At 53.9% G+C, this 110,427-nt stretch overlaps 1 protein-coding gene and 1 pseudogene across 2 annotated transcripts; both read left to right on the forward strand.

Annotated features, from left to right (window-relative positions):
* Positions 1-15,532: 15,532 nt before the first annotated feature.
* Positions 15,533-15,786, forward strand: LOC118523785 (small ribosomal subunit protein bS21m pseudogene; annotated as a pseudogene).
* Positions 15,787-24,732: 8,946 nt separating this feature from the next.
* Positions 24,733-108,918, forward strand: SLC6A6 (solute carrier family 6 member 6). 2 transcript variants are annotated; one of them, XM_036073651.2, is made up of 15 exons: positions 24,733-25,034; positions 37,139-37,176; positions 65,628-65,870; positions 67,569-67,703; positions 68,781-69,015; positions 78,868-79,000; positions 86,477-86,611; positions 87,796-87,899; positions 88,029-88,153; positions 91,951-92,063; positions 96,501-96,638; positions 97,944-98,046; positions 98,612-98,712; positions 101,293-101,463; positions 104,438-108,918. In XM_036073651.2, the coding sequence occupies exons 3-15, from the start codon at positions 65,642-65,644 to the stop codon at positions 104,576-104,578; spliced, it is 1,863 nt and encodes a 620-aa protein (XP_035929544.1). In that variant the 5' UTR covers positions 24,733-25,034; positions 37,139-37,176; positions 65,628-65,641; the 3' UTR covers positions 104,579-108,918. The 2 variants fall into 2 exon arrangements, with proteins under 2 accessions (XP_035929544.1, XP_035929546.1); XM_036073653.2 differs by lacking the exon at positions 37,139-37,176.
* The last annotated feature ends 1,509 nt before the right edge of the window (positions 108,919-110,427 follow it).

Here is a 110,427-nt window from a genome sequence, read left to right on the forward strand (position 1 = left end):
GGAGCACCTGGGAGGGTGCCCGGCACAGGGCAGGCCCCAAGAGCCCCTCCCCCTGAGGCTTGCTAGTGTTGTTATTACCGTCACAACAAGCGGCTTCAACCTCTGGTTTCTCTGAGAAGATGCCCATTGTGTTGTTCACTCCAGAGAAAGAGCTTAAGAAGTTCTGACCCACCGATGCTGTGATCTTGCTAACAATGCCATCCAGAGGGCAAGAGGTCTAGACGTTCACCCACCATTGCTGGGAGATCCTGGGCAAGTCCATGACTTTCCCTGTGCCTCAGTTTCCCTACATGGGAAACGATTTTACCCCAGAGCCCTTCCAGTTCTGACATGATTCAAATCTGGGAAATTTTGGCAAAAATCTCAGCCCAGCTATTTAAGTGCGAAATGCCCCCCTGGCAGTGGGGACAGGGAGGAAAGGAGAAGAAGCCTGAGCTCTTGGTGGAGAGACAGTGGGCCCCCATGCCAGAACCCTTCTGAAGTGGCCGGCCTGCTGGCACTGAGAGACACCAACTGATGGGACTCCTCACCTTTATATTCTTGGTTGGATCAACCTCTCATTGGCCCTCTCCAGGCGCCCAAATCTAACTCTTTTGCAGGTATCCTCCAGGCTCAGCTCAAATGCCTCTTCTTCCAGGAAGTCTTCCAGGCTCCTCACCCAATGGCTATCATCCTTTCTCCTTGTCCCTCCCTCCTTCCTCTCTCTCTGGTTCGCCTGCTGGTTGTTGTTTTTTTTCTCGTTCCTCAGTCTCTCTCTCTCTCTCTCTCTGTTCCCATACCTCTCTGGCTCCCCGTCTTCACTGCTCCCTCAGGCACTTACCAGCCAGACCAAACTCAGCCAGACCAATCCCCCTGGCCCTCTCTTCTCTGGCTTTCAGCATTTGCCTGGAAGTCTTGGGTGTCAGCCCCCCAGCAAAGGGCTAGGACGCACTCACCTCCTCCTCCCAGACCTCAGTGCCAGCCCCTCTGCAAGCCCTGTCCCTGTGTCACCCCATCGAATCCCACATCAGGGCTTCGACAGGGCACATGGCCTGTCCAGGGGTCACGCAGCCTGAGAGTGGCAGCGCCGAGATCAGACCCAGGTCGTCTGACCCAGTTTCCAAGCTCCTGAATCAACCTGCCGTATCTTCATCTAAGGTGGGGCCCTTGTTCGGCCAGAATCAACCCACAACACAGGTCTTTCCAGAGGCAGTGGGGGACAGGGGAGGCAGAAAAAGATGAAGGCTGGAACAGATAAACCACTGGGGGTAGGGATGGGAGGGACCAGCAGGGCCCTGGGTACTTGGCAACACCCAGATAAGATTTCCCAGTGGGGCCCGCCTGAGCCCCGAGCTGTCTCTGAGGGTGACCTGAATTGGCTCTTTCTGCCGGGTTCACGTCTGTGTCAAGCCAGGGCCTCGAGCCTGAGTGAAGACGTGAGGGTGGGCAGGCTCCCCTGGCAGCAGCCGCCCCTGGCGGGATGGGCGGGAACCTGGGCTGGTGCCGAGGGCTGACGGTCTCTGGTGGATAGGCAGGCAGGGGCAGCTGTGGAAACTCTGAGGGAAGCAGCTGCCTCTCCCCCGGGAGGGGGAAGGGGGGGGTAAGAAGGGAAGGGTGGAGGAGACAGGAGGAGGTGGGGGGGGTTCCTCGGGCCCTTGTCCTGGGGGTGACGTGCCTGCCTGTCTGGGGCATGTGCTGACTGACTGATTGTATCCACAGCCACATCCCAAAGCCTGCCCAGCACGGGAAGGTGTGAGCAGCCAGGAGCTTGGGGCTCCAGGACGCTCACTGGTGGCCCTGGTCGGCTGGCCTCTGTCTGGGGGGGGCGCTCTGCTCAGACCAGGGAGGGAAGACACGGCTTACCTCCCTGCAGCCAAGTGAGGTTCCAGGCACCTCACAAAGCCCATTCCACAGAGGTGCAGAGAGGGCAGGGGGCCCAGGGTGGTGTAGCCCACTGCCCGTCTGTGATCAGACCCCAGCTGCTACAGCGGCGGCCGCGTCCTCGGCTCCATCCGGATTCCTCACTCTTCATCACCGTCGGATCCTCGGTGCCCCCTCAGCACTTGGCTACGGCAGGTGTGCAGCTCGTGCTTCCCGAATGAATGAATGAATGAATGAATCTGAACAAAACCAGAACTAAATCTCAGCTACTCCTGAACCATAGTCAAACCTGCCTCTGAGCAGGTACAACACATTACCCCCGAATCACAGATGAGCAAACTGAGGCCTAGAGTCGAGTCTGGCCCTCTTATTCAGCATCCCTGGCAGGAGGTGCCTAATGCAGCCACAGTCCACCCTGCGACTTGTGTGTGGTGTTTCCACACTACCCGTGCAGTGGACAGAGGCTACTGGGGCACTGGGGGCTGGGGTGGTTTGTCCCCACCGGGGCACCTTCCCAATCAATGCCATTTCAAGGTCCCTCTCCAGGCCACCCCCGAGAGCTGAGACAGCCCGAGGGCTAGCCCAGCCGCACGGTCTCTTCCCCTGTCTGCTCACAACACCGAAGATAAGGGAGCACGGGAGCCACACCGTTCAGTGCTCAATAGGGTTTTTTCTGCCACTTAGAAGCTGGCCAATCCCACATGAGCTCCTTAACCTCCGGGAGCCCACTTTCCCATCTGTAGTATGGGAACCAAAATCACACCCACCTGGACCAGGGGAAGTAAAATCAGGAACAAAAGTTTGAGTTGGAGGCTTTCCAGAGAGTACTGTACAGCATTGAAACATGAATGAGCAGGAGTTACACGTACCAACTCAGTGAACCTCAGAAACACACTTCGGGGGGAGGAAAGGCAAGTTCCAAGAGGAAGTGTTCAGCGTTGAACTTATCCAAGGTGCAGTTGTGTTAAGATGTAATGTCTCTGCACATCGAGTGTCCCATCTGTGCGTTGTCCAGGCGGGTGATCAAGGTAGACAGGACCCGTATGGTGGCCCAGGAGGGGCAGATCTGACTTGAAGGTGTATTTTCAGACCTTGCTCTGGGGTTGCATCTGCCTTTGGGCAACTGACTTGACCTCACTGAACTCAGTTTCCTCATCTGCGAAATGGGGAACACCTCTATATGAGGTGCTGCGAGGACTCAGGGTGGTAATGTCCACAAAGTGCTCAGCACATGCCTGGTTCACTCCGGGTCTCGTTCAGAGATAAAGGGCCTTGACCATTAGCATGGGGGGCGGAAGAGGGGAGAAGCTGCGTGGTCGCTCTGAGGCTCAGGGCCCCTAAGCTGGGGCAGCCCCCCCACTAGCACATTAGCAGTTTGGGGCCTCTGCAGCTCTCCCCATGGCAGGAGGTCAGGCCCGGAGACACTTTGCTTCCCAGCAATCCCTGAAAATCCCTCCCCACGCAACTCACGGGCCCCACTAATCAGTCATATGGTTGAACTTGAGCACAGAGTCTGAGCCACACAACTCAGTACCGACCTCCTCCCCGTGTTGTGAAGCCCTAGGCCAGAGGGGGGTCTCCTCCCAATGGGAAAGACAAGCCAGCTCCTGCAGCCCAGAGCATTCTAGAGAGCCAGGCTGAGGGCCGGTGCACTCGTGTCTGTCTGGGCTCTCGGCACCCACTTACAAGGCCTGGGATTAGGTTTGGCTCTGTGACCATGGCCAGTCCTTCCAGCTGTGAGCCTTGATTTTCTCATCTGTCAAATGGGGATATGATGGTGCCCACTGTAATCACATGACACATGGACATTGCTTGGCTGGGATGGAGGTAACTTTACCGTTAGTATCAATCTCAAGGTCATCTCCAGACCCCATCCCTGACATAGGACCATAGTTTAAAGCGCCACAAAGTCTGTTTCATGCACTGCTGAATCCCAGTGGCCAGCACAGGCCATGGCACACAATATAGTGGGTGATCAATTGCTTTGTGTCAAGTAAATGTGGAGGGTTATCTCATGGGCCTGAGCCCCACATCTGACCTGACCCCGGGGTGACACTATCCCCCCCCCCCACTTGTTCTCCTGGCCTTCAAAACCAGCTCAAATGCCACCTCCTTCTGGGCCTTCCCTGATTGCTTCAGGCCAAGGAGCTTTCTCTTTGCTTCTAGATCCTGTTGCCCTCCATCCCAGTGCTCCTGGCACATCTGGCCATGTATTGGAGGCTCTAGGTGGTATGTGATGTCCTTGCTAAGGAGGCTCCCCCAGGGTTCGGTGACTTTGTTCATCCCTCTGTGGCCCACAGGGCTTTGGAGCTCCCTTTAAAAATCTACTGAATGGATGGAGTTCTTTCTCTGCTTACCTGAAGCCAGGCCTGCTTACTTCACCCCAGCACAGCCGACGAGGTCAGGCGTCCCGTGCGCCAGGATGACTAGCATGTGGCCAGTAACCCACGGGTTGATGGTTATTCTTCCCTGTTCACTGCCCATGTGCCTCCGAATGGGGTCCAGTGATTCTCTCCCCTGGTAAGCACACCCTTGTGCAGTCCCCCCCACTCATGCCAAATAGGGCTGATCTGTGTAACCAATAGGATATTGCAGAAACGATGGTGTGTGACTTCCGAGGTTAAGTCATATGGTATTACAGCTTCCGCCCTCCTCGGGGACCACTTCCTCTGAGAGAAGCAGCCTGTGCAGAGAGGATCCAAGGCCTCCCGCCAACAGCCAGCGCCGACTGGCCAGCCTTGTGAGTGGGCCACCTCGAAAGCCGAGCCTCCGCCCCAGGCAAGCCTTCTGATGACAGCAGTCCCCACGATCCCCTGACGGTGATCTCATGAGAGGCCAGGCTGCCTCTGCAAGCCAGAAGCACCTAGCTGAGCCACTCCGGGATTCCTGAGTCACAGAAAACAGGAGATGTAACCAACGTTTATTATTCTTTGGGGCGATTTGTTACACAGTGATGGATAACTGATACAGACAACTGAAGCCCCCACCACATTCCTTGGGGCAAGCAGAATTTCAGGCAGGAGCTGCCCCTAGGTTGCTGGGGGACAGCCTGCCAGGTGCAGGGGCCTGACCCTCACCCCCAGGGCCCAAGCCTTGGGGAGGAAGAGAGACCTCTCTGACCTAGGCTCCAGGCTGGGATCTGTTCTTAGGAGGCAGGCGTGACTGTTCTCGACATGGTTACTCTGAGGCAATGTGAACGGTGCTCCCCGAAAGCAGAAGGGCCTTCCTGGTGATTCATGGTGCTCAGGGAGGAGGGTTGAGTGTGTGATCAATCCCAAGCTGCCGCAAGGGCTGCTGAGAAACCAGATCAGACTCTTGTTCTGTTTTTGTTTGTTTTTGTTTTTGTTGCAGCATCAAACCCCAAAAGTCACAGCCTCTCTGAATTCAGGCACACCCAGGTATGACTGGGACATTCTCTCTGCCAGGTCCCAGGCCAGGCACACAGAGGTGAACAAGCCATGGTCTCTGCCTTCTCGAAGCTCAGCACAGGCAACTAACCCTGACTGAGCACCTCTACCCATAGGCACTGAGGCTGGCATGATTCTCCTCAGAACCTACTTCTCGCCACCTCCACCACTCGCCTGGACTGCTTCAGGAGCTCCCTCCCTGGCCGCCCCGATTCTGCCCTTGACCCCCTGCAGCCTGTTCTCCAGATGGAACTCAGCATGGTCTTGACAAATGGTAAATCACATCTTGTCACTCCCCCTGCTCAAAACCCCGCACTGACCCTGCCGTAAAAACTGAAACTTACCTTAACAGTGGAAAGATCTGGGGTCACTACCTGACCACTCTGAAATCACGAACAGTGAGACCACCTGACTCCAGGTCAGATGCGTGATTTCACAGCCCCACCTGTGAAGTCTTGACTTGGCTTCTCCAAGGTGTTTGAGTTCCTATAAAATCCGGGGAGAGAGGAACAGGTCGGCCACACCACCAGGAAACCAGCAGCCACCAGAGCTGTCCCAGACTCTTCCTGCGAGTCCGTGTCTTATTCATTATAGCTAACACACTCCAAACGGCCCTCAACGGGACAGCGGAAAGTGTGGTTCATCCGCAGGAACACGTGGACTCTCTGAGACGTCATGTAAGTGACAGAAGCCTTACCCGAGAGAACAGGCTGTAGGGTTCCATCTACAGGAAGTTCTAAGACAGCCTGAACCAATCTGTAGTGATAGCAGTTAGAACTGTTCTTGCCTCAGGCGGGGGCAGGGATCCCCTGGAAAGAGCTCGAGGGAGCTCAAGGGAACCTTTGGGGAGGACGGAAATATTCTGTATCTTGATCTGGGTGACGATTATATATGTGCAAATTCACCAAGCTGTGGACTCAAGACTTGTTGACTGTGTGGGTGATATACCTCCATTTAATAAAGAAATCAAATGAAGAAATTTTTTAAAAAGTCAGCATCAGGGGAGGGGGGCCTGGGTGGCTCAGTAGGTTAAGTGTCTGCCTTTGGCTCAGGTCATGATCCCAGGGTCCTGGGATTGAGCCCCGTGTAGGGCTCCCCGCTCAGCGGGAAGCCTGCTTCTCCCTCTCTTCTGCTCCTCCTCCCCTTGCTCATGCTCTCTCTCTCTCAAATGAATAAATACAATTTGGGGTGCATGGGTGGCTCAGTCGGTTGGGCGTCTGCCTTCGGCTCAGGTCATGACCACAAGGTTCTGGGATGGAGCCCCACATCGGGCTCCCTGCTGAGCAGGGAGCCTGCTTCTCCCTCTCCCTCTGCTCCCCCGCCGCCCATTCTCCCTCTCTGTCTCACTTTCAAATGAATAAATAAAATTTTTTTTAAAATAAATAAATAAAATCTTTAAAAAAAAAGAAAAGAAGGCAAATATGCCAAAATATTCACAGTGGTTGAACGAGATGGAATATATATGAGTGTTTATTCTATATTCTTTCAATTGTTCTATGTTTTAGGACATTTTTATAATAAAAAGTTGGGGGTACAATGAATAAAATCTAAAGTTCTGTGAGATAAAATCTTGCCATTTGCAATGATGTGGATGGAACTAGAGGGTATTACGCTAAACGAAAGAAGTCAGTCAGAGAAACACAAATATCATATGATTTCACTCATATGTGGAATTTAAGAAACAAAACAGATGAACATAGGGGAAAGGAAGGAAATATAAAGTAAGATAGAAACAGAAGGGGAAGCAAACCATAAGAGACTCTCAACTAGAGGGAACAAACTGAGGGTTGCTGGAGGGGAGGTGGGTGTGAGGATGGGGAAACTGGTGGTGATGGGCCTTAAGGAGGGCATGTGATGTAATGAGCACAGGATGTTATATGCAACCGATGAATCACTAAATTCTACCCCTGGAACTAATCATACACTATATAACTAACTAGAACTTAAATAACAAATAAAAAAAATAAAAATGCAAGACAAAAATAAAAAATAAAATAAAGTTCTGTGAGGTTCTATGTCATCCAGACCCTGCCACCCCGATCTCATCTTCTGCACATTCCCCCTCTCCCTACAAGCACACACACACACATACACACACACACACACACACACACACACACACCCCAAGCTCCCTCCTGCCTGGGGTCATTGCCCTGGCTAGTCCCTCTGCCTGGAACACCCTTTCCCTAGACTGCCACACGGCTGTCTCTTGTCACTCAGCTCTCAGCTATGATCCCAGGGGACTCAGGAGAGCAGTGCTGTCCCGGGAAACCACAGCACTTTGTGACTTTCCACAATGCCATCCTCAGCATGTCAGTGACACCTTCCCTCAGGGACACGGATGGTGGACAGGATATCCAACACCTGGAGCTGGGAGAACGGGGGCAACAGCTGTCTCCTTGAACAATGAGGTGTCCCTTTCTTTTCTCCAGAAGGAAACCTTCTCTTAAAGCCCCTAGCAGACTTACTCCTCTGTCTCATTGGCCAGAACCTGGTCCCATGGCCACTGCAGACGTGTCACTGGCCATGGGGAATGGGATGGCTGGGACTGCCTATTCCACTCAAGATTGTCCCCTGGGGTGGAGCATGTTACTCCCTCCCCTGAAATCAGAGTTCTCTTGGCCAAGAGGAAGGTCGATGCCTCTTGGGGAGACAATGCCAGGGGAGGTCCTTGCCTGTTTTGGAACTTGGAAATGAGAAGGCTCATTATCTGTGCCTTCTTTTAAGCCTTCCCAATGCCTTGGGGAGCAGCTGATGGCCTCAAATCCCATTCCATAGATGGACAAATGCTGGATCAGAGAGTCAGGACTTACCTAGCCCTGGTTGGTCCAACCCCAAATTCTCTGTGAATGGAGAATCTACAAGGGCAGCATGGGCAAAATGTCATAGAGCTCCAGAAGGGGAGAGTTTCCATCACACCGGGAAGTACAGCAAGGCTTCGAGGAGAGTGTAGCACTCGGTGGTGTCTGGAGTGTGTAGGGGATTTCCACCGAGGCTGGACAAAGTGTCAGGAGGAGAGAAATGAGTGAGCAAGGGCCAGGAGGAGTGGAGTACACAATACACTTGGGCAGTGAGAATGGAGGAGAGCAACGGAAAGGGAGGATATGATCAGATTTCAAGGCCACCTGGAGGGTCAAAGGAGGGCCTGTTCTTTGTTCTGCAGGCAAGTGGGAGCCACTGAAGGTTCTGGGGGGCAGAAGCACTGCAGAGTGAGCAGAGAGAGACCTGGAGCGGGGAGATAGAGGCTGGGAGACCGTGGAGGAGGCCGGTGCAAAGCTGTGGACCTGGAGAGACTTGGAGGCAGTTCAGGGGCCTGGGGACTTGCAGAGCCATTTCTTTGGGGGAGAAAATCTCTCCTTCCTGGGTGACTGGGCCTTACCTGTGAAATTGCATCCCGCCTGTTCATAGGGGGGCCCCCCTTCCCTCTCACCTTTGGGGGTACTGCCATTTACTGCCTGAGTCAGAACACTTCCTGGGTGGTGGCCTTGTGCTGAGAACTGCACTTACTTCACATCGCACCGAATTTCCGTGGCCCCCTAAGGATGGCATTTTTGAAGGGCCTTGTCCAAGGCAAACAGCTAGGGAAGGCTGTGGCCACAGTGTCCTGGAAATCGGGGGCCTGTGCACCAACGGCCTTGTGGCCTCCTGACCTAAAGCCTCACACGTCAGGCCGGCCTGGCTCGAGGGCTCCCAGGACCCCAGTGGCCTGCCTCAAATGACTCCATCTCATGTCCAGCCTGTTCCCGAGCCACCACCCTGTCCCCCATCCCTGCCTCTGCCCCAGCACTGGTGCATCCCCCAGACCCCCACCTCCCTCTGATGGTGCCACCACTGCGGGCTGGGCAGAGGGAACAGAACCTCCTAGAGGCCAATAGAACAGGCCCGACACTGGGCACCTCCAGCCAAGCCTGGGCACAGACGAGATGTGGGCCTAGTTTGGGTCTCAAGGAACCCTCACACTCGGAAGAAGCACTGAGAGTCCTCCTGAGGGGCCCCGGGGTCTGTGGTGAGCAGAAGCTCTCCTTGAACTGCAGACTGAAGCGATTCTGGGCATCGTTGGGATGGACACAGGGTGGCAGCTCTCCACAGCAGAGTGGACAACAACCCCGGGTATGCCAGGTTCCAAAAGCCTCCCAGCTGATGTCTTCCAGGCTGTTCTGGGTGTGGGAGAGGGAGGACTCGCTGCCCTCTCAAATTTGTTCAGATGTGGAGGCCGAAGGGGCCTGGATCCTGAGTCTCTGCGGCCTGACTTCCCACCAGTAGGACACGGGGCTTCCGCCAACTTTTATCTCCTGTCACTTCTTGGACTGAGGGCTCCTGCTGCCTCGTGATCCTCCCCTTGAGGCTGGGGAGGTGGTGGGGGTGCACGGGCCCAGAGAGGGCTAGCCCCTGGCCTCAAGGAGCTCAGGAGTAATCACACAAAACCCACTCCGGCCAGACGGTTTAAGTTCTGTTTCCTACTTCGGGAGGAGCCGTGAGCCTGGCCTGGGGAACAGGAAGCTGGACCCACAGAAGGACTGTTTGTGCAGACACACGGTGGGAAAACCCAAAGGGAAAGGAAGCCTTGCCTGTGGCCAGCTGGAAGAATTTAGGGGAGGCAGCTGGGAGCCCAGCTAGAAAGAAAGCATCATGAGCCTCTGAAGGCTGGGCTGAGGGGTTTGATCACTTGGAAGACAATAGGGAGCCACTGAAGATTCTTCAGCAAGAGTGACATGTGAGTTGACTTTTCCCCAGGGACTTGAGTGGTGGCAAAGCCGGTGAGGAGGCTTCTGTCAGGGGTGGGGCAGAGGGTCAGAGCCTAAGTCAGGGACAGGACCTTGGGCTCCCCCTATTAGGAGAGAGTGTCCTTGAGGGCCGTGGGCCTGGGGGCAGGGACCGACTCAGGGCTGACCATGTGGGGCATTTAAGCCCCAGTGAAGAGCAGGAAGGGGCCAGGAGAGAGGAGCTTGGAGAGCAGGACTCAGCCCTTTACTGTACAGATGGGGTGACTGGGGTCCGAAGAGGACCAGGCCCCCACACAAGTCTGTGGCAGTTCTGGGCCCCAACCCAAGGCTGGGGCTCCTAACCCTAGGCTCTGTCTACCTGGACAGGCACCCCCTTCCCTGCCTGCTCTGGAGTCAGGCTGCCAGGATTAGGATTCCAATCCTGCTTCTGCTCCCCAGGTTCTGTCACAAGCGGGGAGATCACTCCATTTCTCGGTCGGCAAAGTGAGGATGAGCACAGCACCTGCCTCATTGGGCTACCGCGAGGATTCAATGAATTGATGAGGTGCAAGAGCAAAGAGTAGGGGCTGGAGCACAGCAAGTGCTCAGGGGCATTCCTGCCACCCTTATCCCTCCTTTTCCCCTCCCCTTCTCTTCCTTCCTGCCCTCACTCCCACACGCAACCCTTTCCCTCATTTTGTTTTTCCCTTCTGTAAGAAACAGGCATCCACCTGGTCAGGTGTGTTTTATGAAAACAGAAAAGATCAAACTCACAGCTCCCTGGGAGATCTGCCAGCTGAGGGGAGCCTCTCACACCCCCACTGCTGTCCACAGAGCTCCCCCTCCATGGGATCTTGCTGCTCTTTCTCACTCAAGAGCCAGGCACGTTGGCAGCTATCACAGCTCCATGGTCCAGGTGAAGATGCCAAAGCCCAGAGAGGTGAGGTCGCTTGCAAAGGTCACAGAGCTTGCAAGTATGAGCGCCGGGGGTGTCCTACTCCACAGCCTTTGTGCTGGACCCCAGGGCTGAGCTGGGGGGAGGGGCTAGCCCCTGGGGGCATTCTACCCAAGGAGATTTCACTCACTCGGTTGTTGTTTTATTCATTCAGCCACCATCTCTGTGTCTCCTCATGGATCTCACATTTCTTAAGATGCAGACTGTTGTGTTTATTCCTGTATGCCCCAGTCGCTAGGAGCAGAGAGGTGCCATTACGCAGAAGTAGAAACGATATTTCCATGAGAGAATATCTGTGAACATAATACACCTACATTCCATGCCTTCTGTTTGTCTGGCTTTCCCCTTGAGCATTGCGTTCAGATGTCCTTCCCTCGTACTCCATGGAATCCCACGTTGCCACTGACAGCTCATCTGTATGTGGACACATCCAGTTGTCACTTGTCAATCCTCTTTCACTGAGCTTCCCTGGACCCCATTAAAGCCCTCCTCCTTGGGCGCCTGGGTGGCTCAGTTGGTTAAGCGACTGCCTTCGGCTCAGGTCATGATCCTGGAGTCCCTGGATCGAGTCCCACATCGGGCTCCCTGCTCGGCAGGGAGTCTGCTTCTCCCTCTGACCCTCCCCCCTCTCATGTGCTCTCTCTCATTCTCTCTCTCTCAAATAAATAAATAAAATCTTTAAAAAAAAAAAAAGCCCTCCTCCTTCATGATTCCCTTGCCCTTCACTCGGCTTCCATGACATGCCCTCTTCCGGTTGCCTTCAACTTCCTGCCCTTCCTCTTCAGGCCCCTTTATGAGCTCCTCTTCTGAGGCCAATTCCTTCAAGGTTGGGGTTCTCTTCTCTCTTAACATACTCTTTCTCTGGGTGTTCTCATGAGTTCCCTGGGGCCTAAAACACTCATAAGGATGGCTTTCATGATGGGCACCTAACCCCAATCCACCCACAGGAGCCCCTCTAGGACATGGAGAAGGGAACCAATCTCAGGTGAAATGAAATTCATGGTAAAAATCACCAAACCTACGAGAACTTCACCTTCTTTCTTTTATTTTTGACCACTAAAACATATTTTGTCAGAGGAGTAAGAGCACATCAGCATTTATTGGGTATTCTCTCTGTGGCAGCCACTGGCCAGAGTGCAACCTAATTTACTCCTCACCAGCTCAGAGAGGATTGGAGTGGAGGGTGTTAGTTAGCTTCAGCCCAAACTAAGGGGCTTAAAACAATCACGACATATTTGGCTCACAGTTCTGTGGGTTGGAGATTTGGACTTCACTCAGCAAGGGGTTCTTCTGCTGGCTTGGTGGGGCTCCCTCATGAGTCCTCATGGTGTCTCATCCCCCAGCGGGCCACCCTGACTTTGGCACATGGCACGGCTGCCGTGTGACAACAAAAGCAAAAGCTGCAAGGTCTCTTGAGGCCCAGGCTTACAACTGGCACAGTGTCTCTTCCACCATATTTGATTAGCCCAAGCAAGTCCCGGGGCCGGCCGCAATTCAAGGGCAGCTGTAAAGTGTCATGGCCGTTTCCCCCATCTGCCCCATGGACAATCTTCGTTTGATGAAGGAGGCTGGTGGGAGCAGAGGGGCTGGCTAGACTGCAGGGCCAGCGCCCCTCCCACCAATCCAGACCTGTGTGCCTCGGAGCTCAGAGAGGCAGGCCTCACCAAAGAGGCTGATCTGAGGGGTCCCAGGCAGGCCGGTGACAAGCAGGGGCTTGACTCAAGAGGAGGATTAAGGACACTAAATCCATCCCTCGGGCTTGAAGCCTGGCCAAACAGCAGGGCAGTGTTCCAAGGACAAGCCTCCGAGGGAGACAAGCTCGGGTACCTCCCCACCAGGCCGCCTGGCTCGAGCTTCACCAGCCTGTCCCGCTGGGACTCTGGGCACCCGGCACTCACAGGCCCCGTGCTGGGCCTGGGGATCTGATGGCTGACCACGGTCCTTGCCCACACTGTCAGGACACACAAGTACCACACACTCACACACTCACGCCCTCAATAATGTTTCCCCTGTGGTTGTCCTTAGGGCTGGGGTGCCTGAGCCCGCCTGGGTAGAACGCCCTCCTTCCCATGTGATAGGGAGGTGGGAGACCTTGGGCAGGTTACTGTGCTCTCCCGCTGAGCCTCAGTTTCCTCTTCTGTAAAATGGGATTGAAGAGTATGCTTTCCTTACAGAGAGGTGATGGGGATTGGAGAAGGCAAGTGTGTAAAGGACTTCTCTCTGGGCAGGATGAATGTGACATTGTCTAGAGAAGGCAGCCATCCTCATTATGGTCTCGGGTCCGCAGTCCCGTCTGCAAACACTGGAGACCAAATGTGGTAGGGATTACAAGAACAACGCAGAGCTTATACCATGTATTACATATCACCCCAGAGTGTCCGAAGCAACCGCTCTAGCCAATCCAGTTGAGATTTCTACAGGGAAGCCTATGACTATTAGTGGTACATGGGCTAAATGAAGTTTCTAGATGGCTTTGCAGAGTCTCTAGTTTTGCCACCAAATTTGTTTTTAGATTTTGTTTTTCAAAAAATTGCTAGCTATGGGAAGTACGGATTATTTGGATCGTTATAATTATTAGTCGTGATTCTCAACCGTGGCTGCATATTAAAGCTGGTTAAAATGCAGGTTCTTGGCCCCACGCCAGACCAAAGGAATCAGAAGCACAAGAGGTAGGCCCCAGGGAATGGGCATTTTTTTTTTTTTAAAAGATTTTATTTATTTTTTTGACAGACAGAGACAGCGAGAGCAGGAATGCAAGCAGGGGGGAGTGGGAGAGGGAGAAGCAGGCTTCCCGCCGAGCAGGGAACCCGACGTGGGGCTCGATCCCAGGACCCTGGGATCATGACCTGAGCCGAAGGCAGACGCTTAACGACTGAGCCACCCAGGCGCCCCTGGGCATTTTTTTTTTAAGTAATCTCTACACCCAATGTGGGGCTCAAACTCACAATCCTAAAATCAAGAGTACATGCCCCACCAACTGAGCCAGTCAGGTGCCCCAGAATGGGTGTTTTTTTTTTTTTTTTTAAGATTTATTTATTTATCTTAGAGGGGTGGAGGGGTAGAGGGAGAAAGAATTTTTATTTATTTATTTTTTATTTATTTATTTATTTATTTATTTATTTATTTATTTATTTATGTAACAGAGAGAGCCACAGCGGGAGAGGGAACACAAGCAGGGGGAGGGGGAGAGGGAGAAGCAGGCTTCCCGAGGAGCAGGGAGCCCGATGCGGGGCTCGATCCCAGGACTCTGCTGAGCCTCAGTTTCCTCTTCTGTAAAATGAAGGCAGAAGCTTAACGACTGAGCCACCCAGGCGCCCCCAAGGGAGAAAGAATTTTAATCAGACTCTGTGCTGAGCTCGGAGCCCAACGCAGTGCTCGATCTCACAACCCTGAGATCACAACCTGAGCCAAAACCGAGTTGGACGCTCAGCCAACAGCACCAGCCAGGCGCCTCCAGAATGGGTATTTTTTAAAAGCTGCCAAGGTGAGTCTGATGCAGAGCCAGGGATGAACCATATTCTAGAGATTATAAAATGGCATGGTGGAGGGAGGGGGGGCTTCACTAGTTTAGGAAGATCAGGGAAGACTTCCCTGAGGAGGGGACCAAGCTTGAGCAGAGCAGACAGATGAAGGGGTAGAAGAATGTCCCCAGCAGAAGGAATAGCGTGTACAGACTCCCCATGGCAGGCAGACCTTCAGCAGCAAATTACAAATTATGGGAACTGAAAGGTCCCTAAGGCAGCTGGAGCCTGTGAGGGAAGGGCCCCAAGGCTGAGCGGCCTCCTCCACTTCCTCTCTGGTGGGGTTCCGAGGGGAGCTTTGAGACCAGGATCTTTCCTGAGGGTGAAATCTGCACAGACGGACGCTCTCTTCCCAGAGAAAAGCGAGTAGCAACTGCTCCTGCCTTCCCAGCCCAGGGAGGGGACAAAGTTAAAATCAGAGTGGGTGCAAGGAGCTGCTCAGACCCACCAATGCAGTGGTTTTCAAATGTTCTTATTTTGTAAGTTATTTTGGTGCCTTTTTGTCAAACAAAATATTTTCCCACTGTCCCAATAATGGATGGAGCAAAGTGCTGGTAATACTGGGGGGTCTGGAGTCCTGCTCTCTCTGACCTCCCCCAAGTCTCTCCATGTTCCTTTGGGACTCTGTGGGGCCCAGTTCAAAACTCCAGGGAATCAAGGCTCAGAGAGGGGGGACAGCAGGATTGCCCAAGGAGTTCCCATCATGAGGGGATCCCTGGGGCAGGATCCCAGCCCCCTGACTCTCTTTCCTGTGCTCTTCTGGCCTGGGTGGAGTTCCCCAAACCTTTGTCCCTTAGATCTCTCTGTACAAGTGTTTCTTTGGCCACAACTCACCTGTTAGCTATGGGTTGAACTGTGTCCCCCCCAAAGGGATATGTTGAAGTCCCAACTCCCAGCACCTGTGAATGTGACTTTATTTGGAAATAGGGTCTGTGCAGATGTAATCAAGTCAAGATGAGGTCATTAGGGTGGCCCTAATCCAATATGACTGGTGTTTTTAAAAAAAGAGGGAATTTAGGTTCTCGGGGGCGGCTGGTTCCCGAAGACGTGGGGTCCTGCAGAGTGAAGATTTAAATCCCCAAGGTCATGGCAAAACATTTGACGTTCACAGCCAGGATTGTGATGGTACAGGAGGGGAATGTGGAAGGTGCATCCAGGACCCTAACCAGAATCCTCGCCATGGATGGGCTCACGGAGGACATTATAGTACTGTGTGAAAAGCCATGCCTTCGGCGACAGAGAGAAAGCTATGAAACCTGCCAGTGGATCTACAACACAGAAATGGCTCTCAAGACCAACTTGAGGGGAAAGAATCAGCAGACCCGTGGCAGGGCTGCTGAGGCCTGTGGACAGTAGGCCCAGGCCTATCCAGCTGTCTCCTTCCTTTCTCCAGCCCCATTTTCTCTTAACTTCTTATAATAAACCAATCACGGACATGCAAGAAGGCCGGAATATAGAGAAGCAACCCCACAATTAGCCATGGACCCTCTCTTTTATTAAGCGAAAGAGAAACTGAGTCAGAAAGTAGCCTAAGAGCAGAATGGTGATTGCCAGAGACTGGTTGGGAGTGGGGAATGGGGAATTATTTTTTAATGGGTACAGGGTTCCAGTGGAGGAAGCTGAAAAAGTTCCAGAGACAGATGGTGGTAATACTTGTACAACAATGTGAATGTAGTTAACACCATTGAACTGTACACTTAAATGGTTCAAATGCAAATTTTATGTATATTTTGCATCATAGATTTTTAAATTTTTTTTATTTTTTTAATTTTTCTTTTATTTTTTTTTTTTGAGAGAGAGGGAGCGTTTGTGCATGAGCGGGATGGAGGGGGCAGAGGGCGAGGGAGACTCCCAAGCAGACTCCACGCTCAATGCATAGCACAGAGCCTGATGCGGGGCTCGATCTCATGACCCTGAGATCATGATCTGAGCCAAAATCAAGAATTGGATGCTTAACCGACTGACCCACCCAGGCTCTCCAGCTATAATACATTTTTTTAAGGAAAAGGAGAAGAAGAAGAAGAAGAAGAAGAAGAAGAAGAAGAAGAAGAAGAAGAGGGACTTTAGGACACAGGGTGATGGCCATGGGAAATCAGGGACACATGGGGAGAAGGCTTCGTGACAGCAGAGACCGAGATTAGAGTGATGCAGATACAAACCAGCAATTGGTGGAAACCACCAGAAGCTAGGAAGGGACAAGGAAGGATACAATCTATCCAGAGCCTCCGAGGGAGCAGGACCCTGCTGACACCTTTATCTCGGACCTCTGGACTCCAGAACTGTGACAGAACAGGTTTCTGCTGTTTTAAGCCAGCAGTCTGTGGTACTTTGTGAAGGCAGCCCTAGGAAACTGAGACGCCTCCTAAATCATTGCTCGTTTAATTTCTTTCCCTTCTAAAGGACTCATTTTTTAAACAACGTGCATACATTTTGCTAAAAAGTAAATCTCCCAGCACTGCTATAAATGGAAGACCACGATCCTTTCCATAAATAGAAGGCGCCTTAAAAATAAAGACAATGAAAACCAGGCAATGGTGGCTCTGATCTGGGGATGCCTTTGTGGGAAAAGGACATGAACAACTGACGAGGGGTGTTGAAGACACACAAGCACCTACCTAGCTGAGACTTCTTGATTTATCAGGGAGAAAAAAGGAGAACTGAAAAGAGAAAACTTGCTTATTACCTGAAAATGTCACATTCTGAGATGTCTCTAAGGATTAGGACTTCAGGGATGGCCATGCCCCCTCCCTGCCATCTTCCCTTTATGTTTGAGGAAACGGAGCCAGAAAAGCTCAGTGATTTGCCTAAGGACACACAGCATCGGTGAACAAGTCTGGATCTGAGCTGCACTCCTATGTGCTTTTCCAGGAAAAGACTTCTCGTTCCCATCCAGCAACACCGGGTCATGCCCGGGTGGCCAGGAGCTGAGCACATGGATGCAGAGCAGGGGCAGGAAACTCTGAAGGCCGAGCACACAGACACAGCCTATGTGTTCTAATCCCATAGAAGTTATAGCCAAGTGAAGGCTCTGCAGGATTATTCTTACTATGCTTCGAGCAACTGGACCTGGGTAAAAATTGGCTTGCACCAAGGGTTATAACCCAAGTGATGATTATAAAATCTGTCTCTTCTTGCTCCACTGGATCATCTATACGGAAAATCAGGGTCCATGCAGGCAGCTGTCCCACATCCTGCCACATATCATTACATGCTAAGCAACTGAGGTCATGGGGCACATCTCCCAAACCAGATATCTCCTTCACCCTTGTTCTGACCCTGAGTTCATCTTCTTCCTCCTCCCTCTACTTCTCCCTCTTCTCTTAACTTCCATTGCCTGCTCTGGCCTATGAAAAGGAGCAGGGCTCATAGCTTAGAGTCTGATATGTTTGGATTCAAATCCCAGCTCCACTGTGTGGCTGCGAGTCTGTGGCTCATCATCTCTGAGCATCAGTTTCCTCATCTATGAAATGGGTCCCCTCCTCCCAGGTTACTGGGAAGGGTCAACAAGATCATGCTTATGAACCTGGGAGCTCAGAAAATGTTCATTCCCTCCCCCTGCCAGACTGCAAGAGATGAGAGAGGCCTTCTCAGCACTGCTGTGTGTCCTGGGACCAATCACTCACCCTTTCTGAGCCTCCACTTCCCTGGGGAAGTGGCTTCAGAGCGCGCCTAGGGCCACTCAGAGCTGGGGGATTCTGGGATTCCAGGAGTAGAGCTGGGGTGGCCTGTGAGCTGGGGCCCACCCTGCCTAGCTCAGATGACCAGTCCCAAAGGCCCAATCAGGCCAGCCTTGGATCAGGCCATAAGTGGGAACAAAACAGTCAGGGAGCTCGCCTCTCTGGCTTTGTTTATTGTCTGGGAGCTGGGAATATTTTGAATTGTTGTGTTTGGGGAGGGAGGGAAAAATAACCAAATATAAGAAGGCAGCCAGTGAGAAGCCCGGGCAGGAATGCAGAGGAATTAGGCCTGCCTGGGTATGTCTGGGAGATGGTGATGCTCCCAGAGGCCCCCGCACTCCCTAGGTCAAGGATTCTCGTCTCTGATGAACCATTCAAATTGCCTGAAGAACTGAACTTTTTTAAAAGCCTCATGCCCAGTTACATTAGGATTTCTAGGGGTGGGGCTCAGACAGAGGGGTTTTATAAGCTGGGTGACTGTAATGGGCAGCCCAGGTTTGAGAGCAGGTGCTGCCCATAGCAGCCCATTAGAAGCCCCCAAAGGGCTTGTGAAACATGATTGCCGGGCCTCCAGCCTGGAGTTCCTGAATCAGGACATCTGCGCCCGGCCTAGGACCGTGCATTTCTCACAGGTTCCCAGGTGCTGCTGCTGCTGGCCTAGGGACCACACTTTGAGAAGCTCTCCTCCGCACTCTTAGGACTCAAGATGTTGTCTGTGGACCAGGGGCATCTGCCTGGAGCTAGTCAGAAATTCAGAATCTTGGGCCCCACCCCAGACAGTGCAGTGGAATCAGTCTGCCTGTGAACAGAATTCCCAGGTGACTCTATGCACTTTGCAGCTGGAGGAGGGCCAGGCGAGGTCATGCTGGCTAACCTTTCCCCCTACAGATGGGGAGACTGAGGCACCCAGAAGTGAAGGCCCCTCGGGGGTTATAGAACCATTCAGGATGCCTCAGGGCTTGGATCCAGGTCTCTCCAGGGTGGAAGGGGAGGGGAGGGAGCTTCTGTGGGTAGAGTTGAATTCACAGTTTTGCAGACTGGCCCCTTTACCCCCCAGCTAAACAAATAGTTTTGCCGTGTGTGTGTATGTGTGTATGTGTGTGTGTATGTGTGTGTGTGTGTGTGTGTGTGTGTGTGTAGGATGGGGTGATCCCTTCTGTGGATGTGTCCAGCAATTGTAGATAGCTACAGAGCCATTCATTCATTCAGCAGACATTTCCTGGGCACCTACTACGGGCCAGGCATTGCTCTGGGCCCTGGGAATATGGCACTGGACCTGGCCGATGCAGCCCTGCCCATGTAAAGTGGGCAGCCTCGATGTGGAGCCAGATCTAAACAGGCCAACATAGAAATGATCAAGGTATATTCACACTGTTATCCAACTTAGGATGAAAATAAAACCAGGCCACGGCACCGCGCTGAGGCCTAAAGAATGGGAAGGAGCCAGCCCTGGGAAGGGCTGAGGGGAAAGTATTCTGGGGGGTGGGGGTGGGGGCAGCCAAAGCCAAGGCCCAGCAGCAGAAGGAGCTTAGGTTTGAGGGAAAGCCAGGGAATCCAGTGTGGTGGGAGCGGGAGGAAGGAGAGGAGTGTGGGGAGATGGGGGGGGCAGGCCTCAGAGGCTGTGAGGGGTTTGGGCTTAGTGAGTGTCAGTGTGGTGGGGGTTGTGGAGTGGTTCAAAGCAGGAAGAAGGGAGTGAGTCTGAGGATCTTCTGATTTTTCACTGAGGAATACACTGCATTGGGCGGAATGCACCTAGCTAAAGGACACGATGCTCAGGATAAAGCCCCTTCTCAGCCCTCAGGAGGGTCTCTGGGGTCCTTCTGGCCAGCCCCTCCCCCACCCCCAGAGCCAACCCGGGCTCCCGAGCCCAAGACCAGAGACGCACTTGGCCTGATTGAGCCGTCCGCGTGGTCTGTGGTGTTCCCTCACCAGGCCTGGTGTTTTGGAGATCCCTCTATGGTTTTACACATCTCAGGAGTCCTTCCTCTGTGCGTCTGTTTTTCCGTTCTCCTGTGGGTGTTACGCAACCAGGACTGTTTCCGTTTTTCGGCTATTACGAATAGTGCTGCCATTCACATTCTTAGCCGAGTCTTTGTGTGGCCGCTTGTTTTCATTTCTCTTCGGTCGATGCTTAGGCCTAGAATTGCCGGCTATAGGCTAAGCGGACGTTTAACCTTATAAGAAATTGCTGAGCTGTGTTCCACGGTGGTGGCGGGGCCGTTCCATTCCCCCACCAGCCGTGGAGGAGGGACCCAGGCTCCCTCCAGCTGCTGCGTGGAGACGGGCTGGTGGGTAGGAGAGGAAGCCAGGAAGCCAGGAAGGAGGCCCTTGCAGTCACCAGAAGGGAGACCACGGGAGCTTGGCCTGAGGCAGGGCTGCAGCGTTGCATCGGTGACTGAATAAACACGCACATGGGACCCCTACCCTGAATGTCTGTGCCCGGCCCTGACACGTCCCTCGGCCCTGGGGACAGATTTGCCCTTCCTGTCAAGGGAGAGGAGGAAGTGAGTCCTTGGAGGCTTGCCACCTACAGGCCACATCGGGCAAGCATTTCCTGGGATCTTCTGTGCTCTAGGCCCCTTGCTAGGTGCTGCTGGGGATACCTGGCTTATGGGTGCTCCCAGTCTGGGGCTCCAAGTGTGGCTGAGGCCCGGGTTGCAGGAGGGCAATGTGCTTTGGGGAAGGGAACAGCATGGAGGAAGGCTGGAAGGTGGGAATGCTCAGAGCACACACATGGAGGAAGGTCAGTGAGCGTTCTGGTTACCCCAGCGTTAGACTGTGTGCCTAGCACCAGGCTCAGGGCTTTGTATGAATCTCCCCCACTTCATTCCCACAACCCCCTAGGACATAGAGACGATGGTTAGCCTAGCTTAACAAATTGGGAAACTGAGGCACAGAGAGACTTCCCATGATTCTATGTCACACAGCCCATGACAGATGAAACTGGGAAGTGCAAACAGGCAAGAGGAGGATGGGAAGGTGGGAGGCAGATTCCTGAAGGTTCAGATGCTCTGATAAAGCCTCCATGGTCCAGGGGTCCATCCGTACACATTCAGCAGCGTGGACACATGGGGTGTGCCTAGGAGAAGGTGCCCAGGATGGGGACCACTCGACAGTCCCATCACGGTACCTTTGTCTCTCTAGGGAATGATGTTCTGAGAGGCTGAGCAGATGACCCTCGGCAGGGCTGCGGGGGAGGGGCTGCCCTGGGCTGGCCAGATGGCCCAGCATAGCCAGACCGCCAGCCAGCAAGCATCTCGACAATTCTTGTTGGTTGCCTGATAGATGAGACAAATGATTCTTTGGCAAGGGACTAAAGGTTTTGTCCAAAGTCCTGGATCGATTTTATTTTATTATTGCCAGTGGCTGAAAACAGCATTATCAGGAACTTTCTCAAAATCACATTCACTGCCTTTAAGTTAAGGATGGCGGACTGCAGCCTGAAACTTGGCTGCCTTTCCTCACATGCCCTCCACCCGGCCATTGATTTTCATTCTCGAAATGGCAGGAGTTAGTCCCAACGGGATTTCAGTCTAGTATGTGGCTTCTGAAGGAAACCTCTGCCCGGGTTTCCTTGAAGTTCCCTCCTCGCTGCCAGCGCTTTTGGTTCCTTGGTGCTCATAGTCTCTTCCTGGGGGTGCCAGGAGCAAGGGGCAGGGCCAGCACACAAAGTACATGCCGGCTCTCAGAGTCTGCTCCCTGCAGGGCCGGGTGGGTGACGTGAATGAGGGAACGAGCCAGGTGGGGACTCTGGCACCCTGCGGGGGGGGGGGTGTCTCACATCCCCATGTGAGGGGCTGGTTGATGTCACTCAGCTCCGAGGGATGGCGGACAGGTAGATAATGGGCCCAAGGTGGCTCCGTCTTACCATTATCTAAATGTGAATCTCTCAACCAGACCTTCAGATCTGTATAATCTGAAATCTTCCAAGTTTTTCTTCATGGCCACTGAAATGTTTAAAAAATATTTTAAAGCCAAAAAAAGCACATCTGGGTTCAGTGCAGGGCCCTCCAGTTTGAGACCTTTCCTCACAATGGCTCAGTGAGGCAGGACTCACAGTCGCGTATCAGGGATGAGGAAGCTGACCCCCAGAGAGTGGGCACGCAGGCAGCAGCAGAGGGGGAAATGCAGACTGGGGGTCTATGGCCTCCACGGGCAGCTCTCTCCAGTCCACCCTATCCTGGCCCAGGTCCCCTGTCCCCCAGCCCTTCTCCACCTCTCGGGCCAGCTTTCCTTGGGGTTGAGGCTGGAGGTCTTTCTGGCTTCTCTTCTCCTTCCCCTCCTCCTTCCCCTTTTCCCTGCTTCTTCTCCTTCTTGGCTTGGGTTTTAACTCCAGCTCTACTACTCACCCGCTGAAGGACTTTGGACAAGTTATTTAATTTCTCTGTGGCTCAGTTTTCCTTTCTGTAAGTGGGGGAGATTAATAGTAGGAACCTCCTTGGGTTGTTGGGAGGAGTCAGTGAGTTGAAATACACAAGGGCCTTGGGCCGTGCCTGGCATGCAGCCAAGTGCTATCTATCTAAGGGTCTGCTAAATAGAGTAAGTGTGACAAACATTTATTGAGTGTCTACTGTGTGCCGGGCCCTCTGATGAACCCCAGGGCTCAACGGGGGCACCAAGGACAAGAGCCCACCCCTCATGGAACTTACACTCTAGAGGAGGAAGACACAGGGTTGGACGAGCCCCATCTGTGGGCCCCATGCCGGCACAGTCTGCACTATGCTGACCTGCCTGGAGTTCGCACGATCCAATGGGCCTTTCCAAATCGCAGCCCTGGATGTGGCCACTCCCCCTCACTCCTCCCACGAACTCCGCTGCTCGCTCTCTGTGACCCTCAGCTGGCCCGTATCACCTTTGCTTAGGGCCCAACCACTCTTGCCAACAAGCTTTTGCACAACAGCTCTCTCTGCTTCTCCCTCCCTTCCCCTCAACCCCTTGGCTTAGTCAAAGCCGCCTCTCCAGAGTCACTTAACCGCATTATGACCTGCCACTTTGCACTGTGTGTGGTGACCCACGCGGGGAGGCCGGGGAGTTTTTGTTTGCCATCTGCTCCTCCAGCTCATGGAAGAGCCTCACTCGCATTGGGAAGGAAGGGAGAGATGTGAGGACTCAGTTGCTTCTCCTCTCCAGCTTTGCTTTCCTCACCTATAAAAGGGGTGCAGTCACCATGAACTTGAAGGACCGAGCTGACGAGCCTGGAAGTGGATGCCACCTGGGGTGGCTGGGTGCTTCCTGGAGGAAGGGGCAGCTGAGGACTGCAGAGAAGGGCAGGAGGAGGCCCTGGAGGAAGGCAGGGGAGGGCATGCGCTGAGAGGGGCCAGTGTCTGGCTCAGCTGCAGCCTGCTAGAAGGTCAAGATGGAGGCAGGTAGCAGGGGTCCTCAGTGAGGAAACCAGGCAGAGAATAAGTGTCATCTCCCCAACCCTGCTCCTCAGCATCCCTGGTCCTCCCTCTGGGGCTGTTCAGGAAGAGGGTCTTAAGAAGCCCCTCCAGGCTGTGGATCCAGGCTGGGTCAGGTATGACGTGGGGGATGGCTCTCTGTGGAGCAAGTATTTCTTCTTTTATTCTCAGTCTAAAAGGTGGAAGGAGGCACGTGTTCTCCACACAGCCTCCCAGGTGCAGAGAAGGAGGGAGTGAGAGGAGAAACTGGAGAGTTTTCAGAGAGGGGCAGGCATTGCTGGAGGTCACACAGCACTGCTCCTCATGCCCACCCAGGGCATGAGTGTGAAAAATGGTCTCAGAGGAGCCGCTCATGCAAATAAGGACAAGAATAATGGCACATTCCCCATTTTCATTTAAAAATAGTCACAGCAGTGACGTCTGGCACTTCCTAAGTGCCCAGTGCTGTTCTGAGCTTTTTACACTGTTAACCTTGGCTCTTCATAGCAGCCAGAGGAGATAGGTTCTATTACATTTATTTCCACTTAACAGATGAGGAAACTGAGGCATAGAGAGTTTGAGTAACTCCCTCAAGGTGACCCAGCAGGAGCAAAGCCAAGAATCCGGGAGCTGTTGACCGCTTCACATCAGTCTCAGGTCACCCTAGTGCCTCCGGGGAGACAGCGGGGGCACGGTTACTGTGCCCATTTTTCGGAGGAGCAAACCGCGGTTCCGAGAACCTGGATGATCGCCGGAAGGGAGGCGGCGAAAGGAGGCGTCGGAGTAGTTTGGGCCCGGCCACTCAAGGAGCGGAGCCGCAGGCCCCTCCCAGGAGCCAGGTGGATGGGCGAGTGGTGGGGGTTGGCGGCTGGTGTTAGGGGAGGGGGTGAATCGAGGCCGGGGGCTCCCTTGCTCTTCATCCGGAGGCAGGAGGAGGCTGAGGACCGGCTGTACCACTTGGCACCAGCATTTGCAGGGAAAGGGTTTCCTCGAAAAGTGCTCTCTAATGCGGGAAGCAGTGGGCCGAGTGTTCGCCGCGCAGCACGAGGGTGTGTGCGCGCGCGCTCGGCGAGCCCGGGCTCTTTGTCCGAGCCCGTGCGCGCGTGCGTGTGTGGTATGTGCGAGTGTATGTGTGTGCGCGTGTGTGTGTCTGTGTGAGTCCTCATGGGGGGCGGGGCTGGGCGTCCGGCCCCGCCCCGGCCCCGCCCCCGGCCCGGCCAAGCTGGTATTTTTCCACCCAGCAGGATGGGTGATGCTGAGAGCTGCCTGCTCAGACAACAGACACGCGAGGTCAGGAAGAAGCCGCTTATAAATTACCGCTTCCTCCGCGCCGCCGCCAGCGCCGAGCTCCGGGCCCTGGCCGCAGCCCCGCTCGCTCGCCAGCTCCGAGCCCCGAGGACCGCGAGCCCAGAGACCCAAGCCACGCGGAGAAGGAGCGCGGAGCGCGGAGCCCGCGGGCCAGAGACCGAGCAGGAGGGCAGCCCCGGCCAGTGGAACCGAGTGCAGCCGAGCGCAGCGCCGCGGCCACCCCAGGTACCCGAGGGACAGGGAGCCGCGCGCGCGGAGCCCCCTCCCTATCCCTGTGCTCCCGCCAGCCCGGACCTCCCCGCCAAGCCCCTCTCGCCACCGAGGGAGGGACGGAGGGTCGCCCGCGCAGACCCGCTGGTGGGGCTGTTATTGTTTCCCCAGCGAAAGGACTTGGGCTTTTCGTGCCGGCGGCAGGTGTGTGTGTGTGTGTGTGTGTGTGTGAGTGTGTGAGTGTGTCTGTCTCACTGGGTGTCTCTATGTATCTCCTGTGTGTGTGTGTGTGTGTGTGTGTGTGTGTGTGTCGGTGTCTCTGTCTCACCGGGTGTCTCTATGTATCTCCATGTCCCTGTGTTTCCGAGGGTGGCTGTTCCTTCATTTCTCCAGCAATGTGCACTCGTGTGTCCCAGTGTGTGCCTGCTCTTCTGTGTCTTGGGTTGTGCTTGTCTGTGTGTTCGGGCGTGTCTGTGATACCTGAGTGTGGCTGTGTCAGTGTGTCCTAGGATGTGTGCGCTTGTGTGTCCCGGTGTGTGTCTGGTGTGAACCTGTTTGTATGTGACTGTGTCCCCGAGTACCTGGCTGTGCACGTGTGTGTCCCTGAGCGTGGCTGTGTCTCCGGGCCCCTGGTTGCCGGCACTTGTGTGTCCTGGCTGTACCTGAGGGAGTGTCCCTGGTGCCTAGAGGGCCGACCAGCCCGAGCTGATTCTCCAGGGCAGGCACTGAGTTGGGCGAGGTGATAGGGGGGCATGGCTCCAAGGGTGCTGCCCGTGTGTGGCGTGCAGGTGGCACTGCCAACGTCCAGCCGTCTTGAGTGGCAGGACGGAGGCCCCAAGGGACAGCTGGGGGCCAAATGGGCAGCAGGCAGGGACAGCAGGACACATCCTCCTCCAGCCTTTTCTCCTTCCTTCTGAGGGTTCCTCTTTTGAGCAAGAGGTTCTCTCGTCCCCCTCCCACCAGGAAAGCCAGATAGAGAATCTCAGGGACCTTCTGCGACAGCCCCAAATCTTCAGCCTAAACTGGAGGGGGGACCTGTGGGCCACCCCCTGCCCCCGGCATTCAGAGGGAGGTGTGTGCTGAGCAGGGCCACCAGCCTGGCTATTTTGGTCACTGCCTGGCCCCTGCCAGATCCTGGTGTCCCCTAGGACTAGCCCCAAAGCCTTGGGAGGCAGCCCAGGCCCCCATTTCCTGCCTGGAGAAATAAATCAGCTCAGTAACTGCCCAGACACTTGAACGGAGGGTCTTTGGGCTGAGGTTTAGTGGCGCGTGGCTGGCTCCGTTTGGACTTCGGTAAATTGGCCCACGCTTTGGCACTGCTGGCGTTTAAATAAATGTCATGGAGGAGATCTTTTTAAAATTTCTTTTTAATTTTTTCTTGGCTAGAAGGGAGGGGATCTCATCCAGAGCCTCCCAGCCAGAAGGAGTTTATTTTTGTGAGAAAGAGCGGGTGAGTGCTTAGCAACCGCCTGCCTCTCTCTCTCGACCAGGGAGTCATCCTGGGAGTGTGGGGTGGGCATGAGAAGGTGTGGCGGTGGGTGGGGGAAGGAATTTAATCAGGATGGTGTTGGGGGGATTAGAGGGATGCCGGAGGGCACTGGCTGAGAACCCACCACAAGATGGGATTGGCAGAATGGCTAGAGGTCTTAGGCCTGGCTCAGCCCCTAGTTGACCTTGTGCAACCTTTTTGGGGGGGCCTCAGTTTCCTCATCTGTAAAATGGGTGGAGTAGACTGGTTATGGGGTAAATGGGGACTGAGAGGCAGAAGCATGTCCCCAGAGAGCTCAGTTCAGTTACTGTGCCTCAGTTACTCTACCTTAGTCAGTAGGTGACCTTGGGTGATTCTCTTGGCCTCTTTGAACCTCAGCTTGGCTGTCTGGGCAGCAAGGACGCCAGTGCCGGCCTCGCTGCGCCCTTGAGGGGATTGAGGGAGATGAGGGTGAATAAGCCTGCGGTAAGCTGTAAAGCTCGGCTCGGCTTCGTAGCTGCCGATTAGAGGGTGTCACGAGGTCTCAGGTCACTGGTATGTGGCAGGGCCAAGGTGCACTCTTGAGCTTTTGTCCTCCGGGGATACCCTTGTGCTGGCCCATAATGCAGTCGCAGTGGGCCTCCTCTGCCCGGTTCCTCTCCTCTCGTCCTGCAGTGATCGGGTCACATCTGCTTTGCAGAGTCGGGAGGCCTTAGTGGGAAGTACCCATTTTAGAGATGGGCAAACTGAGAGCTGCCCAGGGGACTTTGCCTTGATCGGACGGTGGCAGGAGTGGGCCTCAAAGGTCTTTCCTCAGCCAGCTGTGAGTTTGGGCCCCTTGGAGCTTTAGTCACTGATATGCTGAGGAGTTGAACTTGGACTGTGGTCAAGACCTGGGGAAAAACAAGGGACAAAGATCCTCCAGTCCTCAAGGTTGGAGGGAGAGAGCGCGGGACCCACCGGCACCTCGATTCTGTCCCTCGTTATTCATTCTCCCTTCTGTGTGCCTTCTCGGGGAGCCCTGCCACTCTTCCTACACAAGTGTCAAATCCACAGGAGGCTTTGGGCGCTGGTGATGGTATTTTCTAACTCCCAACTTGTTTGCCTGTCAACCTGTCAGAGGACTTGGGAGCTGTACTTCTCTGAAAGTCTTTCCAAAAGTCCCGAAATGATAAGACACTTGTGAGTCATTGAACACATTCCTGTATATAGGAAAGAGCTGACAAATAAATTACAAGGAGCGCCCAGAATGCAGCTTAGCCACAGCTGGAGGGGGTCTGGGCGGGAATAGGGCTGGTCTTGGAAGCCCAGGGTCACCCCCGCAGGTACAGGCTGATCACTCACCTCTGCAGAAGGTCAGAAGCAAGAGTCAGATTCTTTGGGGCTACGTCTCACTCCTCTGCGTTGGCCAACTTATCGTGGCGCAAGTGTTTGTTTGAATTTATGGGTTCTGGGGAGGAGCTGTGGTTGTGGAAATGCTCAGGGTGGCCTTCGAGTGTGAAAGAGAGCTCTTTTTAAATGTGCCTCTTCTAGTTGTTTAATAAATCTTGCTAAGGTCAGCTCTGGCCTGGCACTGGATTTGGGGTAGAATATTGGCTTTCGAGGTGCTCAAAGTCCAGAGGGAGAGAGGGCACTGACCATGCCATCCGAGGCGTGCTGTGAAGACTCAGGTGACTGAGTATGCACCGATGGCGGGGTCATAGGCAGAAGGCACTTCAGCCTCTTAGAGGAGGTGATGTCAGAGCTGGCATCTTCTGTGAGCGGAGGAACAGTATGGGCTGGCGTTCTGGGCAGGGGACATAGCAGGTACAAAGGCACAGTGGCATGAAATAGCCAAGCATGTTTGTAGAATAAGCCTTGCAGGGTTCCTGCTGGAGAAAACAGGGGCCAGGTGGTAGAAGGGCCTGAGCATTGGGTAAACGGGCTTGAGCTTTATTCTAGGGCAGCAGGGATAGAAACGGCCTCAGACTGGGTTTAGGGGCAACAGTGGCAAAGCTAGTTAAACCCAGGAGCCCAGAAGACCCCTGATGGTGGGTGGGGAGCTAGGCTGGGGTCCAGGAAACCGAGGGTGGCCAGGCCACCGCTGGTCAGGGCACAAAGCATTTTCCATGCCAGTGAATCTTGCCCTGAGCTCTTTTTGTAAACACAAGGTGAAGGCCTGGACATGCTGTTTAATAGGTACACAGGCCATTAGCTTACTGGCTTTGACCTCCCTGGGAGCATGAAGCCCAGGAGTCTTTAGGGTGAATTATGTCTGCCCTGGACAGGGCTTTGGGGTTTCCCCTCCCACAGAGGCTTCATTTGGAAACCTGAGCTGAGGGGCAGGGGCTATGAGTGGCCCAGAGAGGGCAGAAAGAATGGAAACTGCTGTGCTGTTTCTAAAGCTCTGTGAGTCAGCCAACTCTCTTGTAAAAATCAATGTACAAACAACAAATCACCCAAAACAATAAAAGGGAAGGGGAGTGTAGGGGCCAGGGGTTGGGCAGTGGTAACTGTAATCAGGCAGAGAAGGACTTGAGTTACTCTTTTACAAATTCAGATTCCCAGGTCCAGCATGGACACACTGAATCAATCCCCATGGGGTGGAGCCTGGGAATCTGTATAAAAAAATCATGTGTTTTTTTTTTTTTAATTTAAATTGAGATCTAATTTACATGCCGTGAAATGCAAAGAGTCTGTTACAGTTTGATGAATTTGACAAATTTATACACCTGTGTAACTACCACTCAGATCAAGATAGAGAATATTTCCAGCTCCCCTAGAAAGTTAGTCGTCTCCTGCCCTTCCCCTCCCGGAGGTGAGGAGTTTCTGATTTTTGTCACCCTGAATTAGTTTTGCCAAGCCTAGAACTTCATATAAATGGACTTGTGTGGTGGATACTCTTTAGTGTCTGGCTTCTTTCTGTTTGATGTTTTTGAGATCCATCCATGCTGTGGAGTTTATCACGAGGTGATTCCTTTTACTGCTGAATAGTATTCCATTGTATGGAGTCACCTGTTGATGGACGTTGGGGTGTTTCCAGGTTGGGGTGATTATGAATGAAGCTGCTGTGAGCATTCCTGTATAAGTGTTGCAGTGAGCTTATATTGTACATTTCTCTAGGAGTGGGACTGCTGGGTCCTAGGGTCCATAGATGTTAACTTTATGAGAATATGTCAAAGAATTCTTTTAGTTACAAAAATAATACACCTCGGGGTGCCTGGGTGGCTCAGTTGGTTAAGCGTCAGTCTTCGGCTCAGGTCATGATCTCAGGGTCCTGGGATGGAGCCCCACATTGGGCTCCCTGCTCAGGGGGGGCCTGCTTCTCCCTCTCCCTCTTCCCCTCCCCTGGCTCATGGGTGCTCGCTTGCTCTCAAATAAATAAAATCTTCAAAAAAATATATACCTCAAGCAATACAAAACTGTATAAACTAAAAGTGATCCTCAAAGATCATTAAAAAAAAGTGCACTCTAATCTTCAGTCTGTCTATTTGTCTGTCTCTTTCTCCAATAACAATAAAGGCCTGTAAGGTTATACATTTTCCTCTGCACACAGCTTTAACCGTATCTCTCGGCTGTCTACAGGGACGTATACTTTTTTATTACATTCTAGATCAGTTTTCATTTCAGTTTGGATTTCCTCCTTGATCTGGGGCTATTTAGGACATGTTCAGCAAGCTAACTGTAGTTTTGTTTTAGTGTTACCGAAAATGGCATCATACTGTTCTTGGTTTTGCCACTCACTCTTCAAACAATGGACCATTGTGGAACTGCCGCTTGTCAGAACATACAGATCTGCCAGGCCACTCTGAACGGCCAGTCTGCATTTGGGAATCACTCACCTAGTCTGGCCTGCCTTAATCACCACACGCGCTGCCAGCTCACTGAATGCAGAGCACCCACCTGGTGACTCTGAACTTCCCTGAAGCTGGGCAAAGAAGCAGGCTGAGGCCACTCGGCATTCTGAGATGGGAAGGAGCACCCCAGATGCCTTATCTCCCTTCCTGCATTTAAGGCCTGTGCCTGACTTAGGGAAGAAGCCCCATCTTCTGGATGAGTTCACCCGGCCTCAGAAAAGTGACTTGCTGCAGCTCACACAGCTGAGATTGAATAGGAAGGGGAACTAGAACCAGAGCCCGTCCTTATCCCCCCAGCGGCGCGGCAGATGCGCACTGAGCACCCACGGGGTGTCAGGCAGAAGGCCAAGGCCAGGAGGGCAGGGATAAGTAAATAAAACAGCCCCTGCACTCAAGTGGCTCAGTCTCACGGGAGGGGAGAAGATCTGTATCAGGAAGAGGTTAATGAACAATTCCAGGCGGCTTCTGCCAAGGGCAGGCCATGGTCCAGGCAGGGAAAAGTGGGGAAGGTCTGAGGGAGAGTGGTCCTCTGGCCAGGGAGTGTGGAGACTTTGGGATCTTTGAGTGAAGGCTCCCCGCCATCCACTTTAGGGATCAGGAGGCTGAGGTCCAAGCCAGGCTGATAAGCTATCAAAAGGGCCATTGTTCACAAACTTGCGGTTCTTCCCCAGACTCAGGCTCCATTCAGTGATTCTGTTAAACAGGTAAATCTCGAGGCAGTGTTTTTACCTCTGCCTCGAACTCTTGATGACAACGTTCACAATTCAGATGCTAATTTTAACACAGCTAATGGGAAGGGGGAGTGAGAGGACAAAGCTGTACCAATCCAAATGATTCCTTAGGACTTGGCTGCCCGGGAGACACCTGCAGAAACCGGGGTGGGGGGTCCTGCTGTCCAGGACCTCCTGGCTCCTGTGGGCAGCTCTGGCTCCTGGCGGTGGTGCGGGATAGAATCAAGGCAATTTGCAAGAGGCCTGGAGGGCAGGAGAGCTGAGTTCTTCTGGTTTCACTCACTTGGGTCCTCCCTAGTCCCTTGGAGCTTTACCCTCCCCATTAAGCAGAAGCTTGGACCACATCTCTGAGGGATCCCTAGGATGGACATTTGGAGAGACCTGCCCTTCCCCCACGGCTCTTCTTTGCACACAGTAAAAGTGCTAAGCCATTCGCTGCCAGGTTCCACCATCCCCTTTCCAGCAGAAAGTCCTTAACCCAAGCCAGGTTCGGGGTGAAGCGGTGCAGGGTGGAGGGGTGAAGTGGATTCCAGCAGAGTCATGCTTAGTGGGTGAAGGGCACCAGAAGGGGGTGGTCCCGAGGGCTCTGCCCTCTTGCCCTATAGCCAATTGGCACCTGGGGATGATGGCTGCTGAGGCCTCATGGAAGACCCGGGCCGTGATTTCAAGGACATTCGTGCTCTCACCAGATGGCACTTGGTATCTCCTCTCTGGGGGGATAGCCCTACAGCTTGAGACAATAGGCTCCTTGCCAGCCTCCCTGCCTCCTAGGCACCCCTCTGTACCGTCCGTGGGCATGCCACTCTCCTGCTCAGAGGTCTTCAGTGGCTCCCTAGTGCTTTGTGAAATCAGGTTCACACTCCTTGGCCTGACATGCGAGGCCCTGCAGGTTCTGGCCTCTGGCCAGTGTTTACACTCATCTGCTGCCACTTCTCCCCACCTCCTCGTGATTTGGCTGATTTCTGCTCCTAAACCGAGCCTCGGGCTCTCTTGGCTCTGCCCGTGCTCTTGCCACAAGGCCCGTCCTCCCTTCTTCTTCTTCTTCTTTTTTTTTTTTTAAGTAGGCTCCATGCCACCATGGGGCTCGAACTCAAAACCCTGAGACCAAGAGTCTCATGCTCTACTGACTGAACCAGCCAGGCGCCCATCTCCCTTCTCTTCTTATTCCCCTTCTTCAAGGGTCACCTTGAAGCTGCCTGCTTCATGAAGCTTTCCTTCAGCCCCTTAACTGTGCCTGGCACATAGTAAGGACTCAAAAAGGATCCAATGAGACAAAGTATACATCATCTCACCTTGCTCAGAGCCTCCTCTGTAGGGCAGAGTTCAGATCTTTGTGGTCTTGCCTTTTATCTGTTCACCTGACTGAGGTCACATCAGGGGAGGGATAGATGCTCCAGTATCCAGCCTGGTACACAGTGGTGCTCAGGACACAAATAAAGGCTGTCTGATCCCCTCTACCCTGAAATGAGAGCCTATAGTGGGTCCGGGCTTGAAAATAATATTCACCCATCTCCATCCATACTTATTGGTTCTAGGCCCTGGGGATGTGCCAGGTGAACCAGACGACGACCAAATCATGGCCATACGCTCATGGAGCTGACCATAAAATAGTCGAATGAATTATCCCAGCGGCCTGGGGCACCAGGGTTTGGATGCAGGATCAAGTCCCAGGCCTGAAAAAACAGTACCAGTTGCTGTAAAATGGTCTCCCAGGGGCAGCTCTGGACCACAGGCATGTTTTGTGTTGTCCGCATAGACAGAGTTTTAGAATTTTAGAATTCAAGCCTGTATTTTTCAATGTGGGGTTTTTTTCTTCTTTTTTTCTTTCTTTCTTTCTTTCTTTTTTTTTGCCTCTACATCTGGTCATTGTCTGGTGTCTCTGAACATCTGGACATACTGCTGTTCCACCTGGCAGCCCCCCTTGAACTCTCCAGCATGCCCCAGTGCAACCCCCTCAAGCCCCCCCACCGGCTGCTTCCTCGGTTAGGTCTGGCCAGGCCCGGGGCATGGAAATGAGTTGCCAGTGGATCCCGAGCAGGGGGAGGCATTCTGCTCCATTCATTCACCAGGGCTTCTAGTCCGCTTCTAGCCCGCCAGTGGGGACCCTTAGCGCTTTCCCAGGGGCAGCTTCAGGCCACCCCCCCAGCGCTCCATGTGGGGCTTGGCGCACCCCCACATCAGGCTGAGACCCGCACCTTCCCTGGGAGCCCCTCCGCTTTCAGCCTCTGCTGTGGGTTCTGGGCCTTGGGCTCCAGGCAGGGAGGGTAATCTGCCCCCTTGAATGCTAAAGATTCAGCCTTCCGCAGAGAGGCTCAGAGGCAGCCATACTCTGCTGGAAGGAAGCCCTAAATCTGAGACCTGGAATGTTTTCAGTGTATCTTGTTACCTTGGCTGAGCCCGAGAGTGCAGTCCGGTGATCGGTACCTATTCGCTAAGTCTCATTGCAGGGCGCCAGAGGGGCTCCTCGGTAGTCGTGAGGCTCAGAGGCACGGGAGGAGCTTTCTGCCCTCTCCAACATTTCCTTACCTCTGACCCCTGCTTGCCGTTGCCCCAGCCTGGGGGTCATTGCTACATCTTGGCCCAGTCCTGGGATATGGCAGCAACAGCAATGATGATGACACATACTGGTGCTCCTCAGACTTGAAAGCCATAGACATCCCTGGAGAGCTTGTTAAGATGCCCCTTTCTATGCGGGACGACTGAACTGGGCCCTGAGAGTCTGCATTTCTAACCAATTCCCAGGCCGTTGTCAAGGCTGCTGGTCTGGGGACCACACTTGGAGTAAAGGAGGTCAGTCCCAGCTCTTGGGCACCTGCAACCCTTCCTAAACCAGGGCGGGTTCCTGGTCAGCATCATCTCCCCAACCGTCCCAAGAGATACCATTATTCCCATTTTGCATGTGAAAAGTTGAAGCCCCAGAGACCGCAGGTAACTCGCCCGAGGCCACACAGTTGGGAGGCGGCCGAGCCAGGCCAGGCCAGGCCCTCTGGGCCAGCGCCACTTTGGAAAGGATGCTGGTGGGGAAGCCGTTTTCCACTGAACAGTGTCCACGGTCCAAAAGCCACAGGAGGCGTTTCGAGGCAGCCAGGTCGGATGTAAATCAGGGAGAGCCCAGGGCCAGCCAGGCGGTGCTGACAGCAGGGCAGCCTGAGGCCGTGTGTCAGGCTCAGGTCTGAAGTGGGACTTACTGGTGCTGGCATGCTGCCTGGTGTGGGGAGCCGTCGGGGGATGCTCGCAGCTCCTGGAACACCAGCGTGGGGCCTGCTGGAACCCAAGAAGGCGCCTTCTCACTCTTACACGGCCTCACTTTTTAGTTGAATCCCAGGGTGGAGGGCTGGCTGGAAGCGTCGGCAGTAGGATGGATGGACGCTGGGACCTGGTGCGTCAGTTGTTTAAATACTGGTGCATCCTTGCAACCGGGGATCTCATTGAGGACTGAGGTTGCCGAGACCTTCTGCTTGGCTGGGGCTTTATTTTTACACGGGGCACCTGCCCCAAGCAACTGGAAAGTGTAGAACAGATTTAGAGTCTAGGTTCTCGAAATGTGGTCACGGGATGTGCGGTCCGGTCATCACCTGGGAGCTCGTTAGAATATAGAATCAGGGGCCCCACCCCAGACCTGCTGACTCAGACCCTGGGGGTGGGGCCTAGCAAGTTTTAAGAAGCCCTCCAGGCTTAACTTTGAGAAGGGCTGATTTCTCCATCTCCAGCCAAATGCCCAGGGGTCCGGGAGGGTCAGTCCTAACCTTTGCTACTGGCTGAGAGTACCAGGGCTGCAGGGTGACCTCAGATGTCATTTCATCTGTGCCCCACTTTTCTGATGGCCTAAACATCAGTTAAAGGGGCATGCATAAAGTTATACGGCATATCTGAGGCAGGGCATAGGTCTGGATTCTTAGAGTTGCAAGTTGTAGAAATCAGTTCAAACTAACTTTAAAAAAACAAGGGAGGGAGGGAGTAGGGGAGGGAGGGAAGAAGGGAGTAGGGGAGGGAGGGAAGAAGGAAGGAAGGAAGGAAAGAAAAAGAGAGTGAGAAAGAAGGAAGGAAGGAAGAGAAAGAAAGAAAGAAAAAGAAGAAAGAAAGAAAGAAAAGAAAGAAAGAAAGAAAGAAAGAAAGAAAGAAAAGAAAAGAAAAGAAAGAACATTTACTGACTCTTAACTGAAAAGCCCCAGGGTCATACTTCAGGCATGGCTGGATCCAGGTGCTGAGATATGTCATCAGGATTGTTTCTTTCTGTCCATTTCTGGGCTCCTGTGTTGGTTACTCTCAGCTGCATAGGATGCATCCCCTCCCAGCATAGCCATCTCAGTCTAGAAAGAGCCTTCTTTTTTCCCAATATTCTTAGCACGAGCCCTTGTCATCACTCTCATTGTCCAGGCTTGGTCAGGTGCTTGTCCTTGAGCCAACTGTCACAGCCCCTCTGATTGGCTAGGCCTGGCTCACATGCCTACCCAGAACCCCGTGGGCTGAGAGTGGATGTGCATGGGTGTCCAGGTGGAATGGATGTGAGGCTGTCCCCAGAAGAAGGGGCATGGGTGCCAGCAGGCTATACCCACGGGGACTTAGTGCCATTCTTATCCTCCTCTTGGAGCTGGGTTGCCCTCAGGCAACTGCTAAGGTCTCATGCCAGATAGAATTATGCTCCCTTTCCTGGTTCCTTTACCATTATGCCTATAAATGTGCATTAAACATGCTACCTTCATCTTTCCCTTTGTCCCTCTTCCCTTGGTATAGTCCAGGATAGCAAGTTACACGTTACCCTGGCACCCACGCCTGTTGCAGGCATTACTAACCCACCCCCGCCTTCACAGCGCCACGTGTCCACCCAGAAAACAAAGCCTCCGTGGCGTCCGTGTCGCATGTTGGCCTTTACCATGGAGTTCTGGGCTCCATGAGAGCAAGCACCTCGGCTGTGTTGTTCATTGCTGGGTTCCCAGGACCTAAAACAGTGCCTGGCACATAGTAGGTGCTCAAGAAATTTTAAAAAATATATATATTGTATATATATTTTATTCTTAAGTAATCTCTCCCCCCAACGTGGGACTTGAACTTACAGCCCTGAGACCAACAGTCGCATGCTCTACTGACAGCCAGCCAGGCGCCCGTTAACAAATTACTGACTGAATATTCCTACCCCACAGTGCCTTGACCATTGGGCACCTAGGTTAGCCCGTTGAATGTGGGGGCGCTGCCATAGCAATGAGGTTGTCTGATTTGGGGGACAGGGAGCTCTGCAGACTGCTGGGGCCATGTTTCTGAGTCTGAGGAAGGGGCTCCAAGGGCAGGGCCTCAGGTACATTGAGGAAAGACTTGTCCACCCTGCAGGCCTCTTTCTGCCCTCCCACCATTACCCCCTTCCCTGCTCTGCTAATCCATTTACCTGTTCATTGAAATGTGTGATCCTGGTTGATAAGGAGCCATTTCCTGGTTTTCTGCATTTTTATATTCTAGGAAACCAGGGGAGCCTTCCAGCACAGCTCTGCTGGTGGATGAGAGACAGCGGTGATCTACCCCAACTTGCATTTTTTTCCCAAACTGAGTGCCAGAGAACAGGAGGTGTTCTATTAAAAAACAAAAAAAAACTAACAGAAAAAACAAGGCTTCGGGGGTCATTCACATTTGGGGACTGCTTGACTCAGCAAAGTTCAGCAGATTCCCTTGGTACGGTGATTCTTGGAGCCTTTAACCAGTCGATGAGTTATTGTCTTCTCCAAGAGTCTGGGGCCCCCAGGGCCTCCCTCAGCCCCTCCGTCTAGCCGTGGTGTGTCCCTGGGCTCACAGGGAATAGTCTTTCACAGACTTGGGCCCATGCCTCGGCTGCTCTGGTGCAGGCCTCTGGGGCCGGGCAGTGGCTTACGGTTGCAGCTGGGGGGAGCCTGTGTGTGTGTGTGTGTGTGTGTGAACACGTGGGTCTGTGTGTGTCTGCGTGTGTGCACGGCTGCCTGGGCAGCCCGCTGTTGACTTGGCCCCTCCCAGCGTGCGTGAGGTGAACAGTCACACGTGCAAGAAGACTCCGAGTCCCGCGTATAGTCACAATCTGACCAGATCTTCTCTTTCCTTCTTTGCTTCCTCTCGTTGTATTAGGTCCAGAACAACAGCCCTTGCTGAGGAGCCTCCAAAACGTAAGTGGCATTCGTCCTCTCAGTGCTGTTGGCGTCTCCCCGATGTGCGGTCCTTGGGCTCTCAGGGTCTCCTCCAGGCTTGAGGAGGAGGAAGCAGAACCCCCAGGGCTCCGGGGCCTCATCCACATGTCACTTCGGGGTGGTGGCTTCATGGCCCGGGTCGGCCCCCTCCGCCTGCCTGTGCCGGGGAGACAGCCTTACAAATGCTGAGCACTGATTTTCGAGTCTGGCCTGGACCCCATCCTGGCTCTGCCACCGAGCAGTGATGGGGCCTCGTTGAGTTAGTTCTGAGGATTGGGCTCAGACACATGTAAAAGGGTGAGATGCTTGGTTCCCAGCACAGATAGGATGCTCCCATCAGGACTTGGGGCTACTGTCCCAATTGTCTCTTTATTAAACTTTTTATTTTTTATTTTTTGGGTCTTTTTTTAAGGATTTGTTCATTTGAGAGAGAGAGAGAGAGAGAGAGCGTGAGTGCCTGCGTGAGCGCATGCGCACACACCTGCGTGAGGGGAGGGGCAGAGGGAGAGAATCTTTAAGCAGACTCCCTGCTTAGCGCAGAGCCCCTCCTGGCTGATCCCACCACCCATGAAATCATCAACCCAGCCAAAACCCAGAGTTTGTCGTTCAACCGACTGAGCCACCCAGGCACCCCTAAACTTTTTCTTTTTAAAAAATTGAAAACTTTCAGAAAAGTGGAAAGGAGAATACAGTGAACTCCTGTATACCTTTCACTGAGATTTTCCCATTGTTAACATTTGTTACATTTGCTTCATCTCTCTATATATGCTATAAAAATAGTCACATTAAAACTTTTTTTTTTTTTTTGCTGACTCATTAGGAGTAAATTACAGGCATGATGCCCCTTTACTCCTCCTAATCCTTCCTATGTATTTCGTAAGAGCAATGCCATTCATTCTCTTATATAAGCACACGCAATTATCAACCCCAGGACGTTTAACATTGACACAATTCTCTTATCTAATCTACAGACCTTAATGACATTTTGCTGACTGTCTCATATTTACAGAAGCTTTTTTTTCCCCCCCAGTTCAGGATCACAGTGTTTTTAAAAGGGGTTTCATGGGGCAGGAACCTGACTTTTCTGCAGATGACTTCTTCACCTTGATCTAAAACATCCTTGCTATTGGGGTTTTGAAAGTCTTTTTGTTATGACATTCGGTAAGAAATAGATTTTATGACAGGATGCCACCCGTGCTCACATATCCACACATGCTTGAAAGTGAAACCAGTCTCGCAAAATGATAACTCACATCTTCAGCATCTTTAGGGCTCTGTTCTATTCTGTTTTCTTTTATAAAAGTGATAGTCCTGACCCTTTGAGTTGATTTCATGACCCACTAGTAGACTCTGTTCTGGAATGTGAAAATCCTGGCTTCTTAGGCAGAAATTTCTCCCAGGAGGGAAGGTAGTGCCCTGACCAAGGACTTGGAGTTTGGTTGATTTGGGGTCACCTCGGAAGCCAGGACTAGGAGAAAGGCCCTGAAGACCCTGGCCCACTGCTACCCATCGTGGACCTGACCCCATCCCTGTGATCAAGCCCCGCCCCCCCGAGGCCCTGTGACCCCATGGAGACCTCCAGTTCTTTATGCTGTGACATTAGGCAGGCGTATCCCTGGTGGCTCAGGACACTTCCCTGGCTGAGTGGGCATAGAGTTGTTCTAGTCCATGTCAGCCTCCAGAGTCGTTGCCATACTGGTCACAAATGTCAGTAAGAATAATCGCGAACACTTATTAAACTCTTTAATAGCATGCTCGATTCGGCACAGAGAGGTTTAATGTATAGTGGTGCATTTTAGCCCACAACAGTCTTAGGATGTGGGCGCTGCTGTTCTTTTTGTAAAAATTACAGGTACATTCATTGAGCACTTACGGTGTATCAGGTACTGCTAGGTACTTTACAGACTCATGCAGTCCTCAAAGTAGCCCTAGGAGTTAGACCCTGATATTATCTCCATTGTACAGATGGGGAAACTGAGGCGCAGAGAGGTGAATTGACTCCCCCCAGGGTCTCACTGCAAGGAAGGATTTGAACCCCACCTACTTTCTGACCCTATCACCCACACCATCCAGCACTGCTCTTCCCTTCCCCCAGGCTGGGAGCAGACTCCTAGGCAGGCCCATTCCCAAGGCCTTGTGCTCGTTAATGAGTAGCCTGGGGCAGCCCAGGCAGGCAGGTGCCTGCTGCTGCAAAGCTGGAGTCTGAGTTCTGCTTCCAGATAAAGAGTCTTGTGCAAGGCTCCCAGCCCCCATATGGGCTGGTGGCTTTAGAGACAATACACAGATAGAAACCAGCTGCTGTTCTCTCCTCCGAGGCTTGCTGATCCATCCACACTTGGTGGGAGCCCATTTCACAGAGGATGCCCTGGAGGCTGAGAAGTGGGTTTGCTCTCAGGCCCGTATGATGCTTCCTCCACGTGGCCCTTTTGGCTTATGCTTTCTGAAAGGGCTCCCTGGCCATCTATATGGCAGGCAGCAGGATTGGGAGGGGGTCGTCTTTAGGGACAGAAGCTGTCCCCTCTGAAGCTGGAGCACTACCAGGCGTGCGGGTGTGTGGCCCTCCTCACTGAAGCCTCCAGGTTCCCATCTGAGAACAGGGACGATAATCACTCACTCTAGCCCCTGACAGGGCGTGCACAGCTGGGACGTGGCTGAGATGTGGATGGGTTGTCCGTTGTTCAGCGGACTCTGAGTTATTAAGGAACCGGCCGAAAAACTGATTCCTGACAGGGATAAAACCCACATCGTGGAGAGTCTGTGAAGCTGGAGAGTCAGACAGTCCTGGATTCAAATCCTGTCTCCACCCTATGCCGGCTGTATGACCTGGAGGGGAGAGTCCTTGAACTCCTCTGAGCCTCAGCTTTCCCACCTGTAAGATGGAGCAGCAAGGGCACCCAGGAAGCTTTGAAAGCGAGTATGGTATCGGGGGTAACGGTCCCTTTGTCGTCATGGTGGAGTTTTGAAGCACTCAACAGGCCTAACAAAATCAGGACCCAGCACCCCAGTACATGTTCTAATTTCACCTCCCTGGCGAGATCCCCTAGAGCAACCCCCTCACTCGCCTCAGCTGAAAATCAGATCCACCCTTTTGGGTGTCTGTGGTCATTTTAGCTAGAGGGGCACCTCTCTGGGCTTGTTATAAGAATTCCCACGGGGCCTTCTCCCCCACCCCCTCCCGGACCCCTCCAGGTTGTAAACTCCAGCAGGGGAGGGGGTGTTCATACAATGGACTTGTGACCCATCCAGGGAGAGCCTCACCCTCCTCACTCGCTCCCTGGAGGGGCCAAGTCAGTGAGAAAATGGTATTTACTGTTTGTCTGACCCGATAATAAAAGTGATACATTTTTAAAAAATGAGATATATTTGACCTACAACATTCTGTGAGTTTAAGGTGTTAAAACATTTGGATTTGATACATTTATACTGCAACATGTGATTGTCACTGTAGCATTAGGTAACGCTTCTGTTGGGCCACAGGATTATCATTTCTTCTAGTGTTGGGAAGTAATGTATTTGTAATACAGAAAATTTGGAGAGCACAGAAAAGTCAAGAGAAGACAATAAAATTCATCTTGTTCCCGCCATGCATACAGAACCATCTAACAGTGCATTTATAAACGCGTGGGTAAATATACATTATTTACATTTTGCTTTTTTTTTTTTAAAGATTTTATTTATTTATTTGACAGAGAGAGAGATAGCGAGAGCAGGAACACAAGCAGGGGGAGTGGGAGAGGGAGAAGCAGGCTTCTTGCCGAGCAGGGAGCCCGATGTGGGACTCGATCCCAGGACCCTGGGATCAGGACCTGAGCCGAAGGCAGACGCTTAACGACTGAGCCACCCAGGTGCCCTACATTTTGCTTTTTAAAGTTGAACTCACACTATGGCGACCCTGGGGAGCCAACTTCCTGTCTCCACCCCCCAACATATTTCTTAGCATTTTTCTGGGTCTTGGGTCTTATAAGTCAGGGTCAGCAGAGCCTTTTAAAGGGCTGGATAGGATGTATTTTGGGCTTCGGGGCCTGTGGGTTTGCCTCCACTGATCTCATATGGTCTCACCTCTGCTGTTGTAGCACAGAATGCAAATGAGTGGGTGTCGTTTTATGCCATTAAAACTTCATTTACAAAAACAGCCTGCTAGATTTGGTCCAGGGGTCGAAGTTTGCTGACCCCCCGCCCTTCCCTTCTTACTAGTTTTGATTTGTTTGGGTAAACCATCATTTATTTAATTAATCCTCTAGCAATGAGAGATTGGCCATTGGTAGTTTCTCTTTCATGTAAACCACTCTGCTGTGAACATCTTTTTTTTTCTTTCTATTTTTAATTGTAAAATATACATAACATAAAATTAAACATCTCGACCATTTTTAGGTCTATAGTTAGGAGTGTTAAGTGTATTCACGTTGTCCTGCAACCGATCTCCAGAACTTTTTCATCTTGTAAAACCAAATGCAGTGAACATCCCTGAGTGGGCATCTTTACACATTGGTCTGGTCCAGAAAATTGGAATTGCTAGCCTAAAGGGGGTGTGCATTTTTTTTTTTTTTATTTGAGAGAGAGAGAGAGAGCACATGAGAGAGGGGAGGGTCAGAGGGAGAAGCAGACTCCCTGCTGAGCAGGGAACCCGATGTGGGACTCGATCCTGGGACTCCTGGATCATGACCTGAGCCGAAGGCAGTCGCTTAACCAACTGAGCCACCCAGGCACCCGGGGGTGTGCATTTTTAAGGTGCCGGGCACCTGCTGCCAAATCACGGACCCTCAGGAATTGCCCTAACTGAAGCCTCTGAGGATCACCAGTGACAGCCCACGGGCCTCAAGAGGGAGTGAAGCCAGCCACTTCCTTGGGGAGCCCCTGCCTTCAGGGCTTGGGGAGCAGTGGATTTAAAACAACCCATCCCAGAGAAGCAGCAGCCGGTCTGCCAGCCTTCCTCTTTTGGGGAAGAAAATAAAAAGTCCATAAACAAGATGTGTTATGAATACCGAACCAGACTTGGAGGTTGATACATCTACCCTTTAGAGAGAGGAGAGGTGTGGTTAAGACCTCAGCTCAGCTGTCCAGTGAGTCCAGGGGTCAATGGCATTTGGCCTCCACTTTGCTGTGTGACCCAGGGCAGGTCATGTAACCTCTCTGGGCCCTCGGGTCCTCTGTCAAAATAGACATGATGTAGACTCTCTCCTCTCTGGTTGGACGATCAGAGAAGAAGAACTACGAAAGTTCTTTGCACAGGGGCTGGCACACAGCCCCTACCCAGTACGTGCTGGTTGTGATTGCTATTCTTACTGGGGCGGTTAGGATTTCTTTTAACACCTCTATCACGGTAGTCTGAACATACAGACAATAATAGCACGTGCAGCCCTTCGCAGTTCTCAGAGAGGTTTTCCATGTGTAATACTTGCGTTATTTTATAGCGCAGTTATTAATGTCCCTGTGTGACAGGTGAGAAATTTGAGGCTCAAGAGGGCAGTGGCCAAGCCGAGGTCAGCCATGTGTCAGGACAGGGAAGCTGGGCTTTAGTCCATGCCTTCGGCTAGTCGTCTGTTCCACGCCGCAGCTGCTGGAAGCCGGGGCCTCTGGATGACCAGGGCAACCGCCTCTTCTGGCCTCACCTGTGGTGGGAAAGCTTGGGCCTTTGGTGGAGAGAAGGTTCCTTGGTTTATTTTCCTGTCTTGCCTAGCCCCAACAGTGGGCAGACGGGGGTTTTTTCAAGGAGAGAGGTTACAATTCTAATGTGTGGGGTGCCCCCCACCCCCCGACACCACCAAGCGATTCTCCAGCGCTAGCTGGATGTCCTACCTTGTAACTCACTCCTGACACTATTTCCCTGGATCTGCAGGTTAATGATTCAGCCCTCCAAGGCCGACCCCCTACTCCCACCTCACTTCTGACGCCTGTTGTACGCGTCAGATCATCCCCTGTGCTTTTGGCGGACTGGCTAGAAATCCGAGGTTCCCATGACCTCCTCCTTGGGTTTGATTAATTTGCTAGAGCAGCTCACAGAACTCAGAGAAACATTTTATTGACTAGATTAGTGGTCTGTTAGTAAAGGCCGTAACTCAGGAACAGCCACGTGGAAGAGATGCACAGGGCAAGGGATGGGGAAGGGGCGAGGAGCTTCCATATCCTCCTCCCCAGGTGCCACTCTCCCCCAATCTCCGTGTGTTCACCAGTCTGGAAGCTCTCATTTAAATTTTTATGGAGGCTTCATTACTTTAAGCACCATTGATTAAATCATTGGCCTTTGGTGATTGAACTCCATCTCCAGCCCCCCTCCTTTCCCTGGAGGTCACGGGGTGGGACTGCAAGTTCCAACCTTCTAATCACACAGTTGCTTCTCCTAGCAACCAGCCCCTAGCCTTAGGTGCCTTCTAAAAGTCCCTCGTTAACATAACAAAAGACACCTTTCTCACTCTCATCACTTAGGAAATTTTTTTTTTTTTTTGAGAGAGAGAGAGACGGCACAGGAGAGAGTGAGCATGGGGGGGAGGGGAGAGGGAGAAGCAGGCCCCGCTTGGAGCAGGGAGCTGACCCGGGCTCCATCCCAAGACTCCAGGATCAGGACCTGAGCCCAAGGCAGACGCTTGACCAACTGAGCTACCCAGCCGCCCCTCTCATCACCTAAGACCAAATATATATTTATATTGATTATAAGTCACAATATCGCAGTTTGTTGTTGTTGTTGTTGTTGTTGTTGTTGTTTTCAGAAACCGGCAGGGCATTTCAAAGACCAGAGCTGCCTGCTGAGGTGAAACCTGAGCAGGGTTTAGAGGAGGTATTCCCATCGGTTAGTCTGTCCTCAGCCAGCAGATAGTAAGTCCAGAAACCCACGCTCCCCAAAGCAGGAGGCTCTTGGATCCTAAGGCTAGACATACCTCTGGGTTTGGAGGGGTTGGCTCCCTGGGGCTCCCCTGAAGGAGGGTGCCCTGGGTCAGTATTCAGACCCAGCTGCCCAAAGGGTCCCCCACGGCACCACCTTTATCTACCCACTTCCCCAGCAACTTGCTGGGGGACCTTGGGCGAGTCATTTCCCTTCTCTGGGCCCTCATTTTCCTCATGCGTAAAAACAAGGGTCTGGAATAATGTCCCCAGAGGAGCTCCTGGGGTGACAGCTTTGGACGTGCATCTCAGCTCTGCCGTTTAGGAGCCAGTGCTGCTGTGATGGGCTCCCTCTCTGGGCTGGGTGTTCTCTGTAAAGCAGACACAGTGCCCATGGCTCGCAGGGTCTATTGTGTGCTTGGCAGCCTGGTGGCCCGCACACCCTCTGTGGGGCTATATACTTGGACACCTCGGCTTCCCATAATGGATTCTCACCCCTAAACCTTTGGCCTTCATCCTTAACAAGTAGCAGGAGGCAGTTTTGAGTCACTGGTTCCTCTGCCCCTCATCCCCAGCCTGAGTCGGCTCCTGCATTACCTTGCACAGGGCTTCTCTCACCCCCAAATTTCCCCATCCTTGTTCCTGTCATCACCCCTGAACTCTTGCTCTGAGGGTCCCGTCAGGACTGCCAGGTTGTGAAGGGCCCATGGCTCCCTCCCTCCCTCCTGCCACAGTGAGGGGGACATGGTTCTCACTTATGTTTTCAAGTCAAGTGGTGCTCTGACCTTCTGTCTGATTCCTTCCTAGTCTTCTCTGGGCATCCTGCCTGCCCCCCCACCTTCTCTGGGCATCCTGCCTGCCACCCCGCCCCCCCCCCGCCCCCGACATGAGAGCTTTCTCTTGTCCATTAAGTTACAGAGGCCCAGAGAGAGAGACCATGTTTTGATAAGGACTCTAAGGCTGGCTCCTGATCTGTGGGAAGGATGCCACGATCGATTAGCAATGTCTTTCGGGAGCAGGATGGGTGGAAGCGGCATTGGGGGCCTCGATGAGGTGAGGGCTACGGAAAGTCCTTGGGAGTAGACTCCTGCTCTGCAAAAACTGTGGAAACAGGGAGGAGCTGAGAGGACCCCAAAAGGTCTGTGCAGGTACCAGGCAAGCAGCTTCTCTGAGTGGGAAGAAACAACGGAGCATGCCTGTGGGAGAGCGTGACCCCGAAGTCTCAGGATCTTTAATTTGTACTCAGGTTGAAGTTTTCAGACCAGGAGCTCAGAGTCTTTGATGCTTCTTATGTCCTGGGTGTCATATTTTGTGCGGGATGCGGTGTGTGTGTGTGTGTGTGTGTGTGTGTGTAACAGGGATCCCTCTAGACACTCTGAATAAGGTTGCTAGATGAAACACAGGGCGTCCAGTTAAATTAGATAAACTGAGTCATGTTTTTGGTTAAGTATGTCCTTCGCAGTATGAGTACATCCGACAAGCTTACCTCCGCAAGCTCATTTATCCAGCTGCCCCGGGAGGTCGTGCCCGCAGGCCGGGTCGTACCACTGCTTGAGGTCACAGATGTCCCCGCGAACCAGTTGCCGCAGCGCTTGTCCCAGCCCTGGCCCTCCTCGCTGTGAGTCCCTGAGGTGGTGCCACCTTGGGCATCTATGTCCTCCTCCAGGCAACCAGAAGGGTCAGCCTAGTTGACTTAATACGAGGTCTGATTTTGACCTGGAGATGCTTACTGAGCACCTATGACGCCCAAGAACTTGATGGTCATATCCTCATCCCCGCCATGAGACGGTCCTGTGACAAAGTTCTGATGTTCTCTGCCTCATGGGTGCAGAAGCCGGGCTCAGGGAGGTGCCCCGCGATACTGCCGCGGCCACACAGACCAGGAGACAGGACTGGTGTGCTTCTGGGCCCAGGCTCCCCGCCCTGCCCCCCTTCCATGGGGGAGCTGCCCAGTGGGGCCCTGCTGCTCCTCTGGATTATTCCCTCCAGATCCCCTGTCCTGTAAGGAGCTCGCACCGAATGAATTGACGCATGTACTCAGCATTCACGTGTCCATTGACTCACGTGCTGAGTACTTGTGGAACACCTGCTCTATACCGGGCCCCGTGCTGGGCAGTGGGGATAGAGTGAGGAGCGAGGCAGGGAGGGGGAGACGACGCAACTGCGCACACAAACCATTGTTCGGTTGCAAAGTGGAGCCTGCCGCCCCACCCCCCACCGCCGCAAATGCATGCAGTCGGCGTGTATGACCAGGAGGCCAGGGCTCGTCTCAGGGTGGAGGAGGGAAGAATCTGGGAACATGAGCCTGTCTGCCTCCACCCTCCTCTCCAGCCTTCCTCACGAGGAGCGTCCTGAGGCTCAGAGAAGGGCATTGACATGCCCAAGGTCACACATCACCGTAAGACATATGGCCTCCGCTCCTCCCCTAACCACCTTTTCTGTCCTGGTGCTGTTGAGAGAAGAGTCTCTGCTGCTTCCTGGCCGTGTGACCGCCGGCCAGTGCCATCTCCTGCCTGGGCTCCAGTGGCCCCATTTGTAAAGGGAGGCCCGTGATGCCCACCAGGCTAACTGGCTTAAGCAAGTAAGAGAGAGCAGTTTGGTATATTTCTTATTAATGTGTTTTATTAATAATGGCTGTATTAAAGTGCTCTCAGGGTTGATTTAGTCACATTAAAAAGTCCAGACATGGAGTAAACTCTTCCTCCTAAAAGAAACAATCTAGAAAAGCCGCAGCTCTGGAAGGCCCCTGGGGACCAGGGCTGCTTCAAGGTACTGATTCCCATCCACATCTCTGGCCTTGTCTGGGTCAGCTGATCCCCATGTGGCCAGGCCTCAAAGCTTCATGGCTGAGGGCTGAGCCTGCTGCGTGCTTCTGGGGGGAAAGGGCCACCCCCAGCTCTTTAAAGAAATTAATTTTATTTCATATTCATAAACATGATGACAGGTGCTATGTCCAAACATAAAAGACACAGTGTCAATTTTTTAGAAACGTACAATCTAGTGAGTGAGACGTAGGTGAACATATGAATTACATTACAATTTAGTGTGAGCTTTTTTCCCCCGTCTTATTGAGAAACGAAAGGCATACATCAGTGTGTGAGCTTAAGGCGTGCAGTGTGATGGTTTGTTGTGACGTGGTGGAGTGATGACCACAACAGACTGTGTTCACATCCACCTTCTCATAGATACAGTAGCTCCCAACGCCAAAAGGTCATGGGGGGCAGACCTTTTGTTTTCCCTTTGGCCTTTATGGTTCATTTGAGGAGTGTATATATTTTCAAACCCCTTCCAGCCCTGCTGAGTGGGGGAAGGCCCAGGCGAGAAACTTTGATATCTGGGGAAGTTTGGGGAAAACCTGTAAGCATCTGAAAACCGAGAATTGAAAGTCTGTTCATGCAGTCATCAGAGACTTGTGGACTTTTCCTGTGGCCCAGGCCCCGACCACGCCCTGGGGACCCAGAGTTGAGCCTCTCTCTGTCCTGCCTGGAACAGCCGGGCCAGCCCCAAGACAAGTCGGCTGTGCATCATCAGTGGGGTCTCTTGAAGATGCTTTGGGCACACAAAGTTCACAAAACTTTCCCAGAGGCCTTGAAAGACAAAAGCAGGCCAGGCAGACAGACACAAGCCAGGAAGGGCATTTACTGGTAGAGGGAAGCGACCCTGAAAAGGGAAAGCAGAGAGTTCCCGATGCCGTCAGCGGCATGGCTGGGCTGCCCTGTCTCGCTCTGGGGTACGGGGGCCAGGAGAGGAGCTGGAAGGGAGGTCTTGGCTGGTGACCCCGAATGCCCTGCTGAGTGCTGGGGTCTTGATTCACTTTGGGGAGCCAGACTGGAACCTGAAGTCCTTAGTTAATGCTGCCAGGTGCCCCCTTAAAGGTGGTGACTTGTTTAGTTGTTTGGACAACTGGTTTCTGTTTGGGAAGAAGAACAGCCCGGCCGGGCCGTCACCCAAACAGGCTTGCAGGAGCATTGCTGGCACTGCCAGAGGTCCCGGGAGGAAACCCACTCTACCGAGGTGTCTCACCTAGTTTTGATGACTCACGTGGTTTGGGGAGCAGGCGGAACGCCTTGGGAGGGAGTGGCAGTGCCGGCAGCCCGGGCCGTTCGTGTGTCACAGAACGCCGGATGGAGGAACTGTTTATCTGCTGTTTTCCCTGAGGGACAGAAGAGCTCTGGGTGCTTGTTTCTGCCCCCAGTCAGTGTTGCTGTTGATTAACCGCATGAAATGAACCGCACGGGCATTTCTCCTGAGAGCAAATCCACTCATGTATTGGAGCACTTCCCCCTGCCTTCCCTTGTGGAATTCGGGATGGCCCATTTTACAGATGATGCAGCTGAGGCCCCAAGGGGGAAGTGACATTCCTGAGGGCACTGCTTGCAGTAGCAGACAAGTGACAGAGTCAGCTTCCAACCAAAACCTTTTAAGGTGACGCAGCGGAGGCAAAAGTGGAACCCGGCAGAGGGGGTTTGGGGAACAGGGTCTCGCAGGGGGTGGTGCCCATCGGGGAATTCAGAGGACAAAGCTGGAGAGGCCAGGAGGGCCACTCCTCTCCACGGACAATACTGAGGAGGAATTACATAGAATTCCACCATCTGGGGGTCAGTGGGAACCAATTGACCAAATCAATAGATGAGTCAATCTAAAAGGACGGATTTCTTGACTATTTATAGTTGTGGCCTAAATCTCAGGTATCCTTGTCCCCAAGGAGTAAAAGGAGACTTTTTCTGATCGGCCAGGCTATCTAAAGGGTGAATAAGCTGATTAAGTCCCCCGGCTGCTGCAGAGGATGGGACAGTGCGGGAGGGTCAGGGTGAGAGCGAGCTCAGAGGAGGTGGGGGCGGGGATGCGCCCAGGGCTCAGTCCCTTCCCTTCACCAATTCCTTATTAACCGCCTAATTGCTCTAGGTAGCCCGAAGTGAAATGGTTAACAGTTCTTCCTAGCCTGAGGGGCCAGTATTTAGTAATCCCAGCAGGTATACATAATGAAATGGAAAGGTCCTTGCAGAGCCTGGAGCACAAAGCCTCTGCAGAGGTGGGTTTTTTGTTCCTGCTGTTGTGTAGTTGAGGCTGGCCCAGGACCTGCGATCTGGGCCTGCTCAAGAGACCTGGATTCCAGTCCCAGCTGGTTAATGTGCACAATGACACCCATACCTACTGCTGGCCTCAGTTTCTTCCTGTGTCAAGTGAAGAGGGGGACTTCCTGGCATCAAAGGCCAGAGCCAGGAGATGCCCCAGAGCCCAGTGGTTGGGGACCCAGGATTCTGGAACCCTGCCTCTTCCTGGCTGTGCAACTTTGGTCAAGTCACTCAACCCCTCTGAGCCTCAGATGGGGTAAGATTCCTCATCTCATAGGATGGTTGGTAAGGACCGGGTAAAAATTCGGCACCCAAGTGACGGGCACTGAGCTGGGCACACACAGTCGCTCAGCCCAGGCAGCTGATATTCCTCTCTGGAACTAGCTGTGCGGTTGGAGCACTTTCCATACTTTTAAGGCATTTAGAGTGTGGTTTTTTTTGTTCTGTGAGAGTCTCTGAAAAAGTCATAAAGTCTCATTACCTTTGGACTGATTATAGGAGAAAAGCAAGCAGCCATAATCAGTGAAAAGTGATTTAAAATGCAATAAGAAAAATATTTAGCATGATTAAAAAATTACTACGAGCTAGAATTATATCAAATGCCCAACAGAGTGCCAGGCACATAATGTTAGCTGCAACTATCTTTGTTTCCAGGATGTAAGAACAGTCGGAATTGGAACAAAAGGTTGCTATGACGATGATACACCATGGTCCTCCTCATTTGCTGCCTCCAGGGAGGAGGCCCACCCACTGCCCCAGAGCATCCTCTGACCGTGGGAGGAAGAAACTAGGACTATAGCTGAGGAATGAGCAATTCGTTCTGGGAGATGGACAGGGGATGGTCAGGGAAGGCTTCCTGGAGGAGGTCTCATTTGAGAATGGAGAAGAGCAGGGATGTGCATTCCAGGGCCTGAAATGGCTTGCAAAAATGCACTAAGCTGTGAAAGCCCAGGGCCTCCCAGGCAATGACATATAGAGACAGTAAATTCTATGACCAAAGAACGTCCCCTGGCTTTAGTTCTGCTAAGGGACAATACTAATCACTGGTGTTTTTCTGGAGTATGCCGTCTCTGGGCACTTGAGCTGTGTTGGAAGGGGTATTGTGACCTTGTGAGCGGATATTCTGAGGGCCGTAGCCAAGGTGCTGGGCATCTTTTATACTCTCGAGGGCTTCTGATGTACCCAATTTCCCAGTGTCTGGGGTAAGTCATGTTTGCATGTCCACCTGTGTCCCTATCTGCTCAGAGAGCCTCGGTCCCCTTACAGAACCTTACTGGGCAGCCTTCTGTGATTCAAGCTTATGGGGTCCCCAACAGCTGCAGTTACCTAGGAAACAGTGTCCAGGGAGTCCACTCAGGAGGGAGGGAGCAGAGGGCAAATGTGGGAGCCCTTCATTGCTCTGACCTGAGTGGTCCGGCCGGAGGCCTGGTGGGAACAAGGTCTTTCCGAGGGGCGTCCAGCTTGGAGTGGGCCATGGCTCCCCTTGCCAAGAACTATTCACCCAAGCCTCCCACCACAGACCACCAGTGGGACCCTCTGTTTACCCACCACCTCCGTCCAGATCCTTGCTTGATAGAGCCTCTCGGCCCCTGAGCTGACCGGAGGTAGGTTGCTGGGTAAACAGGCAGGGCATTCCCTTGGGGTCAAAGACCTCTGTGGGATTAGTGCTCTGCGTATCCTGGGCCTGGCAAGGAGCTCCCCAAGTAAGTAAGGAGTTGAGCTGGTCCTAGGCATCCAAATAGTAGGAGCGGGCAGGGGAACTGGAGGCCTAGAACCCCAGTTGAAACACTGGAGACGGAAGCTTTTGCACCTAGGCCTCAATTTCCCCACCAGTAAAACAGGGACATTAGACCCGATGACGGTGTCGAATTTCCTGAACTAGTACACGTCCACAGAACAAATTGGGGTTGAAGACTGGAGTAGCCCACCCTGGGGCTGGCAAACTTCTTACCATAACTGCTGTTGTCTTGCCTTCCTACTAGCAGGCAGTTCCCTGAGAGTGGCTCCAACATGAATCATGTTCGCCCTCACACTGCGACGTCTTAGCAGGACCCATCTGTGCGCCCAGCCGGGTACTGGGTGGTTTACCTGCATCGGCTCACGTGATCACCCCTGCGCCCTGAGGGGCTGGTGCCGTCCTCGGCCACAGTGTACGGATGAGGGAACAGGCACAGTAGTTTGCCCAGAGTCCCACAGCAGGGCCCGTCTCGGGGCTTCCTGGAAAGCCCCCTCCTCTTTTTAAGCCTCAGTCTGCTTATCTCTAAACTCTGGGCCCTGGGGATCCGGGGCTGATCTGTCATTCGCTGATGGCCAGTTGAGGGGTCTCGGGCACCCAGGGACCTCCAGCTAGGACCTTTGGGGTTTTGAGGCTGCTGGGAGTTGAGCGGTCCCAGAATCTGAGTTCTATAGCTGCAGCCAATCTGGGGGATACCACCAAGCCGCTTCTTCTCCCAAAGGTTTTCTTCACAGCTGCGCAAAGAAAGAGGGAGGCTGCTTGGTCATCTGCTCCGAGTAGCTGGTCTGCACTTCCGCCACGGGTTGTTGGGGCCACTCTGCAGCCCGTTTCCCAGTGTCTGTGGCACAAACTTGGCTCTCAAGGCCAGGCCCCGCGCCCTGTAACTTCCGCCTCCCCAGCTTGGCAGGCACCGCTGCCCATGGGGCATGGACACCTGGTCTGGGTTGCCGCAGGCCCTGGTCTGGCTGCCCGGCTGGGGGCAGCTGCCTGAGCTGTTCTCCCGACCCTACCCCAAGGCGAGGTAGAGGAGGTGACAGGAGGGCCCACATCCATGCTCAGATCCCCATGGAACCACCAGCCCCCAGGACCTACATCGTCCCATAGTCAGCAGGTGTCCTGGGAGGGTCCCCCAGGGTCCCCTGGTTCCACCCACTGTGGAAGAGGAGTGGAGGCTGGATAGAAGGGAAGGGGCAGCTGGGAGGAGGCAGGAGTGTTGGGGGATGCCCCACATCTCAGAACTGGCTGACTTGCTTTCGAACCCTGGTCCTGGCTCTGTGAGGGGATATGGCAGGTGCCCAGCAGGTCTGGTGCACAGGACAGGCCCAGCAGGGCCACCAGCCTCTTTCCAGGCTGTCGCCGGTCTCAGGGTCATCGTCCTGATAGCTCACGCTTTGTTCAAGTACTAAGTGGCCTGTACCTATTAGCTCATTTCATCTCGCAACAACCCTAAGAAGTAGGTACTATTGCTATCGTCATTCTGTGTTTGAGGAAACTGAGGTACAGACAGGTGTATTTATGGTGTGTATTTTCTTTTGTTGGAGAGGTTGCCTTTGCAGAGAGACGTGTGTGTGCGCGTGCGTGTGTGTACCCCTGTGTGCCCCTGTGTGTGGGAGGCGTGGTTGGGATCCTGCACTCGCGAGCTGTTAGGGTCTGCTGGTCAGCTGGTGGAAACCACAGCCCAGGGAAGGCCGGGTGCTGCCTTGGTCAAGCAGTGGTCACTGGCCGAGCTGGCCTCACCTGGGCCTCTCGGCCCTCCTGGGTCCTTTCCTGCTATTGTTCCTTGGGTTTGGGGAGTTGGCATTTTAGGGACAGGTGCTTCTCCTTTTGGGAAGGCTCCACCTGCTGCCTCCACTTTAGGGAAAAAGTGGCCCCCCCATGCAGGGGTGACAGCTGGGGACCCCCAAGTCCCAGGCGATATGCTCTGTACTTTGTGTCTCTTTGGAGATGCTGCCTGAGGTCTGCTGTGCTGGATTTTGCCCTCGGGCCGGGTGGGGCGGTCTCTGATGCTTGTTCCCCCAGGATCACATACCCCACTCAACTCCCTGCCCCGGAAGCCCGAGGTAATCCACCTGCCAGCCCCAACCTTGATTTCTCAAACTCCTTTTAACTTTCGCAAGTGGATAGAGGGAGTATTGCCTTGTCCTGGGTTCAGATTCTGTCACTTGCACTCTGGGTAACTTTGGCCAAGTCCTGTTTCCTCTCTGAGCCTCAGTTTTCTTACCTGTAAAGTGGGCTACTATAAGGAGCAGTGGCAAGAGGGAATGGGGAGCCTCTGGCAAACTGTCAAGTCTGGGCACATGGTTCTGGGGTCGTCCCCGGACTCACTGGGACTGGCCGAAATGAACCCCAGCCGGGCCCAGCCCCCACCTGCTCCCAGTCTGGCAGGAGCACCGTCTGTGGGCCTACGCGGACGGTGTGTGCACACAGCTATGCATGCCCGTGTGCATTATCGTCAGCCAGTAACAGTCTCTTTAACTGGCTGATTTTGTTTTACATGTTACCAAGCTTCTCCCAGTTCATTAGCACCACCTCTTCCCAACCTCACCTGATTCTAAGAGTCACTTGGTTGGCAGCGGGGGGGGTGGGGGTGGGGGGTTGGTTTAATAACCTTGAAGATTCAGAGTCAGGAGGTCTGGGGCGGGTCCAGGCATCTGGATTTTCAGCCAGAGTCCCAGGCAATGCCAATGCTCAGGCAGCCTGTGGTCATCCACCGGCTTGGCCCAGAGACTTCGGCAAGGAATGGTTTCACAGATTATGGAGACTACTTACAGATGACGAAACTGAGCTGTCTCAAGGAGAACTTTGAGCTCTGTCCAGGGTTGAAGTCTGAGCAAGAGCCCCGCACCTGGTGAATGGTGAGGTGACACAGGCCACAGGAGGAGAGAAGGGGAAAAAATGGGGTGGGCAGGCAGGGCTTTCTGGAGGGACGACACTTGGGCCAGGTCTTAAAGGAGGGTGGGATCCTCCTAAACATAAGGGAACCCACAAAACACAGCATTGAACGGGATAATGATGGAAAAAACGAGGAGGTCCCGAGACTCAGGCAGGACCAGAGGAGAGGTAAGGTGGCAGAGATTGGGGCCAGCAACAGGGTCAAGTACCATGAGCTTTGGATTCCAGGTGAGGAACTAGAGAGATGATTCTCCAAGCAGCTGGGAGCCACCATTAGTTCTCGAGCCGAAGGCGACATGGTGGGCAGTGGGATGGGCTAGAAACAAGCTTGGCTGGGCTAGGGGGCATGCCTCTAGGGAGTTTCCAGTGGTTGAGGTGGCCTCATTTTGTGTCCCCGCATGGAGGCACCGTGCTCGTGGTGAACACGACCGGGCCGCAGGTGGAATTACAGTGGAAGGTGAAGGGAGGTGGAGGCCATCTGGGGGTTGCCCTGGGAGATGGTCTGTACAATGTAGAAACGTCATCCTTCCCTCGAGCGCACCCCACCCCCGGTATGGATTTTAATGCTGAATTTTCATATAGCTGAGCAGTAGCTGCTATTAGGCATCATCTTGTAGCCTGAGAGTTGCCCCTGCCGCCGCACCACCATCTGCCAACCCGACGGGTCCAGCCAGGTTAGGAATAAGAGCTTTACTTTCAGCCTCTGGCGCCCACTGTGTCCCACTGGGTCAGGGGTGCTGGGAGCATCCCTGCCCTCCATCACCTCCCTCCGACCTCGCTTTTCCCTCCGAAACGAGGTTCCTTCAGTGCTGATGGCCCAGCTGTGAAAGAGGCTGGTGGCTCTTGTTCATCTGGTACGGGTCCAGGGCCTCAGTTTGCTCATCTAGAAAGTGGGCTTGCATTTGCATGTGCCGATACCCTAAGGCCCCCACTTTGTGCCTTGCAGTTTTTGTGCAGGATCCACGAGGAGCCTACAGCAGTACCTGGCAAACCTTTAGGAGACCGAGGAGCATTCACTTCAAGGTCCGTTTTGGAACATGCTCAGGGAACACGTTGTTTCATGAAAAGTGATTTCCTGAAGGTTTAGGGCTCATCTATCAAAAGAGGGCGAAGCTTTGTAGAGTTTTGACCATTGGGGGGAACTGTGCTCAGTTGCTGGGGACACAGCCCCTGTCCGGAGGGGATGTCCGGCTCACCCTTACTCTGCCGGCAGCCCCGCCCGGTCCTAGCGTCCGCTGCTGTCCTTGCTCTATGTGCCGAGCCGAGGGGCCCTCGCAGCTCTGAGGTAGCACACGTTTACCCCGATGTTGAGTGTCTCCAGGGTTGTGAGCCCTAAAGCTTCTGTTTGACGAATATTGATAGTGCTGGGCCTTCTACTGGGTGTCAGGAAGCTGGCCCACAATTACAGTATGGGCTGCTGAGCATGGGGACAGAGGTGGTGTGACCCACGGAGCCCAAGGAAGGCACTGGGGAGTCCTCAGGGCCATTGTCCTAGGGGATCGCTTGAGGATTGCCTGTGCATTACTTGGGGAACAGTGTGCCAGGCTAGGAGGACAGAATGAGCCAAGGCATGGAGGCGTGAGAAAGCCTGAGGTGTGTGTGGTTTGGTAGCCCCTGGGGGTCTCAGGTGGGCTTCGGATGGTGGAGGACACCTGAGACTTGACTTCCAGATAAATGGAGGAAATTCCAGGCAACAAGCCCCTTTGCTCTGAAAGGGGGCACCGGCAGCAGACATTGCTATTTGATCACCACCGCTAAGTCTTGCTAAATCCCAAGCTGCTTTGTTCCACAGGCAAACAACCCTTGAGCTAAATTTCTAAGTGAGGGTGAGGTATGGGTGCAGCTAGGAAGGAAGAAGGTCCTTCCTCATTGAGTAGAGACATGTTTAAAAGAGGAACCATAGCAGGGACCTTGTTTACATACATTTAATGAGCGAGGAGGCTTCACGCACTGTAGATGGGAGATTATGCCCATCTTACAGATGGTAATACTGAGGCTGAGAGAGGTGACTTCTCCAGGCCGTTTAGCAAAGAGTGCTTTAGCTGTTTCCATGGAGATGTGACTTCCGGCAGAGCCCTGGTGACAGAGTCGGAGGTGACTGGCTCTGAGTGGGTGTTGGGCCACAGGCGTGCCCTTAGCTGGCCTTGTCACTGAGGGCCTATCTCTCTCCAGTTTCTATAGAGCTAGGGAGGGGCCGCGCTGTTTGCTTTTCACCACCAGTAAGAGGAGAGTGGCTTCAAAGGGGAAGTCTGAGGAAATGGAAACTGAGCTTTTCTTTTTTCTCATAGGTCTCTTTTTTTGTGACCTCCAGAAATAATCCTGGGTTCTACCAGAGCCTGCCGCAGGACCATGGTAGACCCTACCCCACCCCCACTTCCGGCCAAACCAGGCTGAGGGCTGGGGTGGTGGGGAAGCCGACAGGAGGAGAGTGACAGGCTGTGGCTGGTGACTCAGTGCCAGGAGACCGTTGCCCGCTGACTCACTGCCCTGTGCACCAACACAGGCCCTTGAGGGCCCCCTTAGACATCATGGCGGCCCTCCCCTCTCTCCCTACTTCCTCCTTTAGCTAAGCTTAAGTTGTGACGGCATATGCTGGAAATCTCCCTAAGTGGCATTTGGGGGCTGAGCCGGCTCAGACAGAATCCATGAGGCCGGACTGTTCCTGAACTCTTGCGTCCTCCGGGAGTCCAGGCCCAGCCAGGCCGCGGGACCCAGCCGGGAGGGTGTCGGGGGCCTGCTCCTTGAAGCTCCTCTCATTCGCCCTGGACCAGATGCATCTGAACTTGTAGAATAATTTTTGGGCTACTTTGACAAAACGAGCCCCTCCCCTCTGCCTCTGGACATTAGCCCCTTGAGGGCAGGGAGGTGACTTTGAATCCCCCTGCAGTGGCCCTGGGCCAGCAGGGTAGTAGGTGCTCAGTTACCATGGGACAGTTGGGGCTTTTCCTGCCCACTCCCCCAGGTGAGTAAGTGCCTGACCCACTCCCCCAGGTTAGGATCAGAGGCTGACCCTGTTCTTCCCAAACCCATGGACTTCACCTATGGAGAGGTGAGGGTCCAGACTCAGTACACAAGGGTATTTTCTTCTCTGTGGCACTGGTGGTGTGGCCCTTGGCCACGGGGAAGGAGGTCCCGCCACCCATCCTTGGCTGATCCCTCTTTAGAAAGAACAGCAGCCTCCTTCAGCCAGTCCTGCAGGTACTCGCTCAGCACATGACGAAGGGGCTGGGTGGCTCTGGGGTGTCCGGGATAAGGACTCGGGGTTCCCAGGCCCCCACTGGAGAGTCCCCATTAGCAACAGCTTACAGGGAAAAGCCTGGCATGGGCCCTCGAATCCCCCTCCACGGTGGTAGGGAGAAGTTGGCCAGACAGTCAGGAAAAGTCAGGGGCTGGAGCCACACGGTGGGGTCCTCACTGAGCACGAAACTCTCCAGGGGCTCCCACCAGCCTCTGGCTAAATACAGCTTTTAATCCTGGCCTCCAGACCCGGCCTCCTCTCTAGGTCACCCCATGCCCTGTTTCCCTTTGCTCTCCGTCCCACACTGGCCTTCTCTCTGTTCCTTTACCAGGGCCAGTGTGGCCCTCTTGGTACACACCATTCCCTGCTCTGAGAACACCATTCCCCCAGTTGTTTGCCACACAGACCTCAGTTTCAGTGTGGTTGAAAGCACGGACCCTGAAGCCCATTGCCTGGGCTCAGATCCCAGCTGTGTGGCTTTGGGCAAGTGGCTTCCCTTCTCTGGGCCTCCTTCCTTCATCCAGGCTGCTGAGAAGAATAAAGAAATTGCTGCCCAGGGCCAGGCCTGCCCCCGCAGTGAAACCTTACCTCCTCAGAGGGGCCTCACTGGCTCCTGGATCCCTGTCACCTACATCTCATCCCACTTGGTTGTCTTCTGCATGTTGGTCCTATCTTGTAAATATTTACCTCCCCTTCTGGAACATCAGCTCCTGGGGGCTCATCTCCCTGCCCCTGGTTCCTAGACCAGCTCCTGGCACCTAGTAGGGTAGCTTCTCAGTAAGTGTTTATTCAGTAGTCCCTGCTTGCCAGAGCTGCCCTGGCTCTATTTTTGACCCTGGACATCCGAGGTGCAAAGGGGCAGTACTTGGCCCACGTGACCCAGTGGAACCGGAACTAGGCCCAGCCTTTTGACCCCTAGTCCCTTGCCCTTTGCCCTGACTCATTGGCCTGCTTGGCCGGTGCCCTGCCCGGGGTGCCTCTGTGTTGTGCATGGTGGGTGCCCTGCTTGCCTTCACCCCCCCCACCCCCCGGGGCCACACCTGGCCATCCTGCCCTCTTCACTCTGCCCCTCCCCCGGCCTAGCCTGGCGCCTTCTTCCTCCCCACCCCCACGCCATTTGCATGTCTTCTTTTTTGTTTCATCTCTGTTGACTGCCTGTGGTTCTCTGGGCTTTGGGTCAGAGCCTGCCACCTCCAAGATAAGAAAAATATTTGGACCCAGTCCCCAAGACCTTTTACCTGTAAATGTTTTTGTGAGAAGAACATAAGGTGGCAGTACATTGGGCCCACATCCTGCCTGCCACCAGTGTTGTCCCAGAGGCCAGTTCTATGCAAAACCTGTTCACTTTCACCCACTTTTTCCTCTGTAAACCACAGACTGAGAAGTAGGACTCGTTCTGGTAGGCCCCTGTCCAGAGGTTACCTCCTTCTGGGGGCATGGAGGCAGGGTCTGGGTGCAAATCCTGACCCACTGCCTCGTGGCTGTGTGATCTGGGCCAGACCTTCCCCTTCTCCAAGCTGTAGTACCCTGAGCTGTGAAGGGAGAGGCTCTGTGAGGCTTGGGGAGAAGTCGACACTGGACATGGGTTGAGGGCCTGTCATGTTCCAGGCAAGGTGCTCTCAGCAGAAGTGAGGGGTCTCTGAGGGTACACCTGAGTTTTTGTGGGGTGGGGGGTTTGCAGTTAGATCAGGGGAGGGGAAGACACTGAACCCCATGTAGATCACAAGCCCTGTCCCCAGAGATGTCATGCGAAAAACAATTCCCCAAACAGAATTCACTTTCACTAGGATCAGAATGTGGTTGCTCATTGTTCGGCTTTGTTCCGGGCAAAACAATGGCAGACTTCCTGGATGACCTCACTGGGGCAAGCCGTTGGGCCCGTGAGGCTGGGCTGGTCAGCATCTCCAGGCAAGCCTGCCCTGCCCTTTGCTGTGGCCACCTTGGGTGACCTGGGGTAATGGTGTGCCCAGACAAGGCCAACAGTTTGTGTTTGGGCCACACAATGTTTTAGAAATTAGAAAATGTAGGTAAGGCAACGGGAGCCGAGGAGAGCCACCCGTGGCTGGAACCCGGACTCCTGTTTGCCACAGACCCTCCTCCCTGTGGCCTCCCCACTGTACCCTGTCTTTCGCCTGCCAGGCCCTCGAAGGCCGTTGAGATTTTCAGGCATGAGTGATCCCGAGATACAAACAGATGAACAAGACAGAAGGATACAAGACCACATGATTCAAGCCAATGATTAAATCTTTTAAAGGTGTACCTTTTTATGAGAAGGACAAAAAACCTTTCTTTGATTCATTTCTACTTTCTCTTCAAAAACAGCTACCCTTAAGGCCCAGGGTAAAATAGTGCTCTCACCACACCTCATGGTTTTGTTTGGTTGGTTGGTTGGGTTTTGGTGCTTATTTATTTATTTTTGTGCTTAATTTTTAAATGCTTCCTAGGGCCAGGATGGTACCTAAGGAGCATGCCCTTGGCAGACATTACTAATCGATCCCAGCCCTCCTACTCACTGAGCCTGTCCCTTGCCTGGAGTTTGTGGACACAGTGCTGGAAGGAGCCCCTTTGGATCTATCAGAGAAGTCTGGGAGGCTCTCCCTGGCTGCTGGAGGAAGCCTCTGGTCCAGAGTGCCATGCGTCCTGGCTATCGATGCCACTTCATCAGCCTGCCCAGCCCGTCCCTAGGGCCCTGGGCCCCTGTCACCTCTGTATCCTGTGGCTCCTCACTTCCCTGTCCACCATCACCTACTTCTCTGATGTGTCCAGTCCAGCGGCTTGAAGCTGACTTAAAGGCACCAGGCCTGATGCCACTTTGTCAGCTTGCTAAAGCAGGTGATGCAAAACAGCCGAGTGCTTGAGAACATGGGATTGAGGCCGAACCAGACCTGGGAGCCATTTGAAGCTCCAGCGGCCTTTTACTTGCTGTGTGATTCTGGACAAGTGACTTCACCTCTCCAGGCCTTGTCAGCAAAACAGGGATGGTACTGGCTCCCAGAGAGGGGGTTGACTAAGAAAATGCTTGCAAAGCCCTTAGCACAGTGCTAAATAAACGTGCCTGTAGTCATCGCTTAATAGATGCAGCTTGCTTTTTTCCTCTTTTTTAAAACACTGAGGCTATGATGCCTGCCACCCCGTATTAATAAAATTCCAAGGTGGTCAGCTATTTTCTTCAATAATAGCTAATATTTATTAATCACTTTGTATGTACCAGGCCCTGTGCTGGACATTTTACAGTCATCATCCTATTTAATCCCTGTGCAGTGAGTTCTTTTAACCAATGAGGCACAGAGAGGTTGTTACTTGCTCCGGGTCACACAGCTGGGTCGTGGCCTCAGTGAGCCCAGAGCTCTGGCTCTGGAGTGGGCAGAGAAATGAGGAAAGGGGAGGATAAAGCCCTGCTCTGGAGTGCTTGATTCCGTAGAGAGCCCAACAGGACAGGGCGGTCCAGGCCCCCGGTATCCCCAGCTATAAAATAGGTGGGTCATCCAGAGCTCCCCTGGGTTTCTAGGAGCCACTTACCTGACCCCCAGAGGTTTGCTGAGAAACACTAACTGTCCAGTGAGGCCCAGAGATGGATCTTAGAGGCTGACTGCGTGCTAAGTACTTTTGGGATGGGAGGTATTCTAAAGAGGAAACAGTGAAGTACCTGCCTTCTTATATTGGAAACCTTGTAGAAGCTCGTGAGTGGATAAGTCAGCGACAATGAGAGATTTAAATCATTCTTTTCCAGAGAGATTCTTGTGGGAAGCTGATTGTTTTTACTTGAGAAGGTTCAAGTTCTGCAGGGGAGGGTGAAAATTTCCCAGCTTCCCGGCAGCTCATCCAGGAAAAAGAGGCAAGGGCTTGGTTTCCCCACAGCCTTGGACTGAGGTGGCAGATGCTGGGGGAGGCAGCCGCAGCAGGGTCTGTAACTCGATTCAAGATCCAGCTGGCTGGTGTGTGGGCACCTGGGGCCAGGGGGGTTGGGAGGGCGTGGAATGTGGGCAGGATACCCAGTCCCTAGCCCTACCCTGCTCTACCTCTGCATTCCTTTTCCCTCTGGCCTTAGCATCCCCATCTGCAAACAGCACAGAGGCCTCCTCCTTTCTAAACTTTGCTCTGGTGCCCTAGGCATTGGGCAGATCAAGATGGGAGTTCTGACTTCAGTCTTCCTGGGTGCTTAGCCTCAGGCAGGCCGCTCACTTCCCTGCTTGAGCTTCAACTTCCTTCATCGGTAAAACAGTACTAAAAATCCCTTCCACAATAAGGCTCTTTGAGGAGTAAATAGAACACTATTTAGTGACAGCTAAGCACAAAGTAAATACCAAAAAATCTGGTCGCTGTAAATCGGGGAGAAACCAATCCTCGGCATTGTTGGCACGCGTTGCCGGCACCAGGTTGGATCTGTCCACGGACGTGCCAAAGCTGACCAGGTGATCTGCAGGTTGGTCTTCAGGCACAGCCAGTTCTGGCCGTGACCCCTGGAGCAGAGAGACAAGGAGCACTTCAGCTGGCCAAGGAGGGAGGCTTCATCCTGGAGCCTCTGTATCAGGGCTGATTCTGATGCCTATTCTAATCGCTTCTCGCTGTAATAACCAAAGAGGAAGCTCTTAAAATGGGGAATTATGTATCACGGTCGCTACAAAATAGCCCTGGGCCTGGCGCCAAGGAAAACAGTTCTCGGCGGCCGGCAAGGCAGCGGGCTGCTGGAGCGCCTGGGGGGGCTTCTTCCTAAGTGCTTACTGCACCGGGTTGGGGGGGGCGGGCCGCTGCGGGGTGACAGGTGGGAATCGGTGGGCCTCATCATGAGTCCGTGGAGATGGATGGTAGTACTCCAGGGAAGGTGGTGTCTGAGGTGGGGCTGGGCTGACAGAGGGGTAGGTCAGAGCTGAAGGTTCGGGCACGTTACGGTTACTGTTACTATCAGCTGTATGACCTCAGGAGTGTCGTTTGGCCTCCCTGGGCCTTGCTGATCTCACCCTGAGTAGAACTAAGGCCTTATATACCCCAAGGTCAAGGTGGGCCCCGATAATTATGGCAGTAACAACAGTAATACAGCGCTACTATTTAAGGAGTACTTGCTACTTGCCAAATGCTGTTCTAAGTACTTTCCATGCATTCTACACACACCCGCCCCCCACCATTCAGTCCTTATATCATCCCCATGAGGTGGGCATGATTAGCCCCATTTTACAAATGAGAACACTAAGGATCAGAGAGGTTGAGTGACTTGCCTGAAGACACCGAGCCGGGAAGTGGCTGTCAGCTTCTCGGCCAGGGCTCACACTCTAGTTCCTGCAGGGGTCAGGCTGCCACCGGAGGGCTCGGAGCAGCTGTGTTAGGGAGCCTGAGCCTGAGGCGTGGGATGGACGAAAGCAGTTCTGTGGAGCCAGTGTCCCAAGGAGAGGGGAGAATGGGGAGATGGGGGCGAGGCTGCGGTGAGGAGTTTGTGTTTTCTTCCAGGAGTGATGGAAGGTTGGGGGTGGGGGGTGCATTCTGGACTGATTATGCTCTAGACCTTGCCCCCAGCTGCTGTGCTGAGAACAGTTTGTGGGGGGCTGGTACAGTGTAGCAGCAGGGAGACCTGGGAGGAGGCTGCCGTGGATGCCCGGGCAAGAGCTGTCAGGGCCCCGACGGTGGTGGTTGCCATGGCGACGGAGAGATGTGGGTGGATGCCAGGAATGTACAGGAGGCAGAAGCCAAGGGGCTTTCTGCAGTGGGCTTATGCAGGCATGGGGCTGGTCAGACACCCCGGAGGGGCTTGGAAGAAGTCCCTTGAGAGGGAGGTGGGATGCCTGCCTCTGGATCTGGCCTCATTGAGAGGCATGAGTGAGTGAGTCTTGGGTGAGGCCATGGACCATGACCTGGCGGGGAGGGAGCCAGAGGTAGGGCTGCTGGCTGTGTGTTCTCGAAGGGCGCGTGGGCTTGTTTCGTGGCAGCCGTGGATGAGACAGGTGACGTAACAGAAGAACCCATCCCTGGATGCACTTGGGGTGAGGAGCGGGGACACCCCCATAATGCCAGATGCGTGACAAGCCCCAGTTCTGCCCCATTCAAGTCCCATCCCACATCCCGGCTCAGCCACGGGCGTTGGGAAGATGGGGTCCTGAGTGGAGAGGGGGCTGGAGGTCTCCCCTCGTGGGAAACCAGAGGCCAGAGCAGAGGGTCTCATGGAACTTGCTACCCCCATCCCCGCATTTCCGCAGGGTTCTCTGAGCGCCAGCCTGGCCGGTTGGTTTCGGGGCCCAGAGGGCAGAGCCAGGACTCTCAGGGTAGCCACAGGGAAGCAGACCCCGGCTCCTGGTGTCCTAGTGGGGAAGAACCTTCGCCATTCCCAGCTGCCTATGTGGGCAGAAGCCGGCCACCTCCCCCCCTCCTCCTGTCTGACCTTGTGAAGTGCCTTGCAGCCCCGAGATCCAAGGAGAGCCTGAAAGGGCGGAACCGACCCTCTTGGTGAGGAGGTTCAGGGGTCATTCCCTGAAAAACATCTTCACTAGGAGGGACTTGAGTCCCACATCCTCCAATTATGCTCCCATCCAGCCGGCCCACAATGGGCCGCCCAGATAACCATCGGGGGCTGCACATATTAATGCTGGAACAATGCTGGCCGCTGGGGCTATTTTTACAGTAGCCATACGCCCGGCCGGACCCCCACGTCGCCTCGAGGGAGCAGGGCAAAGAAAGGCTGTGCGGATGCCGCCGCCAGTCTGCGCTCCAGGAGACAGAGGAAGGGCTCAGCGAGCGCCCGACGGCTCCAGGAAGCCTTTTCTTGGTCTGCTCATGGCCAGATAGCGAAACAATCAGGGTCCCCCACCCCGAGCCAGGGAGAGGAAGGAGGCGTGGGGGAAATGGGGATTCTGTTGTGCTTTTGTGCCTCTGCTCCTCCAAGCAAGGCCCCTGCGGGCCCGGCTGCTGGGGCCAGGCCAGTGCACCTTCTCTCTGCACACCCCAGGTCCGCAGGCGGCCCCCGCCTCGCCCTGCCCCGACCGCCACCTATGCCAGGCAAGGCGCGGAGGCTGCGACATGACTGACGTCAGAGAGTTGGGAAGTGGCAGGCCTGGGGTTTGTACTTAGCAGCAGCTGCTTGCAGACCCCACCCTGAGCACCATTACGCATCAGTTCTCCTCCCGCGCTCCAGGTTCTGGGCACAGCAGTAGATAAGACAGGTTCTTGCCCCACGGAGCCTCTGTTCTTGTCAGTCGAGGGGGAGACTGTTAACAAGGAAGCAAGGACTCGAACAGACATGATCAGGTGGTGCTAAGCACTTTGACAAGGCAGACTCAGATCCCCACTGGAGACGTCCGCGAGCCGGGTGGCAAGCTGGCCCGGGTGTGCCCGGGTGACGGGGCTGCATCTGGTCCAGCTGATGGATCCCATAAGGAGTGTGAACCCAGTGTGGCCCGACGCCCTTCACATGTTTTGAAAAAACCTAGAAATCTCCACTTTCTCTGTTATTTCAGTGTCGGCCAACAGTTTGGATCATGAAGACAAGTAGTACCCCAGGCTGTTTGACTATGAGTTGGTCGCCTTTGCTTTCAAGCTTTTTATTCTGCAGATAAAGAAAGTGAGGCTCAAGGAGGGGTGGGTAGGCCCACTAGCTCTGGCTCCCCCAGCTCAGCTGTCTCCCGTGGCCTCTGCCATGTAGGGGTAGAGCCTCAAAGGCACCCTCTCCCCCTGGGCTGGGACTCATGGTGCTTTTGCCCTCAAGACCGAGGTGTGTGTGTGGGCGGGGGAGGGGGGGGCGGTTAGGACTCGGGGACCTGAGAAGTAGAGAAGGGAGATATTCTGCCCTGGCTGGTGGCAGCCTTCCTAAGCAGGGGTGGGCTAAGGGTGATCCTGAACAGCTCCTGGAGGCTTGGAGAATTGACCTCCCCTGGGCCCTTGCATTGCTGAACCCAATAGGGAGTCAGAGGGCAAAGGAGCCTGGATGGTATACGGGTTAGAGCAAGCCAGAGAGTGGATAGAGAGGGATGGACAAAGGAAGATTCACCTGCATTCTTCCATAATCCTCACAGTGCAGAGATGTGACTGGTTAATGAATTGCAAATATGTTTCATAAATACCCATTTTCCATACTTTGGTGGAAACCTCCTTTTCAAATACTGTTCCTATCTCAGCCTGAAACCCCACTCCTTATTCACTTATGTTTATCCATTCTTTAAAAGCTCGGAACGAACACCTCCTGTGGCCAGGCACTGTGCTGAGTCTTGAATGAAACGGGAGCCATCATTTTCTAGGCAAATGTGAGATGCAGAAACGGTATCTGCTCGTTGCTAGAAAATGCAGGCAGGCTGTTATTGGGAAGTTACCTTAGAGCTGCCCAGAGTGTGTCATATTTTGTAGAGATGATGCCAGGGTCGGGGGGGGGGGGGTTGGCTTCATGCTTCTCTGCCTGCGGGTATAGAATGCGGTGTGATGTGTGGGGATGACAGGCATGGGGTCCCTGCGCCTCTGTTGAGCAGGTGCCTGGGGAGCGGAAACGGTCAGTTCCTGAATCTCGAGGACCTGATCACCTAGAGGGGTCCGAATCACTCGGGTTGTTGTCAGAGCCGTGGACAGACGGGATGGCAGGCCCCTCGCCACAGGCCTGGGCTGGTCAGAGCCCGCCAGCCCATGGGTGAGAAAAGAGATGTGCCGAAGACGAACGGGCCATCCCTTACTGAGCGCACGCTGGCTTCTGTTTTGTCCCCCACAGAAAGCGAGGAGGACATGGCCACCAAGGAGAAGCTGCAGTGTCTGAAAGACTTTCACAAAGACATCCTGAAGCCATCCCCAGGGAAGAGCCCAGGCACGCGGCCCGAAGATGAGGCCGAGGGGAAGCCCCCTCAGAGGGAGAAGTGGTCCAGCAAGATCGACTTTGTGCTCTCCGTGGCTGGCGGCTTTGTCGGCTTGGGCAACGTCTGGCGTTTCCCGTACCTCTGCTATAAAAATGGTGGAGGTAAGCCTGGGCTGGGCTGGGCTGGGCAGCGAGTGGCCAGCAAGGAGAGGGAGGGGCCAGACCGTGGGGGCCTCTCTGTGCCCCGCTTTCCCAGGCCCCCACCTGGAACCTCTGTGTGCCCACCCCATCCCACCCCACTTCAGAGGCAATACATGAGCATGCCTGAGAGGCAGGTGACGTTCTCTCGGTGTCTTAACTCTGCAAACTCGGGCAGGTCCCTGACTCTCTCTGACCCTCCAGTTGATCCCCTCAGAAGAGAGGCAGTGAGGCCAGGCCCATGTGTCCCACAGATTCGCCCAGATCCATATGCTTTTGCTTTGGCTTTTTCTAACTTAACCCAAAGGCACTTCAAAAGCAAGCTTTGTTTCCCCCCGATAAATGGAAAACCAGTATCATTTGCTGTGATAGAAAGGTATCCAGGAAAAAAAAATACAGTGAAGGTATTTCTAGTACTTTTTAATTTAAAATTTTTCTCCCCTTGTATTGAGATATAATTGACTTATAACATGTATTAGTTTAAGGTGTACAACGTAATGAGTTGATACATGTGTATATTGCCAAATGATCACCACAATTAGTTCAGTTACCATCCATGACCTCACATAGTTATAACGTTTTTTCTTGTGATGAGAACTTGAGATTTACTCCCATAGCAGTTTTCAAATATGTAGTACAGCGCTATTAACTATAGTCACCATGCGGTAGGTCACGTCCCCAGAACTTAAACCTTGAAGTTGTCTCTTTTTGACCACCTTTGAAGATCATTTTTAAAATATAAGGCCCCTGTCTGGGTGTTTGGTTAGTTGGTTGGTTTGGGTTTTTGTGGGGTTTTTGTTTTTTGTTTTTTACACCTGCTGAAGGCTCTGAGCTAGAATCCTCTCCTGTTGGAGGTGTCAAAGTCCGGCAGCATGTGACAGAGACCTTCTCCCTGGTGCAGGAGAGAGCTCAAAGAGCCCTGGGCAGGGAGGAACGGCTCGGCCCTCGTGACGGCCTCAGTCGGAGGCTCGTATGGCAGCAGATGGCATGCCGCGGCCGCCCAAGTTAGAAGAACCACCTTTTGGGAAATTCTGCCTTAGAGCCTGGTTTCTTAACCTTTTGTAGGTCTCAGGCGCCTTTGGGACTCTGATGAGTGCCCTAGACGCTCCCCAGAACAAAGCACATAGCCATAGACCCAAGTTGCCCACAGTTTCAAAGGGTTTATGGACCCGCTGAAGCCATTAGTGGACACCAGGTAGGAACCCTCGCCCTGGCTCTTTGCCCTCACTCCTCCCCTGGCTCCCACCCCGAGCTGGAGATGCCCACCTCTTGCTTCTCATCACTGCACTCTTCCTCGCTAGTTCTTCTTAGCTGCCTGCCCTGGGCGGGCCTGGGGAAGGACGGGTGAAGGCTTCATGAGGAGGCCGTGTTTGAGATGGACGGATGTGGGGAAGGCAGGCAGGTAGTTGGCACAGCGTAAACAAAGGCTCAGAGGCTTAAAAAAGCACCTGGTGCATCTGGAGGAGGTGAGAAGGCCCCCTGGAAAAGTGATGTCAGCTGGACAGATGGGCAAGGCCTGGAGACTTTTCAACCAGGTCCAAGAGTTTGGCCTCTATCCCAATGTCCCTCACTCATTCTCTTGGATCTCATTGGCTGGGAGGGCTTGGGAGCGGCCCCCGTGACAGCCACAGCCTGACCCTCACCACTCTGCTCTCTCTGCAGGTGCATTTCTCATACCGTATTTTATTTTCCTGTTTGGCGGCGGCCTGCCTGTGTTTTTCCTAGAGGTAATCATAGGCCAGTACACCTCTGAAGGGGGCATCACCTGCTGGGAAAAGATCTGCCCCTTGTTCTCCGGTGAGTATGGGACAAAGGTCACCTGGGGCCTGGTGTTCATCGGTTCAGCACATTTTTATTGAGCACCTGCTATTTGCCAGGTACACTGGAGCCTCATGCAAGTCCACTTGTGCCTGTGCTTGACCCAGGGTAGCAGGTGGCACATTGTTCCCATGATGCTGCTGCCCATCATAGCTGCTCAGCACGTCCGGGCCGTTCCCACCTCTGGGTCGTTGAAGGATTGCAGCTGCTTAGCAATGTAGTGCAGAAGATAGGCGCTCAGATCAGGAGTCTGTATGGCTTCAAGTCCCACTTCCTCCTCTTGCTCAAACTCTTGTTATTTTGGAATAGTCACTTAATCTCTTTGGGCCTCAGTTTCTTTATCTATAAAATGGAAATAATGTGCTTACTTCATAGGGTCGCTATGAAGACAAAATGACATAGCTATGTAAAAGTGCTTTGTATACATAGTAAGCTCCAAATTAAGGGTAGCTTTATTATCATTACAACATTTAGTCCTGTGCCTCACACCTAGTATGCACTCATAAAATAATCACTGTTATGGTTATAATTGGCAGGGTTGGGAGGATGTGTGGATCTGTTCATTCATTCATCTATATAAATCCATCCATCCATCCAGTAAACTTTCTTCCATTAGTCAATGGTTAGACCAGCCATCCATCTTTCTGGCTAGCTATCCACTCATTCATCCATCCATTCATCCACCTAACCTTCCAACCAACCACCATCCATACATCCATCAACAAATTGGATATCCATCCATCAATCCAACATCCATCCACTCAGCTGTCTTTCCAACCAACCAACCAACGAACCATCCATCCATCTACTCATCTATGTGCCTAGCCATCCATTCATTGAGCTATCCCTCCTCTATACATCCTTCCATTCATCCACCTTATCGGACCATCCATTCTTTCATCATCCATCCAGTCATCCGTTCATCCTACAAATATTTGCTGGTCCTTGTTGAAGAGCCCCGTCTGGCCCCAGGCCTAGAGATACCAGGGTTGACTATGTGGCCTTGGTAGGTCTGGCCTCCCTCCTGATGCTCCTCTTTCTTGCCCACACCCACAGGCATCGGCTACGCCTCCATCGTGATCGTGTCCCTCCTGAACATATACTACGTCATCATCCTGGCCTGGGCCACATACTACCTGTTCCAGTCCTTCCAGTCGGAGCTGCCCTGGGCACACTGCAACCACAGCTGGAACACACCCCAGTGCATGGAAGACACTATGCGCAGGAACAAGAGCCTATGGGTCACCCTCAGCGCCAACAACTTCACCTCGCCTGTCACCGAGTTCTGGGAGTAAGGCCAGCCTCGCTGAAGGAAGGAGGGAGGACGTGGGTGGGGGCAGAGAGGACAGCCCACTCCCTCATCTTCTCCCCAGGGATGTGGTTGTCACTCTCTCGGGGTGGGGGGCGGGGAGGAGGGTGCGGATTTGGAGATAAATCCATGCCTTTGGTCTCAGACAGGCCTGGAACCGAATCCCAGTTCTGCCATTTTACTGGCTGTTTGAACTTCGGCAAGTCACTGCCCCTTTCTGAGCCTCAGTTTCTTTAACTGTCAAATGAGGGGAATGAATCGTTCCTACACCCGTATGCAGGTATATGTACTTCTGTTGTCTGAAAATGATATAGTTTTCTTAATGTATTTTAGAAAAAAATATAGTTAGCACGTCAAACCTGTTATTGCACAGAGAAAAATGCACATACGAAGCTGATATAGTTACTCAAGCGAAAAGGTGAGTCGATAGAGTAAAAAATATCTATCAGTTAGCTTTTGCTGTGTAACAGTCGCCCCCAAATTTGGTGGCTTTCAGCAACGACCATTTATTTGGCTCATGGTTCTGCTGATTGGCAGTTTGGACTGAGCTTGGCTGAGCAGTTCTGCCAGTCTTTGCGGGGCTCCCCCGTGGGTAGGTCAGCTGTAGGACATCAGGATAGCTCTTCTGGGGATTAGCTGGCTATTGGCTGGGGGGCCAGGGGCAACCGGTCCATATGGGCCCATCACCCAGTGGGCCAGCCTGGGCTTGTTCACGGGCGGCTCAGCACGTGACCACGAATGGGGGAGCCCCTGTGCAGGAGTTCTTTTCAAAACTCTGTCGGCATCATTTTCACTCATGTCCCATCGGCCAAAGAAAGCCATAGACTAACCCAATCCAGGAGGTGGGGAGAGAGGCTCTGTCTCTTTAGGAGAGGAGGGGAGAACCACCATGTCGTCAGCAGCTACGGGAGTATAGACGCAGGACAGACATCAGAAAGGCGGAATGTGGAGACCTGAAGTTTGGGTAACTCTTAGCTGACGTACAGGGGAGTCCTTTGAACACAGTGCTTGGAGACCAGTCGCAAAAGCACTCATGGGTCACTTTCCCTGCTCTTCATGATCTATGAAACTTGGGGTTCAGCACCTGCGTACAGCCCCAGTGATCCTGGAGATGAAGTTGATAGCGGGGGGCAGGAGACAGTATTAACGATGGGGGTGGTCCCTCATCATCATGAGATGATACTCCTTTTTGGGTCAGCTTTGCAGCTTCCAAGGGTCTTCCCACCTCTGAGAACCCAGCCCAGCAACGGACCCACAAGAGAGGGGGTGGCCTGCTGGCCGGTCCCAGCCATGCTTGAGGGCCAGGGCCAGGAAATCGTGGGCAAGCAAGGGTCAGGTGGTCCTCAGTCAGGGGGTCCCTGTCCTTGTCATGACACGCAAGCCTGTGGTCGATGCTCACAAGTCCCTAGGCCTACTTGGACAGGGGCTCTTTCTTTGTGTGTACATATTTTCCACTTGCAGACAAAGAGCACATTACAAGCACACTCATCACCCCCTCCACGCCACACCCTCTGGAGAGCTGAGTTTACAGACAAAGAAATGCGGGCACTTCATTCTTCTCACTTGAATGGGGCCCGAAACCACAGCCCTGTCTGTCCTAGGCTGTTCCTGGCACAGCCTGACCACCCACAGCCCACCCCGCCCAGGACACTGGCACTCAACCAGCCACTTGGGTGCCTGCTGGAGCCTTACTGCCTCGGGCCTGGGTTGGTTGTCCGGGCTTTCATGAACCCTCGGTCTGTCACCTCTAGCTTGGGCAGGTGCTGTTGCCCCTCTGGGCCCCGATGGCCTCACCTGTGCTTGGGGAGATCCTAGCACTGCCCTCCCAGCGTTGTGGGGTTGCTCTAACTGAATGAGACTGTGCATGGCCAGTCCTGAGAAGCTGCTTGAGAAATGCAGGCCATTATTATCTATTTAGTGCCCTCATAGTGGATCAAACTGCCCTCCAGGGGCGTTTGGAACTCAGGTGATCTGACCTTCAGAGGGACAAAGAGTGGCCCCTTCTCAAATGCCCATACCCTCCCCCTCCGCCCCTGCCATTGCAAATGGGGCTGTCCTTCTGGCTCATCTCTGCTGTCATAGGCCTGAGGGCTCTCGGGAAGGGGCTCCCGTGAACCATGAGGTCCTCAGGGGGTCCAGTTGTTCCCCATGCCTTCTCACCCACCTGTCCCCTACACTCAGCCCTCCTGGGAGTTCTCGGGCTCCTGCCTTCCAGAATCCTCATTCTGAGCACCCAAGCTGCCCTTTCTGGCCTGGAAGCCGTGAAGATAGGATTTATCTTTGGAAATGTCCTGGGCTTGCAGGCAGCTTCCCAGGGCCCACAGGATCCGGATGGACTTTCTCAGCCCACAGAGCACTGGCCACCTGCCTGGTGCTCACCTCCCATTCCAGCCTTCGGGTCCTAGCTGAACTTTGTGAGCCCACCTGAACATCCAAAAAGAACTTGCCCTCTTTCTGGAACCCTGGGGAGGACTGGGGTCCACAGAGCAAGAGCCTGGAATGCAGGCTTAGTTGAGGAGACCAGGCCCGCCGCCACGCATGAGCAGAGGCTGAGGCCAGTGAGTAGGGCTGGGGGCTTCAGTGCAGTGCAGCCCTGGGCCAGGCCTACAGGTGAGAAGGGCCCAGTCCCCAGCCTTCCAGAGCCTTCCCTTCTCCTGCACGTGAAAGAGGGGAAAGGAAAGAGAACTAACGTGGAATAACTAGCTCCCATGAGCGTTGTGCCAGGGACATGTCCCTCTCTTTGGCATTTCATCTTTGCAGAGACCCTTCAGGTGGGGAAGTGCATGGGAATCCTCCCAAATTCCTGCCTGCCTCAAATCTCACATCCAGTTCCCAGATGCTCTGGGCTCTCCCTTTCAAGTATACCCGGAGTCTGACTACTCTCCCCACTTGCAGTCCACCCCCCCTCCATGGGACCCCCAGCATCACTCCCCCAGACCCCAGCACTGGACTGTCCTCTCCCTGCCTTACCCTTGCAGCTCTGAAGTCAACCGTGAATCCAAACATGGCATTTGTCAGCTCAGAACCCTCTCGTGGCTTTTCCCATACTATGATCTGGCTCAGCCAGAGAGGATTAAGTGAGAGTGTTTGAACACAGTGAGTGCTCACTGGATGCTGATTCTTCTTACTGATTCCATGTCTGCCTCCACTTGGCTTCGGAGCCTGGAGCAGCAAGTTAACTACCCCTCTCAGGCCTAGTTTCCTCATCTGCAAATGAAAGGGCCATATGAGCTGGGCTCTGAGGCACAAATAGGAGCTCACTAGGCTGAAAAGGAGAGCCAAAAGACATTCTGGGGGGAAGGAACAGCCCATGCCGAGGCATGGCATTCTGAACACACACAAGTGTTTGGGAACCGTTAAGTCATGAGTTTGGCCAGAGCATAGGACACATGGGACCAGGAGAAGGTTTGAGGCCTCGAATGTTAGCCTGGTAAGTTTGAGCTTTGTTCTCTAGGAGGGGGAACCATGGAAGGTATACGAGAAGGGGAGTGACATGATTGAATCTACTCAAGGAACACACTAGTGGGAGAGAGACTAGGACATATATTAAGCACCAACTGTATACAGGGCCTCACAGGGTTCAGCCATCAGTGGGTCTGGGTTCCGGGGTGAAACAGTTTCTATGATTTCCCCCGAAAATAGCCACTGGCCCTACAGTGACTGGTTCTGGGGTTTCCATCAGGAGAGGCTCCCGGGGACATGACTGAGGTGGCAGTGACTGGTGCCAGGTTAGGCTGCCGAGCAGTGAGGATACTCTCAGAGTGCTGGTCTCCACGCCCCTGGAGCCAAAGCCCAGCCCCAGCCGATGTTTATCTCCACTTCTCTCACCTGCAGCAGACGTGTGGGTCCTTGAGGTGGACCAATACCCGACGGGTGTCTGGGAGCTCCCTGGGAATCAAGATAACACGGCACCGTGAAAGCTGAGACTTCCGTATGGCCCTGGACAGGGAAGGAATTTGCTGATCATCCCTGCCAGCCGCCCTCCCCCTCTCTTGTTTTACTAGAGGAGAGAGTTGGGAGCATGGGTGATGCTCCGGTCCCTTAGAGCAGGGGGCCTGCCTCTGGCCCCCACACGTCCCAGCTGCATGACCTCAGGGCAGTCACCTCACCTCTCTAAACCTTGAGGATAGCATGGTTCCAACACCTCACAGTCTGGCTCGAGTTAAAGAGCTAGGACAAGTGATGTGCTAAGGACAGGGCCTCCAGTCATGGCTCATTGGGTATGACACTGAGGACCAGAGAGGTTAAGTGACTTGCCCAAGGTTACACAAGCAGCTAGCTAGAACAGAGCTCCCAGCCCTCACCTCCGACACCGGTCTCTGTGTCGCCACCAGCTACAAGTCCACGGCCACAGGTAACATTGTGCCGTGTGTGTGTGACCCACTCTCAGGGGGGTCTTCTCTTGGTGTGGACCCACCCCATCTGCAACGCTAAAGCACCATTGTCAGCAGGAGCCGGCGAGATGTCCTCTTACAGAGCCCCGTGAAAGCCACCGGGGCCCCTGAGACAGTCATTTCACGATAGCTTCATGATTTGACTCAGAGTTGCTCTGTGACGGAAAACAGAGCTTCTGCCCCCGGTTAACCTCATCCTGCTGGTCCCTGCTCTGGGGTCCTCGCTCTGTCCCGAGGGTCCTGCTTCACCCTAGCCCTGGAAGACAGGCGGGGCCAGATCTGGCCGGAGCCATGCCTTCCTCCCTGGTTCCTCCCGAGCCCCCTGGGAGCTCAGCACGTATCATTAGACTTTATTAGAATCAAAGAAATGAGTCATATTTGCAAACAAGCCGTGCTCAGCCAATCTTCCTCTGCAGCTGTCGGAAGGAGGAGGCGGTGGAGAAAGCCTTGTGTGGCCCCATGCTCAGGGCGGACGGGCTCTTTTATAATTGTTGCCTCCGCCAGTCTCCAGGGAAGAGCCATGGCCAATAAATGGCTGGCCGGCAGTCAAAAGGAAACGATTTGGCCCACTCGGAGGACGTATTTACATCTCTGAGTGCCGGCTGGACGGCAGCGGGGCGGCCGACTCACAACAGACGTCCAGGCGATTCTTTTTTGGATCCCACCCTGGAATGAATCATTACTATTCTTGGACAAGAATGCAGCTCACCTCTGGTTCTCCTCCCTCTGTATGAGCGATGCGGGGAAGCCTGGGATTCTGAGGGCCCTCATGAAGGGCAGAATAGGACCAGGCATATGGGTGGCTGGTCCCAGGGCAGCATCAGAAAAAGGGATCCAGGCCCGGGGTTGATTTTTATCTGGGTCATGTCAGGTGAATTCCTGAACCTCTCTGAGCCTCAGTTTCCCCATCAACCAAATGGGTATGATTACTTTACTCAGTTAATGCCTATTGAACACCTACTCTGTGCCAGGCACTGTTCTGGATCCAGCAGTGATCAGACACAGGCCCTGCCTCCGTGGAGATGGCATTCTAGTAAGACAGACGGACATTAAATGGATAGCACAAATATAATTGTAATATAAAAGCGATGACAAATGATGAAAAGTAAAGCCAGGGCAGAGGAAGGAGAGTGACCAGGGATACTTTTTATACGATGGCCAGGAGAGGCTGCCCCAGTGAAGTAGCATTTGAACAGAGACCTGAAATGACACAGGGAGGCAGTTGGCATGTCATATAACAAGTGACTGACGAAACAACCTGTTCAAAGGTCCTGAGGCAGGAATGTGCTCAGTCTATTCAGAGATCATACCAGAAGACACTGGCTGAAGGGGCCATATGGGGGATGAGGTTCAAGATGGGACAAGCATACATAAACTTGTCCTGGACATGTCTCATTTATATACCTGTGGTCCCAGTGTCCTTATTAATAGGTCTGAATGATAAGAGTATTTGGTCACCTTATTCAGGGAGGCCAAAAGGGATGGGGCAGGTTAGGGGGGCCTTTTAGCCAGGTAGGTGGGAGCCATGGGAGGATGTGGGACAGAGGAGTGGTGTGACCCGTCTTTGGGTCTGGACAGATTCTCTCTCGATGAGAACAGACCTGGGGGGGAGGGTGACCGTGGAGGCAGGAAGACAAGTGGGGAGCCCACTGAAAAAGCTCTGGGAAGCAGTGGGGGTCCAGACAGGAGTGGTGGCAGTGCTGGGGACATGTGGCTGGATTTGGGGTACCATGCAGTCTCCTGGGGTGGTTAGGAGACTGCTGAGGGGCAGTGCACCATGGCTGTCCCTCTGGGGCACAGCACTCTACAGTGTACTGAGCCCTCTCACGCACCACCGTGGGAAGGCCCAACAGATCCCTGTCTGCTGTTCTGGGGCTGAGGCTGTGGGAGTCCCACGTGGGAGGGACTTGTGGAGGGTCCTTCACGCGGGGGTCCCTTCAGAAAGGGGTTCGGATAGCCGCACACGCTCTCCGGCCTCCACGGCTACCCAAAGCTATCTTTGGAAAGGATGTCGGTCACTTTGGCCCCGAGCCCACGTTGGGCTCTGTTTTGACAACCCCTGACTGATGAGACACATTCATTCCATTCCTAGAACGTCTGCACGGCCCATTACAAACATTTTCAAGACTTCTAAATAATTTTTATAAAGGTGCTATTAAAAACATTGAATCATTCGTCTAAAAACATCAAACATTCAAAGAGAAAAACATTCAAGTAGAAAAAATGATACCCAAGGCCAAGTGCGCTCCCCTCCCCCGCGTCCCCACCACCAGGTCCCCCCTCCCCACAGGCAGCGACTGACTGCAAGCAGCGGCGTCTTGTGTGTCCTGCCAAAAATAGTCTGTGCGCATTCAAGCACAAATGTACATCCACCCCCTTCCCTTTTTAACACAATAGGGAGCATGCCATAAGCGCGGTTCACCTTGCTTTGTTCACTTATTTTATCTCCAGGATATCGTTTCTTAACCTGCGCACAGGGAGCTTTCCCACCACCTCGAGGGCCGGGTGACATTCCACTGTGTGTCTTCTCTGTGCTGCGGAGCCCCTATTGATGGCCGTTTGGGTGGTTTCCAGTCTTTTGCTCCTACAGAGGGTGCTGTGATGACTAGCTCGGGCTGGACCCCGTCGTTGGCCACCCGTGCAAGAGTTATCATGGGAGAGAGGCTCGGGAATGGCATATTGCTGGGTCAAAGAGAACATGCCTTCTAGTGTCACCCGGAGGTGTCATGAGCTTCTCCAAGGAGATGGCCACCAGCGGTGGAGACTCGGTTTCCCCGTTGTGGCTTCCGTAGCTGGTCAGCTGCCCAGAGCCAGCCTGCCTGCCATCTGTGGCTGGCCCCGCTGGTTTACGGAGCGCAGGAGTAGGAGAAGGCAGAAAGGGTGTCCGGGAACCGAGGGGCTCGGTGTGGTCTGAGCTCTGCGGATTCAAGCTTCTCAGCCGACCTGGCCTGAAGAGAAAAGAAAAGGCGGGGCCCCTCCTCAGCATTAGCTGAGCACCTGCTGTGTGCCCGCCTGTGAGATCCTTGTCCTCGGGCCGTCCGGAGGCTGGTAGGCAAGACAGCCTTTTCACCCGGAGGTGACATTTGGCGGGAGCGGGTGGCCGGGGAGACGGCCGGGGACTCCAGTCAGGTGTCCGCCGAGCAGCAGGAAAGGCTTCCCTGGCAGCACGAGGACCGTGTGGCTGCCGCGGGCGCCAAGGTGTGGAGGTGGAGAAGCACTCTCTCTCCCTGACGCTGCCCATTCACAAGGAAGCCTTGGCCGCTGCCCAGCGTGCCCCGGGCCTTCATTGAAGGCGCCGGGCGCTGGAGGCTGCACGGGGAAGGCCTTTTTGTTCTAAGCAGCCACCGCCGCCAGCCCCACGTGCTTGGCAGGGCCCCAGCCGGGGCGCGGTTGGCGGACGGCCTGCCTCGTGGGGATGCCCCCTGGCTTGAGGCTTCGGGGGACCCTGGCCCACAGCAGGGGGACGGGGCAGATTCTTTTCAAAGTTTAGGCTCTATTCTCCCTGCTTATCAGAGGAGCAGTGCGGGGGAGTCCACAGAGCAGTGGCTTTGGGAGTCCGGCAGGCTTGGGTGTGGGGTGCTAGTTCTGCCCGCCGCTGGCTGTGTGTCTGTGGGCGGTTGAATCTTCCAGGCCTCGGTTTTCCCCGTCTGTAAAATGGGGCAAATGACCTCTCGTCCTTGGATCAGATGAGATAAACTGGAAAGGCCTTGTGGATGTTCCGAGCACACATCGTCAGAGGTGCCCGAGGGGAGCCCCTTGATGTCGGGGTTCTCACCAAAAAAAAAAAAAAGGACAGGAATGCTGCCCCTTTTTAAGGTGAATGGAAAGATTTCATGACTTGGTTCTGAGTGCCGTGTGAACTTGCCTGTCACCTCAGTTGAGTCCTTGGTTCATTCACTCAACAGGTATCTACTGAGGCCCTACTATGTGCCCTGTGTCATTCTAGGTGCTGGGAGCACGGTGGCGGCCCAAAGAGAGGCCTCACTTGGATGCCACTTGAGATGGGGATCTTGGGTTTATTCAAGGTCCACATGTTGAAGCTTCTGTGGAAAAAAAAAAAAAAAAGGAAAAGCAATGAAGTATCCTGGCCCAGCGGGGTTTCCGAGACCCAGAGCCCTGACCACTGACTGGCTGGGAGCAAGGGAATGGTCTGGAATGCATTCCTAGGCAGCAGCCTGGGGGCAGAAGCTGTTATCTGTGTTTTACAGAAGAGGATATTGGGGCACGAAGTCACACCCCCTCTCTGCCTCTTGGGCTGGAGTGTGGCCTTGAAACCAGGAGCTAACTTTGGTCAGAAGGAATCCCCGCTTTTCCCAGGGGAGCACAAACTGCCTGTCTCCCGTGGTCAGCAGCCTAGGAGTCAGGGGACGGGGGACCCTGATGGAGTGAGGGGGCCGGGCTGACGTCCCTGTGCTTGATGCGCCCGCCCTTGGTCACTGCTTCAGTATCAGAGCTCTGGGACCATGGGGACAGTTTCTTGGCATTGAGTTTCGTGGCTTCTGGCTGCCAGCACCCTGTGCTGCCCCACCCCAACTTCAGATGGCTTCGGCCCCTCAGGGATGTGTCTGCGAGCAGGTGCCCATAGGCGTCTTCTGCAGGTCAGCGAGGTTCTTGGACTCCAAAGGCCCAGCATCTGCGGCGTGATGCTGGGCAGGGCTGGTGGTTGCCCTGTGCCGATTAGCTTTCAGACCGTCTACCTGCCTCCTCCTGAGACCTTCACAATCCTGCAGGGAGTCGGGGGCAGGAGGCCAGCACTGCTTAGGTGCCGAGAGCTGCTCTGGGCGTCTCAAGGCTAGGATGGAAACAATAAGGTTTACCCAGTGCTGGCTGCACCCCAGATCTTATCGTTAGTACTTTGTGTGGGTTTTCTCTTAACAATGATCCCTGTAAAGAGGTGGGCAGGTGCTCTGTGGCCACATATAGAACAAACACTTTGCCCTCTTGAGGCGTACATTTTCATGGAGATCCAGATAAGAAACAGGGGTGAATAACATAAAAGAGGACTGGGACAGAGAGTGTAAATCAAATCCATTGATTTTACACGGTAGAGCCTAGTTTGAACCCATTGTTTGGCCCACAGTGGGCACTGAAGAAGGGTCTACTGAGAATCGATCACATGGGAATTAGTACCCATTTTACAGATGAGGAAACTGAGGCTTAGAGATGTACTTAACTTGCCCGAGGCCAGGCGGGGTTGATCCCAGGTTCACCTGAGGTAGGAGTCCGAATCTATCCCCTTGTTGACTTCTCCACAACCCTGTGACGTGGGTGGGTACTGCTTCAGAGACCCATGGGGATTCCAGGGCTTGGAGAGGCGAGGGGGCTTGTGGAAACACGGCACCTGAGCCAGGGTTTCAACCCCAGGCTGTTGGAGCCCTGGCCTCAGCTCTCTCTGCCCCAGGGCCCAGCCCGACTGACTTGTGGCTCTGTTTGCTTGAAGGCGCAACGTGCTGAGCTTGTCTTCAGGAATCGACGACCCTGGCTCCTTGAAGTGGGACCTTGCTCTCTGCCTTCTCCTTGTCTGGCTGGTCTGCTTCTTCTGCATCTGGAAGGGCGTCAAGTCCACGGGGAAAGTGAGTTGTGCGTCTGTCCCTCCCCTGCCTCAGGGGGGTCTACCCTCAGCAGAGACTCTATCCCCATCCCCCCAGGCCCTCCTGCTTGAAACTGGCCCAGACCGAAGAGCCAGCGTAGGTTGCTAAAGCAGTCCTCTGAAAGAAAATAAGGCCTGCTCTGTTGCATTTGCCCACTTCATGGTGTAAATACTCCCACCATGTCTGATTTCAAGTTACCGATGGTTTAACAACTAGCTAACAAGATTCCTGAAAGTCAGGTGCTGGGCTCTCTGGAGCCTGCACAAGCTCCCATACACCACTGGTTCCCATATCAAGGTGTTGGTGGTAATGCAGATGTTAGCAGATAACAAACATTGGCATTGATAAGCTAGCAGGTAGCAAGGTGACCTGGCGACTTACTGTTGATTACCAGTGATCCACCCACAACACGGACCCTTGCTTGGCAGAGTGTGCCCCGACTGGCAGCATCAGCATCCCCCACAGACTTGCTAGACATGCAGACCCACGGGCTTGCCCCGCACCTACAGAATCAGAACCCACGGTTGAACGTTATCCCCGGATAATCCAAATGCACCTGGAGGTTTGAGAAGCACAGGCTTGGAATTTGGCTGCTAAGTCTGATTAACCGAATTCTCTTACAACTAACACTTGGGCTGGAGACTAAGATGTTAGTTATTAAGGAAAGTTTTCGGTGATGATTAAGTCATTTGCTCATAACCAAGATGTTAGTTGTTAACCAAACTGTTAGCCGTCGCTGAAATATTCGTGGCTGATTTAATATGTTACACGATGACTAGAACATTAGCTATTTTTTTTTTTTTAAAGATTTTATTTATTTATTTGACAGAGAGAGAGATAGCGAGAGCAGGAACACAAGCAGGGGGAGTGGGAGAGGGAGAAGTAGACTTCCTGCCGAGCAGGGAGCCCGACGTGGGGCTCGATCCCAGGACCCTGGGATCATGACCTGAGCCGAAGGCAGACGTTTAATGACTGAGCCACCCAGGCACCCTAGAACGTTAGCTATTAACCAAGGTGGTAGCTGATCATTAAAATGTTAGCTTATCATTGAGGTTTTAGGTATAACTGGTATATTTCCCATAATGAAAACGACAGCCTATAACTAAAACACTTCCTGTTAACTTAGAGTTGAACAATTACCCAAGAACCAAGACCCTGGCCGGTATCGTGGTCACTGTGATGTGGTCATGCGGAAGGGTCTGTGGTGATCAGAGGTGTGAGCCTGCACCGAAGGCTCTAGGCCAGAGAGAGGGAGTTGGCTGATCTGCCTTTATATGGCCCCCACCTAGCATTTCCCTCCTATCACTTGCATCTTGGCAGGGGGAACATCTCTTTAAGGTCTAAAAGCCCCCGAAGGTCCAAAGAGTAAGTTAAGGTGGCATTTGAGGTACGGTGACGGGCAGGGGTGACATCACTTGGAGAAGGGGCCTTTGCTGCACTGGAATTTACATTAAGGACCATGCTCTCCTGGATGAAGAGCCCCTTAAGTGAAATCGTGGATCTGAACAGATCCCAGCATTTACTTCAGGGCAAGATCTGGGTCCCCAGGATTGCAGAGGCAGAATGGGGATGAGTCTGGAGCAGGGCCCTCTGCCTGTTCCTAAAACCCAGTCTGGAAAGGAAGCAGGCGAGGCTGACATTGTCCCACCGGGACAGGCAGGAAGGGGGCCCCTCGAGCAGTCCCCACAGAGCCTTGGGGTGCTCGTTCACCGGTGTTGGCCCACCTCCTCCTCTGTCTTGTGTGCAAACCATTTCCTTACCGCCTTTCTTCAAATGAGGAGGGAGCTGAGCTGGGAGAGGTGAAGTGATTCGTCTGGGGGCACTGGACTCGAAGCCCTGGTTTCCTCTTCTACAGAAGGGTGAAGGTGAAGGCTCCAACAAGGTGTGCTCTGCACCCAGCACCAGTGCTTGGCAGAGAAAGGGCCCTAAACACCAGTGCTCTCTTCACTGTGCCTCCCGTTTCCCCATGTGGAGGTGAGTTTATCTGGAAGTTTCTGTGGAGCACTCGTCCCGAACGATGCTGGAGACGTGATCATTTCCTGATGCACTCATACATTTTGAGCCTCTATTGTCCGTCAGGCACTGTTGTAGGACTAGGGTCCCGGGACACTCGGGAGTCCACAGAACAGACAGAAATCTCTGTGGTGCGGGAGCTGACAGATTTGTTGGTTGTGACAAGGTGAGTGCGTAAAATATCTAGGAGTCAGGTGTGGACTGAAGAATAACGTGGTGAAGGAGGACGGGAAGTGTTGGGGTACACTTTTAAATGAGGTGGCCAGGCAGGCTCACCAAGAAGGGGGACTTTGGGACACAGATCCGAAGGAAGTGAAGGGTAAGCCACGTGGGTATCTGGAGGAGAAAATATTCCAGGGAGAACAGCCAATGCAAAGGCCCTGAGGTATATCTGACCCAAACCTATGGGGGAGCCCCCAGTCTGATGGAGGAGGCTGATGTTTCCCAGAAACAGCAGGCAACCTTTAAGATACAATAGAGGGGGCAGGAGGATAGAACCAAATCGAAAAGTAGAGGGTACCGGGCTGCAACTGCGGCCAGTTGAAGACGTGACTTGACAGAGGTCCCCCTACCCTACCCCGCCCCTGGAGACAATCTCCTCCTCACGCTCCAGGCCCCTGAGGGGCGGGCATGGCTCCCAGAACAATAGCAGAGCCTGGGCCAGCCCCAAGAAGCCAAGACAAACACAGTAAGGCTCTGTGGACTTCCTTGAGCTCCATGGCCCGCCTGCCCGCCCGCCGCCCGCCGCCAACCATGGCTTCCAGCCCTGGCCACAGACCAGGTTCACGGCCACCGTGGGGGCTGGGACCATGGGCAGCAGGACGGACCTCATCCTGGCCCTGGCCGTGCTTCAGTGGCTGACCCTGGGCCAGCAGGGGGTGGATGGAGGGAGGGCCTGGGCGGCTCAGGACCCAAGTTCAAGTCACTTTGCCTCTCTGAGCCTCAGTTCCCCCTTTTGTAATTGTCATCATTCCAAGGGTCTGAACCTTGGCCCAGAATCTGCAGGGGCTTCATTCATACACCAGACAGTGATAACGACGGCGAAGGCAGTGTCGTGCGCGCACGCCAGGCCCCGGTCTCAGGGCTGTCCATTACAGCTCATTCCATCATCCTCATGTTCTGAGGTGTCGGTGGCCAAGTGGGATTTGAACCCAGGCAACCCAGCTCCCCACCTTGGTGCCCTGCATTCTTCCACCTCCTAAGCATCACCTGCTGCCTGCCCTCCCCCTCGGCTAGCCTGACCGTGGGGACGGGAGGCAGGCGTGTCCTTGCTCACAGCGCATGAGGCCAGGAAGGTGCCAAGTCCAGACCGTCGCGCAGGAAGTACAGTGCTGGGGACCCGAAGGGGGGTACGGTCATCACGGACATGAGCACAGACGTGTCCTGAGGCTGCAGCCCCAGCTCTTCCGTCTCACACTTGAAAACAAAGTGGGGGCGGGGGCAGTCAGAGTCGGACCTGGTTTGGGATCTCAGTTTTGCTCCCACAAGCTGCACGACTTTGGGGACGTCCCCTTCCCTCTCTGAGCCTTGGTTTCCCCTTATGTGAAAGGAGTTAGCGATGCCCCCCTCACACACACAGGGGTGCCGTGAAGACCCTCGGGGCCTGCCTAGGTGCTGGGCACAGACCCGTGGCCCCACCTCTAGGAGCCTCCATCTTTGGGATGAGTGACCCCTGCTGCCCAGGCCTTTACCCCCAAAGGAGGTTCAGGGCGGCAGTGGGAGACTAGCCCATCTCCCTCCTGCCTTGTGGGCCACTCTCTCCCCGCCGTCCCTAGGGGAATGAGGAATAGTTGTCCTTGCAAGTTTCCAGGGCAGTTGGGCCACAGGGCTTTTGGGTCAAGGGCTCAGAGGAACCACAGAGGCTTGCCAGCAAGAGTGGAAAAATACCACGTCCCGTGGCAAGGCCTGCTGGGCCACCACTAGAGGCCCACTGGCGGCGGCTGGCACCAGCTTCTCCCGTGAGGATCCCGGGGGAGTCACGGAAAAGTTGAGAGAATGGCTCTCAGGGGCTTGTCCTCAGAGCAGCAAATTCTGCAAAACAAGGGTGGCTTCCAAAGAGGCAGATGAGGTGGCGTGACTAGGTAGGGCTGTGTGAGCAGGTGGGGCTGTCTTCTTTTGGATCGGGGGACGAACCGCAGTAAAGTGCACACACACGCACACACACACACACACACACACACACAAAAGACCCGGGACTCTGAAGCCAGCTGGCAGGGGTCCCATCCCACCTCTTCCACCTACTAGTGCTGTGACCCCAGGCACCTGACGTCACCTCTTGGGGCCTGTTTTCTCCTCTAGACAATGCAGGTAGTTCACTTCCCTCCCTCTTCAGGTTGTCGTGAGGATGAAATGAGTTAACGCACATAAAGCTCTTAGCATAGTGCCTGGTACACAGTAAGTGCTCCCTAAGTGCTTGTTAAACAGATTTAATACACGAAAACAAGGGAAGCCACCCCCATCCCGGGGTGGTTTCCTGTGTCCCTGACACAAAGCCCTCTGGCCAGAGCCTGGTTGCCCAGCCCAGTGGGACCCGGCTGGCTTTGGGGACAGCCACCAGCCCCTGGGTGTGGTCCACAGCAGGGCCCAGAGGTGGGAACCAGTGGAGGGCCTGTCTGCAGGAAGGGAGGAGCAGCCTGGGGGGCAGGGGTGGGGGCATGCTGGTTTTCTTTCTTTCACCCCTTCTGTGGCTTCCTGACCTGCCCCCTTCCTCCAAGCCTGCCTTCTTGTCCTTGGGAAATTGGGAGGGTTCTCTGCCTCAGGAGAAGAAGATGGGGTGGCTGGGGAAACTGAGGCCCAGATGGAGAAAAGGCATCGGGGGCTGGGGGGGAACCACAGAGGCAGGGGTAGGGCCCGCCCTGTAGCCTAATGGGATCAGCAGGAGAGTCCTCACTGCTCAGGTTTCTTGAGGATGGCGAGTGAGGTAAGCACCCTTATTTTCCTCCTCCTACAGATGGGAGCTGAGGCCAAGCCACCCAGCTGGGAGGTGGCAGAGGTGGGATCCAAACCCCAGCCCGGGTGACCCCGAGTGGGCCCTCCCTGCCACTCTCTCCCTCCGCCCAGAGCGGCAGAGCTGGACGGAACCCCAGAGCTCATCTGGTCTGAGCTTCTCACTTCGCGGGTGGGAAAATGAAGCCCAGAGAGGGACAGTAGCTTGCTCAAGGTCTCACAGCAAGCCAGACAGCGAGCTTGAATTCCGACCTGCACCCTTGGGGAGTCCAGCCTTCCTCTGGTTGTTGGAAGGGTCGAATAAAGTGCCAGACGGGGAAGGGCTTTTGACTGCTCTGCCCCTGTCTGGAGGCAGGCTCTGGGGCACTTAAGTGCTGTGTGACCTGTGGACAAGCTGGCGACTCTCTGGGCTTCAAGATGAGGCTAGTAATGAAACCTGCCTCAAAGGGTTAGGGCGGGACCAACTAAGTACAGAAGTTACTGCACTTGGAATAGTGCCAGGCATACAGTAAGCACTCAATAAATGCTGGTTGGTGGTACTGGCCAAGGGCAGTTGAGCCAGGCAGGCCCTGAGAGCTTTCTTCTTGCCCTTTTCCAAAGCCCCTTTCTAGTTGTTTTTACTCACAGGGATGTTGGCTGTCCAAGAATTCTGCTCCAGCAAGGGTTCCTGCGCTAGATAGTTGGGGTTCAGGGCTCCGTCACCCTCCATCAGTGTCTGGTACCTACGTGGGCCCCAGAAGTGCCCTGCAGTAACCTGGCCCTGCCCCCAGCCCCCAGCACCACGGACACGTTAATCCTGCTCTCTGGGTGTGGGTTTCCTCACCTGTAAAATGGATACACTGGCTGTGTAGTCATTCCTTTCTGGTCCCCTGGTCCCCAAGGCCCTGAGGGAGTCAGGGGCTCTGCGACCCAGTCTTAGCGTTTCAGGTGGTCAACAGGAAATTTCTGTATGTGCTGCGTTGGGGAAGTGAAAATGCCTGGTGCCTTTGCTCAGAACAAGGTGGTTACCCTCCACGGGCCCTGACTACAGCTCCCGTGCCCTGGGAATGACGCAGGCAAGTCTCCGAGCCCTGCTGAGCTCCCGTTCCTCCTCTGTCAGCACGGTGGCCAGCACGCCAGTTTGCGGGCTGCGGTGAGCATCAAGTGGCCTTATGCCTGGGGCGTCCTTGCTCGGCCAGCGCCCTGCTGGAAACACCAGCATCTCGCCGTCCATTCAGAGCCACACACCTCTGAGCTCTTCCCAGGCATGAACCCTGCCTGGAAATGCCTCACAGTGAATGGAAAGCTAGGGAAAAATCCATCCGAGAGAACCGAGGGCACAGGATATTTGGAGACCAGCGCTTTCGGGAGAGGAGAAGGAGAGGAAGTAGGGCAGGCCCTTGGCGATGGAACAGCCCATCCTGGGTCATCTCTGGGTCCCCACCTCCAATTGACCTTGGGCTGCCCGGGATGTGCTGTGTGATCCAGGGAGGGCTGTGGGGCCTCCCACGGCCCCAAGTAAGTTGGGGGGGGGCCCTTCCCGGTCTCCTGGCCAAGGGGCTTTAGAAGCTTCATTTCCTCCCAGGAGTTCTGTGTGCACTTCCTACAAAATCAGTGTCGACAACAGGCCCCATTTCTTGAGCACCTACGTGCCAGGCACTGTTTTGATGGTGTTCCAAATATCATCTCATCGAATCCTCACTTCCCCTCTTGATGGAGGTCTTCTATTACTATTGTCTCCATTTATACATAAGGGAATAGGCCCAGAGGTGAAGCATCACGTCCAAGGTCACACAGCAAGCGAGGGGACAGAGCTGGGGTTTGAACCCTCACCTAACTGATTCGTAACCCTAAGAGTCATACTAACAGTTGTAATGTTAGCTAATACGTAGTGTCACCTGCCGACCATGGGGCTAAGCCTTTTTCATATACACTTGATAATTGACACTCTTATTTTGCATTTTCCTTCTTCACTCATTAGAAATGTCTGTTCCGGGGACATGGGTGGCTCAGTCGTTGAGCATCTGCCTTCGGCTCAGGTCATGATCCCAGGGTCCTGGGATCGAGCCCCATGTAGGGCTCCCTGCTCAGCGGGAAGCCTGCTTCTCCCTCTCCCACTCCCCCTGCTTGTGTTCCCTCTCTCGCTGTGTCTCTCTCTGTCAAATAAATGGGTAAAATCTTAAAAAAAAAAGAAAAAGAAAAAGAGAAAGAAATGTCTGTTCCATGAGGGCAAGGATTTCTGTCTTGTCCACCACTCTATTTCCAGGGCCTAGATATTCAGTAAATATCTACAGGATTGTTTTCATTGAATCTCAGTAAATCTGTGAGGTAGGTACTGGTATTATACCCAGGTTACAGGGGAGGCAACTGAGGCCCAGAGAGGTTAAGCAACATGCGCAAGGTCACACAGCAAGGGAAACAGCACGCTCGGCTCCAGACCCCTGGCCTCGGGGAGAATGCTTGAATTTGACAGCAGCGGTTGATGCCGGGTTTCCCCTGAATCACTCTCTGCCCTCACAGGTCGTCTACTTCACGGCCACTTTCCCGTTCGCCATGCTCCTGGTGCTGCTGGTCCGTGGACTGACGCTGCCCGGGGCAGGCGCAGGCATCAAGTTCTATCTGTACCCCGACATCAGCCGCCTCGAGGACCCGCAGGTACCGCAGGGCAGCCCGTCCTCCCTCCCACCCAGGGCCAGGCAGGGCAGGGTGCGGGGAAAGCTAGGCCGGCAGCCTTGGGGGCACAAATCGAGTGGGGCCATCAGCGCCCAGTACTTTTCCGCTGGGCTGTGGCAGGTTGTCTAGCATGCTCGTGGGCCTTTCCAGCTGTGTGTGTATCTTTCCATGTGGGGGACTGCTGAGGCCAGCCACAGTCTCCTTCGGGCGCTGTGCCAGGGAAGGGGGGAGAAGTCTTTTTAGGAGCTAGTCTCCTCCTTGGCCCTGGTCTCTGCCCGCAGCGGCTGGGAGGGCGGCATCGTGGGGCGGGGAGCTGGCCCAGGAGCGCTGCTAGCTTCCTTGGCTGACGTTGGAATTCAGAGTGGGTACTGAGCTCTTGGAAGGTCGAGGGGCAGATACTGAACGCCCAGCTCCGGGCACTCGGCCACGTGACCGCAAGGGGTTGGAGAAAGCCCTGGGATGTTTTATTGGCCCATTTGAGGACCTTTTGTCTCCAGGATCCTCAGCCTTCAGGTGGCCTTCCAGGTCCTGTGCTGCTTTGGTTCTCTTCCTCACTGCCCTCTTGCCCTGGGCAGGATGGGGGGGCCGGGGCGGGGGCTTGGCCAACATCAGAGGACAACTGGGAAGGCAGCTTTGTGGCCCTCCGGAGCTGCTGGATGAAGGTTCTGGAGAGCAGCTTTGCCTGCATAATCCGTTAGGGAATTCCTCCCCGCTCCAGACAATAGCAATTACAGTCATGATAGCAGCCTTGACTTAACGGTCTTACCACGTGTCTGCACTGGGCTAAATCTTTACTCTTAGAACCTGCGTAATAGTGCAGCAGAGCCCATTTTACAGATGTGAAAACTGAGGTTCTGGGCGGGAGTCCTCTTGCTCACAATCATTTCATGGTTGGAATTCAGATCCATCTGCTCCAAAAGCCTTTCCTCATAATCCTGATACTGAGTGACTGGGGGTTTCTTCGACTTCTGGGCTTCCTTGCAATTCAATATTGCCTTGAAAGACACCTTGGATTCCAGCACGAATGCTCTGATTGCAGTCGAGAATCTGCACGTTTTGAGGTGCAGTCCTTCAGGTGGCCCGGAACCCGCACCGTCTCCTCCAGGAAGCTGGCTCTAACTGGCCCCTTCTCTCTCTCCTTGCCACCCCCACCCAAACCCCCATAGGTGTGGATTGATGCTGGGACCCAAATATTCTTCTCCTATGCCATCTGCCTGGGGGCCATGACCTCTCTGGGGAGCTACAACAAGTACAAGTACAACTCGTACAGGCAAGTGTCACGCCAGCGGGCCCGGTGGACCTTAGAAATGATGATGTTTAAAGAAAAAAGAGAAGAAGTAGGGAGCGTGGCTTCCTTGTGTTGTGAATTAACTTGCTCCCTGACATATGTGTAACTTAGGGACTGTATGCTGCTGGGATGCCTGAACAGTGGTACCAGTTTTGTGTCTGGCTTCGCAATTTTTTCCATCCTGGGCTTCATGGCACAAGAGCAAGGGGTGGACATTGCTGATGTGGCTGAGTCAGGTATGGTGGTATTGGTGGCAGTGGTGGTGGGCACTGCCACCTAGTGTGTAAGCCGAGTACTGCAGGCATGAAGCCAGACCCCAGGGGGCTTTGGGGGGGGACGAGCCTGGTTTCCGAAACGGACCCCCCCCACCAAGATGTCCCCAAAGTATCAAAGAGTACAAAAGCTAAATTTTAAGCACTTTCATTGCAATTTGGCCCAAGGGGCTGCAGAAACGTGGGGGTTGGTTAAGTTGGGGACTATTTAGCTACTTTTGTGTGGTCTTCCCTCCCTCTCCTTCCCCCTGCAAACTCCTGGTTTCAGCAACAGAAACCACTTTCCTAACTCAGGCCCAAGCCAGCCACCAGTCGGCATTCCATCACCACCTTCTCAGCTTTGGTTTCTGTATTTTGCACTTTGCTCCCAGCGCGCTCCCTCTAGCAAACCCATTCATTCATTCCACCGATGTTCTTGATTAACGGAGTCTGCCCTGTGTCAGTCACCACCGTAGGCGGCGGGTGGGGGAGAGACAGTGGGCATGCCGGCCGCCCTCTGGGACGGTGACAGATCCAATTTGGGGGTAGGTTGGGGGGGACAGTGTCACCCCCTCAGGGTGTGGGCCCTGTTGGTGGGGTGCTCCTTCTGGAAGTAGAGGAAAGAGTCTTAGAATGATGGACTCTGTAAAGCCTGGGATCCCAGGCTGGGATCCTGGAGCTCCAGCAAGGTGGCTCTGGAACCTGAATATGATGAGGTCTTCGGTTGCTAGAATCCTAGAGCCTCAGCACCGCAGTATTCTAGGACTTGCCCTGGATGTTCTAAGTCCTAGAACCGCAGCTATATAACTGCAGTGGTTTGGATATGGGAACAAGAACCATAGGCTCCCAGGATCCCCAAATTCCACCTTTGCCCCTTCTCCGCCTCACTCCTGTCCTGCCCATTCACTTGGCGGGTGGTCGTCAGCTGCGTGCAAGGTTTGGTTATTTTGTACACGTCCTCTGCTGCACCCGGCCTCCTGATTTCTCACGACCTCTCTGGGACCACATGGAGGCAGGTGAGGGTCCTGGGCAGAGGCTTCTCTCAGGCCCAGAGGAGAGCCTGATGTCCTAACTCCAGGGACCACCATGGACCAGAGTCAGATGCAGCTGGAGCCCTTGCCCTCGTGGGAAACTGGGCGGTGTCCTGGTTCCTCAGCCACAGCACCCTAGCGTTCGGGGTCAGGGATACCTCAGCCTTGTGCATGTAGACGTCTGTTCTGCAGATGAGGAGACCAGTGGCTTGAGAGCAAGGACCTTGCTCGGGCTGGTAAGGGTCCGAGCTGGAGTCTCCTGGACAGGCCCCTCTGACATGAGGACCTCCCCCACCTCCTGCCTCCCCACCCACCCTGGACGCACGTAACAGCTCTGGTCTTCCCTGTGTGAGAATGCACCTGAGCTCCTCTGACCTTCTCTGACCTCCGAGCCCGTGGGCCCTGCTTTCATCCTCACTTAGCGAAGATGTTCTCTGCCACCCTCACCCCCCCCCCCCAGTGTTGCAGGACAAGGGTGGCAAGTCCACAGCTCAGCCCCACGCATCTCTCCACTGCCCCCAGTCCCAGACCCGACCGTCAAACATAGCTTTCCTACCCCAAGAGGCTGGCCAGAGACTGAGGACACAAAGTAATTCCAGAAAGGTCCACACCCACTTGGGAGTGTGACAGTTCCAGGGACGAGGGGGAGACAATTTGCAGCTCCTTTGCAGTGCCTTTTTTCAGTCGAGGGCTTACAAACCAGTTGTGATTGCCAGGAGTGTGGACTGAATTTGGTGGTGGGATAAAAAAATAGATATTTCTCCGTGGACAACTAGGTATTTTTATATCTGTCTATATCATCACCCTAAGTTGTTTTCTTCCTCCTGTCCACTTCAAACACCTTGTCGTTTATTCCCCACGGTGATGTCTGAACAGCTGACACATCAAGGATGATTATTTCTCTAATAAGCTTTTAACAAGCACCATATTGAGCGAAGTGCATTTGAACCAGATGATTATTTAGCCGAACGGAGTGCACACGGCGCGGGCAGGGGCGCGTTCTCTGCTCGCCGAGAGGCCTGCGTTGGTGCTCGGAGCGGCTGCGTTCCTTCACATGGACTTCTCTCTCTATAGTTCACCGTGCGCTTTTAGAGAAAGATGCTCAGACCCTCTCCCAGAGGCTGGCTTGACAAAGGCAAAACTGAAATACAGAAACGAGCGCGTTGAGAAAACCTCCACCAGGCCCCAGTGGGCGGCGGGTGGCGGGCGGCGGGCGGCAGGTGGGGGGTGGGGGGCCCCATTTTACATCTGTCTCGCAGTCGGCTGGACTCGAATCCCCACGCACTGATGCCTACCAGTCGGGCCAGAGCTGGCGTGGAGGGGGCCCCGTGGGCCCCAGCCGAGGTGCCCACGCGGCTTCTGTTCCAACTTGGGCTTTGGGGTTGGTACAAGCGCCCCTTACCCCACTTCTCGTGGGATTTTCTACCGTCGCAGTGTGGGGACACCAGGTCACAGGCGGGTTTTCCTCAGTCGGGTAGACCCGGGCCAGTAGGAGGGCTCGCCCCTGCCTGCCACGGTTGTGGTTCATGCCCTACGGTGTGGTTTCTGGCTCCAATTTATTTTACAGTTTTTTTGTTTTTGTTTTTGTTTTTCATTCTTAAGCCAGTCCTTGGGTTTCTGATATCTGCTCTAAATATCCTGCCCTCTAGCCCTTTTTTGTCTTCACATTTCTTGACCTTTTTAAAATTTATTTATTTATTTATTTATTTTTAAGTTGTGGATTTTACTTTATTTTTTCAGCCCCTTTCAGGCCTCCTTTCTTTTGCTGCTTCCTACCGCCTCTTGCACCTGCGGGCCTCAGTTATGGTTCCTCCCCCTGGCTTCTCCCCTCAGGCCCCCTGTAGATGGGAGGAGACCTTTCCCTCTGTCTCTGGAATGTTTCCAGTCAGAAAGGTGCCCCCTAAGCTGGCGGGGCTCCCATCTCCCACACCCTGCCTCTGCCAGAGTCCCCTCTTTAGAAACCAGAAGCCCTTTTCTAGGGTAGTGGTTTCAGCATCTGAGAATCTGGGCACAAGAAGGCTCCTTGGGAGGCATTTCTGGGATCCTGCCCCTCACTTCCCAGGTGGGGAAACTGAGGCCCTGCAGGGGCACTTGGTGATGTAAAGAGGAGATGACGGATGGTCTCCTGAGCCTGGGGTCTTGCCCTGCGCACACCTCCCTTCAGCTTTGGGCCTTGGCTGTGGCGTTGCTCAGGTGGGGTGCGCAGATGCACCCCTGAAGAGATCTGTACTCTTTCACAGTGTTTCAGTCATTAACTCAGAAGTCGAAAACTTTTCTTTGCAAACGGGGGCTTCAGTAGTTCAGATAACCAGATCTTTCCCCCTTTGCTTCCTTCCAGCAAATGTTGGCGTGGTTGCTCTGATTTGGGGGAGGGGGGCTCCTTTTTCAAGCCGGTAGACTTCAGTCCCAGTCCCGAAACCCAGGCTCCCTGGGACTCCCAGTCCCAGGCTCAGTCCCATTTCCCTCTCCTAAATGCCCGGTGCCTGCCAGATTCTGTGAGGCCACGGGTGCTGCTGCCTAGGAGACAGATGCTAAAACGGGGCCCCGCCCGAGCCCCAGCGCGCCCTGTCCGAAAGGGAGGCAGGCCTGGGCGCTTCCCCCAGGCAGGAATTCAGACCCGGCTCCTCCCTGCATTTGGGGTTTGGGACACCGCCTCAGTCCCGAGTGTCTTTGTGTGAGCTCCAGTGCTCCAGGGGGCTCAGTCACTAATGTGCCCCCCCTCTGCCCCTCCCCATTCTCTCTTCCCTCTAGGGCCTGGCCTGGCCTTCATTGCCTACCCAAAAGCCGTGACCATGATGCCGCTGCCCACGTTTTGGTCCATTCTCTTTTTTATTATGCTTCTCTTGCTTGGACTGGATAGCCAGGTAGGTACGGGTCGAGGGGACGCCGTGGGGAGGGCTCACCCGTGGGGAACGGGGTTCTGGGAAAGCCCCCTTCAGCGTGCCATGTGTGAGATGGTCACCCCTTTCCCACCCTCACATCAGACTTGCACCAGCTGCAGCCAGCGAGGCTTCCTCTAGGACCCCGGGGGGTGGGGGTGAAGAGACCTCAGGGCAGCAGGAAGAGGACCTTTGGCCCAGAGTTCGAGTCTTAGACCCCAGCCAGGGGGAAACGGACACTTGAAGGGTGTGGTCAAAACGAAGCCATAGACAGGAAGTAGAAGGACAAGACCAGGTGGTGATGATGTGTTCCCACGGAGGGTCCCGTGGGGGCCCATGAGTGATGCGGCAGATAGGCAGTTCGGGGCGGGGACGACAGTCACGGCCCAGGCCGTCCCTGCTTGTCCTAGTGCAGCCAGAGAGGCCTAAACCGCACCTGGTGTTCAGTGAGGCCTGGAGCACGGGAGTTGTTCCCCATGCAGTGAAACTGTGATCCTCCAGTGCTCGGTGAACAACTAAGCACTGGGGTGCCTCGCTCAGACCCGCCCTGTCCTCTGGCCCTCCTGGCTTCTGCCCTCCCACGGCAGGACTCCGTCGTATACCCACCACCTGCGTGTGGCTGTTTCCCTGCACGTCTTAACCCCTACATCCCATCCCTCCAGGGCTCAGGCCTCCGGTGTGTATGTCAGTGAGAGCCAACCAGAGGCCGAGTCTGGCTTTGGAGCCACAGCTGCTGTGTGGCAGCGGGCACTTTTCCTCCCCTGTCTGAGACTCAGTTTTCTCATCTGGTAAATGGGTGTGATTATACCTCCACTGCCTTGTATGAAATACCAGGCACAGTGCCTGATACAGAGCAGCTAGTGGTGCTTGGAGGACAGTAGAGTGAACTCCTGGACACGTTCCCCTGGAGATATGTGTATTCACCTTGGGGGTGTCTCAAGAGGACAGTTTAGAGCACGGGCATGACTCCAGGACCGGGGAGTTCGGGTATGCAGGGCGGGCTGGTGGTATGCCCAGACCAGAACCCTACAAGCCGTGCCACCCGGGGGGCCAACATCTGAAAGGGTGGCGTTTTGCCATCTCATGTTGTCTGGGTCTCTGGCCGCCTCCTGGGAGATCTTTGGTTAGCTGGGACCTGTGAGAGGTGAGGCCTGCTGCCAGGTCAGGAGGGCTTCACCACCTACCTGTGGGCAGCAGCCTCCGTACCAGGGCCCAGGGTGGGTCCCTGTGGACTCCGAAGCAGGTAGGAGGAGCGTCTTAGAAGGTCGAGCAGAGGAGAGGAGGCCGTCTGCCAGCGAGGTCAAGAACAGAGCGAAGGACTTGGCAGGATGGGGATCAGGATTAGCAGAGAAGACAGAGTGGAAACATTTGGGAGCCTGAAAACAAAATACTTGTGCAGTTGTTGGTGGGCTTGAGCTGTATAAACAGCAAGAGGACTCCATTAATCATCCCTCGTTAATGAGTTTGGCCTTCGGAGGCCCCAAGCAAATGGCTTTTATAACTTCTTCCAAAGCTCTAAGTGAAAACAAAAAACAAAAACAGAGAGAGGTTAATAAATGACAAAGCATGACATCTCCATGGGCCCCAAATGGGCCTCTTGGGCTGTGGAAGCTGCTTCCTGAGTGAGCAGAGGTGGTTTATTCATTAGGTTTTTACCCTGGGAGGCAGGGGGGGCCTGGCTGGGGATCTGCACCTCTGAGCTAGGCCTCATGGCGGCCAACAGGCTCGGGGCATCGTGGCCAGCTCTCAAAGCCAGCCTCAGGGGGAGCTGGTACCCTTTCCGCTCAGAACATGAAACTCAAGGTTCAGAGCCCTTAAATGACCTGCCTGATTGATATACCAAGAAGAGCCTGATGGGGATTTGAACCCCAGGAGCTAGGGCATGATGTCTCGGGAGTCTGATGGCCTCCTTTGGAATCCCCCCTTTGCATCTATTTGCTGTGTGAACTCGGGGCCGTAGGGGAAGGTTTTGCAGATGCCGGTGACCGCCTCGTGCACCGTGAGTACAGTCGGAGCTCTGTCATGCGAGGCGTTCCTGGGGGCAAGGCTTCATGCCGGGCTTTTGATGTACCTGCACGTGGCAAGATGCACGTAACGTAAAATGGACCATCTTAACCATTTTTAAGCATGCAGTGCAGTGGTGTTAAGTACATTCACGCTGTTGTGTGACCGTCACCACCCTCCATCCCCGGAACTTTCTCGTCTTCCCAAACTAAGCTCTGTCCCCATTAAACACAAGTTCCTATAGCTGGGCACAGCTGTTGCCCTGTCGAGCCCAGAAAACCGAGGCTGAGGGAGACAAGGACTCGGCCGAGGCCGTGCAGAGCTGGTTTAAGGAATGGGCTTGCCCCTGGGGCCACCCGTTCCCTGACCTGTTAATTCATCCCCCCGGCCTTACCTTGGAGTTCCCCCAAAATAGCTTCCTCCCATGGAAGCGCGGAGATCCCCAGGCAACCACAGGCAGAGGCCTCTCGCTGATGGAGTGTGACCCTTGCACGTAAAGGAAACGCCCTCCAGATGCCTAGCATCCGTGGGGAGCACTCTTTGGCTTAGGATCCATCGTACCATTGTGTATTTCTTGGTGAGGTGGAGGAGGGATGCCATGCGCCTGGAGGCAGACGCTTGCGCGAGAGAGCCAACAGCACCGGAGGAGGAGAGAGCTGGCCCCATCTCCCTGCACCTCACTCAGCCCCTGACTTGGGTTCACAGCAATCACGCTATTGCCAGTTTTTCTCTCATGATTTCACATCTTTCTCAACATCCCTGCTACTGAGTAGGCAAGATCCCCCGATGGTGCAGGGGAGAAGACTGACGCTTGGAGAAATCAGATCCCATAGCTGTTCAGTGAGAGAGGTCTGAAGAGGCTGGTGGAGCAGGACTGAGGGGTGGGGACGGCGTTCTCCAGAAAGGCAGGGAACTTGGAAATGAGGGGCTTGTGCTGGTCTTGACCCTGACTCACAGTGACACTGCTCCTTCCTGTCTTTAATTTCCCCATCTCAAAAAGGAAAGGACCTTTGTTTCTAAACTCCTTTTGAAGATTGATGTTTGAGCTGGTTTTCTGTAATTCCGTGGCAATTTAGGGTCAAAACCCCGCTGGCTGACACATCAATCAGAGGTCAAACCATCAGCCCCATTTCTTTGGGCCCCTTTCAAGAGCCTCTTGCTCATCTTTTCCCTGAATTCCTGGCAATGAAAAATCATTTTTCCAGCCCCTTTCGGCCATGAAAGGGATTTGCTCCTTGTTTGTATTCCTTGATCCTCCTGTGATGCATCCCAAAGGAGTTAAGTGGTTGGATTTTTCTTGTAGGAATGCTGGGGAAACATCCTTCCCAAATGCCTCTCACAGATGAAAGAACAGAAAGGTCAAGGTTTTAGCTTTTCAACTTTTAAAGGAATCTGACAGACAGGCCTTGGAGGGTGTGTTGGTTGGCAAGCAGTTTGGCTGTAGCTACCCAAATGTAAAATGCTTCTACGTGCCTTTCACCCCTGAAGCTTCACTTCCGGCTTGAGCTGCGATACCTACGCACCAAAGCTAGAGGGGGAGGAAGAGTCCTTGCCCAGGCCAGCAGCCGCAGAAGGCTGGAACCCATCCACTGGGCATCAGTCAGACCCATGACGATACGGGTCCACAGGACAGAGTTTTGTGTTGCCATTTAAAACAGAGGCAGCTCTCCGTGTAATGATATGGATCAGTCTCCAAGTTACATTGTTAATTGCAAAGATGGAAAGATTTAGAGGGATTGAGAATCATCCTAGCACATTACCCAAGGAGGGGCCCCTTCAAATGGGCTTCTTTCCCTTTGGGAGCCCAGGAATGGGTTCCTGGGGGCACGGTGAGCCCTTGGCTCACACATGTGGGCACTTGGATTCTTTCATGGATCCACAATCCCCACGGAGCTAAAACCCCACCGTGTGAATCTGTTGGGGAAAGTGGGGCCCAGACTTGCCCTGAGTTAGCCCCCTCCCCATTCTTCATGTGTCTGCTGGGCAGCCACACGTGCCTGGCCCATTCTGGGCACTCGAGGCACAGAAATGAGGGGACACTGCCCTCAGCATCAGAAAGGACCAAGACTGAAATGGGGGGAGGTGTTCGTGCCAACACATATTTTCCAGCCAGCGGGCTAAGGCGGAAGGTCAGCATTGGCTTCAGAGAAGAGGTCATTCTTGAGCTGAGTCTTGAAGGATGAAGGAAAGGCATTCTGGGGAGCTTAAGCAAAGAGACGGACGTGTGGGATATTTGGAGAACTGTGTGTGGCCCACTGTGGCTTGACCAGCAGGCAGGACTCCCCAGGCAGAGCCTACCAAGTCAGGTTTATACATTTGGACTTGACCCCCCAGGCTACTCTGCGCATGCTGGGGACTCTCTGAGCAGAGGGGAGGTGCTGGGCACCTGGGGCTCAACCACTCTCTTCTTCTCCGCAGTTTGTTGAAGTCGAAGGACAGGTCACGTCCTTGGTCGATCTTTACCCATCCTTCCTAAGGAAGGGTTTCCGTCGGGAAATCTTCATCGCCTTCGTGTGCAGCATCAGCTACTTGCTGGGGCTGGCGATGGTGACGGAGGTAGGTGGCTTTCTCACCTGGCACGAGGGACCATCCTCTCTGCAGGGTTCTTGGTGACCTCCATACGCTGCAAAGATCGGATCAGGGCTGGCCTGACCCCCGCCAGTGAAGGCAGTGGCTAGGCGGGAGGACCAGGACAGGGGGTGTCCTGGCCCCACCCAGTTCAGGGATCCCACCCTGCCCAGGGGACCTGGCCTACACTGTGGGCAGCAGGAGGCAGCTCAGGACCCAGCAGTTGACCCAAACTCCCGGGCCCTTTCTCCTGTTACCGTGGCAACACCATGGCCACCCCCTGCCCTCTGTCCCCCCTTCCTCCCAGGAGGCCTGGGGGAGAGGTACTTGAGCTGAAATCCATTTTAATAGCAGCTCTCTTCATCCGTGACTGTGCAGTGGCCCTTCTCAGGCCTGGGGGGAGGTGGAGACGTTCGAGAGGGTAAATGCAGACCTCCTGGTAAACACTGCAGGCAGTGCTTGGGCCTGTCTGGTTGACCGGGAGTGTGCGCTGTTCAGAGGATGGGCAGGGGCCACAAGGAGGATCCATCTAAATGGGAAGAAAGGAGCAGAGAGGAAGGAAGCCGGGAGTGTCTAAGGCAACAGTGGATCAGCTGTCTAAGAAGAGGCAGGCGAGAAAAGAAAGAGATTCTTGTGCTAAATAATAAAAGCATGGAAGCCTGGCATAGCCTGCTGTCTCATGCGCCCCTGCCCACCCACCTCCCCACATTCTCCAGCAAATTGCTGCATTTGCCCCCAAACTCAATTTGGGTTTCCCATCCCCACTTTTTCCTACTGGAAATACAAATAAATGTTTCCCTAAGAGTGCCTCTAAGGAACACACACACACACACACACATGCCAAAAGCAGATCATAGGTCCACACCGAGCAGCTCAGTATCACTGAAGTATTCTCTGCTGGCCCCAGTTAGTTTTCAGCACCTCCTTTGGAAGCAGGCTTCAGGAAACCCATCATTTTTGCTAAGGAAAACATGTTTTGTTTTCATTTTTCTGTGTGTGTGTTTTAAAGATTTTATTTTCTTAAGGAATCTCTACGCCCAACGTGGGGCTTGAACTTACAACCCTGAGATCAAAAGTCACACGTTCCACCGACTGAGCCAGCCAGGCGCCTCTGAGTGTGTGTTTTTAATTAAATTTGTCAAACATGAAGTTGAGCATCTTTTTACACATGTGTCTGGTCATCATTTTTCTCTTGGGTTTTTTCTTTCTTAATGATATGCCAAAGCTCTTTATATATTAAGGGAGTTGGATACCAAATAGCAAGCCAACATTCTCTGGTTTTTTTCTTCACAGGGTGGCATGTATGTGTTTCAACTCTTTGACTACTATGCAGCTAGCGGTGTATGCCTTTTGTGGGTTGCATTCTTTGAATGTTTTGTTATTGCCTGGATATATGGTGAGTACAGATTGTTGTATATCCTTCCTCAAGTCTCTGCTTTGGGTGTCTGTATTTAGAAGCTTCCAAAACAGAATTCTCAGGGGAATTCATTCTGAGTTGAACACAAAGGCCTTCCCTATCTGGACTTTTCCCCTCCGGACTGCCCCTTCCCTACAGAAATAATACCATCGTGGCCGCACTGCGTGTTCTCCCCTTGCTGAAGATGCAGGGTATGACTGTATGTTTTGACAAACACAGAATTCGGCTATGCAGGGGTCTCCCTATGATTTACTGCTCTGGGATCCAGGCATGGTCCATTTCAACCCTCTTGAGACCTTGGATTGGCCACACCAGGTTTTGGGGCTTGTCTAAGTTTGCCTGAAAAATATAGGATGCCCAGTTACATTTGAATTTCAAGTAATTTCAGATAAACGCCTGCCACCCTTGGGTCTTTGTGGCGTCGAGTAGCAGGGATCTGGAGCAGACCCCAGGGACCCCCTCATGGCCCTTGAGCCCCTTCTGTGCAATTCAGATGCTAGTGTTGGACACTGCGTGACCATCTGTCTACCTCTGTCTCTCCTAGGCAGCGATAACCTTTATGACGGTATTGAGGACATGATTGGCTATCGGCCTGGGCCGTGGATGAAGTACAGCTGGGCCGTGGTCACTCCAGTTCTCTGTGTTGTGAGTTCTGCCCTGCCTTTCTGTGGGTGCTAGCCTTTTCTCCTTGGGGCTTGACGTTCTTACCTGCTAACCCATCTTTCACTCAGCATCTGCCAAATGCTGGCCTCTGACAAGCCCAGCGACACCTCTGCCTGGGAGAGGTGGGGCCGCGGGCTGCTCCCAAAAGTTACTTTGAGATGAGTTTTGACGGATAAGTCAGGTTGGGCAGGAGGTTGTGTGCTCTGTTGTGGACCCCCTGAATTTCTCAACATGCCCCGATACACAAGCCCAGGATATACAGGATAAGAGCTGGTCAGGAAGAGAAAAAAGGAAGGGCATTCCTGGCAGAAGAACCAGCATGGGCAAAGCAAGGCATTCTGAAAGAGGAAAGTGTATCGGGGCATGTTGAGAAATTCAGGGGGTCCACAACAGAGCACATAACCTTTGCCCAAGCACTTCTGGGACTCAATGAGCTCAGTTTGGGTCACTGATTAAGTTGAGGGGCCTTTGGGATGTCAAATGGAGACAGGTCATAGACATTGGAAATGCGCTGTTTCCATGGCAGGGTGGGGGTTGTGGGAAGTCCCAGCAAAGAGATGCTACGGACTCTCCCAAGAACAAGGAAGCTTCGTCCCCACCCAGGACCCAAAGGCAGTGATGTGCCACATTCCTCTTCCCACCAGGGTTCCCTTGCCCGCCATCTTAGAATGTAGCTTAGAGCGTGCCCAGGCACCCCACTTCAAACTTCCACTCAGAGGCTCTTGCAAAAGGGAGGTCTTCTGCTTCCCTGTCATTGTTTGAAACCAGTCGTGAGCTTTGGAGCTAGCTGCAGGGGAAGACATCTGCTATGCCATTCTCAGCTCATACCGTGGGGAGTGCAAATGGCAGAAATGTTCCTTACATTTAGGAACCAGGTGCTGAGAGATGAATGGGATCCTCCCCTCAGTGACCCTGCTCCCAGGCCAGAATAAATCCATACTGCCCTTAACTCACTGTGTGGGACCTTAAGCAAGTCCCTTACCTGCCGGGGCCCCGGTTTACCCCATCATAAAGCAAGGACTCTGCAGTGGGAGGTGAGTGGCAGCTGACAACCTTAGGTTGTTACTGCTGCCCTTGAATATGGCTGTGGTCTTCTCATCTGACGTGCGTATTTTCCCCACAAAATTCAGTAAATTGTAGCAGCCAGGAACCACAATTGGCGAGTTATTGTTGGAGATGAATTTAGTTGGGTTCAAAGCCCTTGTTCTCGTCCTCACTTGACGTTGATTTGTGAGAAACTCCTCTCACCACTCTGACCATCAGTTTCTTCCTCCTTTCCTCCCCGAGGAGTTGGATAGATCAGGGGTAGCCTGCATCCCCAGGTGGTAGGATAAGGTCACCCTGGTGGAAAGAGGAATATGAATGGGCAGGTACCAAGCTTCCTGGTGCTGGGAGAGCCTAGAGCAGCCCTCTTCTGGGCCTCTCCCTGTCTAAGCTACACCCCACCTTTAGGGACAGGAACAACAACAGGGCCAGGCATACAGTAGACGCCTAATGGGAGACATCTGCAGCCTAATGCTCTCCCTTGCCCCATCACTAATTTTGATTTCTGTAGATTTGTCTTCCCATCAAACCCCAGATATTAGGTAGTGGAGATTTAAGTCATGTTTACACTGTGGATGAATCTACGACAACCCTGGGTTATACACTGAGATGCTGGAATTCTGACAAGAAGCAGAAGTCCTGGGCCCTCCCAGCCAGCCTTATGTGCTCTTCTCAGGGAAATACGGACTTTGCATAGGCTTTTGGGCTCAGAGCTCACTGCACCCCACCATTCATGGATGCTGATAGCCACCGGCCTTTGGCATGGGCTTGGGGCTGGACACCCAACTGGGCAAGGCCCAGGTCCACACCAGGTCCTGGGAAGCTAGGCCTGGGGGTCAGGGATAGAGATGTGTGGGTGGCAGTTGGGGAAGCGGAGGAAAGACTTTCAGCCATGCAGTTAGTGTTTATTATGCACCCACTGTGTGCACCGGGACCTGCACCAGGTGTTAGAGAACCGGGGGAGAACAAGACTGACTCCCCACCTGTCCTCACTGACTCAGTTGGGTGGGGGAGTGTGTGCTGAAGAAGTAATTATAACCACATGCTTCCCGGGAAGGAAGAGGATGGGCACCTGACTGCGTCTGGGCAGGGCCTGGACAAGTAAGGCAGGACCATAAGAGCTAAATTAGGATGAGAAGATGAAGGGTGAAGGGCTCTAGTCAGAGAACAGCCTGTTCTAAGGCCCCGGGGCAAGTGGCTGAGGAGCTGGGAGGATTTCAGGGCAGCTGGGGTGTGGACATGGAAGAAGGCGTAGTGGGTAGGTAAGGGGTGGAGGGGCACAGCTCTTGGCTGACATTGCTGGCCGGGCTGAGGAGTTTAGATGGCGTCCTGAAGGCGATGGGAAGCCCCAGAACGGTCCTGAGCAGGGAAGCCACTTGATCAGATTTGCCCCAGGGAGGTCCTCAGGCAGCAGAGTGGAGAAGGGTATGAGGCCCCTCGGGTGGGGGCTGCCCTGGTCCCCTAAGCTCTGTGCCCCCGATGCCCAGGGCCCCCCCTAACTGTGCCATCTCTCCACAGGGATGTTTTATCTTCTCTCTCGTCAAGTACATCCCCCTGACCTACAACAAAGTCTATGTGTACCCCACCTGGGCCATCGGGCTGGGCTGGAGTCTGGCCCTGTCCTCCATGATGTGTGTCCCCTTGGTCATGGTCATCCGCCTCTGCCAGACGGAAGGGCCGTTCCTCGTGGTGAGCACATGGGGCCGAGGCTGGATGTGGGGGATGTGGGAGGGTGAGAGGGGGGAAGGGTGAAAGTCAGCTACCGGCTGCTGGCTGTCGGTTTGCTGTGTGACCTTGGGCACATCGCTGGCCTCTCTGGGTCCTGCACCCTTTGCCTGCCCTGTGGAGGGGTTGAGATTGTGGGCAGGCACATGGGGGAACAGGAAAAAAGAACAGTTCACGGGGACAAAGGCTCTGTGGTGAGGTTCGGAGCAGGGCTGTGGGCAGGAGGAGGAATTTGCCAGGCAGAGAATGAGACATGGAAGGCCGTGATGCCCAGTGCATTCACAGGCAAGGACGTGTGACAGCGCTTGGGCAGCAGTGACATGTTCTGGGGGGTGGGTGATGGCTCTGGACAGGTGACTGTGGTTTTGCATGCCAAGCTCGGAGCTAGGGCTTTATCCTGGGAGCAGTGGGGGCCGTGTTGCTGAAGCCATAAGACAAGAGACAAGGAGCCAGGAAGGAAGCCTGAGCTCCACCCAGAGGCCTTCTCTTACCCTGAAGCCAAGGTTTGGATAAGCCCAACCCATGCTGGTGTCCCCTTCCCCGCATCTGTGGGCCCGTCTGCTGCCGGAGACAGAACCTCAGGCCCCCAGGTCCCTGTGCCTGCCGGGCTCCCACCCCGAGGCTCCCTCCTTACCACCAACCCCTCAGAAATTTCTCCCAACAATACTGCAGATTCCAGGCTGTGGCAAAAGCTGAGGCTCTTTCCAAGAAATCCTTTTCTTAGAATCTCCCTTAACCTTTGGGCTTGGGCCAGCTCCAAGACTACGCTGTTTTGTTCTGGGCTGTTTTTATTGTTATTCTCTTAAAAATCTGGAGCCAGGATGTCCTGGGGCCCTGGCTCCCCCTTGGGCTGGGCCAGTTTCCTTGTGGGCAGGGGAATGGCCTGGAGGTGGTGGTGGTGGGGGGAGAGGGGCGGCCCTGGGCAGAAAGGGAGCAGCCTGCCCTAGACAGAGGAAGTAGGCGGGGGCGTGCCTGGGAGGAACACAGGCCATGAAGCCGGGGTCTGTCTGAGCCAGGACAGCCCTGGGGCCCTTGGGGGTTCCTGCAGCAGTGGACCCATTGTAATTTGTCAGGATACAGGGAAGGACCCCAGTGTTCAGCCAGAATACTGGTAGGCCCTATGATTTGTTAAAATCCTGAACTACTGGGTCTGGGGACAGATGGGTGATTGCTACGGCCCTGAGCCCTCCACATGTCCCCCGCTAAACACTCTATGCCAACCTAGCCCCTCCCTGGGAATTTCCAGAATGTCCCTACTACCAAGAAACTAAAGGGGTGATTGGGGTGCAGCAGAGGGTCTTGAATGCCTGTACTGATAGGTCAGTGCCCACAGCAGTTGCAGATTCAACCGTGGAGGGGAGACATCTAACGCTAACTTGTGTCCCTTCAAAGCCTAATCTTAAAATAGTGTTCCATCCCAAGTTTAGAGGTTTGATGAGAATGGGGTTTGTGTGGGGGAAGGAAGAGGGTGTGGGTGAGGCCTCCACTCAAACTTGCACCTACAAACCGGGTGGATAACCAAAGCCCCCTCCTCTGAAGGCATAGGAGCCCCCATCGATCTGTTTGCTGTGGGCCCCTCGACCTGTCTCCAGGCTGTGCTCCCAGCCATGAGCGTCTCTCTGAGCCAGGTTTGCAAACCCAGAGCTCTGTCCTGGGAGGACTCCAGTTCCGTCTGCACCTCCCATATACCTGGAGCCCCGGCTGGCCGCCTGGCGTTGTCTACCTCTTGTCCCATCTTCTGGGCGTGCACCTGTGCAGAGAGGCAATGTGGTGGAAGGGAGCTGAGCCTGCTCTCTGGCCGCCCTTCCATCCCTTGCCCTTTACCTGGGGCCTCCAGGCCAGCTCCCCCAGGACCAGGCAGGGAACCCAGGCGAGGGAAGCCATCAGGCAGGGCTGGGAGGGACCTGGAGAAGGTGATCCAGAGCTGCGGCAGGCAGCCAGGCCCTCAGCTCTGGCGTGCTGTGACCAAGAGGGGGTGTATGGCCCTGGGGTTGCCAGATCTTGCAAGTTTTTAAGAACAGATGGAAATCTGGATTTTCCAAGTGAAATACTGTAGCTTTTAATAAGCACCTTAAAAAAATTGTAATATACTTAAGTGGAATGTAAATGCCTGAGTAGAAAGGTTTCTTCTTCACGACTGCTTCCTACTGAAGTCTCTGAATGGACACTTGGCAGGAGGGGAGCTGGGAGTCAAGAGCCCTGAGCTGGCCACTGTTGGCTTTCTGGGTGTCCTGGGAAGGGCTCTCTGCCTCACTGAGTCCATGATCCGGCAACCAGCCAGGAGGACAAAACTCACCCTGCCCAAAAGTGATGGGATGATTCTCGTACAGTCCAACCTCTGGCTCCTCTCTGTCAGAAGCTGCAGCTCGGACATGAACAGTGGTCTCTGAGCCCTGAGCAGGGAGAACCGGATACCTACGGGGTGGGGAAGGGAAGGGACCCTAGTGCAAGAAGGCAGGAAATGCAGTTTCCAGGCAGCTGAGGAATTTGGAGTTTCTCCTTGGGGAAGGTGGGGGCCGCAGGAGGCTCACAACAGTTATCCAACCTCTGGCATACAGGTTGCAGAAACTCGGGCTGCTTTGCAAGTCAGAGAAGTCGGGGGATGGGAATTACAAGGAGGCGTATTTCAGCTCCATGGGAGAAAGAAATCGGAGCTGGGAGGTGTGAGTCCCCTGTCCCTGAGGTGGGCAAGCAGGGGTTGGCCAAGGGAACTACTGACAGGAATTCTGCGCTGATTCAAGGCCCGGAGGGACCTTAGAAGCACCTTAGTTCAACTCCTTCGTTTGCCAGTGGATGCCTTGGGGGGGCCAGAGAGGGTCCGAGTTCGCCAAAGGCCAGACAGCACACTGGCCCGACTCAGGGGGTGTAGACGGTCGTGGCGGAGCGGGGAAGCAGCCGCCTGACTTTCCTCTCTGCTCCCGTCCCCTTGCTTCTCCAGAGACTCAAGTACCTGCTGACCCCGAGGGAACCCAACCGCTGGGCCGTGGAGCGCGAGGGGGCTGCGCCCTACAGCTCCCGCCTGGCTGTGAACGGCGCTCTCATGAAACCGACCCACATCATAGTAGAGACCATGATGTGAGCTCTCGGGCGGACGGGCTGCTTCCCTGCTGTTTACTAACATTAGATTCTCATAGGACCAGGTTTACAGAGCTTTCTATTTGCACTAGGATTGTTTTTTTTAATTGTCACAGAAAATGTTACTCTGTGTGTGTGTGCGCGCGCGTATGTGTGTGTGTGGGGGGGTGTGTGTGCGTGTGGTATTGTGCGTATGTGTATTTTGTTTTGATTTGGGGATATTTTGTACAAAAAGAAAACCCACCGGCAGATGTCCGGGGCAAGGCAGAGCTTTCGTATTGAATTAGATGTATTTTATGGGAACTTGGTAAATTTCTCTTTGTATTTTTTTTTACGTATAATTATATATACATTTAGAGATTGTCATACACTTTTACCACTTGAATTGATCTTCTTGCCAGCAATAGATCTCGTTTTCAAAAGCAATTCTTCGGTGCTTGCGTAGCTGGCAGAAAGTTCTGCCCCTCAAAACACAGGGTGGGATTTTCCTGGACAGCAGACCCATTTTAAAGGTGTAGTACCTTCCCAACCTGGTTCACATAGAAGCATACAGCTGGGGAAGGGGAGGGCCCACGAGCTGGCCAGACCCAGAGGGGCTGGAGAAAGGAGGGCCACGAGAAGATGCTTCATTACACTTGTATTAGCCAAGAAGAGAGATGCCAAAATAATGAATCCACCCCTCACATCAAGGGACTGACTTAAAGCGGACAGATGAGGCCGGACAGCGAAAGTCTGATTCTCTAGAAACCGTTGCACCAGGAGCAAAATCCCACCTAATACTTTGAGATTGAGGGTGGATAGTCAGAAGGACCATCCGACAGATTGTCAGAACCATTCATCTGAGGGGGGGCCCGTCAAGAGCTCGCAGGAGGGCTTGGTGAGGATGGTGCCCCGACATTCAGGAGCCCTCAGGAGGCTGCCAGCACGGCTGCCGCCCAGGGCATCCCAGGTAGAGCTCTGAGGCCCGCCCAGCAGGAGCTGGCGGTCTCGGGGCTCCAAACCTCACACAGATGGGGCTGTTGCATTTTAATGGGGTTCTTTAACCTTAAAGAACCTGGCCGCTCCCCAGCTGACATCTCTTGCAGCTGTGTGGGGGAGAGAAGCATGATGTATTCGGTGAGGGACGAAGGGTGGGCCGGTGGACCAAAGGGTGTGGGCCCAGGCGTTCAGGGAGGCCTGGTGTCAGGGAGGGGTGCTTTTCTTTCCTCATCTCTACCCCTCAGCTCTGTCCTCATCTCCCAGAGGCTGGGAGACTCCTGACAAGCTCCCCGCCCAGGCTGCCCCAGCTCCTCGCTGGGAGTGCCAAGAGTGCTTTTGGAGGCTTCCCGAGTCTTGGATTCGGTGAAGTGCTCCCAAACCCTCCTCCCCGTTCGGGCACAAAAGCAGCCCTTGGTGACGACTCAGGAGGTGGTGAGGCCCTTCACGTCACAACCCCTGCAGTAGCCGGTGTTAGATGCACACTATGTGGGGACCGAGGAGAGGAGGTGAGGGAGCGTTTTTTTAGAAAGGTGGGATTGTTCGGGGGGCTGGCACCCCAGAACTGGTTTGACCAAGAGCCTGATTGAGAGTGGCATTCCCCTCTGAACCAGGAGGGAAGGTACTCCACCTTTAAAATCCTGACACGGACATGTCTCCACCCAAGCCCCCATTTGGACCTAAACTGTGCCATTTAAACTGTCACTTCCAAGTTCAGAGTCTAAACTAAACCGAAACATTGTCACTCAAAGATGACAGTGACTGCCTCGTGGGGTGTGGAGAGAGAAGTCCAGCTCGGGTTTTCAGAGCGGGGGCTCTCTGAATCCTGGAACCCTCTCCCCAAATTCGGGAGGGGAGGAGCCTCTGGTGTCCCCCTCCCCCGGGGCAGAGGCAATCCTGAACCTCTTCTCTTTGGCAAACATTCACATTTCACTGTTTCCAAAGCATATACTCTGCCAAACAATACCCAGTCCTATTCCAAACTGTTAACAATTGTGTGTTCCTTTTTTTCTATGTATTTATGGTTGCCACTGTGTCTGATTTTATTTTTGTTGTTTCCTAATTTTACTGAGTAGCAATGTGACCTATTTTCCTTTGTCTCATGGAACTTAGTAAACTAACCACTGTCGACGATTGGGGACAGGCGATGTGTGGGGATAAGGGGGGCTTGGCAAACTGTGGCTGCCTGGGCATTTGTGGTCATTTCAGGCTACAATATCTCCCCTCCGGTGAAAGGCTACAGTATTTTGGGTTGGTAGGCAAATTGCAACATTCTGGAAATGGCCTGAGAAAGGCTTCTTCCTATAAGATTCGCAGACCAAATTCTAGACCAAAGACACATGCAGACCAAGTCCCCAGGCCCTGCCTGGAAGGAAGGTCAGCCACTTTACCCAAGCCCACTCCTCGACAATCTCCCGGTGCACCTGTCTCCAGTTGGACCCTCTTGTCTACCCCCCCTTGCCCTTGTGTATCTGCAGAACTTGGCTCTGTGAGTACAAGGTGTAATGATGCGTGACTTTTATATGTCTCCACATAAAGGAAACTTGTCTTTGGAGCTCATGACTCTGGTCCTCCTGTCTCTGGAGAACAGGCATTCCGCCCGCTCTCTGCCTTGGGATGGGTCAGAAATTCTGGTGCCCCCACGTAGCCCAGTCTGCCGGCTCTGAGAAGGGATGCCAGGGAGATGGTTAAAGAACTTTTTGAGGCTTCAGAAATGGGTAAGGGCCTCAGGATAAATCTCACCCAGGGAGATGTCAGGGTCGTGTCAGTCCCTGCAGTGGACCGTCCTGCATGGTCAATGCCTCCCCATGAATGCCCTTGTAAAATGGGGGAAATGAGGTCCGGAGTGAGGAAGAGACTGGGCACAGAGAACAGGGACTGGAGCCAGACTGTCTGCAGTCAGTTCCAGCTGCTCCAGTTCTCCAAGGGGTGTGTGGCGAGTGGTGAGTGCAGCTCCCCATTGTTCTCCCTGAAGACCAAAGACGAGCCTTTATGAAAAAGGAAAGCGCTCTGTCCCCCAGCATTCAGGGACGAGGAGAGCAGCACCCCCACCCTCTCACCATCCTCGGGCCCGCCGGACCTCACACTGCGGCTCTGTGGGACGGGTGACTGCACCCAACAACCCTCTGAGCTAGGAATTGAGATCCCGATTGCATGTGAGGAAACTGAGGCCCAGTGAAGCCAGTTGGTGTACAAGAGGCAGAATCCCTTAGGCAAGATTTAGCCTGAGGCCATGCAGGACATTCCCAGGGAGCGAGAAGTGGCCTTGGGGGATTTCTGGGTGACACACAGCCCCCTCTCTGTACCTCTGTTCCCTCCTTCTCACCCCAGATCTCCCGCACACACACCCCCCCCAGAGAAGGTGGTGAAGCACAAGGGGAGTGAGCCAGCCTCAGCCTAGCACGGGGTGATCTGTGTCACCCAGGTGCCACCACGTAGTGGTCCATGGCCCAGTCGGGATCTTCCCAACACTGCCCTTCTGGACCAGGCAATGCTCTGGGCAGCCAGTGCTAAAGGCAGAGGTGCCTTCCTTACCCTCAAGCCTCAGACACAGGCCAGGAAGGATCCAAGAGAGACATCGAGGTCCCCTCCGGCCCGAGACCCCAGTGTCAGGCAGCCCCAGGCTGGGCTGTCTACGTGGATGCTGTAAATAGCACCGTGCAAAAATCCAACAAGCACAAACCAAACCAAGTCCCAGATATCAAAACTCAGAGAGGGGCGTGAGCAACCCGGAAGCCAGAGAACAGCATTTCCCTCGCCCCCAGCACCCTGTTGACGCCTGGCCCTCAGAACGCTCTTGTTTTAATAGGAAGCTGTGTTTCATTGTTCTCTTGTGGGTGTCACTGCAGACGTGTTCTGACAGTTCCCTGAGGGATGGAGCATCTTGTTATATATTTGGCTTCAAATTGAGATGTTGGCTCCATTTCTTTCTTTTTTTTTCCCCCAATTAATTTTCGAATCCCTAGCAACTGTGACTCTGTATTTAGCACAAGAGAAAGCTGAGAATGTGGGTCTTGCCTCCTTCCAGAAATATGTCTGGCTCATCAGGACTTTTTTTTAAAACTTCAAAATATTTTTAAGATATTTTAAACTTTTGTAAAAAAAAAATCAACCAACGAGACTCTTCTGAGGAGGAACATTTGTATCTGAATAAGATCCTTGGTGTGTAATTCAGTCTTGCAGTATACAAGCTTTTGTGTATAAATGTTTTATGATATGAATCCCTGTATTTTGCAGGGCTTTTCTTTTCCTCTTTTGCTTTTTAGATAAATATGTATATCGATATTTTAAATTCATCTTTGCTTTTTTTTAGAGGAGTTTGTAATCACCTTATAACATGAAAATAAACATTTCCTTTTTAAAATCCAACACGTGTGGGTTCAGTTTTGATGAGGCTCTCTTTCCTTCTGTGTGGCAAGCGCCTAACAGTTTACAGAGGCTTTCAGTTCTGCCCCAGGGTGCTCCCCAAAGGTGGTGTTGTCATCCATGGTCGGAGACGCTGAGGCAGAGGATCACAGAGGGGATGCAGTCAACTCCAGGGCACACAGCAAGTCTGTGAAAGCGTTGTCCTCCGACTCCTGAGTCTGCTCCGGCTGGTTCCACCAACACTGGGGACTGAAGCCCACCTGCCGCACACCCAGCCCTGCGGGGCCGCTCACATCGGTCTCCCGAGCCTCAGTTTCCCCACTTGGAATAAACCACTGCCCCTTTTGAGGCTTTGGGCTGATTAGAGGTGACGCACCAGGAGTAGTCACTTACTGACGCCCAAGCAGGGGCTTTCTGATTGCCAAGTCCAAGAATGGGGCAGGCTGCAGGGAGGGGTAAGCCCTAGAGGGATGCAAAGAGAAATCATGCCACAGACACTGGGGCCTCAGAAGAGAGGACACGCAGGACCCAAGAAAATAAGTGGTTGGCACAGACGTCCTCCGCCGTGGGAATCATGTACCCAACCCACTGTTATAGATGGGGAAACTGAGGCAGGGAGAGGGGCTCAGCCTCGCTGGGGTCACAGGGCAGGTCGATGTTTTGGGCAGATCAATGAGTGTGGGCAAGTTCAGGGGAGGCTGCTGGGTCCTTTCCCCAACTTCCCAGACCAAAGAAAGGTGTCTTGGTAACTCATTATTTATAGACAATGTTAGAATAAAATACCACTCCCCCAGCTCTGTTTCTGGCTATTAGCCTTTCTGATGGCCTCTGTCCACTTTCCTCCTCCCTGTGTGCCTTGGCCACATAACTTGTTCAAATTGTAGCTCCATCCTTTACTCCCCGTGTGACTTAGGGCAAGTTACTTAACCTCTCTGTGCCTCCTTTCCTCACCTAGAACATTGGGATGATAACAGAGCCACCTCTGAAGGCTGCAGGAGGACCCAGGGGATACTTGAAAAGCACGCAGAACAATGCCTGCACAAAGCAGGTGTGTAGGACGGGCCTCTCCTGGTCACGACCCGCCCACACCTCTCTCCCCCTTGCGGAAGGGCCCTGAACCTATCGCCCAGCCCTGGGAGGAGCCGCAGTGACCCATGCACAGCTCGCCTTTGGCTTCCCTGGCCCAGCCACGTCGTTGCCCCCAGCGTGGTCCAGCCAGGCTAGCACACCTCCAGAGATGGGGCGTGCACTCCATCCTGCATGGTTGATGGGAAGAAGCGCTCCCTCTGCCCACACAGAGCTGTGGTCCCCCAGGGAGGCCTGGCCATGACCTCAGGGCTCATCGTGTCCTGGCTGCCCTGTGAAGACTCAGGGCATCGATGGGGCCGCACCCAGGCTAAAGGGGCTCCATACAGCAGACCCACCACCCACCTGCCTCCTTGACTTCGCCCTGCTGACAGAACAAAATCCATAGTCCCTACCCAAACCCTTACCATTGGGCCCTGCAAACCT

The sequence above is a fragment of the Halichoerus grypus genome, chromosome 1 (assembly GCF_964656455.1).
Source record: "Halichoerus grypus chromosome 1, mHalGry1.hap1.1, whole genome shotgun sequence".
NCBI lineage: Eukaryota > Metazoa > Chordata > Mammalia > Carnivora > Phocidae > Halichoerus > Halichoerus grypus.

Excerpts from the sequence above, each read along its gene's own strand:
- SLC6A6 (XM_036073651.2), top strand. The coding sequence starts at position 65,642 with ATGGCCACCAAGGAGAAGCTGCAGTGTCTGAAAGACTTTCACAAAGAC. Across the intron at positions 87,900-88,028 it reads TACAAGTACAACTCGTACAG|GGACTGTATGCTGCTGGGAT; the intron begins GCAAGTGTCACG and ends TGTGTAACTTAG. Across the intron at positions 101,464-104,437 it reads CGGAAGGGCCGTTCCTCGTG|AGACTCAAGTACCTGCTGAC; the intron begins GTGAGCACATGG and ends TTGCTTCTCCAG.